The 144,179-nt window shown below is 41.3% G+C and overlaps 1 pseudogene; it reads left to right on the top strand.

Moving 5' to 3' along the window:
- The first annotated feature begins 91,638 nt into the window (after positions 1-91,638).
- On the top strand, positions 91,639-93,050 carry LOC137234907 (GPI mannosyltransferase 3-like; annotated as a pseudogene).
- Positions 93,051-144,179: the final 51,129 nt, after the last annotated feature.

The following is a 144,179-nucleotide window of genomic DNA, read 5'->3' as shown; positions in this document are numbered from 1 at the left end:
ATGAAAATCACCGAGTATCTCTTGGAAGCGGTACATAGACTCTGCATAGAGTTTGAGGCCATTGTCATTCACGTCCAAATAATATAATTATATTTTAGTCGTGCGCGCACAAAACATGAAAATAAATCCCCATATATTCTTTAAATATCAGTGGGTCTGAATAGTAGCCTGGTATACATTCGTCTGGTGTTGTAACCGCTGTATGGATTCTGGACACACGGCGGGCATCCAAATTGGACGCACATGTTGTGTTAACTTCACTTAAAATTTACATACGCTACTTTATTTTTTCACTATCACCGCCACTCAAGTCGATTAGCGAATTACTAGTTGTGGTGGCGCCAGCGGTTGGATCACCTCTAGGTAACAGTGCTATCGTACTCACTGTGCTAACCATACGTGACCCCGCACGCACTGTCGTTATCGGTGCGGTATTATGAGTGTGTTGAGATTGTCCCAAAAATAAAATATTTATTAAAGTCTCAACTCTAAAGGATGTGATATGTGCTGAGCACGAGAATGATGACCATGGCCGTATGTAGGTGAGTGTTGGCCGTGCCCATGATTATGATGTTGTCCATGATGGTGCCATATAAGCCCTAGCTGTGGGAAATGACTTTGGTAATTGATGGTAACGCACATCAGTAGATTTTAAGGTTTTTCAACTGTTTGATACCACTTTCAGTCGTCAATTTTGTTGAGTGTATAGTTTGAACATTGTCTAAATTGTGCGCAATCAGTCAGCCAGTTTCCGTCTACTATTACATCAAACAAATTTGAGTGTTTAACCATTTATTTGAATTTAATAATTGGTACCCACAATCTCACGGTTGCCCTTTTCCTTATACAGTTCCTTTTAATTAGTCATATGCACTTAAATAAAAGGAATCGTATATTTAAATAAAATTGGTGGGAAAAAGCTAGTCAGGTCCTTAATTTTGGTATGCTTTAGCTTTTCCTTCTTCACTCTCTATATATATCCTGTATAATTTTTATTATACAATCATGTCTATTGACCCTATTGGAGTGTAGTGCTTTTATCCATAATCAATGCTTCGTTCGGACTATCCTGTTAAATTTTATTCAACATCTACTACACACATGTAGTATTCTCGTCTTGTGTCTGCTAATTTTCACAATTAAAAGATATATCAGTAGTGCTTTCATAGGGCAGACGACCTTTAAACGAGAGGCTGAAAAAGTCCACCGGTCAAGAAGTATATAGTTATCTGTGGGAAATGTAGGGAATTGATTGTAACGCGCACCATCAGTAGATTCAAGCGTTCATTCAAAGCCTTCACTGCAATTTGTCTGTGTTGCTCAATATCATGTGAATCCGCACCATGCATTCGTCTAGACACTAAAGATAAACTGGAGAGCGATGATGAACGTGGCGGTGCTGGTGTTTCAACCACACTCAGTTTTAAGCAGCCTACCTTAATCGGATTTACCAAAATGCTAATCACTGGTTGCGTAACTGGCAAATGGAAAATTCTCAGAACTATCACCCCTTCCGTTGGGATGCCATTGATCGAAGCGGAAATAAATCTATGCTACAATGAGTCCCGTACCAAACATTGCTGGATAAGCGCCATCCAATAATTTAATTGCCCACACAATAATTGAAGCCACCAGCACGGTCAGGGGCACATTTCTAGTAGTTAATTTTCCTAAACGCACGGCTTGTGTATACGAAAGTACCGGGCTAAACTTTTCCGTAAAGCCGCTTGCCCGAATATTTGTCGTTCTGGTATAGTTCCTAATGGCAACTCAACCACTAGAACTAACCTTTGTACGGTTTGCTTAAAGCCAACGGCTGTGTTTTGTGGCGCCTTTCCTAAAGCTTGCACTAAATGCTTATGAACATCGCTATATTCGAGTTTTGCGGCTTTATGCGTCCCAAATAATATAAACATCTGACCCATTCATTGTTGCTAGCCGAAACTGGAAACACAGATTTCTTAACCAACCCATCAGCTTGACCATAGGAAAAATAGTGCAAGCAGTTACGCAGTAAACAATTAATAAAATCAAAGTTGCTGTACGTAGACGTGCATGAAGAAAGCCTCTTATAGTCTCCAAAGAGTTACTGAGCTCAGTCACGCCAGAGCGATAAAAATATGATTGAGCCCCAACCAAATCCAAAGGACGTCGATTTTGTCCAGCAATTTTGGACATAAGTGTCTCTGAACACACTGATGCACGGTTTAAATCGCCCTCGTCAATTAGTTTGACTAGCAAAAATAAATAGAAGTAGGCATCTACTTCAGCTATTGGTGCCTTGGAAGCTGAATGGCTTCGTGACACATCAGATTCGATAATCCCCTCAGGTGTATTGGGTAGTAAAGTGCGATTTCCCGATATGTGCCGGCTAAATAAATAGATTGTGCCATATTCTTGAAATTAACCCCCCCCCCCTCCCCCCAGAGGTTCTAACATTTTGCCACAACCTGGAAAGAAAAAAAAATTCATTAATACATGCGTCAATGGGCATCGCAAAGGTGTGGCAACTGCCGGCGCGGCCGACGCCGCAGTTGGAGCACCCCCTTTTGCGATGCCGGTACATACAAAACCAAAAAAAAAAAAAACAAAGAAAAACTGGCGCCCTGTCCGATGACCATCACCATCCACCAGAATCACCTGAAAAGATAAAAATTGAAATATCAATAAGTTCTTAACCATATTTTTAATTGAATGTTAAATTTTACTTACCCTTATTCTGCATCCAAAAATCCGCAAACGATTGTACTACGGCCACGCGCCGTAGTAAAAAGAATGAAGGAACGGCAAAAATCTTTCGATTAGTCCCGTTTGTTTCAATTCTGAGGAATTTAAATTCTATACACGGACGTGTATGAATGTGCGCAATTTTTTTTTGTCTTTGCTGCCGGTAAGTATCTACCAGTACGCGGACTTTTTAAGAGGAAAATGTTGGTAGACAAAAAAAAATGAAAATAGTAGTAGTTGGTAGTTTTTTACCAAGAAAACAACAGCTACAGTTCAGATGTGTACAAACAATTAGTAAGGTATTGTAAAACAAATATCGCACATTTTCAAGGAAATGACACCTTTAAAACACGTAAACAAGACAAAATTACATGCACATTTGTATATACCTATGTACATAGCTTATGCCTATACGATACTCACTTTTTTCCTGTATCGTGAGTGTGAAATACTGACAAACATGCACCAAAACGTCTAATCACAACAACAATTTTCCAAGGTACCAAAATTACTGCCGAAAAATAACCAATTTCAGCATGTTATCGTTTACGTAAAACTTCCTATTGTCGTTCAAATTATTCAAAAAAGAAAAAAAAAAAAACTGAGAAAAATAGCGCAGAAAAATAGCGCAGAAAATATTTGCGTACTCAGTCATTATATTTCTCTACTCAAAAATTAATTTCCTGTTTAAGTTCTTTTTTTCAAAATTTACTGATTTGGTCAGTATCGCCTCCTAATGTTAGTTGGGTGGGCTCTGCAATTCAATACTTTAAAATTATCGCAGTATGCGTTTTCAGTGCGAAAATACTGAAATATTGGTAGAATCTAAGTGTTGGTAGCAGAAGTAGTAGAAAATGAAAAATGGGTCAAAAAGGTAGGTCAAACTACCAATGCGGTAAAGTACGTGCACTGACTGCCCATATACTTATACCAACGTATGTACATATATATGCCGAGTTTTAAATGTACATTATATTAGGGATGCATAAAATGACGCAAACGGGTACCGAAGAACCCGTTTCCGAAAAATCGGTACCGGAGCCAAACACCCTTCGGGAACCGTGCCATTTGCTAAAGGCCATCAATTAAACAGGACTAGAAGCGTACTTGGGGAAAGGTTGAATAAACAACTCTCATAAATAACCGAAAGGTAATACAAAAAAAGGAAAATGATACATTCTACAAATGATTCTCCTCATCCAAAACGAACATTTTTTTATTTTTTCTTTACATCGCATACAATTTTGCTGTCCAAACATTTTTTTGTGGCGGGCAGGGAAGTTGTTGGGTTTTAGCACCAACAACACAAATAACAGCGACTCAAAAGAACCAACGCTATACACTTTCTACCCGGTTCGGCACCAGAATGTGTGAACCGAAAATCGTAAATGCTCATTTTCTGCAGCACTAGTGTGCCCGTGGCCAACTAAAACGCTGCCGGGTGACACAAAATAAGGCACTAAAGACCCAGGCACATAACGTGTGGGGAAAGAGGCCATGCACATAATGCACGCCACATATGAATATTTTTTTATGCAGCGACAGATGTTTCCCCTTATGCGCGCGTTAATAAAATTTCCGAAATCCCCAATAATACAACTAGGGACCAGTCGCCCCTGCACTTTGACAATGACCCGACCCATTGAAACCTATTTCACTCCTTTCAGGAAAATGGGTCGTTTTGCCGCTTTAAAACGAAACGCTGCCAAGAACGTCATGCCTTATACGTCGGAATGCCGCGCTTGTTTTAAGCAATATCCCATACGCGTGTGCCCCATCTTTCTGGCCAAAAAACCCGAGGAGCGTCTTTACTTAGCGATCCGCGGGACCTGCTGTGGAAATTGCTTGGCTCTAGACCACCGCTCTAACGCATGCCCAAGCCAAGGCCGATGTAAAAAATGCGGCGAAAAACATCACACGATGCTTCACATCTCCTCGATTGATGAAGAGGAACAGGTACTCCACGAAGCCCGCTCCAAGCCATGTAGTGTACAAGTTGAGGAGGAGCTGGAATCACCCCGTGAGCGGATTGACGACTCCATATCGTTATATGCGTCAGATGCTGGAACGGAGACTGGGCCTCTTCGTCCAGCTCGAATCCACCGAACCGGAGCGGAGACTCGGTCTCTTCGCCCGAACACAACACCAGCAGCCAAATCGTATCGACCGCCTTTGCAGCACGAAAGGAAACGGCTCCAGCACCACCCATCTACAGTCCAGCGCCATGTTCGTGACGGCCGAGCGGAGACTCGGTCTCTTCGCCGGCAAACTAAGGACCCTCAACGAAGACAACCACCGCGCGATCGCAGAGCGGAGACAAGGCCTCTTCGCCTGCAACAACGACATCACACCCATCATCAACCACGAGATCGTAGTCACGGATCCAACTCGCTGCAGCTCACCACCGTGTCCGCCTTCCGGGCAGGGCTCCTAGCCCCGCATTCAGCTGCCACCGCCACCATGATACCGACGGTAGCGATCACCCCCACCGCGGTCGTGAAAATAGAAGCAGGGGGGCGGCTGCACCTCGTCCGCGCCTTAATCGACGGATGCTCCCCCACCACAGTGATTGCGGATGAGCTCGCCCAGGAGCTCCAACTTCCTACCAGCAACATTGGCGGGCAAGCAGGATGTCTGCTGCGTATCCGAGGAAGACACGGACAGAACAGAAGGATTGCGACCCATGCTGCGGTCGTAGCCAATTTTCGGCGCACGACACCCACAACCAGCATCGACAGTGCCATCGCAGCCCCGTACGCACATCTTCGTCTGGCAGATCCGCAGTTCTACTCATCCGCCCCGATCCGCCTCGTCCTAGGCACAGATGTATATGCCGAGATAATACTCCCAGGGATTCTGCCCACCACGTTTGGCCCTTTGTTAGCTCAGAGTACCATCTTCGGTTGGGTACTCTCGGGCACAGCGAAGGCCTAACAGCAAAATGTTCGGTAACGACCGAAATACATGAATTTTTACACTTTTTATCCTTTTTATTTAATTGAATTTCTGTTGTACACAGTCGCAAGCGGTGTGCATTGTGAGTTCGTACAAGTGAAAAATCTTTCTATCCCTCCATTGCCATGCCTACGGGTCAAATCATAGCTGACAGGGAGAACGGCTGTCGCGAAGGGCCAGAGAATGGAAGAAATGTTTCCTTTTCTTGTGCTCGCCGTTACTAAATTGAAGTGCCATGAATTGCACATTTGCTTCAAATCAGCTTTTCTTTTAAATTTGTATACAGAAAATTAGACTACATATTAATACTCATTCCTAAAATCAAGCTTATGGATTAAATTTGCGTAACCAACTACGCAGGCATTTTAAATTATGTAAACAAAGCAATATACCAGTCGTCTACAAGATGTTTGAAACCCGCTGTCAGCTAATGATTTAAGTAATCAACAGCGATTGAACAGGTGATCGAAGCTGTTCACTATTGTGAACGTTCTACCAAAAATTCGCCACTTGTATGGATTCACAATGGAGGTGTGCGTTTAAAATCTTGTATCATTACACAAAGTCATTTTTTATTGAATTTTCTTCATACAAAATTCACAAGCATAGAATTTCCAATGAATTTGTAATAAACGGCAAGAAATATGAACACGTATATCTTCTTACTTATTTTCGCAATCCCTAGCTCTAGGCAAACCTGGCTTAGGCCTTGAATCATAACGGGAAAAGTGCCGAATGACAGAGGCATCAGCAACCAAGCTCACCCATTGCGCAGACCATCTTGCGTGCCGCCAAGCCGGCGGACTGACCGGCGTTTATGTTAAGTTAGATATAATTAGTTATAAGTTTTTTATTTTTTTCTTCTCTTCTTCACGGTCGGTGATCCTTGGCGGACTGTGATGTTGCGCGCCGCAAGGGGGGCGGCATGTTTAGGCCCAAGGCCTAACTTTTACTTGATTGGCGGCGCCCCTCCCTAACGTTTTAATAAGATTTCCAGCCACACACACTCACGCCGAATTTTTGTGCATGCATGCACATGCATGCGTTTCATACGCATGCACGTGTGTGTGCAGGTTGTCAGCACCCATGCACGTATATGTGGGGGCTGTTGTGTGTGTGGCTTTTTTCCCCTCCTTAATACTAGAGGACTTTTTCGCGGCTTAGCGGTTGACCTCAACGGGATAACCGGCCTCTTTTTCGATCAACCGCCAACCAGCACACATCGCCGAGTATCACCGTCATCATTTTTACACTCAAAGGTAATATTGTATCCTTATATATATTTCCCTACACTCTAATTAAACACTATTATAACGAGGAAATCCTCTTTGCGTTTTGTTCTTTTACTTTCTTTCGAGAGCACAATCAACCCGAGATCGACCCGTGTGCGCCTACCCACTGCCGGTTCCAGACGCACTCAGGCCCTTATTTTGTCTCCATAGCTCTCAACTGAGTATCTAATGTTCGGTTACACGCGAACTTAGCTTTCCTTACTTGTTGTATTTGTATTTATTTCAAATCCATTTTGTTACAATTCGTTTACAATGGAAACATTTCCCGTGAAGCTTGGCGCTTATCGGCGGTTATTCAAATAAATCTTAAAATTAATACATTGAGTCTTAAGACTAAATTCACAAATTGTATCGATATGTCTAGACATTAGTCAAAGAAAGAATAGATATGAGGTGGTAGTGCAGGAATTAGGGAAAGATTGGGGAGAAAGATACAAAATTTATGTATGTGATTGGACAATCATTATGTTATGCTCGTAATAAACTTTGCCAAAACTAACTTCCGAACTAAATAACTTATTTAGGAAAATTCGTTGACAATAAGTTCTCTATACTTAAGGCAATTTCTTATATAAACAAAGAGAGAATTATAGTTATAACCTTTAAGGATATTTACCGCCTTCTGGAGATCTAAAACTTTCTCACCAAAACAATTAAACCGTATGTCTTTATATATAGGACAAATCCCAATGAAGTCTTAGGTGTCGTCAGCTACACATAAATCGCACATAGAACAGTTTTTGGAAAAAATATTTTTAAAGCATCGAGCATTAAGATTTAGCAAGCCACCCCTTGCTGGGAAAATCAGACTTATGGCGTACGCAGAATACTCATCGGTAAAATAGGTAGAGTACATAGCAAGTCGGAGTAAAGATCATGTGACGACTGAAAAGAACTAGCGGTATAATCTGCAAACTCTTTTTGAATCAATTTCTCTAGTAAAATTGGTATGCTCATATTAAGCGATGCGGAAAAAAGTCAGACAGAGGCACCATGTCGACAGTTTCATAAACGTTTCTCCACTTTTTGACTCAGTACGATCCTTGTCTCACTATCTCCTCTGCTGCAACTCGGGGCAGTCTATTTGCTGGCACGTTTAAACAGCGCGCAATATAAAGCATGTGAATGGGTAAGGTGTGACTGAATAGCGACGATAAACCTGATTCAAGGTGTAACATATAGTATATACACCAAACTGTTAAAAAATTAACTTTTTTAAAAAGAAGCGAAGAAGTTTCTTTACGCATTCAAACTTATCAACACCCCAGACTTGCGCACCATAAAACATAATGGACCTACATGCTGCCTCGAAAATTTTCATCTTATTTGAGGTAAAAATGCGAGGGTTATTTATGTGTTTGCCCAGGTAGCATTTATCGCTGACTTAACCTCAGATATTTTTTCCTCAGCTGCTTTGTAAAGGATAGTTTGTAATTCAAGAGAACTCAGATACTTGTAGTCATTTATAATTTCAATAAATTCGCTACCATAAGAGCAACGAAAAGAAGGACACCTGCTACATTCCCTGAATACTAATATTTTAGATTTGACCAGGTTAAGTCTCAAACTCCACTGCGCACAATACACGTAAAGATCAATTATCATTTTCTGTAAAACAGTGGTAGAATCTGCTGAAAGAACGATATCGTCGGCGTACATATGTACTTTTACTGTTGTGTCAGCAACCTTTGCACCGCCGGAGAGACTGCCATTTACATCGTTGATGTATAATGAGAACAGAGTTGGACTCAGCAAACAACCTTGCCGTACATCGTGGTTAACAGTAAACGGATCTGAAATCATCCATACCTGACTGGCTGTTTCTTCATAAATGGAGCGCAAAACCTCTATAATGTGCCTGGAGAGGCCGAGCTGGGCTAACTTATAGAAAAACATATTCCGTGGAACGGTGTCAAAAGCACATGAAAAATCAACAAAAAAGGCGAAAGTTTTCTTCTTCGCACCAAAGTTTAACTGAACTATACTAGCTAAATGAAACAAATTGTCCATTGTAGAATAGCCTTTACGGAAACCCGCCTGGAATTCAGAAATTATATTGTTACAATCAAGCCAAGCATTGATGCGGCTCAGAAGCAAACCAGAAATTTTTTATATTGAATCAAGCAGTGATTGCTGCCTGTAATTGGATGGAAGATCGGGATCACCCTTTTTGAAAAGGGCAACTATGATAGAGTTACGAAACGATTGAGGAATTTGCTTCTTTAAAAATATTATGTTGAATAAAGCAAGAAGCTCAGTTAAGAGACACTCTGGTGCGTACTTATAAAACTCATAACAGATACGATCTTGACCGAGAGCCTTGTTGTCTTTTAAACCTTTGAGAACCAGCTGCAGCTCACGGGGCTCAAAAGGAGCATCGAGAAAATGGTCGATCACCGAAATCAGCGCCCAGTGCATGCAAGGAACTTCATTTGTATCCGACAGCACCCCTGGTCAACCTTTATGGCGATATCTTGAAAGGGCATTCACCTATAGTGTTATTTATTTGAAGTATAAAATATTATTTTTGTTTATTTTTGAGTTTAGATATTTTCCAACTAACTAGAATTTTCTTTTTTTGAAGTTATTCAAAATTTTAAGTTAACACGAAATGTAGAGTTATCTACTTTATTTAAATATACTTTATTTTTGTATTTTAGTTTTTGAATTACTTTATTTTTGAATATTATTTCATAAAGAAAATTTTAATGTCACCTTTTTTATAAATTTTCAATGTTAATATCAATATTTTAAAATAAAAATAATTAAAATTTTAAAAAATATATAGTTGTATTATCAACTATATTATGGTTAAATTAAAACTATTTATTTTTAATTTTGAATTTAGAAAATATGAAACTTTATTTTTTTTAAAAGATGTTTTTCTTAAAACTTCCAATATTTTCATTTTGAAATGTTATACAAAATAAAATGATTTAAAAATAATTTATAAAAACAAAGTATATAAAACTAAAGTAGATATATAGTGTTAACTACTTTGTACTCTTTACTTTAATTTTTAAAATAATTTTAATTGAGTTTTCGTGTTAACTTAAAATTTTGAATAACTTCAAAAAAAAGAAAATTCTAATTAGTTGGAAAATATCTAAACTCAAAAATAAACAAAAATAAATTTTTATATTTAAAATCAAAATAAAAGATTCTTTTAAAATATCAATTTGAATGTTGATATATTGGAACTTTTGTTCAAGAAAAATTTTAAATACTTCAAAAGTAATTAGTTAGTTGATTCTAATTTGTCAATAAATATGGATAAAGATTTTCTTAAATTAAATAAAATATAGTCTATTTCACTATATTATTGGAGGGGGAGTATATGTAGGGTTATCTACTTTGTAAAATATACTTTAATTTTGTAAATTATTTTTATGTTATATTACTTTTAATCTTATTTCAAAATGAAAATTTTCTAGTTACGCCATAAATATATAGTGTTAAACTATATATTTAAATAAATTTATTCTATGTATTATTTATTATTTTCACTTTTTACAAATTTTAAAAATATCTAGAAAATTTTCATTTTGAAATAAGATTAAAAGTAATATAACATAAAAATAATTTACAAAATTAAAGTATATTTTACAAAATAGATAACCCTACATATCAATAATATAGTGAAATAGACTATATTTTATTTAATTTAAGAAAATCTTTATCCATATTTATTGACAAATTAGAATCAACTAACTAATTACTTTTGAAGTATTTAAAATTTTTCTTGAACAAAAGTTTATACGATAAAACAAAAAAATATTCAAATTTATAAATATAGTGTTAACTACTTTGTACTCTTTACTTTAATTTTTAAAATAATTTTAATTGAGTTTTCGTGTTAACTTAAAATTTTGAATAACTTCAAAAAAAGAAAATTCTAATTAGTTTGAAAATATCTAAACTCAAAAATAAACAAAAATAAATTTTATATTACAAACAAAAATAAAAGTTTTATCTAAACTATATTGGCCAGCTCGGCCTCTCCAGGCACATTATAGAGGTTTTGCGCTCCATTTATGAAGAAACAGCCAGTCAGGTATGGATGATTTCAGATCCGTTTACTGTTAACCACGATGTACGGCAAGGTTGTTTGCTGAGTCCAACTCTGTTCTCATTACACATCAACGATGTAAATGGCAGTCTCTCCGGCGGTGCAAAGGTTGCTGACACAACAGTGAAAGTACATATGTACGCCGACGATATCGTTCTTTCAGCAGATTCTACCACTGTTTTACAGAAAATGATAATTGATCTTTACGTGTATTGTGCGCAGTGGAGTTTGAGACTTAACCTGGTCAAATCTAAAATATTAGTGTTCAGGGAATGTAGCAGGTGTCCTTCTTTTCGTTGCTCTTATGGTAGCGAATTTATTGAGATTATAAATGACTACAAGTATCTGAGTTCTCTTGAATTACAAACTATCCTTTACAAAGGACCTGAGGAAAAAATATCTGAGGTTAAGTCAGCGATAAATGCTACCTGGGCAAACACATAAATAACCCTCGTATTTTTACCTCAAATAAGATGAAAATTTTCGAGGCAGCATGTAGGTCCATTATGTTTTATGGTGCGCAAGTCTGGGGTGTTGATAAGTTTGAATGCGTAAAGAAACTTCTTCGCTTCTTTTTAAAAAAGTTAATTTTTTAATAGTTTGGTGTATATACTATATGTTACACCTTGAATCAGGTTTATCGTCGCTATTCAGTCACACCTTACCCATTCACATGCTTTATATTGCGCGCTGTTTAAATGTGCCAGCAAATAGACTGCCCCGAGTTGCAGCAGAGGAGATAGTGAGACAAGGATCGTACTGGGTCAAAAAGTGGAGAAACGTTTATGAAACTGTCGACATGGTGCCTCTGTCTGACTTTTTTCCGCATCGCTTAATATGAGCATACCAATTTTACTAGAGAAATTGATTCAAAAAGAGTTTGCAGACTATGCCGCTAGTTCTTTTCAGTCGTCACATGATCTTTACTCCGACTTGCTATGTATTCTACCTATTTTACCGATGAGTATTCTGCGTACGCCATAAGTCTGATTTTGCCAGCAAGGGGTGGCTTGCTAAATCTTAATGCTCGATGCTTTAAAAATATTTTTTCCAAAAACTGTTCTATGTGCGATTTATGTGTAGCTGACGACACCTAAGACTTCATTGGGATTTGTCCTATATATAAAGACATACGGTTTAATTGTTTTGGTGAGAAAGTTTTAGATCTCCAGAAGGCGGTAAATATCCTTAAAGGTTATAACTATAATTCTCTCTTTGTTTATATAAGAAATTGCCTTAAGTATAGAGAACTTATTGTCAACGAATTTTCCTAAATAAGTTATTTAGTTCGGAAGTTAGTTTTGGTAAAGTTTATTACGAGCATAACATAATGATTGTCCAATTACATACATAAATTTTGTATCTTTCTCCCCACTCTTTCCCTTCTTCCTGCACTACCACCTCTTATCTATTCTTTCTTTGACTAATGTCTAGACATATCGATACAATTTGTGAATTTAGTCTTAAGACTCAATGTATTAATTTTAAGATTTATTTGAATAACCGCAGATAAGCGCCAAGCTTCACGGGAAATGTTTCCATTGTAAACGAATTGTAACAAAATGGATTTGAAATAAATACAAATACAACAAGTAAGGAAAGCTAAGTTCGCATGTAACCGAACATTACATACTCAGTTGAGAGCTATGGAGACAAAATAAGGGCCTGAGTGCGTCTGGAACCGGCAGTGGGTAGGCGCACACGGGTCGATCTCGGGTTGATAGTGCTCTCGAAAGAAAGTAAAAGAACAAAACGCAAAGAGGATTTACTCGTTATAATAGTGTTTTAATTAGAGTGTAGGGAAATATATATAAGGATACAATATTACCTTTGAGTGTAAAAATGATGACGGTGATACTCGGCGATGTGTGCTGGTTGGCGGTTGATCGAAAAAGAGGCCGGTTATCCCGTTGAGGTCAACCGCTAAGCCGCGAAAAAGTCCTCTAGTATTAAGGAGGGGAAAAAAGCCACACACACAACAGCCCCACATATACGTGCATGGGTGCTGACAACCTGCACACACACGTGCATGCATATGAAACGCATGCATGTGCATGCATGCACACAAATGCGGCGTGAGTGTGGGTGGCTGGAAATCTTATTAAAACGTTAGGGAGGGGCGCCGCCAATCAAGTAAAAGTTAGGCCTTGGGCCTAAACATGCCGCCCCCCTTGCGGCACGCAACATCACAGTCCGCCAAGGATCACCGACCGTGAAGAAGAGAAGAAAAAAATAAAAAAATTATAACTAATTATATCTCACTTAACATAAACGCCGGTCAGTCCGCCGGCTTGGCGGCACGCAAGATGGTCTGCGCAATGGGTGAGCTTGGTTGCTGATGCCTCTGTCATTCGGCACTTTTCCCGTTATGATTCAAGGCCTAAGCCAGGTTTGCCTAGAGCTAGGGATTGCGAAAATAAGTAAGAAGATATACGTGTTCATATTTCTTGCCGTTTATTACAAATTCATTGGAAATTCTATGCTTGTGAATTTTGTATGAAGAAAATTCAATAAAAAATGACCTTGTGTAATGATACAAGATTTTAAACGCACACCTCCATTGTGAATCCATACAAGTGGCGAATTTTTGGTAGAACGTTCACAATAGTGAACAGCTTCGATCACCTGTTCAATCGCTGTTGATTACTTAAATCATTAGCTGACAGCGGGTTTCAAACATCTTGTAGACGACTGGTATATTGCTTTGTTTACATAATTTAAAATGCCTGCGTAGTTGGTTACGCAAATTTAATCCATAAGCTTGATTTTAGGAATGAGTATTAATATGTAGTCTAATTTTCTGTATACAAATTTAAAAGAAAAGCTGATTTGAAGCAAATGTGCAATTCATGGCACTTCAATTTAGTAACGGCGAGCACAAGAAAAGGAAACCTTTCTTCCATTCTCTGGCCCTTCGCGACAGCCGTTCTCCCTGTCAGCTATGATTTGACACGTAGGCATGGCAATGGAGGGATAGAAAGATTTTTCACTTGTACGAACTCACAATGCACACCGCTTGCGACTGTGTACAACAGAAATTCAATTAAATAAAAAGGATAAAAAGTGTAAAAATTCATGTATTTCGTTCGTTACCGAACATTTTGCTGTTAGGCCTTCGCTGTGCCCGAGAGTACCCAACCGAAGATGGTACTCTGATCTAACAAAGGGCCAAACGTGGTGGGCAGAATCCCTGGTAGTATTATCTGAGTAGAACTGCGGATCTGCCAGACGAAGATGTGCGTACGGGGCTGCGATGGCACTGTCGATGCTGGTTGTGGGTGTCGTGCGCCGAAAATTGGCTACGACCGCAGCATGGGTCGCAATCCTTCTGTTCTGTCCGTGTCTTCCTCGGATACGCAGCAGACATCCTGCTTGCCCGCCAATGTTGCTGGTAGGAAGTTGGAGCTCCTGGGCGAGCTCATCCGCAATCACTGTGGTGGGGGAGCATCCGTCGATTAAGGCGCCTACCACACCGTATGCACTGGGTTCACACCCCGGGCAAAGCAAAATCAAAAATTTTAGAAATAAGGTTTTTCAACTAGAAGAAAATTTTACTAAGCGGGGTCGCCCCTCTGCAGTGTTTGGCATGCGCTCCGGGTCTATTTCTGCCATGAAAAGCTCTCAGTGAAAACTCATCTGCCTTGCAGATGCCGTTCGGAGTCGGCATAAAACATGTAGGTCCCGTCCGGCCAATTTGTAGGGAAAATTAAGAGGAGTACGACGCAAATTGTGCTCCGCCTACCACACCACGGTGGCCGCAGGTTTTAATAAGAATTTTAAAAGGGAGTGGGCCTTAGTTCTATTGTTAAACGCCTTTTCGAGATATCGCCATAAAGGTGGACCAGGGGTGACCCTAGAATTTGTTTGTACGATATGGGTATCAAATTAAAGGTGTTAATGAGTATTTTAAAAGGGTGTGGGTATCAAATGAAAGGTGTTAATGAGTATTTTAAAAGCGGGTGGGCCTTAGTTCTATAGGTGAATGCCCTTTCAAGATATCGCCATAAAGGTTGACCAGGGGTGCTGTCGGATACAAATGAAGTTCCTTGCATGCACTGGGCGCTGCTTTCGGTGATCGACCATTTTCTCGATGCTCCATTGAGCCCCGTGAGCTGCAGCTGGTTCTAAAAGGTTTAAAAGACAACAAGGCTCTCGGTCAAGATCGTATCTGTTATGAGTTTTATAAGTACGCACCAGAGTGTCTCTTAACTGAGCTTCTTGCTTTATTCAACATAATATTTTTAAAGAAGCAAATTCCTCAATCGTTTCGTAACTCTATCATAGTTGCCCTTTTCAAAAAGGGTGATCCCGATCTTCCATCCAATTACAGGCAGCAATCACTGCTTGATTCAATATAAAAAATTTCTGGTTTGCTTCTGAGCCGCATCAATGCTTGGCTTGATTGTAACAATATAATTTCTGAATTCCAGGCGGGTTTCCGTAAAGGCTATTCTACAATGGACAATTTGTTTCATTTAGCTAGTATAGTTCAGTTAAACTTTGGTGCGAAGAAGAAAACTTTCGCCTTTTTTGTTGATTTTTCATGTGCTTTTGACACCGTTCCACGGAATATGTTTTTCTATAAGTTAGCCCAGCTCGGCCTCTCCAGGCACATTATAGAGGTTTTGCGCTCCATTTATGAAGAAACAGCCAGTCAGGTATGGATGATTTCAGATCCGTTTACTGTTAACCACGATGTACGGCAAGGTTGTTTGCTGAGTCCAACTCTGTTCTCATTACACATCAACGATGTAAATGGCAGTCTCTCCGGCGGTGCAAAGGTTGCTGACACAACAGTGAAAGTACATATGTACGCCGACGATATCGTTCTTTCAGCAGATTCTACCACTGTTTTACAGAAAATGATAATTGATCTTTACGTGTATTGTGCGCAGTGGAGTTTGAGACTTAACCTGGTCAAATCTAAAATATTAGTGTTCAGGGAATGTAGCAGGTGTCCTTCTTTTCGTTGCTCTTATGGTAGCGAATTTATTGAGATTATAAATGACTACAAGTATCTGAGTTCTCTTGAATTACAAACTATCCTTTACAAAGCACCTGAGGAAAAAATATCTGAGGTTAAGTCAGCGATAAATGCTACCTGGGCAAACACATAAATAACCCTCGTATTTTTACCTCAAATAAGATGAAAATTTTCGAGGCAGCATGTAGGTCCATTATGTTCTATGGTGCGCAAGTCTGGGGTGTTGATAAGTTTGAATGCGTAAAGAAACTTCTTCGCTTCTTTTTAAAAAAGTTAATTTTTTAACAGTTTGGTGTATATACTATATGTTACACCTTGAATCAGGTTTATCGTCGCTATTCAGTCACACCTTACCCATTCACATGCTTTATATTGCGCGCTGTTTAAATGTGCCAGCAAATAGACTGCCCCGAGTTGCAGCAGAGGAGATAGTGAGACAAGGATCGTACTGGGTCAAAAAGTGGAGAAACGTTTATGAAACTGTCGACATGGTGCCTCTGTCTGACTTTTTTCCGCATCGCTTAATATGAGCATACCAATTTTACTAGAGAAATTGATTCAAAAAGAGTTTGCAGACTATGCCGCTAGTTCTTTTCAGTCGTCACATGATCTTTACTCCGACTTGCTATGTATTCTACCTATTTTACCGATGAGTATTCTGCGTACGCCATAAGTCTGATTTTGCCAGCAAGGGGTGGCTTGCTAAATCTTAATGCTCGATGCTTTAAAAATATTTTTTCCAAAAACTGTTCTATGTGCGATTTATGTGTAGCTGACGACACCTAAGACTTCATTGGGATTTGTCCTATATATAAAGACATACGGTTTAATTGTTTTGGTGAGAAAGTTTTATATCTCCAGAAGGCGGTAAATATCCTTAAAGGTTATAACTATAATTCTCTCTTTGTTTATATAAGAAATTGCCTTAAGTATAGAGAACTTATTGTCAACGAATTTTCCTAAATAAGTTATTTAGTTCGGAAGTTAGTTTTGGTAAAGTTTATTACGAGCATAACATAATGATTGTCCAATCACATACATAAATTTTGTATCTTTCTCCCCACTCTTTCCCTTCTTCCTGCACTACCACCTCTTATCTATTCTTTCTTTGACTAATGTCTAGACATATCGATACAATTTGTGAATTTAGTCTTAAGACTCAATGTATTAATTTTAAGATTTATTTGAATAACCGCAGATAAGCGCCAAGCTTCACGGGAAATGTTTCCATTGTAAACGAATTGTAACAAAATGGATTTGAAATAAATACAAATACAACAAGTAAGGAAAGCTAAGTTCGCATGTAACCGAACATTACACACTCAGTTGAGAGCTATGGAGACAAAATAAGGGCCTGAGTGCGTCTGGAACCGGCAGTGGGTAGGCGCACACGGGTCGATCTCGGGTTGATAGTGCTCTCGAAAGAAAGTAAAAGAACAAAACGCAAAGAGGATTTACTCGTTATAATAGTGTTTTAATTAGAGTGTAGGGAAATATATATAAGGATACAATATTACCTTTGAGTGTAAAAATGATGACGGTGATACTCGGCGATGTGTGCTGGTTGGCGGTCGATCGAAAAAGAGGCCGGTTATCCCGTTGAGGTCAACCGCTAAGCCGCGAAAAAGTCCTCTAGTATTAAGGAGGGGAAAAAAGCCACACACTCAACAGCCCCCACCAATACGTGCATGGGTGCTGACAACCTGCACACACACGTGCATGCATATGAAACGCATGCATGTGCATGCATGCACACAAATGCGGCGTGAGTGTGGGTGGCTGGAAATCTTATTAAAACGTTAGGGAGGGGCGCCGCCAATCAAGTAAAAGTTAGGCCTTGGGCCTAAACATGCCGCCCCCCTTGCGGCACGCAACATCACAGTCCGCCAAGGATCACCGACCGTGAAGAAGAGAAGAAAAAAATAAAAAAATTATAACTAATTATATCTCACTTAACATAAACGCCGGTCAGTCCGCCGGCTTGGCGGCACGCAAGATGGTCTGCGCAATGGGTGAGCTTGGTTGCTGATGCCTCTGTCATTCGGCACTTTTCCCGTTATGATTCAAGGCCTAAGCCAGGTTTGCCTAGAGCTAGGGATTGCGAAAAGAAGTAAGAAGATATACGTGTTCATATTTCTTGCCGTTTATTACAAATTCATTGGAAATTCTATGCTTGTGAATTTTGTATGAAGAAAATTCAATAAAAAATGACTTTGTGTAATGATACAAGATTTTAAACGCACACCTCCATTGTGAATCCATACAAGTGGCGGATTTTTGGTAGAACGTTCACAATAGTGAACAGCTTCGATCACCTGTTCAATCGCTGTTGATTACTTAAATCATTAGCTGACAGTGGGTTTCAAACATCTTGTACACGACTGGTATATTTCTTTGTTTACATAATTTAAAATGCCTGCGTAGTTGGTTACGCAAATTTAATCCATAAGCTTGATTTTTGGAATGAGTATTAATATGTAGTCTAATTTTCTGTATACAAATTTAAAAGAAAAGCTGATTTGAAGCAAATGTGCAATTCATGGCACTTCAATTTAGTAACGGCGAGCACAAGAAAAGGAAACCTTTCTTCCATTCTTTGGCCCTTCGCGACAGCCGTTCTCCCTGTCAGCTATGATTTGACACGTAGGCATGGCAATGGAGGGATAGAAAGATTTTTCACTTGTACGAACTCACAATGCACACCGCTTGCGACTGTGTACAACAGAAATTCAATTAAATAAAAAGGATAAAAAGTGTAAAAATTCATGTATTTCGTTCGTTACCGAACATTTTGCTGTTAGGCCTTCGCTGTGCCCGAGAGTACCCAACCGAAGATGGTACTCTGAGCTAACAAAGGGCCAAACGTGGTGGGCAGAATCCCTGGGAGTATTATCTGAGTAGAACTGCGGATCTGCCAGACGAAGATGTGCGTACGGGGCTGCGATGGCACTGTCGATGCTGGTTGTGGGTGTCGTGCGCCGAAAATTGGCTACGACCGCAGCATGGGTCGCAATCCTTCTGTTCTGTCCGTGTCTTCCTCGGATACGCAGCAGATATCCTGCTTGCCCGCCAATGTTGCTGGTAGGAAGTTGGAGCTCCTGGGCGAGCTCATCCGCAATCACTGTGGTGGGGGAGCATCCGTCGATTAAGGCGCCTACCATACCGTATGCACTGGGTTCACACCCCGGGCAAAGCAAAATCAAAAATTTTAGAAATAAGGTTTTTCAACTAGAAGAAAAGTTTACTAAGCGGGGTCGCCCCTCTGCAGTGTTTGGCATGCGCTCCGGGTCTATTTCTGCCATGAAAAGCTCTCAGTGAAAACTCATCTGCCTTGCAGATGCCGTTCGGAGTCGGCATAAAACATGTAGGTCCCGTCCGGCCAATTTGTAGGGAAAATTAAGAGGAGTACGACGCAAATTGGAAGAGAAGCTCGGCCTTAAATCTCTTCGGAGGTTATCGCGCCTTACATTTATTTATTTTTTTATTAAAACCTTTCATTTGATACCCATATCGTACAAACAAATTCTAGGGTGAACCCTGGTCCACCTTTATGGCGATATCCCTAAATGGCGTTCACCTATAGAAGAATTACCCACTCCCTCTTAAAATACTCTTTAATAGCTTCCATTTGATACACATGTCATACAAACACATTCCAGGGATACCCTAGGTTAATTTTCCTACATGGTGATTTTCCCTTATTTTGTCTCCATAGCTCTCAACAATGTAATGTTCGGTTACACGCGAACTTAGCCTTCCTTACTTGTTGTATTTGTATTTATTTCAAATAAATTTTGTTACAATTCGTTTACAATGGAAACATTTCCCGCGAAGCTTGGCGCTTATCTGCGGTTATTCAGGGTAACTATGATAGAGTTGCGAAAAGATTGAGGAATTTGCTTCTTTAAAAATATTATGTTGAACAAAGCAACAACCTCAGTTAAGAGACACTCTGGTGCGTACTTGTAAAACTCATAACAGATACGATCTTGACTGGCAGCCTTGTTGACTTTTAAACCTTTGAGAACCAGCTGCAGCTCACGGGGCTCAAAAGGAGCATCGAGAAAATGGTTGATCACCGAAAGCAGCGCCCAGTGCATGCAAGGAACTTCATTTGTATCCGACAGCAGAATCTTAAAATAGCTGTAAAAATCGCTCAACGCCAAATTGTCAGTCACACTGAGATGACGGTTTTTTAACGAGTTAGCCACCTTCCACCAGTCTCACGAGTTTCTGACAGTATTTCATAAGTCAATTTCCTTACATTTATATTCTAACTTTTTCTTAGCGCAGAGCTAGAACGTAGTGCAATATATAACCCACGACTCTCTTCAGTACCACTTGACCTAAGTTCATCTAAGTGTTTCAACATCTTTTGCGCGCCTTAAAACATTGGCTTTCAAACCACACCTGCTCCGGAATAAAGTTAGATTTCTTGCAATAATCTGCTGCAGCAGTTTTTATTTTATTTGTCAAAGTATATACCATAACATCAATTTCATCATCTGTACTAGCAAAATCACACATGGGCATTGAGCTGATAAGATTGGGGTACCTTTGCGCATGCATCTGCTTCCACGGTATCTTCGCGGGACATAAGTTTACGGGAGTATTACTTTCCTTCACGGAAACCTCGAAATGAATGCAAAGCGGCATATGATCTGAAAATTCTTTTTTATTCACTGAAAAATATTTAACTGTCGAAAGAAGATCGAAAGAGCATATGGTATAATCTATAACCGAACTACCAACAAAAACCGCAAAATGTAAATTCACCAGTCACATCACCAGCTAGCTTATAACCCCGCCAACATCTTCGACTAAATCCAGAACTCTTTTACCTTTTGCATCAATGACCACGTCTTTTGACTTTCCCTTTCCGAAACCCCAGGCATGCCAGACACTAAGTTTATGTCTATATCTTGCAATTTACCTACACTCGCGTTTAAATCACAAAGAATACAAAACTAAGTCAGATTCTGGCAACTAGTAAATTTTCCAAACGTTTAAAATAATCACACCACTTGTTACAATTCAGGAACTGGGGGATAAACCATGTATTCTCATGGAGATTGACAGAAAGTACAACACAATCAGAGACTCTAAGAAACTGTATTATGTAAAAAGATTCTAAATGACTTTTGTAACCAAATAGACACGCACCACTAGCGCGATCTATCCAATGTAAGACGTATTCCTTAAAAAGGTAAAAAAATCTCGATTTGTCTTCAGAAACTACATGTGTTTCAAACAAAAAGAAAACATCAAAAGAACAAATATATGTAAAAAAGTTATTGAACTCAAGCTTACTGCGTAAATTCGCTGCATTATAACAAATAATTTTGATATAAATTTGGCCAACACTGGACCCTCTACTCATGAGTGCAACAATGCCACTTTCCCCGACTGGTTTTTTGAAACCATCCTCTTCAAAATACCATCGTATGTAATATCTGTATTGCGTAGGTTTTCGCCATAGAAGCTACGAAGCACAACCTCAGCTGGCTGACCATCACAAATTAAAACTTTGTTCGTGCCACCTGGACCTGTATATGCTCCAAGTTTAGCTTATCCCGGCATAAAGCTTGAACCGGCGCCTTAGGGGTGCCTTCGTTTGGCATATTCCTTAGAACCACGTTTTTCATGCTTCTTTCGTTCATCAAGCGACTTTAGTCAGCTCTATCTACTACCCGCTCACGTCTAATCTGCGCCAACTCATCTTTAACTTCGGCATTTTCAGCCTTTAGGTGTTTGAGGCCCTACTGTTTGTTTTAGCTCATCAATGTCTACTTTCGTAGCTAGACCATCCAGTTTTAATTAACATTGCTCTCAATGCCTCTAATTGCAGACATGATGTCATGCAGTAGGATGTCCGGAGAGGTGTCACCCACCATACGCTTTGCAGCTTGGGATGTCGGGGTACGTTGCAATATTCATTGTAGGCGATTGCGAAATTTATTTAATAATTAAATTAATAATATAAAAATCCTCAATTTGAGACTGCGTAATAGTTAAGTGGCAGCACTGTATGCTAAACTGTTGGCAAGTTCTTGATGTCGCTACTCTTAGTTGTCCAGGACACAAACCAAGATCAAATGTTATCTAACAAAAGATGGCGCTGAACACAAGAGCGCAGATGATAGATTCTCGTAGTTGTTGTTGCTATATCGAGACAGCTGGTTTGCCAACACAAGAACAGAAAGCAGGAGCACCTTTAAAAACTTACTTGTTTTTACAAAAATACGTCCGCCGGAACAAATTTTTGATGATGAAAGTTGTTACATGCACTTCAGTTTGTGACATTTAGTATACCGAGCCCTTCATTGAGGTATATTACCGAAACGGGTATATTTTGCTTTCTGCCTAGAATTTTAAGGATCTTGTTCTGACTATCTTGTAAATAGTTTCATATGTGGATTAACCCCACACGGTAATTCCATGTCTCAAGTACGACTCTGACAGTGCCAAATAGGCTTGTTTTAATACATCATACGAGCTGCAAAAACTAAGGTGTTTCAGAAAGTATAATGTCGACCTAGGCTTTTTTTGCAGATGGTTGATATGCGTATTCCATTAAAAGTGGTCGTCCAAATGCACACCCAGCTATTTGTATGTGCTCACTTTTTCAAGAACCTCGGCACAGTTGCACGCTGCGGCGTTATTATGTATGCGATTGAAGCTATGAAACAGGATATTTATCTCTGAGGATGGAATATGCGGAGGTCTCATATGCATAATTTTAGTTTTAGATGCGTTTATTCTCAAACCGTTGTCATGGGACCACTTGGTAGTTTAGGTTAGGTTAATGTTGTTAAGATTTCTCTGCATGATTTTTATTGCTTGGTTAATGTCTATGTGGGGAACTAATACAGTTGTATCATCAAAGACAAACACTTCACAATTCTTCAGCAGTTGAAGCATGCTTTTAGTCAGGGATGCACCTTAACGTTAAGCTAATCGTTTATCAAAAAATGTCCACCGTTTTCGTTGAAATACTTCGAAATATTATCGATAAAGAAGTTATCAAGATAAATTGTATCTCGTTTTTAACCGAAACGAAAAGCTTTCGTTAACGTTAAAAACGTTAACAAAAACGTGATACTTTATGTTTGAATTGTGCTGGCAATGCTATAGCCATGGTGAAGCCGTAAGGTGGTAACAGCGAGCGGACATACACACAAACTCCATGTAATTTGTTTGTGTAATTCGTTGGTGGTAATGTCAAAAATACTCTGAGAAATGTTCGTACTGTCAAAATTCTTGAGAAAAGTTGCAATCAGCTTGGCTAATGCTTTCACCTTTGATGACTCCGCCATCAATCAGCTTTGCCAGCATAGTTTGAAATTAATAATCAACATAAACTATTTGATTTCGTTTTGATATGGCAGAAAACGATACAAAATCATTTTGTTAATTTGACGTTCTTAACGTTAATAAACGGAACGAAATGACTTTTTTTCGTTTATTAACATTAATTATAGTAACGAAATGATATACGTTCGTTGGTTAAGCATGCCTGCTTTTAGGGTATAGAATGTATAAAAGCAGGCATTCAATTGTTAGTCTCTCACTATAAGTGTTATGTATTTTTACTGTGTATTTCCTCATTGAAAGATAATTTTCAAACCAACTAAGGGCTTCCCCTCGTACCTGGAATTATACAATGCATTGAGAAGATTCGAGTGCGATAAGTTGTCAAACGCTTTGCAAAAATCTATAAACAGCGCTAGGCAATGATGGTTTCTACCTAGACTTCCATTCATTCACCTTATTAGAAAAATTTTATAACAGCTGATTAATATTTTTCGCTTTCTGGTATTCATATTGGTTTTCGCTTAATATCTTATAACTTTAAACGAGCAATTCTTGTATATTTGTATGTTTGTGTAGCCGAACGATCTCGGGAACGGCTCAACCGATTTAAATGAAATTTGGCACAGAGATAAAGTATCATCTTTTAAGACTTTCTACCTAGGTTTTGCCACTCAGAATGTTTCACAAGGTTGCCACCTATTCGAAATTAAAAAAAATGCATGAAATATGTCGATATTGGTATCAAACGAAAGGCATTTCACTCCGGATTGCAATAGGGTTATTTTTGAGTAGAGTTGCCATTTAGGGTTGTCACCTATTCGAAATTAGAAAAAAATGCATGAGATATGGGTGGGTATCAAACGACAGGTATTTCAGTCCGCATTACAATAGTTACATTTTTGAGTAGGGTTGCCATTTAGGGTTGCCACCTATTCGAAAAAAATAAAATTGCATGCGATATGCCGATATGGGTATCAAACGAAAGGTATTTCACTCCACATTACAATAGGGACATTTTTGATAGGGTTGCCATTTAGGGTTGCCACATATTCGAATTAAAAAAAAATTGCATGAGATACGCCGATATGGGTATAAAACGAAAGGTATTTCACTCCACATTACAATAGGGACATTTTTGATGGGGTTGCCATTTAAGGTTGCCACCTATTCGAAATAAAAAAAATTGCATGAGATATGCCGATATGGGTATCAAACAAAAGGTATTTCACTATGAATTAAAATAGGGACATTTTTGAGTAGGGTTTCCATTTAGGGTTGCCACCTATTCGAAATTAAAAAAAAATTTTATAAGATATGCCGATATGGGTATCAAACGAAAATTATTTCACTCCGTATTACAATAGGGACATTTTTGAGTAATATTGCCGTTTAGGGTTGGGGTAGTTAGACGAAATAGTACTCTACTTACTCATATTCTATTAAAGCTTTAGAGGAGAACATTTAAGTTAAAAATCTTCGTAAAAAAAGCTTACGTATGATTCGACTTAGTTTTCTTAACTTCACACACGTTACTAAATTGAAATGCAATATCAAGGCACCGTGGAAAATTCTAGCAAAATATATTTAAATGCATATTTTTGGCAAATATGAAATGAATAATTGCAATTTCTCACAGATTGCTTTTAGAAAGATTTCTCACCATGGTAATTTGCTACCGTTGAACACTAGAGGCATATGTTCAATTTTAAAACGACATCTAACCATTTAACTTCTTACCAACAGATGGCGCTTAGGGAAGTAAGTTGACATTTAATTAAGCTAACTGATAGTTGTCATTTGTGAAATTTACAAGTTTTTGGAAGGTAATAAAATTGTGAGACTTTCATAGTGTATAACTAAAAAAATTTTTGTAATTAATAATTCGGCGCATGAAGATACTTGACCTAAACAACTTATTTCTCGATTTCACTAATTGTCATATAAATCCCTTATACTATAGGCTGGAATTACCCATTTCAAATTTTTCATTCCAGTTCATTTTGCGGTTAGTGTTTGATATGATTTTGAAATCTATATTTAAGGAAATCAAATATTGGTAAGTAAAAATATATACAGACCAATTCTAAATATCCTCGCGGAATTTTGTTCTCGCGGATTTTTTATTCTCGCGGAAAAATTCCTCCAATTCTTTTCTCCTAGGGCGAAGAATAATTTGGGAATAGGAATTTCGAATTTTAAAAGTCAGCTGTTTTGTGAATTGAATTTTCGTTGCGCATTTCTTATTTCGTTTAAAAAATTGAAAAGTTTAATTATTGTTGAAAATTTGTTTGAAACTAAGAAATAAAATATAAACAATGCACAGTATTGCATTTCATGTGTTATTCACTGAAATGAGTAATGAATTAGTGCCACAGGAACATCAACAGAGGAGCATAAGAAGAAGAAGACAGCGGAATAACACAAATCCGCTGGAGTTGCCTGCTTTCCTTCAGCAAAGCAATTTTCTGGCGGCCAAGTCGAGTTGAGTTCGCCTTTCGCCATATGCCGAAATCTATTTAAGCCTTCTTAAAAATCCTTGCGCAATTTCTGGACGGCTGCGTCAAATATACCAAGAGCTCTTATGTTGCTTATGATAAACTTTTCTAAAGAATATTATGGGTGTTGTTTTTGTATTAACAGTGAGAATATTGTGGTAGAATGTACATACATATTTTAGCACAAATTTGTACAAATAAGTGTTCTTTCTTAAAAGAACCAATTTCCCTTAACTATTTTGATGCATTCCCTTTAATTTAACAAGTGAAAGAACTCCTATGAAATGGCAAAGAAATCTCCCTCTCCCTCACATTCATAATACCTAATTTTCTCCCATAACCGGTTTCCGCTTTTTCGAACATTGTTCAGAACAGGAGGAAAGGGAGAAGTGAAAAAACTCACAAGGAATTTTTATTTAGAATACGAGGAATGGGAGAAAGGAAAAACTTTCACGGAATTTTTGTTTAGAATTGGGCTGATAATATATGTACACATAAAAAAAGTTGAGTTTGATTAATGATGACATGTAGAAGAAAGTATGTTATGCGGAACACTCGAAGATTGCCGAGCAAAGCTCGTTCGCCCAAGTACTATTATATTTAATTACAAAATTTCTCAATCTTCGTACCAATACTTCCTCCATTATTCTCTTAATGACGGGCAGTACTGATATTGGCCCATAATTTACAGGGTCGGTTTTTATGTATCGGATTAATGACTGAAACTTTTATTGCGTGAGGGATTTCACTTTGACTTAGACTGAGGTTTACAAATTTAGCTAAGATTTGACTCATTAAAATTGCGTTGTTCTTAACGTCCCTTGGTCTTATACCATCTATACCGGATCCTGTTTTCCCATCTAATTTTTGGATGATATCCAGGACTTCCTCCACGCTTACTTCGTCTAAATAAATTGAATTCGATATACCGCATTGTGGTGAAATTAAAGGCCTTATGTCACAATTATGACCTGCTTGTTTAATGCCGTTATCAAAAGTTATCATAAAGGTATCACAGATACTTTTGAAATCCCCACCTATAAAATTCCTAGACAACATTTCGTCAGTACTAATAGGTTTTCTTCCTATTTATTCATTAATCACCTGCCATGTTTTACGGATATTATATCTACAGGCTGCGAATTTTTCTCGATAGTATTCGTTTTCTCTTTTATTAATTGGTTAATTTACGTTATTTCTAAATTTTTATACTCAGTTGAGCAGAGCTCACAGAGTATATTAAGTATGATTGGATAACGGTTGGTTGTACATATATAAAGGAATCGAGATAGATATAGACTTCCATATATCAAAATAATCAGGATCGAAAAAAAATTTGATTGAGCCATGTCCGTCCGTCCGTCCGTCCGTCCGCCCGTTAACACGATAACTTGAGTAAATTTTGAGGTATCTTGATGAAATTTGGTATGTAGGTTCCTGAGCACTCATCTCAAATTGCTATTTAAAATGAACGATATCGGACTATAACCACGCCCACTTTTTCGATATCGAAAATTTCGAAAAACCGAAAAAGTGCGATAATTCATTACAGAAGACAGCTAAAGCGACGAAACTTGGTAGATGAGTTGAACTTATGACGCAGAATAGAAAATTAGTAAAATTTTGGACAATGGGCGTGGCACCGCCCACTTTTAAAAGAAGGTAATTTAAAACTTTTGCAAGCTGTAATTTGGCAGTCGTTGAAGATATCATGATGAAATTTGGCAGGAACGTTACTCCTATTACTATATGTACGCTTAGTAAAAATTAGCAAAATCGGAGAAGGACCACGCCCACTTTTAAAAAAACATTTTTTTTAAAGTAAAATTTTAACAAAAAATTTAATATCTTTACAGTCAACATTCAACTCCAATAATGATATGGTGCAACAAAATACAAAAATAAAAGGAAATTTCAAAATGGGCGTGGCTCCGCCCTTTTTCATTTAATTTGTCTAGGATACTTTTAACGCCATAAGTCGAACAAAAATTAACCAATCCTTTTGAAATTTGGTAGGGGCATAGATTTTATGACGTTAACTGTTTTCTGTGAAAATGGGCGAAATCGGTTGATGCCACGCCCAGTTTTTATACACAGTCGTCCGTCTGTCCTTCCGCATGGCCGTTAACACGATAACTTGAGCAAAAATCGACATATCTTTAATGAACTTAGTTCACGTGCTTACTTGAACTCACTTTATCTTGGTATGAAAAATGAACGAAATCCGACTATGACCACGCCCACTTTTTCGATATCGAAAATTACGAAAAATTAAAAAAATGCCATAATTCTATACCAAATACGAAACAAGGGATGAAACATGGTAAGGTAATTGGATTGTTTTATTGACGCGAATTATAACTTTAGAAAAAACTTTATAAAATAGTTGTGACACCTACCATATTAAGTAGAAGAAAATGAAAAAGTTCTGCAGGGCGAAATAAAAAACCTTTAAAATCTTGACAGGTATTACATATATAAATAAATTAGCGGTATCCAACAGATGATGTTCTGGGTCACCCTGGTCCACATTTTGGTCGATATCTGGAAAACGCCTTCACACCACCCCTTTTAAAACTCTCATTAACACCTTTCATTTGATACCCATATTGTACAAACAAATTCTAGGGTCACCCCTGGTCCACCTTTATGGCGATATCTCGAAAATGCGATCACCTATACAACAACCACCACTCCCTTTTAAAACCCTCATTAATACCTTTAATTTGATACCCATATCGTACAAACACATTCTAGAGTCACCCCTGGTCCACCTATATGGCGATATTTCGAAACGGCATTCACCTATAGAACTAAGGCCCACTCCCTTTTAAAATACTCATTAACACCATTCGTTTGCTGCCCATATTGTACAAACAAATTCTAGGGTCGCCCCGGGTCCACCTTTGTGGCGATATCTCGAAACGGCGTCCACCTATGGAACTAAGGATTACTCCCTTTTAAAATACTCATTAACACCTTTCATTTGATACCCATATCGTACAAACGCATTCTAGAGTCAACCCTGATCCACCTTTATGGCTATATCCCTAAATGGCGTCCACTCCCTCATAAAATACTCTTTAATGCCTTTCATTTGATACACATGTCATACAAACACATTCCAGGGTTTCCCTCGGTTCATTTTCCTACATGGTTATTTTCCCTTATGTTGTCACCATAGCTCTCAACTGAGTATGTAATGTTCGGTTACACCCGAACTTAACCTTCCTTACTTGTTTGTATTGCATTTCTATATTCGTATCTTATGGGTTAGTCTTCCATTTTTAAACGGTTTTATTTAGCCTGACTTGACAGGCTGACTGGCTGGCCGGCACGAATTTTGTAATTGAAATTTAAGTAACTTCCCGATAAGCTACAAGCTTGAAACTTGGAATATAGAAGAAAAAAACCCAATAGGTGGATCGAAATATTTCAAAAAATCGTATTTGTGGTACGATTTGGTTCATATTTGGAACACATAATACATACATGAAAAGAAAGCGACCTATGCAAAAAATCGCTACTAGGTGATGCAAGGATCGAAATATTCAAATAAATCGCATTTGTGGTCCGATATGGCTCATATTTTGAACACATAAAACATATATGAATAGAAAACGGTCTTGTGAAAAACTCGCTGCTAGGTGACGCAAGGATTGAGATATTAAAAAAAATCGTATTTGTGGTCCGATTTGGCTTATATTTGGAACACATAATACATACTGTTACGTGGCTGACTGTTTGGGTGGTGAGGAGCGGCGGCAAGCAGGTATGCTTGCGGGCCCAGGCTAGCTCGTCGTCTTGGGCGGGGCATTTCACCACCGTCCTCACCCGCAACCACATGAACAAAATAGGGGTTCATACCTGCATGATGAGAAAAAGAAGGGAAAGCTGAAAAAGATAGAAACATACGTGAGGGGCACAGTTAAGAGGGGGAAAAGGTGAAGGCCTGTCCTGTCAGGTGGAGTCTACCCTCCCTCTGCAGTGCAACTTGCACTGCACCGTGGGCACTGTGCTGACTCCTGTTTACCTTACAGTGCCCCCAAACCTGACATGAGTCTGTCCCCTGTCACTCAGTCATTTTCCCTAGACACACACCTTCACCTAATCTTTCCGCGCACAAGCGCAGCACCAACACCAAACTTAAAACTTTAGCCCTGCATAATGAATGTATTAAAATTTCATCCAAACATAATTCTTATAATTTATTTAAAAAATTTTTGGTTTACAAATTACCGACTAGCACCCTGCTACCAGTTCAATAATTTCAACAAAACTTTAAACTCAAAGTTTACTACAAAATAATTTTCCAAGGATTTCAAAAGGCTTAACTAGTATCAATTTCTAAAGTTTCTATTTACTCAAAATGCTCAAATATAATGCTGAACTTTATTACTAGCTAAAATTACAAATTCATGGGAATGCCGGAAGAACAAATTCAATGCAATACAAGATACCTATGACTAATAGACAAAGTGTCTGAACTCATATAAAAAAATTTTAACTTTTAGGGCCACCCTAATGCCTTATTATTAATAGGAGCTGATTCTAAATCATAAAATTAAAAATTCAAATAAAATGAAACAAAATAAGAGGGCGAACAAAAAAAATTAAGTACCCTAATCCCTGACCTACCGCAACTGCTCAAGTAAACATAAGATCAAATATGTACAGCGCAAAAGTAGGTCATCCAGGCAAAAGAATTTATATGTTTATGAAAACAAAAGGTGTGTATGTAAGTGCAAATGTACGTTTGTGACATTTTTACTGCATGTACATATGTTCGTTGCAATCTGTTTTTATTTTTTTCTGATTTGCTAACTCCTGTTCTATTTTTGCAAGAGCAGGAATCTGTGCTAACACATGTACATACACTCAAATATGTGTATTAGCAAAAATATTGTGCTCAATTTTCACTCACCCATATACTCGTACTCCAACGGCGCCGGTGCAGTTGAGTGGATGTGCTGAATTCGCTGAAATAGCAAGAGTCAAAAACATACATATGTACCTATGACCACACTCAATCACTCAACCAGATAGCTCGCTTGCAATCTTGGTTATTGAGTATTTTGATAGTAATAACTTTACTGCCATGGTGACAATATGTTAACTAAACGTGTAATAACAAAATTGTAAAAAAAAATTATGAAAACGATGAAAAATAACTTTCAGGTGCTTAAAAGCAAGCTCCTGGGGCAACGGTGTGAAAGGCGGGGGTAAGTTCGCCGGACGCGTTCCGACAACTATGTATGGATGTGCAAACTGTGCAAACCAAATTAATTAAATTAAATCAAAATTCCATAATTTCGATTTAGTAAAAAAAAAACTAAAAACGCATGTGCGACAGTGAAGCTATGGGCAGAGCACACCGATAAAGATCAGCGTACTCAGAACATAGTAACTAACCGAAAAAAGGAAAGTAAAGAATCAAAAAAAAAAATAAATGAATATAAATAAATGTCAGAAGAAAAGGAAAAGTGTGAGTGAAAAACTACTCAACAAAAATTTAAGAAGTAAAGTTAAATTACTTAACAAAAAATTACTTCGAAAAATTTTCAATTTAGAAACCAACAAAAATAAAGCTCGAAGCCCTTCGCTTTCTTCACACCTTTTTCCCACCAAAATCTACATCCAAAAAGGAACATACATATGGATAGATACATACATATATAAAAAGGTATGCGCTAAATACAAAAGTGTCACTTGTTACAACGACAGAAAAGAAATTTTGAAATTAGATTTTGATGATTATTTCTGCTGCTGCCGTGTGTTTTGTTGTGAAATGGTGTTGTTGTTGGCCTCTGGAGGCTGACCGAGCTGATAAGAATTTATTCTGTGGAACTGGCCGGTGGATGTGTGGCTGGTATTTTTGTGGCGATATCTTGCTGATACAATATGTGGCTGTTGTTGGTGTTGCGCCGCCGATGCCAACATAAAACAATGATGTGTGGTGGCTGGTGAAAATTGTAATTGCCAATAGAAAATAAGTGGTCGTGCTTGTAATTGGCGTTGCGCCGCCGATGAAAAAAATATATATGTTGTCTATATTAAAGTGGTGTAATGACTGCTGTTGGCGTTGCGCCGCCAATACCAAAATGATGCTGTATTTTTTTCTTTTGTTGGGCGGGATGTCGCCAATTTCAAAAAGAAGATGTGTTTGTTGTTGGACGTTTTGTCGTCGGCTAAGAAGCCAAAAGGGTATTGTTGTTGTAGTTGTTGTTGTGGTGACAATATATTGCCGATACCCAACGATGATAGCCCGATAATCTTTTTTATTTCCCACATTTTTCAAGTAACTCTATTTTTCACTATTCTTTAATCTTCCCACCTTTCTTCTAGATTTCCTTCCTTTCATTATCCCAAGTTCCATCCAAACCCAATCCCTATTTCCGTCTTTTGACAGGACAGGGACCGTCATGATGGCAACGCCGATTGGGCTCGCCTGGTCGTCAAGTGTCGTCATGACAAAGGTATAGGGAGTGGTTGAGTATTCATGTCAGGGTTCCTTCCTCGTGTTCATGCAACTTGATTAAGTGGTACCAGGTATGACACTCAGCTAGAAGAGGGACGTTAGCAGGAGGTCATGGCGAGCTGTTTAAGCTACCTTACCGGGAGTCCAGCACTGCCGGTAAGTGAGGTTTGCAGTCGTCGCTACGATAGTTAGGAGAGGAGGTGTGGCATCCACTCTTAGGGATAAGCCCATGAGCGTGATGTGCCACGCTTCCACGGGCAGCATGACGGCGGACTTGACACTAGATGTTTAGATACGGACGAACATACTGTCTTCACCGAACCTTCGCCAAGGCAGCACCACACACACCAAGGTAAACTTAAACACACTCAGCTTCAGTAGTAATTTTTTTCTTTAGCAAATTTCAAATTTTATTTTTTTTTTTGAATATTCGCTCTCAGTAACAATTTTTATTGTTGATAATTTAGGATTGTGTCCAAGCTTTTTTTTATTGCGTTTTCAGGTTTTGGGTTTTCTTTCAATTCGCAGGCAACAGGTTCTTAGTTTGTTTCATATTTACTTTTCCTTTTTGTGATTACCATCTTCCTTCGGATAACACTAACACTGCCACAAAACTAGGATTGGCATCTAATTTTCGTTGTGAGCACATGAAACCTGAATTGAAGTTTTGTTTTACACACGCAGATCCACACAAACCATACATTTGAACTTTATTTTAGTTTTAAGTATTTTTAATATTGAATCTTTTTCTTGGTTATATATTGGTGTTTTTATTCTTGTCATGTCTCATTAGTGACTTAAAAAGAAAGAAAAAATACACATACATACGTAAATTGAATTCCTATTCATTCGAATTTTGTATGTTTTATCACATCCTTTAACTTGCGGAATAGCTTTGAATTTTTTTTTTTTTGCAATACTTACTACGCAGTCCTATATCTTCCATTTTATTTTTGATCTTGGGTTTTTGGTAAATTTTAATAATTTTTTTTAGGCAATTATATATATAAAAAAAATCTACAGTGCAGATTCTACATACATAACTTGAATTTTCAACACATAAATATATACGTACACCAACACTTATTAATACTTATTATTTGAATACTTGGATTGTGTTTAGACATATTGCAATAACATTTTGGTTATTGGATCTTGTGTGAATTCATTTTCCCCTAGATTGTCTGATTTCCTTTTTCTTCTGTTAATCCTATCGTCAAAACAAATACCCACTGTTTTAGTGAAATTGTATATTGTTATTGGATTTCATTGGCTTTTTTTACAATTTTATTTTCGTGCTAATTTTTTTGGGTTTGTGCGTTAGTAGGCGTTCGCTTTTTTTTTTAGGGTACCTGTTCACGTTTTTGAATTCCTGCAATTGTTTTCGTTCAGACAGTGAATGTCTGAAACACGGAATTATACCAAAGACAGAGTTACTGGGGGATTAGGGATACTAGATTCCAACCAACGCGTAACTAGGAGCCGTGCGCGAGCCCTAGAAAACCAAATTGCAGGTGCTCTTTTCAACCAAATTGACATGGGTATACCGAGGCCCGTTGACTTTGTCCCTACGGACTACTTTAATAGGTGCGCGTCGCGCATCTTTGGATCGTTTGGCCCTGAGCGTCCGATTAGGTTCTCTTTCGCGAACGGAGTGTCATTTTACGAGACAGGGGACAGTTTGAACTTCTCGCAGAAAATCGATTTGGTGTGCCAAATTTCCGATAGCGAGAACGTGGGTGCACAGGGGGGCGATGTTCCATCGCGAAACGCACCAGCAATGGTTCACGGCGGCCTAAATGCTCCTCGCACCGACGCTAATGAGCATGCAACCAATGTTGAACAGCTGAGCCTCATGATGGCGATGATGGCGCAACAACAAGATTTGGTGGTGCAAATGGCGGGTCAAGTGCGGAGCATCAAGACCAAAGTCGATCATCTTGGTGCTCGCGTGGCAGAGATGGAGGCATCCAGTCACGCGGTGGGACATCGGTCCGCTGTGGCATCCACGCCTGAGCCTCAGAACCGAATGCGGGAAACTGCTACACGCAGCAGTATTCCGAGGTCCGAGGTTCCGAGTGGTATTGGCAGGTCCTGGAGGACCATGCAGATGAGCCCGATTTCGGCTACTTCGAGCTGAAGGCCGAGATGCTAAGCCACTTCAAGTCTGCTGAGTCCGACTATGAAATAATCCGTGAAATAAGATCTACGAATTAACAAAGCCAATGTTAGAGAAGAGTACACTGTTGAAAACGAAAGGCTATACCGCAAAGTAGACAATAAACTTTTGTGGGTTGTGCCAAAATCGTTAAGATATCGAGTGGTTGATAATAATCACAGCAGATCAGGTCATATGGATTTGGAGAAAACATTGCAGCGCATTCAAACAAAGTTCTGGTTTCCAAGAATGCGTTGTTATGTGACGAGCTATTTAAAGTCATGCGTAGAATGTGCATACAATCGAAGACCAGGCGAAAAAATGAGGGTGAGTACCACTATGATGAAATTGATCCTATTCCGTACAAGACCCTTCATATCGACCATTTGGGGCCATTTCCCAAAAGCGCAAAAAGAAATGAACACGTTTTGGTGATAGTGGACGCTTTCACAAAGTTCACAATCCTTCGGGCTGTGAAAGACACCTCAGCCAAGCATGTAATCACAGTTCTAAGCGAAATAAGTAGTTACTTTGGTATTCCGCAAAGAATTGTAAACGATCGTGGGAGTGCTTTCACTTCCAAAGAATTCCATAGGTATTGCAGAGAAAACGACATTAAAAGTATTTTAAATGCGGTACGAACTCCGCGAGCGAATTCACATGCAGAAAGAACAAATCGTACAATATTGTCAATGTTGTTACCAACGACTACAGATGATAAACATTGGGACTATAATCTCCGCAATATACAGTGGTCAATAAATACGATGATAAATAAAACAACGGGTTGTACACTATTCCAATTAGTATATGGGTTTCAACTGCGCGATATTTTAAAGAATCGATTAGCTCAATTATTACACAATGACGAGGTAGTAACGAATGCAGAACTCCCAGAGCTTAGAGTTAACGCAGCGCAACGTATCAACGTCGAACGAGCTAAAGCAAAGATTCGTTATGACTCCAAGCATATCAAACCAACACAGTATAAAGAAGGCTATCTGGTGCTAACTGAAAATGAACCTACGAGCACAGGTACGTCCAGAAAGCTAGAGCCCCGTTACAAAGGTCCTTTCATTGTAACGAAAGCCCTTAGCAACGATAGATACGTCATCGAAGATTTGCTTAAATCACAGCGTACGAAGAGGCATTACTCATCTGTATTTGCTTCAGATAAACTAAAGAGGTGGTGTCAATTTCCACCTGATGATTATGACGAAATCGAATACTTCGACGACCACGAGGATGAACGAGGGCGCCCATCAATGTCAGAATAGCCGACTGTAATACGAATAATTGCAACCGTACCATATTTGCATATTACCGACCAACAGCAGCAACAACCCTAATAGTCTTTCTCTCACGACGAGTTAGTTACCAACAAGAGTCGAAACGATTAACATCATACATTCGTGTGTGACCAAATGAAATATAATCAAATATTCTAACTTTCATTGTAACTTTAATTAAACTCTTAATATTATTGGATTTTTTGCGACCTGTGTTCTTGCAAATATTTGGCGATTCTGCTGGCTCAAGGTCTCTTTAAATAAAACACATAGGTTTTTTCTTTCCGATATATTTCGGTTACACTACGGTAACCGTCCTCAGGGAACTACAAACGTACAAAAAATTTTTTATTAATAAATAAAACCAAAAACTTTACAATAAAATTGATTAAAAATATCACATACATTATTTTACACGTCCTTCCGCCGTGACGTGGAGTTTGGTACTGGTCGTTTGTTTGTTAGCAAATATTTATAGTTGTGAGCGGAATGGTCAATGTAAGTTTTATAGTTCAGTCTAATGTGTTCTGGAGTGTTTACGATATGTAGCATTTCCAATGTAAATCGCTTATTGTAGTGTTGCTCTTGTTGTAAAATGCTCGCGCTCTCGAAGCTCGGTATATGGCCGCTAGCTGCACAGTGAGACATTAGTGCAGTTTTTTGATTATTAGACTATTGGCAATATTTTAAATCTGATTTGTGTTGCGACAATCTGGTTTTTAATTTTGATTTTGTTGTTCCTACGTAAACGCTGTTACATGGTTCGTTGTTTTTGCCGCCGCGTGGGATTTTATATATGACATTACTTTTTTCGGTTTCGGGTATCTTTGCTTTTGTTTTGTTAAAGAAACACCTTAATGTGTTGTTAGGTTTATGTGCAATTTTAACTTTTTCTCCGTCATAGCAATCAGACTTTGCGAGTCGTTCTGATAACCGCGGTATATATGTTAAGGATCTAAAAATGGTAGGTTTTTCTGATTTTTGTATTCCTTTGTTAGATTTTGCATTTTTAATTAATGTTTTAATAATGTTGTTCGGGAAATCATTGCTCTTCAATATATTTTCCGCTTCTCTTATTACCTCGTTGTGGTACGTGTCGTCCGATATACGCAGCATCCGTTGTTTACAGCACATTGCTGTATTCATTATCATTGACTTCGGGTGTTTTGAGTGGAAGTTAATGATTCGTCCTGAAGATATTTGCTTCTTATACCACGATAACTTTAGCTGATTTCCTCTTTTTATCACAATGGAGTCTAGATACGGTAGTTTTCCATCTTCCTCTATTTCTAATGTAAATTTAATGTTTTTATGAAAAGTGTTGAGAGCGTTGAGTGTGTTATGTACTTCTTTTTCGGGGACAATCGCGAACAGATCATCAACGTACTTTGTTAGCAATCTCGGTGGCTGTGCTAGTTTTTTTATTGTGGTGGTTAAAAGTTCTTCCAATATTATGTCCGCAATCACTGGGGACAACGGGGATCCCATAGGCATTCCCTTTAGTTGTGTGTATACCTGGTCGTTGAACTTGAAATAACGGCTCTCTTCAATACAGAATGTTACAATTTCCATAAATGTTTGTTTTGGTATCTTCGTGTAGTTTTTTATCAGCAGCCATTTACTTTGTATTATTTCGAGTGCTAACTGTGTTGGGATACTCGGAAACAGCGAGACCACATCGAAAGAAACCAATTTTTCATCGTCGCATATAAATGTGTTATTAATTCTCTCTTTAAAATCAATTGTATTTTTGATATTAAATGCAGAGTTCGCTGTTATGTTGCTTAAAATGTTGTTGATGAATTTGCATAAACTATATGAAGGTGATCCTACGGCTGAGCATATTGGTCTCAGTGGGGTTCCTTCTTTGTGTATTTTCGGGAGACCATATATCCTTGGAGGCAATGCAGTAGTTGTGGACAGTTTAAATTTTTCTTTCTTTGAAATAATTCCCATTTTAAAAAGTTTTTCCACCAGACTATTTTTCTTGCTTTGAAGTTTCGATATGGGATCTTGTCTTTGAACTCTGTAGGTCGTCAGGTCGCTTAATATATTGGTAATTTTATTTTCATAGTCATCTTTCTCCATTGCTACAGTTTTATTTCCTTTATCAGAAGTTAAAATTTTAATGATTTTATTTTGATTTAAAAATTTCCGCGTTTGCCCCACTGTGTCTATTATTGCAAGATCTACTGCACTTTGGTTGTTTGTTTTTGTGTGCTCTTTTAATAATAGCGCAAACTTGGTACGCGCCTCCTCTTGTTTCTCCTTCTCATTGGGAGTCTGTATTAGATGCTCTCCATCGGCGATGTATTGAAAAAGAGGAAACGTTTGTTTTCCACTGGTATCCCATACTTCGGTCCCTTGTCAACAGCGCTTTAATGTTTTGTGGGAAGTCCACTTTTGTTTTGTTAACAAACCAATCTTCGTGGTTGTTGTTGGTAAGAATATTATTGCGTTCACTTCGAAGTTTCTCATATTTTGATATTTGATTCCCTTTTAATGTTGATGGTACTTTTTTTGTAACATTCTCCTCACTTTCCATAAATGTGTTGAAGTCATCTGGGCTGAGTTGCTTTTTTAATTTTGTTGTTATTTTTTCTAACCGCTGATTTTGTATCTTCAAAAAGTTGTGTTTGTGTTTGATAAATGTATTTAAGATTTTTGTATGGAAGTTGTGTGTATGTTTGTCTAAAATGCTGTTTATGTCGGAGTATTGTATCGGTCAAATACAAATAATTTTTTACACTGAGTAGAGTTTCTTATAAAATTAGGAATAAGCTTAGATTTCCTGCATTGTAGCAAGAATTTTATACTAGACCTGATTTTAACCAATTTTTATACTCAGTTGAGCAGAGCCCACAGAGTATATTAAGTTTGATTGGATAACGGTTGGTTGTACATATATAAAGGAATCGAGATAGATATAGACTTCCATATATCAAAATAATCAGGATCGAAAAAAAAATTGATTGAGCCATGTCCGTCCGTCCGTCCGTCCGTCCGTTAACACGATAACTTGAGTAAATTTTGAGGTATCTTGATGAAATTTGGTGTGTAGGTTCCTGAGCACTCATCTCAGATCGCTATTTAAAATGAACGATATCGGACTATAACCACGCCCACTTTTTCGATATCGAAAATTTCGAAAAACCGAAAAAGTGCGATAATTCATTACAAAAGACAGATAAAGCGACGAAACTTGGTAGATGGGTTGACGTTATGACGCAGAATAGAAAATTAGTAAGATTTTGGACAATGGGCGTGGCACCGCCCACTTTTACAAGAAGGTAATTTAAAAGTTTTGCAAGCTGTAATTTGGCAGTCGTTGAAGATATCATGATGAAATTTGGCAGGAACGTTACTACTATTACTCTATATGTGCTAAATAAAAATTAGCAAAATTGGATGAAGAACACGCCCACTTTTTAAAAAAAAATTTTTTTAAATTCAAATTTTAACAAAAAATTTAATATCTTTACTGTATATAAGTAAATTAAGTCAAAATTCAACTCCATATGATGCAACAAAATACAAAAATAAAAGAAAATTTCAAAATGGGCGTGGCTCCGCCCATTTTCATTTAGTTTGTCTAGAATACTTTTATTGCCATAAGTCGAACAAAAATTTACCAATCCTTCTCAAATTTGGTAGGAGCATAGACTCTATGACGGAAACTGTTCTCTGTGAAAACGGGCGAAATCGGTGGAAGCCACGCCCAGTTTTTATACACAGTCCACCGTCTGTCCTTCCGCTCGGCCGTTAACACAATAACTTGAACAAAATCCGATATATCTTTACTAAACTTAGCCCACGTACTTACCTGAACTCACTTTTTCTTGGTATAAAAAATGGGCGATATCTGACCTTAACCACGCCCACTTTATCGATATCGAAAATTACGAAAAATGAAAAAAATGCCATAATTCTATACCAAATACGAAAAAAGGGATGAAACATGGTAACTGGATTGGTTTATTGACCAAAAATATAACTTTGGAAAAAACTTTGTAAAATGGGTGTGACACCTACCATATTAAGTAGAAGAAAATGAAAAAGTTCTACAAGGCGAAATCAACAGCCCTTGGAATCTTGGCAGGAATACTGTTAGTGGTATTGCATATATAAATAAATTAGCAGTACCCGACAGATGATTTTCTGGATCACCTGGTCCACATTTTGGTCTATATCGCGAGAACGCCTTCACATATACATCTAAGGGCCACTCGCTTTTAAAACCCTCATTAGTACCTTTAATTTGATATCCATATCGTACAAAAACATACCAGAGTCACCCCTGTCCCACCCTAATGGCGATATCTCGAAAAGGCGTCCACCTATAGACCTAATGCCCACTCCTTCTTAAAATGCTCAGTAACAGCTTTCGTTTGATACCCATATCGTACAAACATTCTAGAGTCACCCCTGGCCCACCCTAATGGCGATATCTCAAAAAGGCGTCCACCTATAGACCTAGTGTCCACTCCCTCTTAAAATGCTCAGTAACACCTTTCGTTTGATACCCATATCGTACAAACATTCTAGAGTCACACCTGGCCCACCCTAATGGCGATATTTCGAGAAGGCGTCCACCTATAGGACTAAGGATTACTCCCTTTTAAAATACTCATTACCACCTTTCATTTGATACCCATATCGTACAAACACATTCTAGAGTCACCCTGGCCCACCCTAATGGCGATATCTCGAAAAGGCGTCCACCTATAGACCTAATGTCCACTCCCTCTTAAAATTCTCAGTAACACCTTTCGTTTGATACCCATATCGTACAAACATTCTAGAGTCACCCCTGGCCCACCCTAATGGCGATATCTCGAAAAGGCGTCCACCTATAGACCTAATGTCCACTCCCTCTTAAAATGCTCAGTAACACCTTTCGTTTGATACCCATATCGTACAAACATTCTAGAGTCACCCCTGTCCCACCCTAATGGCGATATCTCGAAAAGGCGTCCAACTATAGACCTAATGCCCACTCCCTCTTAAAATGCTCAGTAACACCTTTCGTTTGATACCCATATCGTACAAACTTTCTAGAGTCACACCTGGCCCACCCTAATGGCGATATCTCGAAAAGGCGTCCACCTATAGAACTAAGGATTACTCCCTTTTAAAATACTCATTACCACCTTTCATTTGATACCCATATCGTACAAACACTTTCTAGAGTCACCCTGGCCCACCCTAATGGCGATATCTCGAAAAGGCGTCCACCTATAGACCTAATGCCCACTCCCTCTTAAAATGCTCAGTAACACCTTTCGTTTGATACCCATACCGTACAAACATTCTAGAGTCACCCTTGGTCCACCTTTATGGCGATATCTCGAAAACGCGTCCACCTATAGAACTAAGGATTACTCCCTTTTAAAATACTCATTACCACCTTTCATTTGATACCCATATCGTACAAACACATTCTAGAGTCAACCTGGCCCACCCTAATGGCGATATCTCGAAAAGGCGTCCACCTATAGACCTAATGCCCACTCCCTCTTAAAATGCTCAGTAACACCTTTCGTTTGTTACCATATCGTACAAACATTCTAGAGTCACCCTTGGTCCACCTTTATGGCGATATCTCGAAAAGGCGTCCACCTATAGAACTAAGGATTACTCCCTTTTAAAATACTCCTTACCACCTTTCATTTGATACCCATATCGTACAAACACATTCTAGAGTCACCCCTGGCCCACCCTAATGGCGATATCTCGAAAAGGCGTCCACCTATAGACCTAATGCCCACTCCCTCTTAAATGCTCAGTAACACCTTTCGTTTGATACCCATATCGTACAAACATTCTAGAGTCACCCCTGGCCCACCCTAATGGCGATATCTCGAAAGGGCGTCCACCTATAGACCTAATGCCCACTCCCTCTTAAAATGCTCAGTAACACCTTTCCTTTGATGCGCATATCGTACAAACACATTCTAGAGTCACCCCTGGCCCACCCTAATGACGATATCTCTAAAAGGCGTCCACCTATAGACCTCATGCCCACTCCCTCTTAGAATGCTCAGTAACAACTTTCGTTTGATACCCATACCGTACAAACATTCTAGAGTCACCCCTGGCCCACCCTAATGGCGATATCTCGAAAAGGCGTCCACCTATAGACCTAATGCCCACTCCCTCTTAAAATGCTCAGTAACACCTTTCATTTGATACCCATATCGTACAAACAAATTCTAGAGTCAGCCCTGGTCCACCTTTATGGCGATATCCCTAAATGGCGTTCATGCATAGAACTATGGCCTACTCTCTCTTAAAATACTCTTTAATACCTTTCATTTGATACACATGTTATACAACCACATTCCAGGGTTACCCCAGATTGATTTTCCTTATTTTGTCTCCATAGCTCTCAACTGAGTATGTTATGTTCGGTTACACCCGAACTTAGCCTTCTTTACTTGTTTTGATATGGATTGGAATTTATTTATTACCGCTTTACAGTTTTTGTAGTTGGCTTTAATTTTCGCATACCCCATTTTTGTTGTTTTATGCTTACGGCGTGCCTTCCGTCTTTGCAATACTATTGGATTTTTTGCGACCTGTGTTCTTGCAAATATTTGGCGATTCTGCTGGCTCAAGGTCTCTTTAAATAAAACACATAGGTTTTTTTCTTTCCGATATATTTCGGTTACACTACGGTAACCGTCCTCAGGGAACTACAAACGTACAAAAATTTTTTTATTAATAGATAAAAACAAAAACTTTACAATAAAATTGATTAAAAATATCACATACATTATTTTACACGTCCTTCCGCCGTGACGTGGAGTTTGGTACCGGTCGTTTGTTTGTTAGTAAATATTTATAGTTGTGAGCGGTGCGGTATTATGAGTGTGTTGAGATTGTCCCAAAAATGAAATATTTGTTAAAGTCTCAACGCTAAAAGATGTGATATGTGCTGAGCACGAGAATGATGACCATGGCCGTATGTAGGTGAGTGTTGGCCGTGCCCATGATTATGCTGCTGTCCATGATGGTGCCATATAAGCCCTAGCTGTGGGAAATGACTTTGGTAATTGATGGTAACGCACATCAGTAGATTTTAAGGTTTTTCAAAACAGTCATACAACTGTTTGATACCACTTTCAGTCGTCAATTTTGTTGAGTGTATAGTGTCTAAGCTTTGGGCAATTGAGGGCGAGCAGTTTAATAAGAGTTATAAATGAGTAATTTTATGTGCTTGTAAGCGTATGAGTCGTGGCACAGTGGCTGACGTACCCGACCAAACGCCCGGGGTTGCGGGTTCAACTCCCACCAAGCATTCCCTTTTTTTTAAATTTATAAATTATTATTATTAATGGACTGTATTGATTTAATGTATTGTTTTTGATTTAATGTATTCCATTTATTGAGTTGGGTAGTTTTAGTGTTATTGGTGTATTTAAGTCATGGGAGGATGCATAGCATCAGTACACCGTTATTTATTTATTTGTGTTTATTTTAAGGGATTCAGTTAATTAAGTTGGGTAGTTTTAGTGTTATTGGTGTGTTTAAGTCATGGGAGGATGCATAGCATAAGTACACCTTTTATTTATTTAATTTGGGGGCGAGCACTGGGGGCTCTGAGGCTTCGCTCTACTGAGCCACCTCATCCTCTATTTGAAGAACCCCTTAAAATGTGATATGAAGGCGAGCACGGGACGGCTCTGAGGTATTGGCACCCCATTTTCTACAAGAAAAACCTCTATTTATTTAATTTGGGGCGAGCGTTGGGCACTCTGAGGTTTCGCTCTAATGAGCCACCTCATCTTCTATCTGAAGAACCCCTTCAAAGTGTGATATGGAGGCGAGCACTGGGCTCTGATGTATTAGCACACCATCCGAAGAACTTCGATTTTAATTAAAAAACTCAAACTATGTCTTTAGAATATTTCACCAACCAGTTGAGAATTACAAGCGCACTCAATGGCTACTGAAACAAACGAACGAAAAATGTTCATAGTTTAAGTCGCTTAAACATATAGTTTGAACATTGGCTAAATTGTGCGCAATCAGTCAGCCAGGTTCCGTCTACTATTGCATCAAACAAATTTGAGTGTTTAACCATTTATTTGAATTTAATAATTGGTACCAACAATCTCACGGTTGCCCTTTTCCTTATACAGTTCCTTTTAATTAGTCATATGCACTTGAATAAAAGGAATCGTATATTTAAATAATATTGGTGGGAAAAAGCTAGTCAGGTCCTTAATTTTGGTATGTTTAGCTTTTCCTTCTTCACTCTCTATATATATCCTGTATAATTTTTATTATACAATCATGTCTATTGACCCTATTGGAGTGTAGTGCCTTTATCCATAATCAATGCTTCGTTCGGACTATCCTGTTAAATTTGATTCAACATCTACTACACACATGTAGTATTCTCGTCTTGTGTCTGCTAATTTTCACAATTAAAAGATATATCAGTAGTGCTTTCATAGGGCAGACGACCTTTAAACGAGAGGCTGAAAAGTCCACCGGTCAAGAAGTATATAGTTATCTGTGGGAAATATAGGGAATTGATTGTAACGCGCACCATCAGTAGATTCAAGCGTTCATTCAAAGCCTTTACTGCAATTTGTCTGTGTTGCTCAATATCATGTGAATCCGCACCATGCATTCGCCTAGACACTAAAGATAAACTGGAGAGCGATGATGAACGTGGCGGTGCTGGTGTTTCAACCACACTTAGTTTTAGGCAGCCTACCTTAATCGGATTTACCAAAATGCTAATCACTGGTTGCGTAACTGGCAAATGGAAAATTCTCAGAACTATCACCCCTTCCGTTGGGATGCCATTGATCGAAGCGCAAATAAATCTATGCTACAATGAGTCCCGTACCAAACATTTCTGGATAAGCGCCATCCAATAATTTAATTGCCCACACAATAATTGAAGCCACCAGCACGGTCAGGGGCACATTTCTAGTAGTTAATTTTCCTAAACGCACGGCTTGTGTACACGAAAGTACCGGGCTAAAGTTTTCCGTAAAGCCGTTTGCCCGAATATTTGTCGTTCTGGTATAGTTCCTAATGGCAACTCAACCACTACAACTAACCTTTGTACGGTTTGCCTAAAGCCAACGGCTGTGTTTTGTGGCGCCTTTCCTAAAGCTTGCACTAAATGCTTATGAACATCGCTATATTCGAGTTTTGAGGCTTTATGCGTCCCAAATAATATAAACATCTGACCCATTCATTGTTGCTAGCCGAAACTGGAAACACAGATTTCTTAACCAACCCATCAGCTTGACCAAGGAAAAATAGTGCAAGCAGTTACGCAGTAAACAATTAATAAAATCAAAGTTGCTGTACGTAGACGTGCATGAAGAAAGTCTCTTATAGTCTTCAAAGAGTTACTGAGCTCAGTCACGCCAGAGTGATAAAAATATGATTGAGCCCCAACCAAATCCAAAGTACGTCGATTTTGTCCATCAATTTTGGACATAAGTGTCTCTGAACACACTGATGCACGGTTTAAATCCCCCTCGTCAATTAGTTTGACTAGCAAAAATAAATAGAAGTAGGCATCTACTTCAGCTATTGGTGCTTTGGAAGCTGAATGGCTTCGTGACACATCAGATTCGATAATCCCCTCAGGTGTATTGGGTAGTAAAGTGCGATTTCCCGATATGTCCCGGCTAAATAAATAGATTGTGCCATATTCTTGAAAGTTACACCCCCAGAGGTTCCAACATTTTGCCACAACCTAGAAAGAAAAAAAAATTCATTAATACATGCGTCAATGGGCATCGCAAAGGTGTGGCAACGCCGCCGCGGCCGACGCCGCAGTTAGAGCACCCCCTTTTGCGATGCCGGTACATACAAAACCAAAAAAAAAAAAAAACAAAGAAAAACCAAGAAAAACTGGCGCCCTGTCCGATGACCATCACCATCCACCAGAATCACCTGAAAAGATAAAAATTGAATTATCAATAAGTTCTTAACCATATTTTTAATTGAATGTTAAATTTTACTTGCCCTTATTCTGCATCCAAAAATCCGCAAACGATTGTACTACGGCCACGCGCCGTAGTAAAAAGAATGTATCAACGGGAAAAATCTTTCCATTAGTCCCGTTTGTTTCAATTCTGAGGAATTTACATTCTATACACGGACGTGTATGAATGTGCGCAATTTTTTTTGTCTTTGCTGCCGGTAAATATCTACCAGTACGCGGACTTTTTAAGAGGAAAATGTTGGTAGACAAAAAAAAAAAAATGAAAATAGTAGTAGTTGGTAGTTTTTTACCAAGAAAACAACAGCTACAGTTCATATTTTGTACCAAACAATTAATATTGTATTGTAAAACAAATAACGCGCATTTCAAGGAAATGACACCTTTAAAACACGTAAACAAGACAAAATTACATGTACCTTTGCATATACCTATGTACATAGCTTATGCCTATACGATACTCACTTTTTCCTATATCGTGAGTGTGAAATACTGACAAACATGCACCAAAACGTCTACCTACCACAACAATTTTCCAAGGTACCAAAATTACTGCCGCAAAATAACCAATTTCAGCATGTTATCGTTTACGTAAAACTTCTTATTGTCGTTCAAATTATTCAAAAAAGAAAAAAAACTGAGAAAAATAGCGCAGAAAATATTCGCGTACTCAGTCATTATATTTCTCTACTCAAAAATTTATTTCCTGTTTAAGTTCTTCACAAATTTTTCAAAATTTACTGATTTGGTCAGTATCGCCTCCTAATGTTAGTTGGGTGGGCTCTGCAATTCAATACTTAAAATTATCGCAGTATGCGTTTTCAGTGCGAAAATACTGAAATATTGGTAGAATCTAAGTGTTGGTAGCAGAAGTAGTAGAAAATGAAAAATGGGTCAAAAAGGTTGGTCAAACTACCAATGCGGTAAAGTACGTGCACTGACTGCCCATATACTTATACCAACGTATGTACATATATATGCCGAGTTTTAAATGTACATTATATTAGGGATGCATAAAATGATGCAAACGGGTACCGAAGAACCCGTTTCCGAAAAATCGGTACCGGAGCCAAACACCCTTCGGGAACCGTGCCATTTGCTAAAGGCCATCAATTAAACAGGACTAGAAGCGTACTTGGGGAAAGGTTGAATAAACAACTCTCATAAATAACCGAAAGGTAATACAAAAAGAGAAAAATGATACATTCTACAAATGATTCTCCTCATCCAAAACGAACATTTTTTTTATTTTTTCTTTACGTCGCATACAATTTTGCTGTCCAAACATTTTTTTTGTGGCGGGCAGGGAAGCTGTTGGGTTTTAGCACCAACAACACAAATAACAGCGACTCAAAAGAACCCACGCTATAAACTTTCTACCCGGTTCGGCACCAGAATGTGTGAACCGAAAACGTAAATGCTCATTTTCTGCAGCACTAGTGTGCCCGTGGCCAACTAAAACGCTGCCGGGTGACACAAAATAAACAAAATAAGGCACTAAAGACCCAGGCACATAACGTGCGGGGAAAGAGGCCATGCACATAATGCACGCCACATATGAATATTTTTTTTATGCAGCGACAGATGTTTCCCCTTATGCGTTATATGCGTCAGATGCTGGAACGGAGACTGGGCCTCTTCGTCCAGCTCGAATCCACCGACCCGGAGCTGAGAATCGGTCTCTTCGCCCGAACACAACACCAGCAGCCAAATCGTTTCGACCACTTTTGCAGCATGAAAGAAAGCGGCTCCAGCACAACACATCGACAGTCCAGCGCCATATTCGTAACGGCCGAGCGCAGACTCGGTCTCTTCGCCGGCAAACCAAGGACCCTCAACGTAGACAGCAACCGCGCGACCGCAGAGCGGAGACAAGGCCTCTTCGCCTGCAACAACGACATCACACCCATCATCAACCACGAGATCGCAGTCACGGATCCAACTCGCTGCAGCTCACCACCGTGTCCGCCTTCCGGGCAGGGCTCCTAGCCCCGCATTCAGCTGCCACCGCCACCATGATACCGACGGTAGCGATCGCCCCCACCGCGGTCGTGAAAATAGAAGCAGGGGGGCGTCTACACCTCATTCGCGCCTTAATCGATGGATGCTCCCCCACCACAGTGATTGCGGATAAGCTCGCCCAGGAGCTCCAACTTCCTACCAGCAGCATTGGCGGGCAAGCAGGATGTCTGCTGCGTATCCGAGGAAGACACGGACAGAACAAAAGGATTGCGACCCATGCTGCGGTCGTATCCAATTTGCGGCACATGACACCCACGACCAGCATCGACAGCGCTATCGCAGCCCCGTACGCCCATCTCCGTCTTGCGGATCCGCAGTTCCATGCATCCGCGCCGATCCGCCTCATCCTAGGAAGATAATACTACCAGGGATTCTGCCCACTACATTTGGCCCTTTGCTGGTTCAGAGTACCATCTTCGGTTGGGTACTCTCGGGCACAACCAAGGCCTAACATGAAAATGTTCGGTAACGACCGAAATACAGGAATTTTTACACTTTTTATCCTTTTTTTTATTTATTTTTTATTGAATTTCTGTTCTACACAGTCGCAAGAGGTGTGCATTGTGACTTCGTACAAGTGAAAAATCGTTCTATCCCTCCATTGCCATACCTACGTGTCAAATCATAGCTGACAGGGAGGACGGCTGTCGCGAAGGGCCAGAGAATGGAAGAAAGGTTTCTTTTTCTTGTGTACGCCGTTATTAAATTGAAGTGCCATGAATTGCGCATTTGTTTCAAATCAGCTTTTCCTTTAAATTTGTATACAGAAAATCAGACTACAGATTAATACTCACTCGCTGTTCACTATTGTGAACGTTTTATCAAAAATTCGCCACTTGTATGAATTCACAAGGGAGGTGTGCGTTTAAAATCCTGTATCATTACAATAAGTTATTTTTTATTGAATTTTCTTCATACAAAATTCTATGCTTGTTCATTTCCAATGAATTTGTAATATACGGCAAGAAATATGAACATATATATCTTTTTACTTTTTTGCAATCCCTAGCTCTAGGCAAATATGGCTCAGCCTTCTAACCATGACGGGAAAGTGGCGAATGACCGAGGCATCCGCAACCAAGCTCGCACACTACGCAACTCATCGTGCGTGCTGCCAAGCCGGCGGACTGGCCGTCGTTAGGTTAAATTAGTTATAAGTTTTTTTATTTTTTTTCCTCTTCTTTACGGTCGGTGATCCTTGGAGAACTGTGAGGTTGCGTAACGCAAGGGGGCGACATGTTTAGGCCCAATGCCTAACTTTCACTTGATTGACGGCGCCCCTCCCTAATGTTTTAATAATATTTCCAGCCACCCACACTCACGCCGAATTTCTGTGCATGCATGCACATGCATGCGTTGCGTACACATGCATGTGTGTGTGCAGGTTGTCAGCACCCATGCAAGTATACGTAAGGGTGGTTGTGTGTGTGGTTTTTCCCCTCCTTAATACCAGAGGACCTTTTCGCGGCTTAGCGGTTGTCATCAACGGCACAACCGGCCTCTTTTTCGATCAACCGTCTACCGATACGCATCGTCCAAGGATCAACGCTGTACTTTGTTACACAGGTAAAATACCCTTGTCATCTTTACATTGTACATTTCCGTTCAATTCATTTAAATACATTACTATAACGAGGAATTCCTCTTGGTGTTTTCTTTCTCGTATTTCTTTCGAGTGCACTAACAACCCGAGATCGACCCGTGTGCGCCTACCAATTGCCGGTTTCAGACGCACCCAGGCCGAACACCGAATTAAATCTCTTTTGCATTTGCTTCATTCTGTCTTCGAGCTATCTTGTGCCAAGATACTTAGTTTTCAATTAACTTGGTGGTTTTACACCACAATAGTCCTGGAATTCCTTGAACTCATTGAGCTGGGTGAGAAAGATTTAAATATCAAAGTGCCAAACGAGAAGTAGTGCATAGCATTTTTTGTATAAGTTTTGAAAGTGCTCGCTATAAGCTATGCTAGGCGAGAAGCAATTTTTATTTTCATATATTTTACATAGTGTTGTATAAGCTATCTAAATATCTAGCCGTTATTAGTATTATTGTAACGAATTTACTGCAAGTCCTCTTATTTGCAACCTTCTGCTAAGTTCGAATCACTAAACTGTTGAATAAATAACTCCAATCTTCAATAATGCAAAAATAGCCTTTATTAAAGTACTTCAAAATAACACTTATACTTCGCTTACTGATAGCTTGCTTAACTCATCTGATTGATAGCTTGAATTAAATTAACTCTCGCGCTTCTACTGTCGCGGCCTTTTATACTTTTCGATTTCTCGTTGCTTACTTCTAGGCTTTTCCATTCCAGAACTTACTAGTTAGTTATCAGCTACAAAATCACCAGCCACAACTAGGTTTATAGCTTCTCATATGCGCGTGAGTAATATTTGCACAAATTATTGCCCTCTCTTGTGAGCACCTCAGATAAGATATATGCATGTGTTTGTGCGTTGCTTCCCCGCTGCGTGTACGTACATATGTGTAGTGTTTAGCATCGGCTTAGGGATGACAGTACCCCTTAGTGTTGCTAATATTCGTAACATTATTATAAAACAAGAGTTTTTTTTGATTAGCTGGTTATTTCATCAACAACTAACGACAATGTGTTTGCCAACACTTTTCTTTTTAATGCCTGGCATAAATTATATCTTAGGTGAAATGTTATTGTTCTGGTACATTTTATTGAATGAGCAATTTTTTATGGTGAGAGTTCCATTGAAGTAAATTCAAAATTATATGGAGGCTAATTTTTGGGCAATATTGGGAATTTTTACTTGAGTGAAAAAGAAAGAAAAGTACCAATCGTGGCTACTGCCTAAAACGAACCAAAATTGAAGAAAAGGGACCAGCGGACCAAATGGGGTTGGAAGGGACCATTTGTGGTCCAAGTGGACCAAAGTGGCAACCGTTAAAGCGAAGAAAACTATCTCTCGAATTTCTCCACAGACACTGGTGAGTTTTTCGGTGATGACAGCGATACCACTTGGCCCAGAATCGCGGATAAAAGAACTGGTAACGATATTGGGTTACATAATGTTCTGGGAACTATTTTACCGGTAACGCTCAGAATCGGGGCGTTAGAATAACTTGAGCGGCCTTGTGACGCTTAACCATTGGCAAAAATTATATTTTTGCCAAGGATTTTTTTTTGTACAATAGGAGATATTAAAAACAAAAAATATATATATATATGTAAAGACGTAAAGAAAAAAAGGAATCTTTTTAAACATTGTTAAAAATTAAAAATTGTATGAGTAAATTGGAATGCCAGCTAAATACTGCGAACACCCCATTGAATGGAGGTGGAATGGAATAAAGGAAAGGTAGACTACGAAAAACAACTGAAATGGTTAAAATCATTTTGGAAGAAAATAGGAATGACTAGGGAACCTACAATAGAAGATGTTAAAAACCCTACAACAAGGGAAGAAAAAACAGCTAGGATGTTACGAATGGTCTTCCCAAACGAAAAATAAATTTTTGAAAATACAAAATTATAAATTTTAGAATTAAAGCGTATTAAGTCATATGATGGTTGATAAATAAATAAATAAATAAAAAAAAAAATTACAAATTTTCGTGAATAATTTTTAAACATTAAATGGTGGATATCCATATTAAATGGTATACTAATAGGTATCGCAGGATACGAAGTTGGTAAAGAAAATAGCGAAAACAACCTTGAAAATACATTGGTCAAGCATGAACCAAAAGCGAGTATAGCAAGTAAAGAAGAAATTTCTGATAAATTGTTAACTATTTTTGTTTGTGTAACTACATTTTTGATTGTCGCAATTGCAATTTTAATAAAAAATTACATAAAAAACAAATTGAGACAATTAAATAATGTACAAAGAGTTTAAAGGAAATTTCAAATAGGGATGAATACATGGCAAGAAATCCATGATAAATGAACAGAAGAAAAATTAAAAGCCGATAAATCATACAAGTGCATAAACAAGAATATTACCATAAAAATAGAAACGATAGCAAAACATTTAAATATAATATTAGAAGCTCTAAATTTTGTAAATGAATTGATCAGTAAAGTAAATCACATAACGATCACCAAAAAGAAGCTCACCAAATTTTTTCAACAGTAAGGGATAAATTAGTATCTTCATTAGCAAGATATAGCATTGAAATTCCCATACCAACTACGATAGAAGAAAATCTCCAAATTGACTTTAACTCCGTTCTAACCGAACCATCAGGAAACCGTACCCCTTCACCTCCTTTGAGTGAAACTTCATCAGGGGAAGAACATAAACCACTGCATACACCACTCATAAAAGTTACAATGGCACAAACAGTAGTAGAATTTATCAAAACTGCCTCATCAGTGCTGCCAGAGTTTGATGGCAAGCCTGACAATTTGCATAGTTTCTTAGATGGCCTTGATATCTTAGACGAAATCAAAGATAATCATGAAGCCTTAGCGATAAGCATGATAAAGACCAAGCTAAAAGGCACCGCAAGAAATTTTATTAGCAACGAGACTACTATTCAACAAATCAAATTAAAATTGAGAACAGCAATAAAAGGCGAATCAGTAGAGGTTTTGACAGCAAAACTACTAAATATCCAACAGCGCAGCAAAACTGCAAACCAGTATACTGCAGAAATAGAAAAGATAACTAGGTCATTGGAAGGAGCTTATATCTCGGACGGCAACGAGATATGCTACACAAGCAGCAGTCAAAGCTATGTGTAAGAACTGTTCAAACGAAAAAGTGAAAATGATTATGCAGGCGGGAACGTTCCAACAATGAACGAAGCAATCGCAAAGTTCACAAACAGCTGCATGGAAATCACAGGCAGCTCGAACACAGTTCTAAATATACGTCAACAAAACCAATACCGAAGTAATTTCCGTGGAGTTTACCAAGTTAACAGCTATGGGTGTTACCGAGGTAGGAGATTTAGACCACAGCCAAGATATAACAATAACTTTAGAGCGAATAATAACATAGCTGTAATCAGCAGGAAAACCAGGAAACTTCACTTCAAAATCAGTATATAGGAAATTATGTGTACTGAATCTAAACTTAAATAGTTATATATCTACAAAAACGTTTTTAAATAACTCAATTTCAAATTTTTTAGTAGACACTGGAGCAGATATCTCCATAATTAAAAAGAATCAAATAACTAATGATGAAAAAAATAAATACAAAACAAATAACAGACTTAAAGGGCATTGGTCATGGTATAACCAATACATTAGGCACAACCAAAGCTGATTTAAAAGGCGATGACCTTCTAATTTATCATAAATTTCACGTCGTAGAAAACGACTTTCCAATACCATGCGATGGAATAATAGGTTTAGATTTTATAAAGAAATATAATTGTATTCTAGATTACGGCAAAACAGAGGATAAACTAATCCTAAGACCATATAGTTTTCCCCAAACCATCACAATGTATCTAACATATTACCTAACTGCTAACACAATTAGATCTAAAGTCATTAGACAGGTAACAGTAAACACTGATAATAAATCCACCTTCATACCCCACCAACAAGTGGCTGAAGGCATTTTTGTAGCAAACACAATCACAAATAACGATCAAACTTTCGTCAGAATTATTAACACCATACATAAAAATACAACTATTCAAAATTACAAAATACATACTGAAAACTTAGATGACTATAATTTAATTAAAACAAAAACACACAATAAACAGAGTAATGACACAGAAGAATTAAAAAGATTAACCAAAAATTTCCCAAAATTTGTCAATTCACAATTAACTTCATTATGCACAGAATTCATAGATATATTTGCAATAGAAACAGAACCAATTTCCACTATGTGACGGACTTTTCCTTGACTTTGCCGGGGTTGATCTCAGTCCGTCCATGGTTCCTGGAAGTAGTAATTCCTAACGGTCCTTCTGAAAGAATAACTCTGTTTTGTTCGATACAAAACGTTATAAAAATTATTTATTTGATAAAATTCTACTTTTCTACTCCTAGGCTGATTTCCTTGCTCTATAAGAGGTGACGGAGGTGATAAAGCCCTCGGCCAACCTCTGCGGTCGAATGGAGTGATAAAGCCTCCAGACGAGTATACTCTAAGTACAAATGAAGTGAAAAAGCCTTCAGGTGTACTCTTGGTCGGTAGTGATAAAGCCTACCGACTCGTATGCCTGTCTCCTAATCTCTGAATTTCAATGCGAACTCGTCGCCATTATATATTAATTTTTGCACGCAGGCAAACGGTTATTTTATAATAACAACTTTGAACTAATGGTATTAACAATATAAAACAACTGTTAATCCGGTAAATATTTCCTTCCCATGAATTTCCATGCACCATAATGCTCCTTATTGAATACAATGCCTTTGTACTTGCTCATACTGTGCTTTCCAGGCTTTGGTTTATATATTGTGTGTTTGTATATTTGCTTGTGGTCACCTGATTCTAATGTTGTGTTTTGCTTTGCCCAATGCTGCTGCCTTCTGTTGTATAGCGTGCGTTGGTGTGTTGTATGCTAGTGCGTAAATATGTATAACGAAATTTCAATTAGTAGCGGCGCTTGTTTTGACGACTTGCTGCTGATCTCCGTTCACTTAAGTTATTATGTATGTTGTATTTGTAACTGGGTACATTGGATTTTGAGTGTGCAAAGGGTTGATCGACCGCTGCATTTTTATGTTTTGTGCGTATCTACTTTCCTTCCAAATATTCAATGCGTGTTAGTGTGATCCTATATTCAAAGTTTATGTTTGCGAAAAATGTAAATATTTGGCTTGCGTGCAAAAGTGCGCAAGTGTAATTTATTCTTCAATTTAATAATTATAAATTCAATGTACAACAGAATATATGTATTTAGGGCATAATTCATAAAGGTATACATATGTATATTTCTGGTGCTTCATGCAAAAAATATATATAAGTGATAAAAATTCAAGTATAAATTCCAAGTTATTTCCAAAGTGATAAAAATTCAAGTATAAATTCCAAGTTATTTCCAAATGTATGTTATTTGCAAAAATATATAGATATGTGTATGTTGTGAGGATACAAAGTCCTCGGCTTTAGGGTCCTCACACTCCCCCCTCACATTCCGCAATGAGACTCACCGTCACCAGGTCGGTGCGCGTGATCCGTACGCGGAAGTGGTGTTTGCCCATGCTGTTCGTCGTCGCTGCAGTCGCTGGCCATCAGGCTCAATATGTCGCTGTTTTTGTCGTTGAAGCTGCCGTTGACCCCGCTGGCCTTACGGCTTAATATTTCGCTGTCGTCGTTGGTTGTTGGCGTTTCGCTGCCCTTCCCGTCGGCGGTATGTGTGATGCCAGTCTATAAAATAAATGAAAAACTGGTGGATTTTCCTTAGGGTGTTCCCGCCATGTATGGTGGATTTTAAAAAAAACGTGGTATATCATGCGCATAGCTAAAGAGTATATTTATGGTATATTTATGTAATTGTGGTTAGAGTTTACCGAGCTTTAAGTGGCTGATTCGACTTCCGGGTAATTCTTGATATGAAATTTCTTCGTGTATAATTTGACACTGTCTAGGTTGGGCGTGTCCGTTACTACCGATTTCATTCGGATTGAAGTAGAATCTTACAAAATAGTCTGTAATTCCGCAGTTGTCTCGGGGTGTGTGTTCGTTTAAGGCCACCATAGCGAACTGCCTTCCCAGGTGTAATCTTGTTCCATGCGCCGGTTCTCTGGCGATCTGTAATTTATTTTCTGGAAATATTCGTACCTGATTCTCCGCAATGTTTTGTACTTGACCGTCTCTGTATGCTATCAGCTGTTGACTTGTACCTTGGTTCTCTCCGTGTTGTCTCTCGGTCTCTTCACTGACTCGTGTGAGCGTACCGCAAATGGCTACCTCGCTGTTATTTTTCTGTTGTTGTACCTCGGGCTTGTTGTTTGCTGTTCGATTGGACGATGTTGACGCGGTTTGATCTTCACTAGCGTCCTTTTTGTATCTCTCTTTATGACTTTGCTTCCTGGATTCGTTGTTGTCGGCGGCGTCGGTTGCGTGGTATGCTTTCAGCTCACTTAGGTGGGCTGTCCTCCTCCTTCCTCTGAAGACTTTGTCTAGCTCTACGATCACTGGTGACACAAAGTTCATTACCCGGTGAGGTCCACTGTACCTTGGCGCTAGTTTGGCTGTAAAGTTATCTACCGCTTTTGATAGCTGATGCTCCTTTACCAGCACTAGGTCGCCTATCGCCGGTCGCCATTGCCTTCTTCTTAAATTGTAATACTTCGCTTGCTCTATAGATGCTCTCTCTTGCTTCCGTCGTACCATCTCGAATATTTCTTTCATCCTCGTTGACTTCTCTCCTGGGTTCGCTAATTTCTCACCTGTACCAAATGTCTGCTCATCGTAAAGGCTGCTGGGGATTCACGGTTCCCTCCCTTGTACTATGTATGCTGGACTGTAACCTGTCGATTCACATACACTTGTATTCAATGCCAGCGTTATCTCTGGTAACAACTCATCCCATGTCTTCTGCTCTTTTGCCGTAAATTGTGCTATCATCCTCTTGATGTTCCTGTTTGCCCTCTCTGTCGGGTTCTCCTGCGGTGTATACGGTGCCGTTAATTGGTGTTTCACGCCAAGTTCCTCTAAAAATCTCTTAAAACGTCTGCTGATAAACTGTGCTCCGTTGTCCGTAATAAATACTTTTGGGACGCCGAACCGTGCCAAAATCCTCTCTCGAAATCATCTTATTAAACATTCTGTCGTTGCCTTTCTGATTGGTATTACTTCTACCCATTTTGAAAATTTGTCTAAGAATACTAGTGCCATTGTGTTGCCATGCTTCGATCGTGGCATTGGACCAACAAAGTCTGCACAGACTGTTGCCCAAGGCTCCTCTGCAATCTTCGTTAGCATCTTACCTGCGGCTGGCTGTTGACTCGGTTTGTAAATTTGACATGTGTGACACTGCTGTACTTACTTTCTTACATCCCTGAACATTCCTGGCCAATAGTAACGCGTTGTTGCTCTTGCTATCGATTTTCGGATGCCCATATGCCCTGCGCTCGGTGTGTCGTGAATCTCCTCTAGCACTCTGCGTCGCTGTGAAGTCGGGACACATAGCTTCCATGGCACTGCATCTTCGCCATCCACCTGACTTCCTATGCGTCTGTACAATTTTCCATCCTCGATAACGTACTCTGGGAATTTCTCCGGCGTCTTTCTTACATATTCCATCTTTGCTTTAAGCCACTTGCACTCGTCTTTTCCGTCATCCATCGTCAACGTACCCAACTGCTCGTCCATCGGTTGCCTTGATAATGCATCTGCCACAACGTTCAACTTTCCTTTTCGATACTGTACGTCAAATGAGTATTGCTGTAGTTCCAGCGTCCATCTCGCAATCCGACCAGTCGGGCTCACTATCGCATTCAACCATTTCAACGCTAGGTGATCTGTTATTACTGTAAACGTGTATCCTTCTACGTATGGCCTCATCTTTCGTATTGCCCAGACTATAGCCAAACACTCCTTTTCTGTCGGTGAGTAGTTCATCTCTGCCTTGTTTAACCTGCGGCTTGCGTATGCTATTACTCGTTCTTCGTCACCTGACCCTTGCGTAAGTACTGCACCAAGACCAAAATCACTTGCATCCGTCTGTAAACTAAACTTCCTTGAGAAATCTGGACAAGCGAGTACCGGTGCCTGCGTCAGTGCTGCCTTAAGTGCTTCGAATGCTGATTGCTGTTCTTCAGACCACCTCCACTTACTACCTTTCTTAAGCATAGATGTTAGCGGGTGTGATACTTGTGAAAAATCCGGCACGAATCTTCTATACCATGACACAACTCCTAGAAAACGTCGTAACTCTCGTATATTCTTCGGTGGTTGCAGTTCTTTGATGGCTGCTATCTTGTCTGGGTCGGTATGGATGCCTTCCTCGCTAACGACATGACCTAGATATTTTAACCTTTTCTTAAAAAACTCACATTTTTCAGGGTTTATGCTCAGGTTCGCTCTATGCAGCCTTCGAAATACTTCTGTTAAATGTGCAATGTGCTCTTCCAATGTTTTGCTTGTAATGATAATATCGTCGAGGTATGCAAACGCGTATGGCTCCAGTTCTGGTCCTATGACACGATCAAGTGCTCTCTGAAAAGTTGCTGGGGCTGAGTGCAAGCCAAAAAGAAAGTGCGAACGTCAAGCTGTGAAGTTGTGTTTTGATTTCTACTGTGCCTTATTTTGTCTTAAATAAATAAATTTGTTTGTTTAAATAATTATTGTGCTAAAAATAAGTGTAAGCACGTTGTGTACTGCATTCGCAATTTAAAGTTCTGCTTTTTTTACTAAAATAAATTGTATCTTAAAAATAATTGATAAAGTGTGTATATCCATACATACATACATATTTGCCGAGTCACTTTGCATATTTGTTGTTGCATTTGATTGGCATTTACATATTTTCAGTTTTCAATTGTTATTTGCTCGTGCACATTTACTTCATTTTATTTTCACTGCCACAGCTGTTTGCATTGTGTGTTGTTAAGCGTCAGTTAATAGCGATCTTAAACTGCACATACAGTGATCTTCAAACTGCTCAAACAGTGATTTTCTTACTGTGATCTCCAAACTATTTTCACTGCCTCCGTCTGTTTAATCAATTTTACTTTAACTTATAATGTCTTGCAATTTTGTTAACTGCCAATTGAAAGGTGATACCGAGCGTTTCGTGTCGTGCTGGCTTTGTGATGAGCTTGCTCATATAAAGTGCGCTAGTTTGACAGCAAGGGTGTGTGATGCGATCAACGATAACAAGGGTGTGCGTTGGTCGTGCTTGAAATGCAGATCCACCGAAGTGGATCTTTTTAAGCTTTTCAAACATACCCGAAACGCATTCTCCGAAATCGGTAAGGAACTTTCTACATTAGGGGATAAATTCAAGTATTATGAAAACTTGTTTAAAACTTTCAAATGTATTACCGATTCAGCTGCTAATGCTAACAGCGACAGTCGTGACAGCAAACGAAAACGAACTGATGTCTCGGCTGGCGTATTGACCCTAGACCCCGTTCAAAACATCCAGAACCCAATCGTTCCTACACCTAGCACGATAGAATTAATAAACTTAGCATCTCCAAGTCCTCTTACAGTAGAGCTTTCAACATCAAAGGCACCTCCAACAAAACTAGCAGCTAGAAAAAATATTGAACCTGCAAACCGTTCTCAGGCGACTGAGCCTGGAACTAGGAAGTTGGTTGTAGTCCCTCCTAAAAAATCGATATTCGTGTCAAGATTCGACAGGGATACTACTGAGGAGGATCTGAAATCGTATATCTTCTCAAAAAGGAAAACCCATGACGTAACAATTCGGAAATTTAATTTTAGTTATGAAAGAAACGTATCTTCCTTTAGATTAGATGTACCTATTGACCATTTTGACACTATCTTGAGTAACGATTTTTGGCCCTCTGGGGCACTTGTGCGGGAATTTGAATATAGGCGGAATAAGAGTGTTCCAAACTTGGCAAAGATCCCTGTTAATAACACTGAGTCAAAAAACTGAACGAAAAATCTGCTTTAGATATACTTTACCAAAATGTTAGAGGCTTAAACACCAAGTTAACAGAACTGTTTTTAAAATCATTTAACTCAAGCTACGATATAATTGCTTTAACCGAAACCTGGCTGAAACCTCATGTTTTTAACTCAGAGATCCTCTGTAATGACTACCAGATATATCGAAATGACCGCCTGAACAGGGTTGGAGGTGGGGTTCTGCTTGCTGTACACTCTTCAATACCATCTGAAGAGATTTGCGTAACCGCCACCGATACAACTGAGTTCTTGTGCATACGCACACAACTAGCAAATATCCACATTTATTTGGCCATCTGTTATATCCCGCCATCTTCTGAACTGTCCGTTTATATGAATCACATTTCCTTGCTAAGAACTGTTAATTCGATGCTAAAGCCTTCCGATTCCATTATTGTCTTGGGTGACTTCAATATGCCACACATATCATGGTGCATCTCTGACTTTAATATCGTACCAGTTTCGTCAAAGTCTTCCAACAATGAATTTCTAGACGGAATGTCTGAGCTGTGCCTTCAACAAATCAACATCCAATCGAATAAATTCGGAAGAGTGTTGGATTTAGCCTTTGTGGATGATGAATCTAAATATTCCATTAGTCGATGCGAACCCATTATTGAACCTGAAGATGCTTACCACCCTTCCCTCAAAATAGTTTACGAAGTTGTAAATTATGCTTGTAACAGCGGAAATAAACGATATGACTCCAGTTATCGCTTCGACTTTGCGAAGGCCAATTTTAAAAAATTAAATCGTGATCTATCTCGAATAGTGTGGCCAACATTTAATGCTGATGTGGAGCAAAGCGTTTCTCACTTTTACAATACCATTTACTGTCTTTTTGAAAAATACGTACCTAAGCGGATTTGTGTACATTCCGATACAAGCCAAGTATGGTTCACTAAAGAGCTGAAAATTTTAAAGAATAAAAAGTCTCGATCTTTCAAGTTGTTCAAAAAGACGGGTTTACATAACCATTACTTACAGTACTCGATTCTACGCTGCAAGTATTTTCAATTGAACAAAAAGTGTTACAAAGCTTATCTTTGTAAAATGAAAAGAAATATAACTTGCAACCCGAAGGCATTTTACGGATTCGTAAACTCTAAACGCAGGGTGAAAGGGTTTCCATCATCCATGAAATTCCAAGATAATATTTCCAGCGATGATCAAGAGATCGCCGACTTCTTTGCGGAATTTTTCAAATCAAATTACTCTATTGAGACCAACGTTCCACCTAATGAATACCCATACCATATTGATTCATGTTATTCAATCAGAGCTCCATTTATATCTTCAGAAGATGTATTATCTTATTTAAAAACTTTAAAAGTATCATATTCATACGGCCCCGACAGGATCCCGACACACTTTCTTAAAAAATGTGCCGCAAACATCTATCAGCCGCTAACAGATTTATTTAATTTATCTTTAATTTATGGCGTTTTCCCAACAATATGGAAGGAATCTTTTCTTATTCCGCTTCATAAAAATGGAAGCAGGTCTTCAATAGAAAACTACCGGGGCATAGCAAAGTTATCCGCTATCCCAAAGTTATTTGAGGCTATTGTTACCCACCACCTAACATTCCCTATTTCCCCCATAATTGCAAGCTCCCAGCATGGGTTCTGTAAGGGCAAATCACCTATCACCAATTTACTAGAATTTACCACCCACGTTTCTAATGGATTTAGAAAAGGCCTTTACACTGATGTAATTTACACCGATTTCAGTAAAGCTTTCGACAAAGTATCACACCCATTACTTATTCATAAGCTCAGTCAACTCGGTTTTCAACCCCGTCTTATATGTTGGATTTCTTCGTATCTTGGTTATCGTACGCAAAAAGTAATCTTTAAAAATACACTTTCTGGGGTCATCAATGTTTCTTCTGGTGTTCCTCAGGACAGCCATCTTGGTCCGATTCTGTTCTTGTTGTTCATAAACGATATATCTGGTACAATTAAATACTCAAAAATCTTGATGTACGCAGACGATGTAAAACTTTTCAAATCATGTGCCTCGGTTGAGGAACATTCCTTGCTTCAAATGGATTTAAATCACTTGGTTACCTTGTGCAATGTAAATTATATGCCGCTCAATCTCAAAAAATGTAAATTCATGTGTTTTTCTCGGAGAGTTTCGCCACCAGCTTCATATACAATTAACAACTATAGTCTAGAAACTGTAAATAATTTTATTGACTTGGGAGTCATGATGGATTCCAAACTTAGTTTCAATCTTCATATTAATGCTACAGTGAATAAAGGCAAAGGTGTTTTTGCATTTGTTAAACGGTGGTCAAAAGAATTTAACGACCCTTACATAACTAAAGCACTTTTTACAACATTAGTTAGGCCAATATTAGAATACAGCTCGATAATTTGGAATCCGCGTTATCAAGTCCATGCAGACAGTCTCGAATCAATACAAAAACAATTTTTACTATTTGCCTTAAGAAATTTCCAATGGGACTCTTTAACTAATCTTCCACCTTATACTAATCGATTAAAGCTTATCAATCTTCCAACTCTTGCTAGTCGAAGGGAAATGCTTGGTGTGATATTTATGACAAAACTTTTAAATGGATCAATTTCGAGCCCATTCCTTCTGAATGAAGTGAACTTTTGCGTTCCCTCTCGGACATCGAGACACTTCAAACCTCTTCTGCTGAAACAATGTAGAACGAATTTCGAACAAAATGAACCTTTTCGGCGTTTATGCCAAGATTATAACTCTCACTCAAACACATTTGATAGCTCGGACTCCCTTTTTTCTATAAAAAAGATTGTTCTCACCTCTCTAAATTAATGTATAATACGTTTGCTTCTGTTCTCTTTAAGTATTACGCTTGGCTGATGAAATTTCTTCTGTAGCTGAGCAGTCTCAGATCGTGACGCTTGACAAACCGCTGCCCATCAAAGACTCGGCAAAAAAAAAAAAAAAAAAAAAAAAAAAAAAAAAGTTATAATATATATATATAAATCGATCGCGTGAACAGGATTAGCCTGGTTTCATTGGGCCACTTGAGGGCAGCGCGCTGCCACAACGTCCATTAAAAAAAAAAAAAAAAAAAAAAAAAAAAAAAAAAAAATGGCATCATTGGTATAGTCCACGCCCAGGTACTGTGAATGCGGTGTATTGCTTGCTGCTTGCTTCCATAGGGATTTGCCAATATCCATTTTTCAAGTCGAGGCTACTAATAAATCTCGCGCTTCTTAATTTGTCCAAGATATGTTGTATACGTGGTAAAGGGTATTCGTCTGGTACTGATCTTGCGTTTAGTTGGCGGTAATCTACGCAGAGTCTCCATTTTCCATTCCTCTTCTTTGCCAAAACTATGGGTGCGCTGTGCGGGCTATTCGATGGTTCGATGCAACCTTTTTCGATCAGCTCGTCGACTTCCTTGTTGATAATTTCTTGCATTTTCGTATTCTTCGGATAGTACCTTTGCTTAATTGGACGGTCGTATCTCATAACTATTTTGTGTGTGGCCACGTCGGATACTCCTGACATGTTTACGAACACCTGTAATTCTTGGCTCAGAAATTTACTCACCGAATCCTCTGTCTTGCTAGTTGCTATCGCCGCCATTGGGTCGTGTTCCCTGAAATCTTCACTATTCGTTTCGACCATAGTTGTACATGTCACTACCTCTTGCTTCCCTTCGTCTACTCTCAACGTTATTTCTTTACCACCACATCTCATCTCCAAGTTTACCTTCACCAGATAGTCCGTGCCAATTACCACCTCGTCGCCCAGTCCCGGTAGGATTAGCATCTCGTTCCTCTGTACTTTACCACCCATTCTTAATTCTGCATCTACCGCTTCTTTGATTATTATTGCTCTGCCATCGCCCATTCTTACTCGCGTCTTTACTTCCTTGAATTTGCCAGTTTTTAATCTTCTCGCCATTGCATCACTTGTAAAGCTCCTCGTCGCTCCCGTGTCAATCGCTGCTACTGCTTCTTCTCCATTCACATACGTTGTTACCGATATGCGGCCCTTTGTGTATTTGAACATGTATAATCTCTCCGAAGATCCCATCCCTCGGTTCCAACGTGGTCTCTGGTGGTTTCCCGGTGGCTTCCTACAACAATCACGAGTGAGCACGCCTATCTTACCACAAATCCAGCAAAATTCTCTTCTTATGCCTCGGCACCCGTATGAGAAGTGACCACCTCTTCCGCATCGTCTGCAGGCCGTTCTTGTATCTACATATTCTTGTTGTGGCTCTGACCTCTGCTGTTGTTGGTTCACTCGCTCTTCCTGTCTTTGTTCTGCCTGGAGACACTGGTACTGACCTTCTTGCCGCCGTGGTATGAATGGCCTTGTGGTTGGTCGCATTGGTTCCCTGTCAGGAATAATATTTTCATAGTCTTGAGCTAAACTTACCAGCTCCTCAAGATTGCTGACCTCGCTTCGCTTTATATATAGTTGGTACTCTCTGCGCGAGTTTCTGTAGATGCGGGTTAATTTCTGCTCCTCGGTGTAGCCCGCGTGACGCATGATTCCTTGTAGTGCCAAGACATAATCTTTAAATAGCTCACATTGTCGTTGTACGCGCATACGAATTTCATCTTCCAATTGCTATAAGTATCGGGAGCTTAGGAAGAACTTCAGGAAGTCCTTCTTGAAGGCGTCCCACTCCTGCCAATGCCGGTTGTTATTCCTGTACCATACCAATGCTTTGTCCTTCAATAACTCCGGCAGCGCTTTTGGAATTGTGTTGCGGTTGATTTCATACCCATCTGCTAGCTCCTCCACTCTTTCGATGAATCCTAGGGGATCTTTGCCTCCGTCGTACTTTAATCCCCACTTCCTTACTCTGTCCATGGTCGTTGCATATGTGCCAGGCTGTTGAATATAATTTGTCGTTGCGTACATACCAGGCTGCTGAATAAAATGTACCGGCGGTTGTCCGACCTCCAATTGATTGGGTGCACCATTTGCCTGTTTATCATTTCTTGGTGAATTTAGTTCGTTGCTTGTCTTTGACGCTTGTGGATTTGTTAGCCGCGCGTGCCGAATCCCCAACTCTGTGAATCGATCCCGTAAATTCTCGTTATCCTTCTCCTCTTGGATGAATGCCGCCAATCGTTTTCTTAGCTCGTCAACCGTTCCGCCATCCTCTAGCCCAAATTCCGTGCTGTAGGCTACCAGATCCTCTCGAGTGAGATAGTATACCCACGATACCTTTACCATTGTTATGCTTTATATCCTCGTCGTATTAACCCAGAAGTGTGTGGATCTTGTTTCCCTCTTCGTTTCTGATGCTCTGAAAGTATATCTTAAAATTTGATTTGTTTAACCTGCTCGGGCGCCAAAATGTGACGGACTTTTCCTTGACTTTGCCGGGGTTGATCTCAGTCCGTCCAGGGTTCCTGGAAGTAGAAATTCCTAACGGTCCTTCTGAAAGAATAACTCTGTTTTGTTCGATACAAAACGTTATAAAAATTATTTATTTGATAAAATTCTTCTTTTCTACTCCTAGGCTGATTTCCTTGCTCTATAAGAGGTGACGGAGGTGATAAAGCCCTCGGCCAACCTCTGCGGTCGAATGGAGTGATAAAGCCTCCAGACGAGTATACTCTAAGTATAAATTAAGTGAAAAAGCCTTCAGGTGTACTCTTGGTCGGTAGTGATAAAGCCTACCGACTCGTATGCCTGTCTCCTAATCTCTGAATTTCAATGCGAACTCGTCGCCATTATATACTAATTTTTGCACGCAGGCAAACGGTTATTTTATAATAACAGCTTTGAACTAATGGTATTAACAATATAAAACAACTGTTAATCCGGTAAATATTTCCTTCCCATGAATTTCCATGCACCATAATGATCCTTATTTAATACAATGCCTTTGTACTTGCTCATACTGTGCTTTCCAGGCTTTGGTTTATATATTGTGTGTTTGTATATTTGCTTGTGGTCACCTGATTCTAATGTTGTGTTTTGCTTTGCCCAATGCTGCTGCCTTCTGTTGTATAGCGTGCGTTGGTGTGTTGTATGCTAGTGCGTAAATATGTATAACGAAATTTCAATTAGTAGCGGCGCTTGTTTTGACGACTTGCTGCTGATCTCCGTTCACTTAAGTTATTATGTATGTTGTCTTTGTAACTGGGTACATTGGATTTTGAGTGTGCAAAGGGTTGATCGACCGCTGCATTTTTATGTTTTGTGCGTATCTACTTTCCTTCCAAATATTCAATGCGTGTTAGTGTGATCCTATATTCAAAGTTTATGTTTGCGAAAAATGTAAATATTTGGCTTGCGTGCAAAAGTGCGCAAGTGTAATTTATTCTTCAATTTAATAATTATAAATTCAATGTACAACAGAATATATGTATTTAGGGCATAATTCATAAAGGTATACATATGCATATTTCTGGTGCTTCATGCAAAAAATATATATAAGTGATAAAAATTCAAGTATAAATTCCAAGTTATTTCCAAAGTGATAAAAATTCAAATATAAATTCCAAGTTATTTCCAAATGTATGTTATTTGCAAAAATATATAGATATGTGTATGTTGTGAGGATACAAAGTCCTCGGCTTTAGGGTCCTCACAACTAATAATTTTTATAAACAAAAACTACACAAGAAAGATTACACACCAGTCTATATAAAAAACTATAGATTACCCGAGACACAAAAAGGAGAAATAAGTAAACAGGTTAATAAATTGATTGAAGATGACATTATAGAACCTTCAATATCAGAGTACAACAGTCCAATTTTACTAGTACCTAAAAAATCGCTACCAGGTAATACAGAAAAGAGATGTAGACTGGTAGTTGACTACAGACAAGTAAACAAAAACTAGCAGCGGACAAATTCCCACTTCCAAAAATCGATGATATTTTAGACCAACTTGGAAGAGCAAAATATTTTTCATGAATTACACCCATACTCTAGAGATATAACCTCATTCACAGCAGAAAATGGTACATATAGATTCAAAAGACAACCCTATGGATTAAAAGTAGCACCAAATTCATTCCAAAGAATGATGACACTAGCATTTGCGGGCCTCAAACCATCCCAAGCATTTCTCTATATGGATGATTTAGTTGTACTAGGGTGTTCAGAAAAACACATGCTGAAAAATTTAAAAGATGTTTTCTCGACTTTTAGGAAATACAATTTAAAATTACATCCAGATAAATGCCTATTTTTCAGTGAAAAATTAACTTGTTTAGGACATAAATGCACAAGCAAGGGAATACTACCTGACCCAAGCCAATTTGAAACAGTTCAAATCTACCCAACACCAAAAACAGCAGATGAAGTTAAAAGGTTCGTAGCGTTCAGCACCTATTACAGAAGATTTGTACCGAATTTCGCAGAGTACTCAAGAAAATTAACTAGGCTTTGCAAAAAGAACGCTTCCTTCGACTTGACAGAAGAATGTAAAAAAGCTTTTGTCTACTTAAAGGAAGCATTAATCAGCCCACAACTTTTGCAATACCCCGACTTCAATAAAGAATTCTACATAACAACAGACACTAGTGGGTATGCTTGCGGAGCAGTCGTCAGCCAAGAACACGATGGCAAACATTTACCAATTGCTTACGCTTCTAGATCATTCACAAAAGGTGAAACAAATAAAGCAACAATAGAAAAAGAATTAGCAGCAATCCATTGGGCCATAACCTTTTTCAGGCCATACGTTTATGGCAGAAAATTCCTAATTAAAACCGACCATTGTCCTTTAACATACCTTTTCTCGATGAAGAGCCCTTCATCTAAGTTAACAAGAGTAAGACTTGAGTTAGAATAATACGATTTCGAAGTGGAGTACATTGCAGGTAAAGAAAATCATGTAGCGGACGCATTGTCTCGCATTAACATTACAATATATGAATACAAGCAACCTAATTGTCGATGATAAATTTGACTTAGGACAATTCTTTATCAGGCTTGAAGAAGAAACCGCCAATTTAGGACTTGAATAGATACAGTTTTCCTTAGGGGACAAATTATTTAAAAGTAATTATACTCGAGTAGGCAAATTTATTGAAACAGGAAATAGAGTTCTCAAAAAACTAACAATTGCACTAACCCCAGAGTTTATATACGTCACTAATCCCGGGAAAATTAAAGAAATTCTGCAGAAATAACATGACGATCCTATTAGTGGTGGCCACCCAGGAATAAATCGCATGATAAAGAAAATCAAACAAAGATATAGCTGAAAAAATGTGCGAGGTGACATTAAGAAAAACGTAAATAACTACATCCACAGCAAGAAAAATAAAATAAATCAGCATATAAAAGAGCCAGTGACAATAACGGAGACACCTCCGAAGGCTTTTCATATAGTAAAAATCGATACGGTCGGACCATTACCGAAATCGGTAAATGGAAACGAATACGCAGTGACCATCATATGCGATATCACCAAATATTTGGTAGCAATTCCAGCTCCGAGTAAACACGCGATAACAGTTGCTAAAGCTGTATTCGAGAACTTCATTCTGATTTATGGTTGCATGAAAACAATCCTAACGGACATGGGAACCGAATACAAAAATTGCTTATTCGAAGAACTATGAAAATTGTTAAAAATTGAGCATAAGACCTCAACACCATACCATCATCAAACTTTGGTCACCGTAGAACGCAGTCATAGAATGTTCAACGAATATGTACGTTCATACGTATCCAGTGACAAAGATGATTCGGATGAATACCTCAAGTATTTCACGTACTGCTATAACACGACCCAATCGACCATACACGGTATTGCCCTTACGAGCTTATATTTGCGTAAAACCCACCGACATACGAATTCCTAGATGAGAATAAAATAAGCCCAGTTTATAATCATGAAGCGTATGATAAGGAAGTTAAATATAGACTTCAAATATGTAGCGGCAGCCTGTGGGTTAATGCGATGGTAAGGACGTTCAAACATTTACGCATGTATCTGTGTGCATATACCAGCATTGCTACGTTTACATGTGTTAGTAACTGGTAGGAAGCAAACACTTGGATAGATGTTCGAACATGTATCTGTTAGTATGCGTGCAGTTAGTTCGTGAAAGTTTATATCTGTCGTTTCGCGCCAAAATAAGATTGTATGTATTGGTGTCTTTCGTTCTTGAGTGAAAGTGGTGAGAAGGGCTTTTGATTTATGGGGTACGACCGCCAAACGATTGCAGAGAATGTTTCAAAAGAAAAGTTGACTTAAGTGAGTGCGGAAGCAAGTTTTAATTGTATATACTTTTTTGCGAAAAAAAAAGTTCGCGATCTTTTTTCATGAAACCGTGCTAACGGGTAATTTAGCGGAATCCCAAGGAGGAACCGGGATTCCATACCCTGCTTGACAACAGCCCCAGGTGAGTCTAGTGAAACCCCTTTCCCCAGTCCAAGGTGCATGTGGACTAATAGTGAAAATAAATTAAAAAAAAAAAATGTTAAAAGTGCAAATTAACTTAAATAAAATTACATACATACAATCAATAAAATTCAGTGAAATAAATGAAATTATATACAAAGATAAAATTAAGTAAAAAAAATAAAATAAAATAATGAAAGTTAAAAATAAAATAAAATTAAAATAAATTAAATAAAATTATAAAATAAAATATAAAACTAATTAAAATAACTAAAATTACATACATAAATAAATAAAGCCATATATTTAATAAAAATCTGTTGGATAAGATCAAATAAAATAATTAAAACCAAATGAAAAAATAAAATGACATAAATAGGTAAAATGAAATAAGTAGATAAAAGTCAATAGATATAATAAGTTCACATGCACCCTAATGTGTCTTTCTCTGCCGCCATGACCCCAGTCAGTTTGCTGTGCAAAATTTAAGCTGTCCACCATCACAAGCCACAAACGCAAAAATAAAGCGGGGTAGTATTTATCATCAAGAAACCTGCCACATCTGCACCACCATCAAGAGTTATAAACGCTCAAAAAAAGAGGGGTAGTATCTAGTATCAAGGAAGGGGAAACATACAGACGGTGCTAGGCTATACGTCAAAGGAGTAGAGGGACATCTTGACGCTCCTGTCCTGGCACCGCGATCATAAATAGGAGCATAGCAACAACTAATTGGAGGATAGCTGCAGACGCAACTAATTGGAGGAGAGAGGCAAAAGGGAGCAGTTATTCGTGAGACGCTGCCGGAATTTATATTTGCCTTTTTATATATATTTCATTTTGATTTTTTTGAGTGATTAGAGATGTTTTTTTTCGATTAGTTAATTTTAATCACTATTTAGTTATATTGAGTTTGTTTAATTTGAATTTTAAATTTGGCTTTGCTGAGGTTAATTTAGCTCAATTCGAGCTCTTATCCGACTTCTTTGGGGAGTTTTTTTGTACTTTTTTATTTATATTTCTTAAATTTTTATAATTTTTAACATTTCTACTCTTACGCTTCGTTTTCTTACCCCTCTTCGTTTATTTTATATCTTTCCAACATTTCCCTTGTCACTTATCTACCTATTATTTCCTTAGCTTCTTTTCTATCTTTGTACATTTATCTTTTCCGTGTGTCCTGCTTCTTTCTATTAAATACCTAATTTTTAAGCTTTCAGCTTCTCCCTGAGTTTGCCACTTTTTCGATTTGTCTTTTTGCATTCAAAGATTGCCATTTTTTGTTTACCTTCCTAACATATTTTTTTTAACTTTTTGGCGTTGTTTGCTTTTTAGCACGTTTTGCTTTTTTTCTTTTCCAATTAGCGCATTTTTCTTTGTTAGTTTTCACTTCAATTGTTGTTTTCCGTTTTTTTTTTGCGCTTTTATTTCTGCTTACGTAAAGCTATTAGAAATTTTGAGTTCACACATAGTTTTTCGGGAAAGATTTTGTACTTCGCAGCAATAATTTTATTAGTTCATTTTAGTTTTTTTATATTATTTTCTTTTCGTCAGGATTATTGCGGAAAAATAGCCAACTTAGTAACGAGCCTTTGATTCGGACCGCGACCACGGATCCGAATAACATTCCATACTAAGTTATTGGCCCTCATACCTCCCATTGTAGGCTGGAACACTTTCCAGCATAGGTTTGTAGGTAGATGTATATGTACGTTCTTTGCAGCCACGCTCTCTCTTCGACGCAGGCGCCTCCGTCGCGGAATTGATCGGTAAGTGCTAGAGTTATAAGTTATTAACTACCTACGTAAATAGTTTAAATACAAACATACGTATATATCAAATTGTAAACAAACCTGCTGGAAGCCAGCAGAGGCTAAGGAGTTATTGTGATACAGTGGCGGTCCGATAACGACAGCATTATTAGCATTTATTAATTTTTAAGTTTAATTTTTGTACACTAAAGTTTCACATTTTTATTCGGTAATTTTCAAGTTAAGTTTTTGGTGCACGGTCCAATTTTCCTTTTTACGTAACATCCTTTTTTATTTTTTTTTTTTATTCAATAGTTTTCAATTTAAAGTTTTTTACTTTTGATTTTCCATCGGTTTTTAATTTTCTGTTTTTCATTCTCAATTCTGCCATTAAACAAACTGATCTTTCTGACTTTCGATGTCTTGATTTTCTTTGAATTACGTAACGTGCTTTTCGCGGCAATTTTACAACCCAGCTTCCACTTCCTTTTCTCTATTATCTTCAATTCAGCAACCTTATCTTCATCATTTATATTTTTTTATTATACATATAATTAGATAAAATTAGTTTCAAACCATTAGCCTTAAGGAAAATTCGATACCAGGAAAGTTTTGAATTGTTTTGAGCATTATTTTAGTATAACTAGCTAATAAAGAGTTATAAAGTTTTACGAAGACATCCATACTATCGTGTTCATTAGTTAGATGGGTTGAGCTTATCTCAGAATGAGCGGCTAAACACTTTAAATTGGTGTGGGTGTTGCACGAGTGCAATATAGGGGACGTGGGTGCGAAGCGACTGTGACAGACTAGACAGGCTAGGGACATGGGACCATAACGTACAGACAAATGTCAGGGTAAGGGGGCGTTACTAAAGTTTCGGAGTCAGTGTAACGGCCAAGACTGCGTCAAGGTTTTACGCAGAAGGGGGGTGGGGGGGGGGGGGGAGGGATGACTCCACCTGACACGGACAGACCTTTTCTTCCAGCTTTCCTTTTCCTTTCATAGATTTCAGGCATGAACCTCTCTCTTGTTTGTATAACTGTAGGTAAGGTGGGTGAGCGAAAACTCACCCCACCCGACGAGCTAGCAGGGGCTTGCCAGCATGCCAAGTGCCACCTCCGCCTTACCCCAACAGTCAGTTATGCAACAAATAGCACAACAAAGAGCTAGAAGGTTAGTGAAAGAAGCTAAAAAAACCAAAAAGTTAATTATGATAAAAGTAGCACCAGTAAAGAAATAAAAATAGGTGATCTAGTATTAATTATAGAAGAAACTAGCCATAAGCTAGACAGTAGATATAAAGGAAGGTATAAGGTAAAGAAAATTGACAAAAATAACAATTTTACTTTAATACCACATAGAGAAGAAACTAGTAATAGGAACAATAAAGATAAGGAATTAATAATTCATATCATTCATTTGAAACACCTTTTGATAATTTAAAGCAAATAATCGTAAAATAAGCATTCCAATTTACTCGCCTATTTAATAAAAACTTCTAGAAACAAGCGGATTTTAGGTGGGTCGACACATTTAAAATCCGGCTGTGTAAAATAAGTAAAATATGTAAAATAATTAAAATATGGAAAATAAGTAAAATAAATAAATTAAATAAAATAAGTAAAATAATCATTAAATTTAAAATTTTGAAAAAAAATTGTTCAAAACATTGTTAGAAAAAAAATAACAAAATGTAAAAATAATAAAAGTATCAAGGTCAGCATATTAGAAACAAAGTACACCAACTCTTTCACTTTAATATCAAGTTACCAAAACATTCAAAACTCAAACAAAGAGTCTTACACAATAGTTCACACACTTATATAAGCCTCTTTTTCTAAGGCGGATGGTGTAGCATTATGCGTCATGCCCACCTATGCAATACATTTGCGCAATTACGCATCATGAACTTCTATGCCAATGCATTTTTGTGAACCGACCACACGCAGTCATAGCATAATCATATTACAATATTATGCGACATAAATTACATTGACCCAACACAGCGGTAAGCCAACATCAATGAAATGCCGAATAGGAAACCCTTGTCAGTTCAAACCTTACCATTTTTGCTCATTCACTCACCCCGGTCAATACACTTGCCGATCGTCAATGTTAGTTTGTCACCAAAATAGTTACACACAACTAATTTACATTGTTTACTTTGTTAATATGAATTACCCAAATATTCACATACAAACATTTTATATGGTTCATACAAATACCAATCTGCTGACTTTGCATACCATTAATACAAATCTACATATATGCATACCATTAATACAAATCTACATATATGCATACCATTAATACAAATCTACATATTTTTAGTTCGTAAGTATCAGAATAATTATGAATATATAGGCTAAGGAATTATGTATAAAAGGGAAAGAATTTCTTTTAATAAGGACAATTACTGTCTGACTCCCAAAGCGAGCAAATATTTTATTTTTGAATATTTAAACCTTTTCAAAAGTACTGACCTGGTCATTACTACACTCTTCCTTACATTACTACACTCTTCCCCTTATCAGGGACGAGTCGATCGGCACGAAAGCCACGCCGAGCTGAACGGGCAGACTATAAATGCAACAGCTGATACTGCCACTAATTCGAGTACGAATTTATGCCCCTCACGCATGCAGTCCACAATTGCTCACTGAGCAATAATCCAACACTGTTCCGAAGCGGAAAAGTGTTTAGCTACACACAAGTTTTCTACTGGGTACTCACTCACAGCCGATAGATGCGCGCACACACAAGTTTACCTTCATGTGCAGACACTCTGAGGTTTGGGCGAAAATTGGTAGCAAACAAAGTCACGCGCACAAAATTAGGGCTCCGTCGGAGATTGACCTTCAACTGACCGCTAAATTGGGGCTCCAAATTTCTAACACTTTACACAGTTTACACAAACAAAGCTTTTTTCCGCTTCTTTGTATATGCTACAATAACTCACTTAAAGCACTCAACGAGATTATTACTACAACTGTCCGCAACTTCAAAGCACAACCGTTCGCAACGAAATCCAAACTCTGAGTGAGTAGATAGGGACAGTTGAAGGTGAATTATAATGCCGATACCTGTCTTTGTAGACCTAACTCTACGGTGTCAAACACGGATCAACTGCATGATCAATGGCCCAAACTATCGGCTCCATGTTGTCTTCTCTCAACACTTCTTAGCCGAATCGTTTGGTACCAATTTGCTTATAATCGTGCTATTCAATTACATGTCCTTACCTTGGTAAAATAGGACTGTATTAAGCTCCAGCCATTTTATGGTTAATGGCATCCGGTTTTTAGGCAAATCCACCCCGGATCATAGTACGTTCTTCTGTGTTCACAAGTAGTTCACCTGCAACATGTTCTGTATGTAAAGATCAGATACATGCTTCAGTCCCACAATTTAAACACAAGTATTAGGGGCATTGTGAGCAACTCTTCCTAAGCACCACGAACTTGGAACACAATTTAGGGATGTGACACAACCTTTTAAAGCCTTATGATCCACAACGCACATTCGCCATGAACTGAATATCGATGTAATCTATTATTGCAAATGTCTTTCTTTATGAATAACTACTTAAATGTTCCATGGAATAACAGCGTGATATAATTCCTTGTGAATAAAACTGTCTGATATTTGGAGTTATCAGACAGTGATGCTCACAAGTACTTACGACACAATCACTCGCAGTATACATCTTCATTAATCATATTACTAAACCACTTGCAAATTAAGATACATCTCATTAGTCATAGGTCCTACGTTCGCTCAGTTATACGCTCGTTCGCCGTGAATGAATACCAGTGTAATATATACATACAAATACACTCAAGACCCATCTCATCATTAACAGGTACTAAACCGCAAACCTGATCATATAGCAGGTCCAACGAAGTTTCCAAAAAATTCAAAAAGAAGCGTGAGAACTACCCACCCTTACAGTTATCCATAATTTTCCGCGACGAGGGACCCTGTTGCCACTGAACTACCAGCTAAACGTTTATCGTTCATTTATTTGCAACCTTAGACTTTACCAACATTATTTGCTACATTTATTCAACTCTAATAAACTCCCCATTGAATATTTCTCTTCCTGTTATGCATCCTTTTGTTAAACAACTTACACAATTTAGGGATGTAACCGACCTTTTATTTGACGTTCCGCAGAAGCGTCTTTGAATTACTTAGTAGATAGGGACAGCGAGTGTAGGTTTATCATGCGTACCTGTCTTTGAAGACCTAACCTCACGTATGCACCAAGTATACGGGTCAAAGCAGGTTTGACCAGCCCCCAAGGCTCGCATACCTTGGTAAAAATCGATAATGTGAATGGACACATCATCACCTTGGTGAGGTTGGAGGCCTATCTAACACATTTTCCATTCTATGGGTCATGGCACCCGGTTGCAATGCAACTCCACATTCGAGTTGGCCAACTCTTACCGCATTCCGATATCAACCACAGCCACCACGATGCTCCAAGGGGGCCTACCTCAATAAACACAAACGGAGCGAGCTCCGCGGACTATCTGTTCCCCGTGGTACCACTATAAATATTGGTATCACTTTCGCAGCCGAATCCAGTTCCTGTTGAGAATCCACCTACTCCGAACGCGCCGCCAAGTGTGAGGTGGGGTTAAAACCTATTTGCCAACGATACACTCTCCACATTATCGTCGGCGGCCCATTCATCCTCCAACAGCGGCAAACTTGCCCTCCTTCTCAGCCTGAAAGAAACAGCAAGCTGTATAACTATAAGGTCGAGAGGGGGTGAACCAAGAAGCACCTGCATCGCGTCCGTGGAAACGGTAAGACACAATGGCAAACACGGGAGAATCATGCACCTCTGTATGCTCAGCACACGTCTCAGAAAATGAGCAGTCATGACCGTTCGGTACCATATGGCGGCACCAAAAGTAGCGCACGCTACGAATAGACCACGATATATTGTACGAACGGCACGGCGACTCAGGCCTTAGTCACTCTCAATGATACGTCGTAACTTCCCGAAACATCCTGCATCTTGTCTCTGACAGCATCCAAGTGTGGTAGAAAGTTCATTAGCTCACACATTGTCAGCCCCAGTTATTTGACTTGAGTCGCATATCTGATGCTGACCCCGCCGATGCGGACAACCGGTGGGCGATTCCGAGACTATCTGCCTTTTAGCATGCATCCAGGCGTCTTCAATGCTGTGTCCTTTCCGGAAACCTAACTGTCTATCCGACTGGTTACCCCCAATTAGCTCCTGAAGCCGCTCAACCATAACCCTCTCCAGCACTTTGCCAAGCACAGAAAGAAGGCTGATACCTCGGTAAGACCGAGGATCATACCTCATTTTGTCAGGCGAATTCAGGAGGATGACAACCCTAGCCGCTTTCCACTCAAGTAGAAAGTAACCCTCCCGTATGCATTTGTCGTAAACGGCTTCCAAGTATTCCGGGATAAACTTCCACAAACACTTGCACATTTCTCCGTTAATCCCATCCAAACCCGGATGGAGGTATGGGTACTTCCTGTGCAAGGAGGGGTACCTGGACCTCCGCCATGGGGAAGAACCCTTCTAAACGCAGCTTGGAATATTCACTCCATGATAGCGTTCTTTCGCCGACACGGAGGGAATTAACTTCTGTCTGGCGACGACCCCTGCAGATCTTATAGACCTGACCCCAGGGGTCGTTCGAATTTTCAAACACGAAGTTGCGCCATTCTTCTTCTTTTGTTTCCACAATCATCCTCTTGTACTCGCGCATTTCCATACCTAGTTCACTCCTGAGCCGGGACACGCCATCGGAATTGATCTGCCGGGCGCGTTGAAAATGACGTCTCAGGCGCCTGACAGATCTCTTCTTCTGGGTTAGCTTATGCGTCCACCACCTGACACGATGAAATCGTTGCCTCTTCCACCTTTCGAAAATGCTATCATTGACCCGCCAGATACAAGCATTTAGGAGGGCAATGTTGTGATCTATTGGGAGCTCTGCAAATATATCGAGGGGTGTAGCAGTCACCTCCTGTTCGACGTATAACCCATACAGAGTACAGTTTGCCCCGGTAGTACGCCACCCCATTACAGAGGGCGTACCAAGCATATCCGGGGTGGTTCGGGGGGCGATCATAATTTGAATCAAATTATGTTCGCTTACCCCTTCAACCCCTCTTACTCTCCATCCGCAACTGAATGCTCCCGCTGCTGGTTCATTCATAAGAGTAACATCAATGTCACTATTACCCATGGGCCCATCGAATGTGTACATGAACGTGAGCAGTGAGTACCCATTCGCCCAATGCTTTTCCCCGTTCATGACTAGCATATCCAGGGGAAGCCCTGGATATTTTGCTATGCCATATAGGGGATACAGCATTGACATCCACACCTATGATAACTGGCGTGCTACTCCCTAGTAGTAGCACAGTATCGAAGCATTGTATATATGGTTCCATGGGTTCACCAAACTTACAATATATGTTTGCAAAAATGGCTCTACCGAAAGAGCTCTCAATGCTCACACATCCTCCCCAATCAGACGCATTCAACAACAAGCATTCATAATTAGGCTCATTCACTACAATTGCGGCATTGCCCCGAAGATCACAAAAGGACCTAAACCCTCCAGGGAGACCTCTCACCACACCGTTGGTGGTGTGGTTCTTGGAGCAGGGCAATAGTGCAACTCTCATCTGCCGTATTCGCCCCCAATTCACACACGACGGTGTACGCTACCTGACAGTTGAGTTGAAGAACTAAACCCATTAATGTCTGGCGAGCGCACGGGCAGCAACAGCAGCATAGTTCGAGTATTCAGCCGATATCATAAGATGTGCGGCGAGTTTGTCCTTAAATGCACAGTTGCGACAGTGCACCCCATTACGGCACTACGCCTCGATGTGCCCCTCCTGCCCTTAACTTGTACGGTCCCTCCAGGGTGACGTTAACCGTTACCCCATCAGCGACCGTCTTCCAGGGTCGACTGATCAACCTAACCTCTGACTTTTGGCACATAGGGTCGTAATTCGTGAGGTTTAAATGGAAAACCTCCTCCATGAACTCGTCAGGGGAGATCTGCGCATAAACACCCCGAAAAACCACCCTGGTTCCATGCTTCCTTTTCTCACACCCTTCCAGGTCCTCCTCAGAAAACTTCTTATTATTGAGGACCTTGTCCCTTTCCTCCTTGGAGGGTATACGAATAACCGTCAGCAGCAGTCTCTGGAACGCCATTGGCTGCTTTACCGTCGATTGAGGAGCCAGCGACAGTAGTCACCACGGACTCAGCAACGAAACCGGTACCCCCCTCCCAACTAAGAAGACATACCCCGGATACCGCAAGACTGGGTAAGTCCACGTCGTCATCGGATTTCGGGAGAATACTCTCCTCATCCTCTGACTACGCGGTCTTACTCAGCCCGCCCTTTCCCTCCTGCTGTACCGTATTCGAGGTGGTCGCCTTCCCCGACGCCACCGGTATCCCCGACTTACCCAGTCTACCCCCTCTTCCACCTCTTACTGCCTTTTTCTTTCCTCCAGATGACACAGCCGTGGCCTTTCCAGTATTCACCTTAAATAATTGCTTCGCCCTCACTCCTTAGTCTTCACCCGAGTTCGACCCGTCAGCAGCGGCCGTCGACGAACGACCTCCGAAGGAAGATGGCTCGGGCGCTTCACTCCGCAGCCCGCCATTCCCGCATAAATATCCGACGTAAGCCGCAAACTCGGTCACATTTATATGACACGGCTGTGGAAGTATACACCAGGAGAAAACCGATGCCCACCGGGCAAATGTAGGCTGCACTAAGTTAGAGGGCTATAACCACTCAAAACAAGTGATCAGCAGCAGCAGTAACCCAACCCGTCAGCTATGGCAAAAGCGCGGTGACGTAGCTCGTACACTGTTTGTCTGCAAAATGCTGAGGTGGTCACTACCACCGCCCCGAAGGACGAAACACTGTTCCCCGCATCGGGGACGAGTCGATCGGCACGAAAACTACTACGAGCTGAACGGGCAGACTATAAACACTACAGCTGATACTGCCACTAGTTCGAGTACGGGTTTATTCCTCCTCACGCAGATAGTCCACAATTGCTCACTAAGAAAGTAGTCCAACACTGTTCTCAAGCGGAACAGTGTGTAGTCACACACAAGCTTTCTACTGGATACTCACTCACAGCCGATAGATGCGCGCACACACAAGCCTTACCTCCACGTGCAGGCACTTTGAGATTAGGACGAAAATTGGTAGCAACCAAAATCACGGGCACAAAATTAGGGCTTCGCCGGAGATTGACCTTCGACTGACCGCTAAATTAGGGCTCCAAATGTCTAACACTTTGCACTATTCACAATAACAAGGGTTTTTTCTACCCCTTTGTGTATGCTACAATAACTCATTTAAAGCACTCAACTAGATTTTTATTACAACTGTCCGCAACTTCAAAGCCCACCGTTCGCAACGAAATCGAAACTCAGAGTGAGTAGATAGGGACAGAAGTACAAGGTTTAACGTATGTACCTGCCATTGTTGGCCTAACCTCACGGTGTATCCATGCGTGGACACATCATCACATTGGTGGAGTTGGAGGCCTATCTAACACCTATTCCAATCTATGGGTCATCGCACCCGGTTGCAATGCAACTCCACATTCAAGCTGTTCAACTCTTACCGCATTTCAAACCACAACCACCACGATGCCCCCAAAGGGGCCTACCGCAATGAACAGAAACGGAGCAAGCTCCGTGGGCTATCTGCTCCCCATGGTACCACTTTAAAGTCTTGGTATGACTTTCGCAGCCGAAGCTACTACCGGTTGAGTATACACCTACTCCGGATGGCGCCAGGAAAAAATAAAAACAACTAAAAGAATAACAAAATGGGGTTGGAGCCCCAATTCACACACACATACACACATCCATTCATACTAACCACCACCATTAGACACCAAAATGCGACGCCGTCGAAAAACTTCAACTGCAAAAGCATTCAACAAACTAACCGACCGATTATTGGATAAAGACCCACTTACATTAAAATCATTACTACAAATTTCAATCCCAAAATTATTCACATCTCTAACGAATGAGTACTCCGGACATTCACACAAAACATGCACCCAACCTTAACTCAAAGCTCGACACACACAACGCTTCGTTTGGCTCAGGCCTCTCTTATGCAAAAATGCATTGAGAGAACCATGACCCATCAGCAGAAAACCCAGACTCAGACTAAATCTGAAATCTGGATTCTCCACCACAAACGAAACGTCCCGGATGTACTCATACGTTACCCTTCCTTTAGAACTACAAGTCCAACGTTCTTGCCACTTAGAATTTAAAACACCATCCAAATGAATTTTGCTCGCCAACATTCCCCTCTCAAAATCACCATCAGTACCCCATTCCTGCAAAGAATTTGGCATACTTAACCGCCTCCTCAGTCTGACTGACACAGTTCTTCCAATAACCTCCAAATCAAGAGGAGGTGCCCCCATCAACACCTGCATAGCACACGCAGATACAGTACGACATACAGGTAAACACGCCGGCAACATATACCGTTGAATACTAAGAACACCCCTGAGACCATGAGTAGTAGAAACCGTTCGATACCATATGGCGGCACCAAAAGTAACGCATGCCACGAATAGACACCGATAAATAGTACGAACGGCAAGACGACTCAAGCCCCAATCGTGTGGTATCACCCGCTGCAACTGCCCACACACACTCAACATTTTATCCTTCATGCGCTCCAAGTGTGGTAAGAAGTTCATTCGCTCCCCCATTGTCAGCCCCAGATATTTGACTTGCGTCACATACCTGATGCTGACCCCGCCTATGCAGACAATCGGTGGGCGATTCCGTGACAATCTGCCCTTGAGCAGCATCGTCACGGTTTTGTCCACCGAAACCTCTACCCCAACGTGGGCGCCCCAGTTAGCCACTATTTGGCATAATGACCCACTGGTGTGCTCAATGCTGGCGCGAGAATCCCCTCCGCATATGCGCAGAATTTGCAAAGATGCTCGAGTTGCATTAAGAGGGGATCCATCATCATGTTCCATATATATGGACTACAGATGAATCCCTGCAGGCAACCTCGAGCTACCTACCTTTCCACACTTTCACTCATACCAACAATAGAAGCACATCCGTCCGACAAATAGCTCTGCCAGTGAGCAATCTCCAGACAGCCGAGCCCCTCTAATCGCTCGATAACCCTGTCCCAGCGCAAAAAGTCAAACGCCCCCTTGAATTAATTAAATATGCCAAAGAGATATTTACTAGAACTTCTCTCTACACAGTCTTGAACATACATCCAGGCGTCTTCAACGCTACGTCCTTTCCGAAACCAAAACTGTCTATCCGATTGATTACCCCCAATTAGTGCCTGAAGCCGCTCAACCATAACCCTCTCCAGCACTTTGCCAAGTACAGGAAGAAGGCTGATACCTCGGTAAGACCGAGGATCAGACCTTATTATGTCGGAGTGGACACATCATCACTTTGGTGGGGTTGGAGGCCTATCTAACACATATACCAATCTATGGGTCATGGCACCCGGTTGCAATGCAACCCCACATTCGAGCTGTCCAACCCTATCCACATTTGGATATCAAACCACAACCACCACAATGCTCCCAAAGGGGCCTACCGCAATGAACAGAAACGGAGCAAGCTCTGTGGGCTCTCTGCTCCCCATGGTATCACTTTAAAGCCTTGGTATGACTTTCGCAGCCGAAGCTACTACCGGTTGAGTATCCACCTACTCCGGATGGCGCCAGGAAAAAATAAAAACAACTAAAAGAATAACAAAATGGGGTTGGAGCCCCAATTCACACACACACACACATCCATTCATACTAACCACCACCATTAGACACCAAAATGTGACGCCGTCGAAAACCTTCAACTCCAAACGCATTCAACAAACTAACCGACCGATTACTTGATAAAGCCCCACTTACATTAAAACCATTACTACAAATTTCAATCCCAAAATTATTCATATCTCTAACGTCTTAGTACTCCGGACATTCACACAAAACATGCACCCAACCTTAACTCAAAGCTCGACACACACAACGCTCCGTTTGGCTCAGGCCTCTCTTATGCAAAAATGCATTGAAAGAACCATGACCCGTCAGCAGAAAACCCAGACGCAGACTAAATCTGAAATCTGGATTCTCCGCCACAAAAGAAACGTCCCGGATGTACTCATACGTTACCCTTCCTTTAAAACTACAAGTCCAACGTTCTTGCCACTTAGAATTTAAAACACCATCCAAATGAATTTTGCTCGCCAACATTCCCCTCTCAAAATCACCATCAGTACACCATTCCTGCAAAGACGATGGCATACTTAACCGCTTCCTCAGTCTGAATGACACAGTTCTCCGAATAACCTCCAAATCAAGAGGAGGTGCCTCCATCACCTGATGCTGACCCCGCCTATGCGGAAAATCGGTGGGCGATTCCGTGACAATCTGCCCTTGAGCAACATCGTCACGGTTTTGTCCACCGAAACCTCTACCCCAACGTGGGCGCCCCAGTTAGCCACTATATGGCATAATAACTCATTGGTGCGCTCAACTCTGGCGCGAGAATCCCCCTCTACTAATAAGAGGTCATTCGCATATGCACAGAATTTGCAAAGATGCTCGAGTTGCCTTAAGAGGGGACCCATCTTAATTTTCCATATATATGGACCACAGATGGATCCCTGCGGGCAACCTCGAGCCACCTCCCTTTCCACACTTTCACTCATACCAACAATAGAAGCACATCTGTCCGAAAAATAGCTCTGCCAGAGAGCAATCTCCGGATAGCCGAGCCCCTCTAACGCACGATAACCCTGTCCCAGCGCAAAAAGTCAAACGCCCCCTTGAATTAAATAAATATGCCAAAGACATATTTACTAGAATTTCTCTCTAAACAGGCTTGAAAATACATCCAGGCGTCTTCAATGCTACGTCCTTTCCGAAACCCAAACTGTCTATCCCATTGATTACCCCCACTTAGCCCCTGAAGCCGCTCAACTATAACCCTCTCCAGCACTTTGCCAAGCATCGGAAGAAGGCTGATACCTCAGTAAGACCGAGGATCAGACCTTATTCTGTCAGACGCCTTCAGGAGAACGACAACCCCAGCTACTTTCCACTCTCGTGGAAAATATCCCTCCCATATGCATTTATCATAAATGGCTTCCAAGTAATCCGGGATAAACTTCCGCAAGCACTTACGCATCTCTCCTTATAACCCATCGACACCCGGACACCGTTTAGAACTAACCAGGCCAAACGTATATTTTAACTCTTCAACTTCTAATGGAGGCATAGGCACTTCCAGTGCAGGAGGTTGTAGTTGACCCTAGCCCTAGGAAAGAACACTTCCAAAATTATCTGCGAACATTCCCTCCAAGTAGAAGCCACCGTTTTACCAACACGAAGGGAATTAGCTTCTGTCTGTGGATGACCTCGGCAGATCCTATAATCCAGACCCCAATGATATTCAGAATTTTGAGACACGAAATTGCGTCATTCTTTTTCTTTAATTTTAACAATTATTCGTTTATATTCATTCATTTCCCTACTTAGGTGACTTCTCAACTGAGACACACCCTCGGGATTAATCCGCCCGGAACGTTGAAACTGACGTCTCAAGCGTCTGACAGATCTCCTTTTTTGAGTTAGATCATGTGTCCACCATCTAGCACGAGAATATCGTTGTTTCTTCACCCTTCGAAACATACTATCATTCACTTTGCACACACACTCACTCAAACGGGCAATCTGCTCATCCACTGGCAACTCTGTAAATACGTTAAGAGGAATTAATGAAAATTCCTGCTCAACGCGTAAACCTTGCAGGTTCCAGTCTGCCCCAATATTGCATCACTTCTTTTCTTCAACGGATGTCAGACACATTAGGAGAAGATCGGGGAGCAATCACAATTTGAATCAAATTATGATCACTTATCCCTTCACCTCCCCTAACACTCCACAAAAACTCAAACTTTCTTGTTGCTGCATCATTTACATAAGTTACATCAATATCTCGCTTACCCATGGGCCCATCGAATGTGTACCACTCGCTTGGTTCATTTAAAATATGAACTTCTACAGTGAGTACCCATTCGCCCAAAGCTTCTCCTCGTGTATGACTCACATAACCAGGCGAACGCCTAGACAACTTACTGTGCCATACAGGAGAAACAGCATTGGATTCCACTCCAATGATGACCGGCGTGCTACTCGCTGGTAATAGCACCGAACCCAAGTAACGGATATAAGGGTCCATGGTACTTACAGTACACGCTCGCAAAAATAGCCCTACCAAAAGGACCCTCAATACTCACGCATACCCCCATTCCGACACTTCAAACAAAAGACATTCTTAATCAGGCTGTTTAACAACAATGGCAGCATTTCCTTTCAGGCCACAAAAGACCCCAAAACCCCCCAGGAATACCCTTAACCACACCATTGATGCAGTAAGATTCCTGAAGTAAGGCAATGCCACACTACTCCCCAGCCATACGCGCCCCCAATTCGCACATCACTGCACACGCACCCTGACAATTTTTTTGGAAAATTAAACCCATTAATGTCTGGCAAGGGCACGGGCAACAACGGGAGCATACATCGGACACACTTCTGATAACATCAAATGTTTCGCATCCTTGCCACTGAATTCAGTTGCGACAACAAACTTCATTTTTACATTAAGCCAACTGATGACCCCTTTTCCGCACTTTCGGCAGACACTCTCCTCATATCGGCACTCACTAATCTGGTGGTCGAAACTCAAACACCTGAAGCCGCCAAAAGTTCGCGTATAAGAACGCACCCAGAATGAGAACCACTTAATGTAACAGCGCTGCGCATTCAAGAGGGAGGACATCAAGTCGTCCGGACCCTCCAAAACCACATTAAATGCAACACCCGGAGTAATCATCCAAGGTTTACTCACTAGACGGACCTCCGAATTTGAGCATCCAGGATTGTTCCTCTCAAGGTTCATCCGGAAAAGATCCTCCATGAACAGGATAACCACAATCCTATTTTCCGGCTTCTTATTCTCAGTCACCTCCAACCCAATCTCGTTAAACTTCCTGTTATTCAAGATAACGTCCCTCTCTCAGAGGGAACCCGAATCACCACTGCACCCGATTTTACCGCCTTAACCTGATGCACTCTCACAACCAAAGTCGTAGCAACCTCTTTTAATACTTTTTCTCGAACCTTTTTAGCAGAAACACCTTTATTTCCGCTTTTAACAAACGCTGCCCATGTTTGGACCGGCTTTTTTACCACAGCTGTGGTCGCCACAGGTACAGACCCACACGAAGGCGGCACCACCAATGGATCAATAGAAACAGATCCACCGACACGTGGAGATCCAACACCAAGCAAGCCATCCCACAACGACATCGCCTCAATACGACCACGACAAATACGATATCGACAATAGCCGTCAACGGGAGGGTCTCATACTCAGAGGACCCTCCATCAGCCCCTTCGCAGAATCAAGACAAACACCGTTAGCACCAAAAACACGCTCATGGAACTTATTGGTAATCTTCTTTAAATCAGTTATCCACTCATGGTCAACTGCTATATTCCCACCAGCAAAATTACCCATTTTGGTAGAACCACCAACACCCTTAACACCAGCAACAAGTTGCCCAGAAACGAGCTGCCCAGATTTACGAGCCTCAGCAACAAGCTGCCCAGAAACAAGTTTCTCGGCAACAAGTTGCCCAGCAACCAGTTGCTCAGACTCATGAGCCCCGGCAACTAGTTGCCCAGCAACATGTTTCCCAGCAACAAGTTTTTCAGCAAAATGTTTTTCAGCAACAGTTGCCCAGCAACATGCTCTTCAGCAACAGGCTTTTCAGCAACAGACCCCCCAGCAACCAGACCCTCAATATTACCATCATCCCCATTACCGACTTGCCGAACAACACCACCATCAGATGGAAAACCTACCACCATATTCCCCAAAACATCCGAGAACATCCTACCACATCCATCGCTACCAACGGATAACGAATTCTCAAACTCATCCTCCGTCTCCGACACCGGAGGAACTACCAACTTCTCCAAATCCTCCTTAACCTGCTGCTTCTTCAAAGCCTCTCTCCTGGCAGCCTTCTGTATCTTCTTGGCCACCTTACTATCCATGACATCACTACGTGATCCAACCTTGCCCTTAAAGAACCTCCGAGGACCAGCATCCTCTCTAGACGTGGAATCGTCCACCGGAGCTAAGAAGTTCATTCGCTCACCCATTGTCGTCCCCAGATAATTGACCTGCGTCACATACCCGATGCTGACCACGCCTATGCGGACAATCGGTGGGCGATTCCGTGACAATATGCCCTTGAGCAGCATCGTCACGGTTTTGTCCACCGAAACATCTACCCCAACGTGGGCGCCCTAACCAGGCCAAACGTATATTTTAACTCTTCAACTTCTAATGGAGGCACGGGAACTTCCAGTGCAGGAAGCTGTACCTGAACCTAGCCCTAGGAAAGAACCCTTCCAAAATTATCTGCGAACATTCCTTCAAGTAGAAGCCAACGTTTCACCAACACGGAAGGAATTTGCTTCTGTCTGTGGACGACCTCGGCAGATCCTATAGACCCGCCCCAATTGTTCGGCCTGAGTGCGTCTGGAGCCGGCAGTGGGTAGGCGCACACGGGTCGATCTCGGGTTGATAGTGCTCTCGAAAGAAAATAAAAGAACAAAACGCAAAGAGGATTTCCTCGTTATAATAGTGTTTTAATTAGAATGTAGGAAACTATATACAAGGATACAATATTACCTTTGAGTGTAAAAATGATGACGGTGATCCTCGGCGATGTGTGCTGGTTGGCGGTCGATCGAAAAAGAGGCCGGTTATCCCGTTGAGGACAACCGCTAAGCCGCGAAAAAGTCCTCTGGTATTAAGGAGGGTAAAAAGCCACACACACAACAACCCCCACACATACGTGCATGGGTGCTGACAACCTGCACACACGTGCATGTGTATGAAACGCATGCATGCACATGCGTGAGTGTGGGTGGCTGGAAATATTATTAAAACGTTAGGGAGGGGCGCCGTCAATCAGGTAAAAGTTAGGCATTTGGCCTAAACATGCCGCCCCCCTTGCGGTAGGCAACATCACAGTCCGCCAAGGATCACCGACCGTGAAGAAGAGAAGAAAAAAAAGTAAAAACTTATAACTAATTATATCTAACTTAACATAAACGCCGGTCAGTCCACCGGCTTGGCGGCACGCAAGATGGTTTGCGCAATGGGTGAGCTTGGTTGCTGATGCCTCTGTCATTCGGCACTTTTCCCGTTATGATTCAAGGCCTAAGCCAGGCTTGCCTAAAGCTAGGGATAGCGAAAACAAGTAAGAAGATATACGTGTTCATATTTCTTGCCGTTTATTACAAATTCATTGGAAATTCTATGCTTGTGAATTTTGTATGAAGAAAATTTAATAAAAAATAACTTATTGTAATGATACAAGATTTTAAACGCACACCTCCATTGTAAATTCATACAAGTGGGGAATTTTTGATAAAACGTTCACAATAGTGAACAGCTTCGATCAACTCTTCAATCGCTGTTCGATTACTTAAATCATTCGCGAACAGCGGTTGTCAAACATTTTGTAAGACCACTGGTATATTGCTTTATTTACATAATTTAAAATGCCTGCACACCTGGTTACTCAAATTTAATCCATAAACTTGATTTTGGAAATGAGTATTAATATGTAGTCTGATTTTCTGTATACAAATTTAAAGAAAAGCTGATTTGAAACAAATGTGCAATTCATGGCACTTCAATTTAATAGCGGCAAACACAAGAAAAAGAAACCTGTCTTCCATTCTCTGGCCCTTCGTGACAGCCGTTCTCCCTGTCAGCTATGATTTGACACGTAGGTATGGCAATGGAGGGATAGAAAGATTTTTCACTTGTACGAATTCACAATGCACACCTCTTGCGACTGTGTACAACAGAAATTCAAAAAATAAAAAAGGATAAAAAGTGTAAAAATTCATGTATTTCGGTCGTTACCGAACATTTTGATGTTAGGCCTTAGTTGTGCCCGAGAGTACCCAACCGAAGATGGTACTCTGAGCTAGCAAAGGGCAACTGTGGTGGGCAGAATCCCTGGTAGCATTATTTCCGCATATACGTCTGTCCCTAGTACGAGGCGGATCGGGGCGGATGAATAAAAGTGTGGATCCGCCAGACGGAGATGTGCATACGCGGATACGATGGCGCTGTCGACGCTGGTCGTGGCGGCCATTCGCCGAAAATTGGACACGACCGCCGCATGGGTTGCAATTCGTTTATTTTGGCCGTGTCTTCCTCTTATGCGTAGTAGGCATCCTGCTTGCCCGCCAATGGTGCTGGTAGGAAGTTGGAGCTCCCGGGCGAGCTCATCTGCGATCACGGTGGTGGGGGAGCATCCGTCAATCAAGGCACGGACGAGGGGTAGCCGCCCCCAGCTTCTATCTTCACGACCGCGGTGGGTGTGATCGCTACCGTTGGTATCACGGTGGCGGTGGCTGCTGAATGCTGGGCTACAATCCCTGGCCGGAAGGCGGACACGGTGGTGAGCTGCAGCGTGTTGCCTCCGTGGCTGCGATCTTGTGGCTGATGTCGTTGGTGCAGACGAAGAGGCCTTGTCTCCGCTCTGCGGTCGCGCGAATGTCGTCTCCGTTGGGGGTTCCTAGTTTGCCGGCGAAGAGACCGGGTCTCCGCTCGGCCGTTATATGTATGGCGCTTTGCTGTCGCTGTCCCTTGTTGGAACCGTTTCCTCTCATGCTGCAGAAGTGGTCGAAATGATTTAGCTGTAAGCGGTATGGTCGGGCGAAGAGACCGCGTCTCCGCTCCGGTTCGGCTGGCATCTCGGTTTCGGGGTGGACGAAGAGGTCCAGTCTCCGTTCTAGCGTCCGAAGCATATAAAGAGATTGAGTCGTCTATCCGCTCTCGGGGTGAATCTAGCTCCTCTTCCACTTGGACGCTCCATGGCTTGGTACGGGCTTCTCGTAATAGCTGCTCCTCTTCGTCGATCGAAGCGATGTGCAGCATCGTGTGGTGCTTCTCGCCGCACCATTTGCATCGCCCTTGGCTTGGGCACGCGTTAGAGCGGTGATCAGGCGCCAGACAAGTTCCGCAGTAGCTTTAGCGAATGGTTACGTAGAGGCGCTCTTCTGGCCTTTTCGCCCGAAAGGTTGGACACAAGCGGATAGGGTGTCGCTCAAGACACACTCGGCATTCCGACGAATAACGCGCTGCGTTCGTGGCAGCATTACGTTTAAAAGCGGCAAAACGACCCATTTTCCTGAAAGAAGTGCAATATGTTTGACTGGGTCGAGTCATTCTCGAAATGCAGGGGCGAGTGGCCCCTAATTGTACTATTGAGATTTGGGAACTTTTATTAGCGCGTGCATAAGGGGAAACATCTGTCGCTGCATAAAAAAAAATATTCATATGTGGCGCGTATTATGTGCATGGCCTCTTTCCCCAAACGTTATGTGCCCACCAACAACTTCGCTGCCCGCCACAAAAAAAAAATGTTTGGACAGCAAATTGTATGCGATGTAAAGAAAAAATAAAAAAATCTTCGTTTTGAACGAAGAGAAAAATTTGTAGAATGAATCATTTTTTTTTTTTTTTTTGCCCTTCGCTTATTTCTTCAACTTTTCCCCAAGTACGCTTATAGTCCTATTTTATTGATGGCCTTGAGCAACCGCCACGGTTCCCGATGGGTATTTGGCTCCGGTACCGATTTTTCCGGAAACGGGTTTTTGGGTACCCGTTTGCATCTTTTTATGCATCCCTAATATAATTTGCATTTAAAACTCGGCATATATGTATACCAATATTATACCAACGTAATAAGTATATGTACAGTCAGTGCACGGACTTTGTCGCATTGGTAGACTTGCCAAACTTTTTGACCCATTTTCCTTTCCTGCTACTCCTACCACCAAACCCAAAAAATCTAACACCATTTCAATATCTTCGCATTAAAACCAAATATTGTAATCATTTGGTATTGAATTGTCGCGCACACCCCAGTAACATTAAGGGGTGATGCTGACCAAACCAATCACATTTTGAAACATTTGTGAACAGACTTCAAAGACAAGAAATAAATTTAGTTATTAAATGCATGTAGTGAATGCGCACGCATATATTGTCCTGCTCAGTTTGTGTGCACAATTCTGAGCGAAAATAAAGTTTAAAGTAAGAGAACATGTCGGTGGTTTTATGGCAGTATTTTTGGCACATTGGAAAAATCTACCACTACCAATATTTTCATTATTTAAAGTCCGCGCCCTGGTATAAGCATACCAGCGGCAAAGGCAAAAACGAAAAAATACTCACGAACATTGATACATACATATGTATATAACGTAATTTCCACAGAATTGAGCAAACGTTAGATTGATTTATTCTTTTCATTTTTGCGCGTGGTTGGACAATGATGGTGATCAATGGCTAAACATGGTAAGTAAATTTTAATATTGATGATTTGATTTATAATTATATTATATTATTATTAATTTTTCTTTTATTTTTCAGGAAATTGTTACTGGAACAAGACTTGTTATGTCTTTGTAAATCCCAACGGAAGGAAAATCGACAATTGTCCCAAATCTAGAACCTGCGTTTAAAACGTTCATTAGTGCCCGCTTATGTAGCGCATCTCGGACATACATTTCGGACTGTGATGAAAACTACAATTATTGGGAGCCACTCCATTATATCTTCAAGGGACATGGCAGGTACATATGCGAATATAGTCCCAAGTATGCGTTGCGCTCCTGCACATATTTGCTAATGCACGGAAGGCTACGGCGCAGCAGCGTACATTGAACAGTCGAGTTGTGTGGGTGGATAACAAATTGCTAAGATGGAGCGGATCGAGCTGAGCACGTATTGAATGCAAGGCCTCCGTACAATTAGCGTACAATTAGCGGCGTAAGAATGATAAAATAAGAAAATACCGTAATATATGTAGGTAAATGTAATAGCAAACCAGGCGACGGATTGGAGACAAGGCCTCTTCAACCGTTCGAATACTGCCCCAGGTGAAGGAATAAAGCACGGATTCGAGACACGGCCTCTTCAACCGTGCGACCAAAAGCAGTCAACATACACGCAACGACAAACCTACGGATTGGAGACAAGGCCTCTCCAACCGTAGAAACAACGAGTATGAGGGTAAACGTCTCACATGTAGTCTCACATGTAATCAGAGTTTATACTCGGATTGGAGAGAAGACCTCTCCAACCGGTGGAAGTACGAGGAAAGCCCCGTTACGTATTGTGGAAAAAAAAACAAAAAAAAAAAAAAAACTAAATGAAAAACGGAAAAACCTATAGAAAAAAAAAATTTCTATTTATACATATATAATTTATTTACACATATATACATATGTAAAAAAACAAAACCCTACAATACAATTAGTCGAACGCACAAGCATGCCACAAGCACTATATGCACAGTGTTTAAGGTAGGCTTTCAAATATTCGTAGAAGTGGTATGCGTCAAGCACATTCAGGTAGTAAGCAGGGCGTGTCAGTCCCAGCGTTAACCATACCGCGGCACTATCTAAGTACAGCAACGTGACCCCGACAGACGTAGAGCTTAGTGCCCAACCTACCTCCCTCCTTGACGGTAGTACCGGGCGGTAAATGGTACTCAGACGGTAGCTTAGTGCGGTTAAAGTCCCACACTGACTATGAGGCTTTCGATGCTTCCTCCTCGTAAAACAAACAAAAAAAACGGAGTACCCGGATGGGTATATCAGAAATTATTTAGTCCAAGCCCGATACGTATATTTTATATGATCCGATGTATTTTATGATTTGGTTGTGCAGTTATGGTACGTTTTATGTATAAATAAATTTGACAGGAATTTGGTATACATATAGGTAGCTTTTGGTATCAAATTCGCTGTGGGGTTTGTATTTATTTTTAGTTGCTTCATGATCAAAGTTTATTAACATGAGCAAAGTGAAGATATTCTTTGGACAAAACTCCGTGTATTAAAGCAACTAAAATTATAAAAAGGAGTCGCAGCGAGTAATCTCTTTCGAGCAATAATCAATTTATATACGTAAATACAGTACTATTCACAGGCAGCAAGTTAGTGCCCAATAAATATCACTGCCTCTTTAAATTGAAATGAATCTGCTATTCGTAGTTTTGTTAATTTTTGCGGTGAGGATTTTATCAGCATTCATTGTACAAACATACTATGTACCCGACTAATACTGGCCGAGTTTGGAAGTTGCACATAAGCTAACGTTTGGCTACGGCTACTTGACATCGGAATGGAGACAAGAAATTCGAAGTTATATCTATCCATTAATTATTGCAGTATTTTATAAAGCACTCGCTTTACTGAATTTGGACAATGTGCAGTTATTGATAATATTACCGCGCATGTTGCAAGCCACATTAACAACATATTCCGATCATAGATTTGTTTGTGTGATCTGGCAAAAGGAAATGGGAACTCTTTCTTATACTTGTACCGTGGTTTTGGTTCTATACAGGCTCGCGTACTTTATCGAACACCCTTGAAACATCTTTGAATACAATTGCCTTGAGTTACTTTCCTTGGGTTCGAGACGGCTCAAATTATTTATGGTTTGCAGCTGTTTGTTGTTTTTTGAGACCAACAGCGGCAGTTATTTGGATACCATTATGTATTTATCATTTACGTAAAAGTCGTTTGCCTGCAAGTGAACTTATTTTTCAAACAGATTTTATTAATTGGATTCCTAGTTGGCGGAATTGGTGTATGTATTGATTCATACTTATATGGTAGATTAATCGTTACACCATACGAGTTCTTCAAGTACAACATTCTACATAATATTGGTAGTTTTTATGGCTCCCATCCATGGCATTGGTACTTCACAGTTGGGCTACCAACCGTTTTAGGAATCAATACGTTACCATTTATTTTCGCTATAATTAACACCGTGGAGAGAGATTCTCCTGTACGCAAACAATTACTGATCGTGATTTTGCTGTCATTAGTCGTACTAAGTACTATAGAGCACAAAGAGTTTCGCTTCGTAACATCGCTGTTACCTTTATGTCTGTACATTACCGCAGATACATTAGCACGTTGGAGTTATAACGCTTCCAAGTCATTGCTTTGATTTACTTTTCTAGTAATATTCTTTGGTAATATAACGCCCGCATGGTATTTAAGTACAGTTCATCAGAGAGGACCACTAGATGTAATGAATCATATACAACAGATTGCCTGAGATTACCGTGATGAAAATGAACATCGCGCTAGTATACATTTTAATGCCTTGCCATTCAACCCGTATTACAGCCACGTTCATGAAAATGTGACAATGCGCTTCCTCACATGCGAGCCTAATTTACAAAACGTACCCGATTATGTTGATGAGGCCGATCAGTTTTATAAGTCGCCAGTACATTGGTAGCGCTCACATATTCCTTCACAGCCACGCTCTGCAATGCCCTCGCATATTGTACTGTTTGAACCTTTGGTTCCAGTAATAAAGGAATATTTTATTTATTATAAAGTTATACAAAAAAATCTTTTCTAACCATTCATATATTTTTTGAACATGGGGTTGGGTTTTAATTCAAAAATTATGAATGACTTCTGCATTTGTATGATGTCATTCCTACTGCCCCTTCCGGAAATAATTTCAAATGAAAATAATCTGTAGATAGAAGACAGTGACCACCCGGCTTACGCCGGTTCGATGGATACTCTGAGTTCAATTTCTCCTCTTCGTATTTCAAGCACCAAATAGGTGTGGAAAGGAGCTTACGTTACTTCCTTTATGATGGGTTTTAGGGAAAAAATATTGTCTCTATTCGTAACATTACCAACATGCTTTTCTGTGAATGTTTTTTGACTAATTTAAAATAAACTTTCTGTGCTAAAACGCAAGCTTTGAGGCAAGTGTTACTGAATAATTTTGTTGTGCAGATAATTTGTGAATATTTACAATCGGGACGAGAAAACTATTGCTCAATATTTTCTCGACTAGGCAAATTTCCAACTATTTCCCGAAACGTTTGTTCACAAGAGAGAATTACTCGTTGATTTAGTTCATTTGTAGCAATCTGGTTCTGCTACTTTGTGAGGCTTATTAGAGCATTATTTATCATAAGGAGTACCATGAATTAATTACTTTTGCAATGATGGAACGGCGAATTCATTTGACACTAAGAAGCCCTTGGAGTGTTTATACCTCTTATACCGCTGCTGTCTTAATTATGTATTCTACCTTGATGATAAACTAACGAGAGTTTCCATTCCTCTTAAAAGTTTTTTTTTTTTTGTTTTTAAAGAATTTTTTTTTCTGATTATTTTGACAAATTCATGTTGGACTCGCGCCTCTGGCCGGGTGCATATGTTCTGTGGCAGATGGAAGATCTGCGTTAGGGTTCGGGTGTCCTCGCTCGGGGTGAGCGAGTGAATTTTGGGTTGATTTTTTTTTTTTTTGAAAAATGTTTAAAATTTGAATGGGCCGAATGCCTTTAGGTTCTGTGGCAGATAGCGGATCTGCGTTGGTTTATTGCTTGGCCTCGTTTCGTTGAACGAGCGCTGGGATTTTGGACATCTCTTTTTCTCGACGGAACTCTTCCGTCTTTCTGTTAGGGCTTCACCCCGTCTCCGTCACCGCGATAGCATAAGTGTAGGGTATTGTGTTTACTCACGTGCCGAGCCCGGGGATTCCGTTGTGCTACATTGTGAATTTTAAAGTTGAAAGTAGAAAGTGTCGAGTGCCTTAGGGGGATTGGAATCTCCAGCGGGAGCCTCACACGGTGAGCCCATATGTAGGAGTATAGATTGTTAGGTGTTCGTTCACGTGATGAGCCCGAGGATTCCGTAGTTTGCTCTGAGTGCCCAGGGTGGTTGGGATCCCCGGGAGCCTCACACGTCGAGGCTGGATTACATAGGTTGATTTGGAAATTGCCCGCTCACGAGGCGAGCCCGCGGATTCTGCTGATGAATACTAAGTGAATAGGGTGGTTTAGAATCCGTAGTGGGAGCCTCCCACGGTGAGTCCCGCCGTAGGAGTAGCGGAGTGGATAGATTATGCTCTTATGGTGACGAGATGAGTTCGGTGGGAATACCCAACCGAAAGTCTGTGAAGAGGGGGGGGGGGGGGAGGGTTGTGGGTTCGCGATAGAAAGTTCGTTTTGGAACGGAGGGCGAGGAACGGTGGGATGGTTACGAGGAGCTCTTGGCCTTCTCGCAATCCATCTCCGCCGTTGGAAGAAGGATAAGTTTGGCCAAAGGTCGTCTGACTTGACCCTTCTCTGTTATGAGGTAGACTACGCGAACTCGGTTATCTTCGCCGGGGTGTACGTTGACGACTCGACCTAACCTCCATTCGTTGGGAGATAAGTTGTCCTCTTTGAGGACAGCGAGGTCTCCCACTTGTTTGTTTTGTTTGGGGTGTTTCCACTTCACACGCTTTTGAAGTTCGGATAAATATTCGGTTTTCCATCGCCGGCAGAAGGATGGAGGGCCCTTGAGCTTCTGTCATCTATTTAGCATGGAGGCAGGGCTTTCGTTCGCATCCGGTTCTGGCGGCGCCAAAAGACGGCTGCCCGTGAGGAAATGCCCTGGGGTTAGTGGCTCTAGGTCCGTTGGGTCATTGGACGCCGGGCTGAGAGGCCGTGAATTTAGACATGCCTCGATCCGGCACAAAAGGGTTTGGAACTCCTCCATGGTATATTTGTGGGAGAAGCGATCTTTTTGAAGTGGTTTTTGAAGCTCTTCACTCCCGCTTCCCACAGGCCGCCCATATGTGGAGCGGCGGCGGGGATAAAATGCCAGTTCAATGCTTGATGGCTATACTTTGAGACTGTTTTATCTCGGATTTCGGCCAGAAAGGCTTTAAATTCGGATCGTAAAGATCTTGATGCTCCGACAAAATTTGTACCATTGTCGGAGTAGATGTTTTTTCGGACATCCTCTTCTCGCGATAAAACGCGATAAAGCTGCGAGAAACATGGGTGCTGAGGTCACTAGTGGCCTCTAAGTGAATGGCCTTAGTGGAGAAACAGACAAAAAGGCATAGGTAGCCTTTTGACAGTCGACATCCTCTACCGCGGTAGCTTTTGATGTCGAAAGGCCCCGCAAAGTCTACCCCGGTATTGGTGAACGCGCGGGTAAAAGTAGTCCGTTCGCAGGGAAGGGTACCCATTAAGTTGGGACTGTGCCTGCTTTCGATGAATAATGCAGGTTTTCCAATTGTGAATGACGGCTCTGATCATGGTCTTGACATTCGGTATCCAGTATTGGGTTCGGATGAGACGGAGCATGAGCTGGTTCTCGCCATGAAGGGAGTCATGATGAGCCATCATAACTGTAAGGCGAGACAGCCTACAATTGTAAGGCAAGTTGATCGGATGACGCTCGTTGTACGACATGTCTTTTGACGCCCCTAGACGCCCCCTGTTCTAATAATATCCACTTTGTCGATATATGGGTTTAGTGACAGTATTTCACTCTTTCGATCGATAGGTTCCCTATTTTTCAATTTTAAATATTGTGTCCCGTAAAATTGTTTCTGCCAGACTCGTATTAATGCTTGAGTCGTTGCCTTGATCTTATCGGCTTAGTTTATACACGACCTTTCGTGTAATATTGCTTTAGTTTTTGGGTGAGTTCGTTTATAAAATCTCCTAACATAGGATAGAACCTTTAAAGCCCTGGGTAAATTTGAAAAACGGTCGAGAATATCTACATGATCTACCCTTGTCGTGGCATATGTTTGTGCCCTCTTCTCCTCAACGGACGTTTTGTGTTCGGTCTCTTGTGCTGGCCAGTGGGAATTGTCTTCTTGCAGCCAAGAAGGTCCCTGCCACCACAACGAATTGTTGATCAACTCTGATGCAAGTAGTCCTCTGCTTCCTAGATCCGCTGGATTAGATTCCGAGTCCACGTGAAGCCAGTCCTTGCTACAGACCATATCGATGATCTTAGTGATTCGGTGTGCAACGAAGGTTGACCAGGAACAGGGCGGCTTTCTTATCCATGCGAGTACGATGGTTGAATCCGTCCAGAGGTGAACTTTTGCTGGTCCCAAATGAATGTTTCGGAATATTGATTCCATGATTTTTGCAAGCAGCACGGCGCTGCAGAGTTCTAAACGTGGTAGCGAGATGGTTTCCACTGGCGCTACTCTGGTTTTTGCTAAAAGTAAGTATATGAAAACCTGATCGTCTCTTTTCACGCGCATGTATATCGCTGCCGCATATGCTTTCTCGGAAGCGTCACAGAAGCCGTGGATTTCTATGTCGTCTTCCGGTGATAAATTTACCCACCGCGGTATCCTAATGTTATATATTTCGCTATAGTGTTGGGTGAAATTTTCCCACCGTTCTAAGGCAGTTGGGGAGACAGGCTCGTCCCACCCGGTGCCCCTTAACCAAATATTCTGCATTAGTATTTTTGCCACTATGACCATTGGTGCAAGCCAGCCTAAAGGATCGAAAAGTTTGGCTATAGCGGATAGGATTGCGCGTTTGGTGGTGTTATCGCCATTCCCTAAAACTCCTGTTGTATAGTAAAACATATCTGAGTGCGCGTTCCATCGTATTCCGATTGCCTTCACCGAGCTAGCCTCTTCAAACGCTAATAAGTCCTCGCTGAGCAAATCCGTTTTGGGGATGTCCTGAAGGATTTCCTCACAATTTGATGTCCACTTGCGCAATGGAAAGCCAGCTGAGTGTAATGCTTCGCGAATCTCGTTTCTTGCTCTGGTGGTTGACGCTATTGTATGTACTCCAGATAAAACGTCGTCGACATACACACTTTCTCGTAATATACCCGATGCTATTGGGTGCGTTGTTGCTACATCATCAGCCAATTATAGAAGTGACCGTATCGCGAGGTAGGGGGCGCAATTTACACCAAATGTGACAGTCTTTAGTTCGTAAAGACCGATGGGTTCGTTGGGGGATGTTCGATGGATAATTCTTTCAAATTTGGCGTGATTATCGGTCACCCAAATTTGCCTATACATCTTTTCTATGTCACTATTAAAGAAAAAGCGGTACAGTCTCCACCGTAGAATTAAAATAGGCAAGTCCGCTTGGAGTACTGGACCTGGGTGGAGTATGTCGTTTAGACTAATGCCATTTGCTGTCGGACTTGACGCGTTGAAGACGACGCGCACTTTGGTAGTGGTACTTTCCGCCTTTACAACGGCGTGGTGGGGCAGGAAATAATTATCCGAATCGTCGGATGGTATATTATTCTTAATTTTTCTCATATGTCCAAGTGTTTCGTATTCTGACAACACCCGAACATACTCTTTTCCTAATTCTGGGTTTTTCAATAATCGCCCCTCATTTCTGAAGAACTGTGAACATGCGCGCTTTAGGGATGGTCCTAATTTAATATTCTCAGGGTAATCCTGCCTGAATGGCAGCGAAACTGTATACCTCCCATTTTCATCACGTTTTGTCGTTTCCTTAAATAATTGTTGAAAATACCTTTCTTCTTCATTAAGCATTTTGTTTTTGGGAACATTTTCTACCTCCCAGAAAGCTTTTAATTGGTTGTCCAACGCAACCTCGTTGTAGAGTGACATGACGCTCTTCGTTGGACTCGGTGCTTCGATGCGACCGGTTAGTATCCAACCGAACACTGTCTCTTGGGCCAAAAGTGTATTTAGTACATTCTTTTTCAGACCGCTCAGTATAATTTGGGGATATATGTCTCCTCCAAGTATGAGGTCTACGTCTTCGTTGATGTAGAACCTTTTGTCTGCCAACACCAAGTTTGGGAATGCCTGCATAGTCATGGCGTTGATATGGCAGGATGGAAGATTCCCAGTGAGTTTGGCTAGGACTAGAACGGGTGTAGTCAGGCTGAATCAGGCATCCACTGGTGAACGTAATTCAATTTTGGATGCCTCTTTCACCTGAGCTGACACCGCATTTGTGATGCCTGAAATTTGGGCATGCATTTTTCTCGCTGGCAAATTGATTCTGCGTTTCAGTCTTTCAGATATAAAGGAACATTCAGACCCTGAATCAAATAATGCCCGCGCGGAGAAGTCGGTACCATTATGGTGAATGTGTACGCTAATAGCACACCTGTGCTGGAATTCGTATGACAGGATGTCACATTTTTGTTCCCGTTTGAACCTGGTTTTTCTGATTCCTGTCTCGCTAATGCCTGTCTAGAAGTAGAGGGCCTATTATCGTAGGAGTTTTGGGGCGGGTTGTAGGTGGTGTTTTTCTGTAGGGTATCCGCATGCAGGAGCGTATGGTGACGAGAGTGGCACGTATTGCAGTTGTAGGAACTGGTGCATCTGGTCACTGTGAGTCCTGGGGATAGACAATTCAGAAAACCACTTGTAGATTTTATGAATTTAATCCTTTCTGGAGGGGTTAACTCGCAAAAGCGTGAACAGTTTCGTAATCTGTGCTCTGCGGACTTGCACATTTTACACATTGCCTTTGACGTCGGTCTGGATACCTTTGTTTGAAAGGCACCAAGTCTTTTCGTAGGGGGTTCTGTTGATTGTCGCGACGTGTTTGGTTTTTGCACTTTCGAAGTGGCATGCCCTGTAAAACCAGACACTGTTTCAAGTGTCTGAAACCGATTAGACAGGAATTTGTCCATATCCTCCCACTTGGGTATGTCCATTTTATGGTCTATACTTTGCTCCCAAAGAGACAGCGTGCTCTGTGGTAACTTGGTTGAACATAGATAGGTCAGGATTGCATCCCAATTGGAAGTGTCAATTTTGTGGCATTCGAGGGACGAAATACAATTATTTATATCATTTTGTAGCTTTTTTATTGAACTACTACACTCACTTTCTACCTTTTTTAAGCTAAATAGAATTTGTAGTTGTGTGTTAACTAAGATACGTTTGTTCTCGTATCTTTCATACAAGTTTTTCCAGGCTATCTCGAAACCTTCATTTGTGAGAGGGCATTTTTTAACGATATCTTTTGCTTCGCCCTGCGTTTTGTTGTTGAGATGAAATAACTTTTCCACCCCATTCAAACTAGAATTGTTTATATATATTGCCGTGAACCGGTCGCGAAAAGTTGGCCAAGACAGATAATCCCCTTTAAAAACTTCCGTATCGCAAGCAGGGAGGCGAATTTTATGCCCATGAGGTTCTTGCTCAGGGTTGACGTTCTTTTCATCCTTCTTGTATTTTTCTGCCTCAGCAGATATGGACGCTGAACATCGCACGTAGATTGCGTATGCTGCCCTTTGCTTCTTTCTGATCGCCATAACGTCATCCGCTGACACCTCATCAGATCCCAATAGCGAACCAAACGCAGACTTTACCTTCTTCCACAAGAGCCGCAAGTCTTTCTGCTGTATTGCAAGGGTGTGTTTGCTATGTTCACTCTCCGGAATAAGGCTGTAATCTTTATCAAACTCTGCGATTGATTCTGCTAAACGGATGTAGGTTTCCATTGTTTTATTTACGTTTATTAACGAGAAATTGCCGATTATAGAAATGGAACGTTTTAGGGTAAAAATACCTGCCCAGCCGTAAATAAACACTATTGAAATAAGTTTATTATTTATTTTGTTTATTGCAGACTTTTTGTCTTGGTAGCGACAACAACAGAGGTTTATTTTTCAAATTTTTGTCACAACAGCGACAACAAAAGGGTTAATTTTTGGACTTTTCGTCACAACAGCGACAACAAAAAGGGTTTAAAATAACCGAAAAAACCGGAAAAAAGTGAAGGAAGAAATAAATGTTTTACAAGAAGTGAGCGCCTGAATTAATTTAATTGGAATAAATGTGTTTGTGATGTGCAAAAAAAACCACAACAACAAACTTATTCGGTATCGTGCGGGAAGTGAGGTTAGGTTAACCTCTTCCTTGTGTTTTGTCTGGAAAACCTTACCACTGGTGGGGGGATACACCAGATAATCACAAGGATCGAAATAAAATTAATAAAAGTGATTTAATTTTTGAAATTGGAAAGAAAAAAATAGTGCTCACTAAATAACTTCACTTTTTCACTTCTTTTTTTATTTTAATTTTTTCGCGCACTACACGGGTCTTTTTTTATTTATTTTGCAAAAAAAAAAAAATAACACTCAAAAAAAAGTGGTAAGAAATATAACACTTACTTCTTATTATTTGTTTTGCTGTGGAACTGGTGGTTCTGCTCAGATGTGCTGTAGCAATCCTTTGACAAAAAATTTGTAGGCAGATGTGCTGTGGCTCTGGTCACTTGTATATAATATAATCCCACTTTTCTCGTTGTTTGGCTGCTGCGGCAAATGCTTTTATAACCTTTGGCAACAATTTTTCTGATGATCAAAATATGCTGTGCAGGTTGATATGTGGACTGTATATATGTAAAAAAAGGTGCTTTTAGTTCCTGGTGAGGAGGACCAATGTTCGGCCTGAGTGCGTCTGGAGCCGGAAGTGGGTAGGCGCACACGGGTCGATCTCGGGTTGATAGTGCTCTCGAAAGAAAATAAAAGAACAAAACGCAAAGAGGATTTCCTCGTTATAATAGTGTTTTAATTAGAATGTAGGAAACTATATACAAGTATACAATATTACCTTTGAGTGTAAAAATGATGACGGTGATCCTCGGCGATGTGTGCTGGTTGGCGGTCGATCGAAAAAGAGGCCGTTTATCCCGTTGAGGACAACCGCTAAGCCGCGAAAAAGTCCTCTGGTATTAAGGAGGGGAAAAAGCCACACACACAACAACCCCACACATACTTGCATGGGTGCTGACAACCTGCACACACACGTGCATGTGTATGAACGCATGTGCATGCATGCACACAAATGCGGCGTGAGTGTGGGTGGCGGGAAATATTATTAAAACGTTAGGGAGGGGCGCCGTCAATCAGGTAAAAGTTAGGCATTTGGCCTAAACACCAATGATCGTCAGAATTTTGAGACACGAAGTTGCGCCATTCTTCTTTAATTTTAACAATAATTCGTTTATATTCATTCATTTCCCTACTTAGTTGACTTTTCAACTGAGACACACCATCGGGATCAATCCACCTGGCACGTTGAAACTGATGTCTCAAGCGTCTGACAGATCTCCTTTTTTGAGTTAGACCATGTGTCCACCATCTAAAACGATGATATCGTTGTTTCTTCACCCTTCGAAACATACCATCATTCACTCTGCACACATACTCACTCAAACGGTGAATCTGCTCATCCACTGGCAACTCTGTAAATACGTTAAGAGGAATTAATGAAAATTCCTGCTCAACGCGTAAGCGTACAGGTTCCAGTCTGCCCCAGCAGTGCATCACTTCTTTTCTACAACGGTTTCAGACACATTAGGAGAAGATCGGGGAGCAATCACAATTTGAATCAAATTATGATCACTTATTCCTTCACCTCCCCTAACACTCCACAAAAACTCAAACTTTCTTGTTGCTGCATCATTTACATAAGTTACATCAATATCACTCTTACCCATGGGCCCATCGAATGTGTACCACTCGCTTGGTTCATTTAAAATATGAACTTCTACAGTGAGTACCCACTCGCCCAAAGCTTCTCCTCGTGTATGACTCACGTAACCAGGCGAACGCCTAGAAAACTTACTGTGCCATACAGGAGAAACAGCATTGGCATCCACTCCAATGATGACCGGCGTGCTACTCGCTGGTAATAGCACCGAACCCAAGTAACGAATATAAGGGTCCATGGTACTTACAGTACACGCTCGCAAAAACAGCCCTACCAAACGAAACCTCAATATTCACGCATACCCCCACGACACGTCAAACAAAAACTTTCATAATCAGGCTGTTTAAAAACAATGGCAGCATTTCCTTTCAGGTCACAAAAGACCCCAAAACCCCCCAGGAATACCCTTAACCACACCATTGATTCAGTAAGATTCCTGAAGTAAGGCAATGCCACACCACTCCTAAACCATACGCGCCCCCAATTCGCACATCACAGCATACGCCCCCTGACAATTTTTTTGGAAAACTAAACCCATTAGTGTCTGGAAAGAGCACGGGCAACAACGGCAGTGTACGTCGGACACACTTCGATAACATCAAATGTTTCACATCCTTGCCACTGAATTTACAGTTGCGACAACAAACTTCATTTTTACATTAAGCCAACTGATGCCCCCCTTCCCCGCACTTTCGGCAGACACTCTCCTCATATTGGCATTCACTAATCTGGTGGTCGAAACTCAAACACCTGAAGCAGCCAAAAGTTCGCGTATAAGAACGCACCCAGAATGAGAGCCACTTAATGTAACAGCGCTGCGCATGCAAGAGGGAGGATATCAAGTCGTCCGGACCCTCCAAAACCATATTAACTGCAACACCCGGAGTAATCGTCCAATGTTTACTCACTAGACGGACCTCCGAATTTGAGCATCCAGGATTGTTCCTCTCAAGGTTCATCCGGAAAAGATCCTCCATGAAATCATCAGGAGAACCACAATCCTAGTTGCCGGCGTCTTATTCTCAGTCACCTCCAACCCAATCTCGTCAAACTTCCTGTTATTCAAGATAACGTCCCTCTCTCAGAGGGAACCCGAATCACCACTGCACCCGATTTTACCGCCTTAACCTGATGCACTCTCACACCCAAAGTCGGAGCAACCTCTTTTAATACTTTTTCTCGAACCTCTTTTAACAATCGCTGCCCATGTTTGGACCGGCTTTTTTACCACAGGTGTGGTCGCCACAGGTACAGGCCCACCCGATGGCGGCACCACCAACGGATCAATAGAAACAGATCCACCGACACGTGGAGATGCAACACCAAGCAAGCCATCCAGCAACCAGTTGCTCAGACTCATGAGTCCCGGCAACTAGTTGCCCAGCAACATGTTTCCCAGCAACATGTTTTTCAGCAAAATGTTTTTCAGCAAAATGTTTTTCAGCAACAGTTACCCAGAAACATGCTCTTCAGAAACATGCTTTTCAGCAACAGACCCCCCCCCCCCCCCCCCCCCCAGCAACCAGACCCTCAATATTGCCATCATCCCCATTACCGACTTCCCGAACAACACCACCATCAGATGGAACACCTACCACCATATTTCCCAAAACATCCTACCACATCCATCGCTACCAAGGGATAACGAATCCTCAAACTCATCCTCCGTCTCGGACACCGGAGGAACTACCAACTTCTACAAATCCTCCTTAACCTGCTGCTTATTCAAAGCCTTCTCCTGGCAGCCTTCTGTATCTTCTTGGTCACCTTACTATCCATGACAGCACTACGTGATCCAATCTTGTCCTTAAAGAACCTCCAAGGACCAGCATCCTCTCCAGACGTGGAATCGTCCACCGGAGCTACATTCCCAACACGAACCAGACCCCGAAAACCCTTCGAAGACCGCACCCTATTTTAACGAGTCAATCAGATTGAGTTTTTTGTTTTTGTCGCAATTTAGGAATGTGACCAACCTATTCTGTCCTGCAGTGTCACAATGATGTATAATATATTGTTGACGACGGAGTTGGTTTTGCTCAGACATTGCTTGAATGCGGCACCTCTCTGCAACGCTATGCACAATCTTGTTATGATCAAAAACGCACGTTCGGTATGAACCAACTACCGATGTAACATATCAGCGCAAGTGTCTTTCCTTAAGGATGAATAGCTACTTAAATGTTCCATAGAGTGAAAGCGTCATAAAATTCCTTGTGAGTAAAACTCTCTGTTGTGGCACAACATACAGTTATGCTTACAAGTACTTACGACACAAACACTCGCAATAAACATCTTCACTAATCATGGTACTAAACCACTTGCGCATCAAGACACATCTCGTTAGTCACAGGTACTTGTGCCCTTAAGATCATGTTGCAACTGAAACCAAGCTAAACGTTCTATTCAGTTTTATTTGCAAATTTTATCTGCATTATTTTCCACTTATACATGCCCACATATTCTTCATTATTTGCTACTGTGGTATACAACTTCTAATAACTGGCTTTGTTGTGTAAATTTCCTCTTTATTCATCAATTACGCTCCGTTTTTCCACAATATAGAGCTGTGGCAAACCTTTCCAACCATAGACCTGTGTTGGGGGCTTTCCCGCCTCAGCAATATCTTTGCAATAGCAGTTTGCCATACTGCAGTGATCTGACAACGTCAAATCTGCCACATTTTTGGATGTGGCCATCTATTCAGCGAACGCCTCATAGTCGCAACGCAGACTAAAGCAGCTTCAAACATCTCAAAAGACGAGATGAGCACCGGTCCACTCGTGCAATTATCGATTGTTTTCGGCTGACGATATACATACGTTTCTCCTTCTCTCAAGAGTTTACACTCCGGTTGCCACAATTATGGGATGTGACCAACACTTTCGTCTGCCCCTCAGGGTCAGCTCTTCAATGAAATTGGGTATACTGTGACAAGCAAGAGACCGAATTCCCTTGGGTTTGCACGCCCCAAGGGAAAACAAGTCTACTCAGAGCGTGTCATAAAGTGAACTCTTATTTGAAACTACAGCCACCGCGATGCTCCCACAAGGGGGCCAACCCAGTACAGGATATGAGACCTGAATACAAGCATCGTACGATGCAGTGCATCAGGTCACAACTGGCTTTTCCTTCCACCGCGGTAGCAGTTTTTATAAGGACCATGCCTAGGGTCCCACAGGGAGATACCAGCGTCCAACCTGCTCCCTTTAGAGTAAAATCACCTTACCGATGGATTGGTTAGCTATGGTATTATGGTCACCTTTTATGACCGGTATACTTACCGTGGGAATATTCTAACCCCTAGTCCACAGGGGATATTTTTTTGGACAGGCGATAAGTGCTTAACGTGGGTACCTATCTTAGAAGACCAACCCCACGGTGTTAAGCACAGTTCAATGTCCGTTGATCTTCGGCCCAACAAGTTGGTACCAATCGGTGAGCTGAGTGTTCAAGTCGACCAGCCTTGGTTTGGCCGGGGAGGACTATCCACCCTCCCCTTCCATTTCGGGGTTATTGCATACGGTTGCACGGTAACTGCACCGTGGTTCCGTGCTTGTCTCAGCGCCCTCTTTCATTGATTTGATATCTCGACATCTGATGAACAAGTTAATCAGATTGAGATATTGTGTTTTGTCGCAATTTAGGAATGTGACCAACCTTTTCTGTACTGCAGTGTTAAAACAATGTACAATACATTGTTGACGACGGAGCTGGTTTTGCTCATACATTGCTTGAAAGCGGCACCTCCCTGCAACGTTATGCACAATATTGTTATGATCAAAAACGCCCGTTCGCTGTGAACTAACTACCGATGTAACCTATCAACGCAAGTGTATTTCCTTAAGCATGAATAGCTACTTAAATGTTCCATAGAGTGAGAGCGTCATATAATTCCTTGTGAATAATACTATATTCTTGGGACAGACAGTGATACTCAAAAGTACTTACGACACAACACTCGCCGGATACATCTTCTTTAAACCAGTTGTGCATCAAGACACATCTCGTTAGTCACAGGAAATTGAGCGTTTAAGATCATGTTGTAACTTAAACCCAGGTAAACGTTCTATTCAGTTTTATTTGCAACTTTGATCTGCATTATTTGCTACTTATACATGCCCACATATTCTTCATTATTTGCTACTGTGGTATAAAACTTCTAATAACTCGCTTTGTTGTATATACTTCCTCTTTTTCATCACTTACGCTCCTTTTTTTCCACAATTTAGAGCTGTGGCCAACCTTTCTAACCACAAACCTGTGTTGGGGGCTTTGCCACCTCAGCAACATCTTCGCATAGCAGTCGGCCACACTGAAGTGATTTGGCAACATCAAGTATGCCACATTTTTTGGATGTGGCCATCCATTCTGCGAACGCCTTCTATTCGCAACGCAGTCTAAAGCAGCTTCAAACATCTCAAAAGACAAGATGAGCACGGGCCCACTCGTACAATTATCGATTGTTTTGGGCTGACGATATGCATACGTTTCACCATCTCTCAACGGTTTACACTCCGGTTGCCACAATTATGGGATGCGACCAACTCTTTCGTCTGCCACTTAGGGTCAGTTTTCAATGAAATTGGGTATACTGTGACAAGCAAGAGACTGAATTCCCATGGGTTGTACGGTGTTTTTACGCCCCAAGGGAAAACAAGTCTATTCAGAGCGTGTCATAATGTGAACTCTTATTTGAAACCAGGACAGGAGATTAAACCTGAATCCAAGCATCGTACGATGCAGTGCATCAGGTCACAACTGTCTTTTCCTGCTCCTGCAGTAGCAGTTTTTATAAAGACCATGCCTAGGGTCCCACATTGTGATACCAGCGTCCACCCTGCTCCCTTTCGAGTAAAATCACCTTACTCGTGGATTGGTTAGCCATGGTTTTATGGTCGCCTTGTACGACCGGTATACCTACCGTGGGCATATTCTAACCCCTAACACACAGGGGGAATATTTTTGGGACAGCGAGTGTAGGTTTATCGTGAGTACCTGTCTTTGAAGACCTAACCTCACGTATGCACCAAGTACACGGGTCAAAGCAGGTTTGACCAGCCCCAAGGTTCGCTTACCTTGGTACCAATCGATAATGTGAGTGGATACATCATCACCTTGGTGGGGTTTGAGGCCTATCTAACACCTCTTCCATTCTAGGAGTCATGGCACCCCGTGGCAATGCAACTCCACATTCGAGCTAACCAAATCTTACCGCATTCGGATATGAACCACAGCCACCACGATGCTCTCAAAGGGGCCTACCGCAATGAATAGAAACGGAGCGAGCTCCGCGGGCTTTCAGTTCCCCGTGGTACCACTTTAAAGTCTTGGTATGACTTTCGCAGCCGAAGCCACTTCCGGTTGAATATCCACCTACACCGGGCCGGCCGCCTAGTGTGAGGTTGGGTTAGAACCCTCCACACATTTCCGGACACACACGCGAATCAACCACAACGATCACTACCACGTCTCCTCCGTCTAAATACCACCAAAGCATACCTATTGAGCAAATCAATAGTCCGACTATAGCGCTCCACTTACATCAACCCTTCCCTCTTCAAAACTAATTCCCCAACTACCCATATCCCTTATGTCCGAGTACTCCCGAAACTCACACAACGCATGCACAAAGTCCTCCCGCAACGCACCACATACACATCCCCCCGTTTCGCTCAAGCTCCTCTTATGCAAGAATGCATTAAGAGGACCATGACCCGTAAGCAGAAAGCCCAGACTCAGATTAAATTTGAAGTCTGGATTTTGCGCCACAAATGAAACGTCCCGGATATACTCGTATGTTAACCTGCCATTGGGACTATTGTCCCAACGCTCCTCCCACTTCCCTCTAACCACCCCTTCTAACCGACGCCTGTTTTCTAACGATCCACTCTCCACATTATCGTCGGCGGCCCATTCATCCTCCAACAGTGGCAAACTTGCCCTCCTTCTCATCGTGAAAGAAACAGCAAGCTGTATTACTATCAGGTCGAAAGGGGGTGAGCCAAGAGGCCGTTTACCCGCGCTTACTTGAATTTCTTCACTTTGAAATTCAGAGCACTAGGCAGAAATCACAACATTGTGCTTTGTAGCAGAAGATTTATAAGAACATCAATCAAAATCTTCTGCTTTATATAAAAAGATGATGAAAATATATAATACAATGATATTTATTATTTTGCTTTATTTCATCTCAATGATGACAAGTTAATTTTTTCGCTTTATCATTTATTTAGCCACTTGAATATCCTTTGCTAAATAAATATTTCTCTTCGATTCATCCATTTGGATTTATTATCAAACGGTTTTATTTAGGTTGAATTGACAGGCCGCATGCACGGCCGTTGTGAACGAATTTTGCAATTGAAATTTAAGTAACTTCCCGATAAGCTACAAGCTTAAAACTTGGAATATAGATCAGAACCCGATGACAATGCAATAATAAGAAAAAAATCGCCGCTAAGTGGCGCAAGGATCGAGATATTCACAAAAACCGTACTTGTGGTCCGATTTGGCTTATATTTGGAACTCATAATACATACATATGGCGGCCACCGTGGTGTGATGGTAGCGTGCTTCGCCTATCACACCGTATGCCCTGGGTTCGCACCCCGGGCAAAGCAACATCAAAATTTTAGAAATAAGGTTTTCCAAGTAGAAGACAATTTTTCTAAGCGGGGTCGCCCCTCGGCAGTGTTTGGCAAGCGCTCCGGGTATATTTCTGCCATATAAAGCTCTCAGTGAAAACTCATCTGCCTTGCAGATGCTGTTCAGAGTCGGCATAAAACATGTAGGTCCCGTCCGGCCAATTTGTAGGGAAAATCAAGAGGAGCACGAAGCAAATTGGAAGAGAAGCTCGGCCTTAGATCTCTTCGGAGGTTATTGCGCCTTACATTTATTTTTTTTTTTTAATACATACAAGAATAGAAAGCGACTTATGAAAAAAAAATCGCCACTATGTGGCGCAAGGATAGAGATATTCACAAAAATCGTATTTGTGGTCCGATTTGGCTCATATTTGTAATACATACAAGAATAGAAAGCAACCTATGGAAAAAATCGCCGATAGGCGGTGCAAGGATAGAGATATTCACAAAAATCGTATTTGTGGTCCGCTTTGGCTCATATTTGGAACACATAAAAAATGGCGGCCACCGTGGTGTGATGGAAGCGTGCTCCGCCTACCACACCGTATGCCCTGGGTTCGCACCCCGGGCAAAGCAACATCAAAATTTTAGAAATAAGGGTTTTCAATTAGAAGAAAATTTTTCTAAGCGGGGTCGCCCTTCGGCAGTGTTTGGCAAGCGCTCCGGGTGTATTTCTGCCATGAAAAGATCTCAGTGAAAACTCGTCTGCCTTGCAGATGCCGTTCGGAGTCGGCATAAAACATGTAGGTCCCGTCCGGCCAATTGTAGAGAAAATCAAGAGGAGCACGACGCAAATTGGAAGAGAAGCCCGGCCTTAGATCTCTTCTGAGGTTATCGCGCCTTACATTTATTTTTATTTAATAAATACGAGAATAGAAAGCGAGCTATGGAAAAAAAGCGCCGCTAGGTGAATCGTATTTGTGGTCCGATTTGGCTCATATTTGGAACACATAATACACACGAGAATAGAAAGCGACCTATGAAAAAAATTACCGCTAGGTGGAGCAAAGATTGAGATATTCAGAAAAGTCGTATTTGTGGTCCGATTTGGCTCATATTTGGAACAAATATTACATACAGTCCGGTAGAAATGACATCAAAATATCTTGGAGTTGGAGGAGGGACAAGCATACGTGGCGCAGAGTCGAGTAAAGTCTTTGGAAGGATTATGTTGTGAGGAATTAGATTGTAACAAATTGTCAGGAAATTCCTTACATTAAAAAGTCACTTAATGACCTAAATAGATTGAGAAATAATAGGCAGTTAAATAAACACTAAAACTTGAAAATAAAATAATTAAAAACAATTGTTTAAGTTAAACGGTTTTATTGAAAAAAATACTTATATGAAGTAATAATAATACGAAAATCTAGAAAATAATTAGGTAGGTCCTAGGTACTAGTCATCACACTCCACATCAATCAATGATCAGACAATTAAATAAAAGTGTTGGACGCGTAGATTTTTATTGATAGTCATATATAAGACCAACTGAACCGTAATCACATTTTTAGAAATTTCACGCGTCCAACGCTTTTATTTAATTGTCTGATAATGCAAATATAATAAAATTATATTTATTATTTTGCTTTATTTCATCTTTTTATTATTCTTTGTTGGAGACATGAGCCCAAATTTAATTGACCTATAAATTGTAGTATACAATGATTTCACAAAATTTATTTGTAACATGAAGTATTGAAATATTAACTATTTTTAAGATACTTACCTTTTGCTAAAAATACTTACCTAATGAAATATTAACTATTTTTAAGATACTTACGTTCGCTAATTACCGTCGATCGATCCGCCACTATTCGCAGAATATTTAGTGCTTGTGAAAGTTCAGTGAAGTAAAAGTTATTAAATCTACACATATTAATAAGTTAAAATCAATCGTGGACATTAAGTTATATATATAATAGTTTCTTTAAATAAAGTTGTATTATATTTGGTGAAGGAAGTGCCGTGGGTTTTTATTTGGAAGGAAGAGTATTGAAATTCCCTACCCATATACACTGAACCTTATCCATGGTCCTTTGACGCCATTGGAACCAGCGACATAAAAAAGTGAAAAAAAAGGATATAAATCCAAAAGTTAAAAACAAAAAATTCTTTACAAAAATACATATTGAAAATAAGTGCAAAACATATATTAAATTAAAAAGTTTAAATACAAATATACATACCCGTGTATTACATACCTACATACGTGCATACTTACCTTATAACCCTAGTCGGTAAAAAGAAAATTTAAAGAAAAAATTTGAAGAAAACAACATAAACGTACAAATTAATAAAGATATAAAATACTTACTTGGTACGCGGCGCGAATATAAAGAAATAAAAGTGCAAAAGCTATAAAAGTGAAAAATAAAAACTAAGTAAAAGTGCTAAGCTTAGAGCTACATACATACAGATACATATAAATAAAAAGTAAACGCTGAAAGTAAGAGTAAGAAAAGCTGTGAAAAAAAGAAAGATAAAAGATTAAGTAAAACGTGCAAAAATATATATACGTGAACCTATATTGAAAAAATAAATAAATTAGAATAAAGAAAAAAAAGGATTGCTTTATGAAATATTTTCCTCGAGAGGAAAAAATAAGTTAAAGTTACCCGTCTAGGGCACGGACACACATAGCGTATAAACACACATACATACAAGAAAAAGCGCTCGAAAAAGGGCACAGAGGCAAATTTGCATAAGGAAGCAGCAGAGTTTATTATAGCCACGAGCAGTATACCTGCACAAGTGGTACGCCAACAACAACAACAACATACGCAGCACAATCAGCGCAGCAAGACAGGTGACAAACAAGAGTACCGAGGATTCCAAAGTAAGTACACCTTTGCACCAAAGTAAAATACGCATAATATACACAAGTACATCAAAATACTCCCCCCGCGATCGGTATATTAAACCGTTCGTTTTATCAAAAAAACCGCATTACCTTGTTATATAAGCAAAAAGGTACAGTCTCACCTTAGTTCCCCCTTGTTCGGGCATATACATATGTGTAAAGCATAAATTAAAAGTCAAGCGGTAAACTTCATCCAGGAAATCCCGTAGCGGTAATCCAAAAAGCTGTAATTGGTACTCACACATAAATACATATACCAAGAATAACCCACATATACATTTATTCTACTTCCGCCTGAATATTACTCTTTCACCAAAGTTAGTTGCTACCAAAACTAATTAACCGTTGCCCGTTGCACTTTTTCCGCAGCGGCGAAACATCCATACTTCTCAAATAGGCACTACTCAACTTTAATATAAACTCCTCCCACTAATTTTGAGAAAAAAAATTACACCCAAAGAATAAAATTCGGCTTGTGTTCGAAAAAAAAAATTTTTTTTTTCGATACCCCCTAATATAAATTTGGCTTACACGGAAACTTGCATTCATTACCCACAAAAACCAATTATATATAACACAATAAAATTCGTAAACCTTTTGCTCCACAAAATCCATACTAAAAATTGCAACACCCTAATCTAATTTTTTGCTTTGCGCAAACAAAAACTTCTACGTCCAAAGTGATCGAAACTCCACCCACTCCTTTTATTATTTCTCTTTGCTGCACATAAATATACATATACGTACATACACTTGTACTTATAAGCGCTAAGCCAAGTATTTTCCAAGAATATTGTCACTCAAACCAATCTTTTGGGTATTCTCATTGCTGCACATATTTACACACACCCACACATACTTGTACTTAGAAGCGATAAGACAAGTAGTTCCCACCCTCATAAGCCAAAGCGCTCATCATCCACTTGCTTAAGCAAATTCCGCTATACAATTTAGTACAGTGGGCCTGAGCTTATAAAAAATCAAATAAATTTACAGTGGGCTAAAACTGGTACAATCTTAAGAATTTTTACACCCAAATTTAAATTTTAAAATGACGGACAAGTAGGAAAAACCCAAAACCCTAGCGCCACCGGCGGGCAATATCCGGTCAAAATCCCAATCCTATGATGAGGAATACAGCAGGATCGAGAAAAAATTCCTCTTCGCAATCAACAAGTTAGAAAAATTCTGCGGAAATTGGTGGGGGATAGCGGAGACGGATCACTCTGAAAGCAGTCTCAAGACGTATTTGGAGGAACTCAACAAACTTGTAGACGCGGTAGAAGCTGCATAAGAAGCGGTAGTCTCGGGTGTAGACGCGCGCTCAGACCGGTGCCCTATTGGTTGTGCCGAGTTCTCCATATCAGCGACGCGGTTGCTGAGGTTTGACCTCGGACGGCCCTCGTTCATATATTGTGCCATCACCTGGTTTTGCTGTGCCATCATCGCCATCGTCTGGCTTAACTGTTCGATGTTGGCGGCTGTGGAACTAGGTCCCCTTCTCCGGAGTTCCGCTGCCCCAGCACCCGCGTTCGCTGGTGGCTCAATCCTCCTAGGGACTGCCCCCCCCCCCCCCAACAGCACCTAGCTCCTCTGTATGCGTCATCTCAAACAGTTGGTCTATTTTCCTGGAAAAACTCGAACTCTGCACCTGTTGAAAAAGTCTGTTGGCAAAAAATTTACGGGATGGTGTACGCCCGTGTCGATCTGCGTAAAGATTGATCCGACCACCTGGTTGTGCAGCGCTCTGCTCACACTCCTTGTGACCCTCTGGTTCTTGTTGAATAACCCCAATCCAACAGCAACTCGTTCCGGTGCGTCTTCCTCCTCCATACACGACAACAATCGCTCAGGAAAGAAAATTTTCTTGACCTACAGGGATGCGGTCGCCAAACAGAACTAAATCTCAAATACAGAGTTGGCAGGCCTAACTATAAAAAGACTCCAACAGTCACCACTAGTGTGCGATTTAAGGTTGGGGAAATAAGGGTGGTTAGCAAAAAAGGAATGTTCTTCCTTGAGAAAAGAAAACTCGAAAGAATTAAGCAAAGAAAGCAAAAAGAAAACGGTTTAGAAACTAAAACTTTACACCAGCACACGGGGGGTTAAAATCAAAGAAAGGATCCTAGATTTAAAATTCAAGCAAAGCTCAAAAAAGGAAATTTCAAAAAAAAAAATGTGTTGCTATGCAGTTAAGGGTTAACAAACTCAAGAGTAAAAAAATGTATCCAAAAAAGGAAGAAAGGGAATAAAGTAAAAAACCAAAAAAATAAAAATAAAAGTTTCTTAATATAAAACAGAAATATTAAGCAAAGAAAATAAGCCCACTGAGGGTTAACCTAAAAATTCAACACCCAAGCTATTTCCAATCTAAGGTAATATATAAAAAATACTACGGAGTATGTAGAGATCGAACTCCGTATTTAGGTAAAAAAATTCAAAAACTCAAAAAGGTATAGCACTCAAAAATACAATAAAATTAAATAATAAAAATTCAATTCCGACTTCAAAACTTCAAAAATAATTCCGAATAAAAAAATAGAAATTCACTAATAAAGTTGCTTAGTAGATAACACCAACGAACAAATAATAATTAAAACCTTTTTAGAATCCTATTTCGAAGTAAGCCAAAGGTGATTTTCTCAATCAGGTAACTTGAGAACTAATCGAAATACTCGCAATCAGATCGATCACGTTGTGATAGACGGACGGCATGTCTCCAGTGTTTTAGATGTGCGCACGATCCGAGGACCAACATCGACTCGGACCATTATCTCGTTGCAGCCAAAATACGCACCCGCCTCGACGCTGCTAAAACCAAGGAACAAAAAACACAAGGAAAGCTAGACGTCGAAAAGCTTCAATCACAACAATGATTTCGCAACTCGACTCTCACACCTGCTCTCTGAGAGCACAACTCATCCTGAAGGAATACAGGAGCAGTGGGAGCATATCTCCAAAGCACTTCGTACTGCCGCCGAGGAAAAAATTGGTTACCGGCGGCCACGAAAAAACAACTGGTACGATGAAGAATGCCGCGTTGCAACCGAAAGAAAAGACGCTGCCTACAGGGCTACGTTAAAAGCGAGCGCGACAAGAGGAGTGTGTGAACGCTATCGTGAGTTGAAAAAGGAAGCAAGACGCCTTTTCAGGAAGAAAAAAGCAGAAGCAGAAAGGCTTGAGTGCGAGGAGCTTGATCTGCTAGCCACCAGGAATAACGCCCGAAAATTCTACCAAAAAATACGGCGACAGACGGAAGGTTTTAAGACCGGGGTAAACTCCTGTAGGAATGAAAACGGCAACCTTGTAAGTGATGTCCAGATAGTGCTTAGATCATGGAGGGAATACTTCTCTGCTCTCCTAAATGGAGCCAGCAATTCACCGCGCAGAGATGAAGAACCCGATCCCGCAATCGATGATGATGGAATATATGTCCCCCCGCCCGATTATGACGAAGTTAGAATAGCAATAACCAGATTGAAAAACAACAAGGCCGTGGGCGCTGATGGATTGCCTGCGGATCTATTCAAGTTCGGCGGCGAGGAGTTGATAAGGCGCATGCAGCAGCTTCTTAGCAACATATGGGCGGACGAAAGCATGCCCGACGGTTGGAATCTAAGTGTTCTTTGCCCAGTCCACAAGAAGGGCGATACTGCAAAATGCACCAACTATCGTGGAATCAGCCTTCTTAATATCGCATATAAGGTCCTTTCAAGTGTATTGTGGGAAAGATTGAAGCCCACCGTGAACCGGCTGATTGGACCTTATCAGTGCGGCTTCAGACCTGGTAAATCTACCATCGACCAGATTTTCACAATGCGCCAAATCTTGGAAAAAACACGTGAAAAGAGAATCGACACACATCACCTCTTCGTCGAATTTAAAGCCGCCTTCGACAGCACGAAAAGGAGCTGCCTATATGCCGCTATGTCTGAATTTGGTTTCCCCGCAAAACTTATACGGCTGTGCAAAATGACGTTGAGCAACACCATCAGCTCAGTCAGAATTGGGAAGGACCTCTCCGAGCCGTTCGAAACTAAACGAGGTTTCAGACAGGGTGACCCCCTATCGTGCGATTTCTTTAATTTGATGCTGGAGAAAATTATACTAGCTGCAGAACTTAACCGCACTGGAACAATATACTATAAAAGGGTGCAATTACTGGCATATGCTGATGACATTGATATCATCGGCCTAAACACCCGCGCTGTTAACTCTGCTTACTCCAAACTGGAAAAAGAAGCGGTAAAGATGGGTTTGATGGTGAATAAGGACAAAACGAAGTACCTGCTGTCATCCAGGAAAGAGTCAGCGTCAGCGCATACGCACCTTGGCAACCACGCTACTGTTGGCAGCCGTAATTTCGAAATAGTAAAAGACTTCGTTTATTTGGGAACCAGCATCAACACTAGCAACAACATCAGCTCTGAAATCCAGCGAAGAATCAATCTTGCCAATAAATGCTACTTTGGACTAGGTAGGCAATTGAAAAGTAAAGTCCTCTCTCGGCGAACCAAAATCATACTCTACAAGTCACTTATCGTACCCGTCCTGCTATCTCGGGCAGAAGCATTAACCATGATAACAGCAGGTGAAGCGGCTTTGGGAGTGTTCGAGAGAAAAGTTCTTCGAAAGATTTATGGACCTCTCCGCGTTGGCGATGAAAAAGATTGAATGATGAGCTGTACGAGCTATATGCAGACATCAACATAGTCCAGCGAATTAAAACGCAGCGGCAGCGTTGGCTAGGCCATGTTATGCGAATGAAAAATGATGCTCCGGCCAAGAAAGTGTTTCTATCGGAACCCGCCTATAGAAGCAGAGGTATAGGGCGGCCCCCACTCCGTTGGAAGGACCAGGTAGAATACGCTTTAAACTCCCTTGGAGTGACGAATTGGTGCCGGTTGGCGGAGCGAAGGAGCGACTGGCGCGCCTTGTTGGACGGCCATAACCGTTTAGACGGTTAAGCGCCAATTAAGTAAGTAAGTAAGTAAGTAACTTAAGAACTAAGTAGAAAGATCCAAAAGAATACAATTCAGAATTTCAAAGTTTGATATTACCGAAATACAAACATATTGATCTTGGAAGTAAATCCGAATTCAAAAATGTGTTAAACAAAAAAATAATAATAAAATGAAATTACAAAAAATAATTACATACGTATATATATGTGTATAAGTAGTAATGTGTTGATATTTTGTGCTTATGTGAAATTCTCCCTATTTTTTTGATGTTGTTGTTGCTATATATATTTTTTCTTTTATGTATCAAAACACTTGGTGTGTGTTGGTGTTGCACCTCAGCTAGGTCGTAATGAATGTGAGCTGTCCGTCTGTAATCTGGCAAAGTGTAGGTCAACTGAATTCTTGTCGTCACTCCGTCCATTCAGCGTGGCACATCAGGCCTCGAAGCCATAGCCTAAAGCTTGGCTGCCACTCTGCCGCATACAGCTTTGGTACAGGCACGTTGTGAACCTCATGTACAAGCAGTGCTGGATTGCTTGCACAGTAGCTTAAACAGCGGCCTGCCCTCGAAGCGTCTCCCTACTATCATACTTGCTTTATCGCAGGATCCCACTTATACAAGCGTTGCAACTTATATAAGGAACTCCTACGGTAGGCTAAGTATCCCCCCTCGTATTTGTTACAGTGGCGCTAATCACACCGAACGCGTCCGAGTAATGTTGCCACTATAACGGTCGCCTGTCCAGTCAAAGAAAAGAAGATTTTTAAAGAAAGTAACAGAGCAATAAAAACAAATTTTTTAAAAATGAATGAAGAAAAAAAAAATAAGGAAACTAAGAAATGGGCTATTGATGTTAAAATTAGTACGTAAAAAAAGTAAGTAAACAAAATTGTAAATAGACAGAAATTTCGGAAAAATAAAAAAAACTGGGCTATTCGTTGGGCGCCATTGTTGTATAACTGACTGTTGGGGTAAGGCGGAGGTGGCATTTGGCATGCTGGCAAGCCCCTGCTAGCTCGTCGGGAGTGGTGAGTTTTTGCTCACTCGCCTTACCTACAGTTATACAAACAAAAAGAGGGGTTTATGCCTTAAATCTACGAAATAAAAGCTGGAAGAAAAGGTCTGTCCGTGTCAGGTGGAGTCATCCCTCCCCTTCTGCGTAAAACATTGACGCAGCCTTGGGCGTTGCACTGACTCCGGAACTTTAGCAACGCCCCTTAGCCTGACATTTGTTTGTACGTTAATGTCCCATGTCCCTAGCCCGTCTAGTCTGTCACAGTCGCCTCACATCCACGTCACCTATATTGCACTAGTGCAACACACACACCAATTGAGTGTCTAAGCCTGACATTTTTAGGGTAAGCTCAACCCATGGACTAATAAATATGATAAGTTTGGATTTCTTTGTAAAACGTTATAAAAACCCTTTATTAAATATATATCCTATAATTAATGATCAAAAAACTTCAAGAAAACTTCAGCTATGGAAAATTTTCCTTACGGTTAATGATTTGAAACTTATTCTAGCTGATTATATGTGTAACTAAAAACAATAACTGATGATAGTAAAAGTGGCTTAATGAAAGGTACTTGGGAAAAAGAAAGTAAGCTGAGTTATAGGATTAGAATGAAAAGCAAGTTAAGGAATTCAAAGAAAAATTTAGGCTCCGACAGTAAAAACGAGGAGTTTAATTGATACCAAAATCCTGAATACAAAAAAATCAACTGAAATCAAAGGCACGGGAACTTTGAATCAAACCCATTGAATAAAGCGAAAGGGGTTTTACAAAGAAAAAGGGAAATTAAAAAAAAAATCATAAAAAAACTAACTTGAAAATTAAACAAAAAAAATTAGCGTAAAAAATTTAAATTGAAAATTGCTAAAAGCCAATAATATCTTCGTTATCGACTCGCCACTGTAGCCCCACAACTCCTTAATCTCTGCTGGTTTCCAGTAGGTTTGTTTTTAAAAATTGTTTCTATCGGAACCCGCCTATGGAAGCAGAGGTAGAGGGCGGCCCCCACTCCGTTGGAAGGACCAGGTGGAAAACGATTTAAACTCCCTTGGTGTGACCAATTGGCGCCGGTTGGCGGAGCGAAGGAGCGACTGGCGCGCCTTGCTGGACGGCCATAACCGTTTAGACGGTTAAGCGCCAATTAAGTAAGTAAGTAAGTTTTTAAAAATTTGATATCTATATACGTATGTTTGTATGTCAACTATGTAGGTAATGTTAATAAATTAAAACTCTAGCACTTACCGATCAGTCCCGCGAAGGAGGCGCCTGCGTCGAAGAGAGAGCGTGGCTGCAAAGAACGTACATATACATATACCTAGAAACCTATAGTGGAAAGTCGATCGGTAGAAGAGGTGATAATGAAAGATAAGAAATTTATTCGGGCATGCGGTTGCAGCCCGGGTCAAAGAATTTATGCGCGTTAGAGTGAAAGATAATAGTTCCAAAGAAATTATAAAATAAGAAATATTAAATGATCAAAATATGAGGTGGGTTTTGTCTAAGGCTGGGGTAACACTCAGTCAATCCAGAGTCGAGTAAAGGTCCCACAAACCCCTACTGAATAAATACACGATATTTATGTGTTACGAACACACGCACACACGGCTGGGGATATTAGGCGGACAGCAGCTTTCCGTGCAAAGATGGAGGCGGTGGCTAATAGGCGTAGTAGTAGCGGAGAGGTCGGTACGGTTGTTTAGCGGCGGTGCAGTAGCGGGCGGGATGGTATGGTTGTCCGGGAGCAGCGGCGGGATCAGCGCGGCGGCCGGACGGCGGACAGTATTAGCGGACGGATTGGTACAGTAGTATGAGCGCAGTGGCTGGACGGCGGACAGTATTAGCGGACGGATGGGTGTAGCGGTATAGACGAAGTGACGGCACCAGCGAACTGGATGGACGGTGATGCAGCGGCTTAACGGCGGTAGGATGGCGAGCGGCCAACGGTCGTTGTAGCAGCGACGTGACGGGTGCAGCGGCTTAACGGCGGTAGGATGGCGTGCGGCCAGCGGTCGTCGTAGCAGCGGCGTGACGGATGCGGCGGCTCAACGGCGGTAGGATGGCGGACGGCCAACGGTCGTCGTAGCAGCGGCGGGACGGATACAGCGGCTCAACGGCGGTAGGATGGCGAACGGCCAACGGTCGTCGTAGCAGCGGCGGGACGGAGACAGCGGCTTAACGGCGGTAGGATGGCGAACGGCCAACGGTCGTCGTAGCAGCGGCGGGAAGGATACAGCGGCTCAACGGCGGTAGGATGGCGAACGGCCAACGGTCGTCGTAGCAGCGGCGGGACGGAGACAGCGGCTTAACGGCGGCAGGATGGCGAACGGCCAACGGTCGTCGTAGCAGCGGTGGCACCAGAGGGGCGACGGCAGCGGCGGTGGGCTACGGAGCGCGTACCAGGGCAGAGAGAGAGAGAGAAAATAGGCCGGCGACGGGGTTTACCTGGACAGCGGCTGCGTGTTCCGGGCGGGGTCGGATAGGCGTACCAACGGGCTGGTATTGGTCGGTCGGCTGCAACGGGATCTCTAGTCGCTCTTCTTCGGCAGCTGTGGTAGTCGCGGGGTCAGTCACCTGCGGAAGAGACTGCGAGGACTCGTTAGTGCTGGTTTCACCGCTGGACACCCCCGCCTCCCTACTTGCACACTAGTAGAAGGTGCGTAAGGGGGGCGGGGTTGTACCAGCCGATACACCGTGGGTCGACCCGTGGGCGGAGGGGAAGTGCACCTTAACGGCACAGCGGTAGCCCCTGTGCGCACGCATCGGCTCACGGCCGAAACCAGTGCTGAGGGGAAGGGGTGGAATGTCATGAAGGCGTCGGGCCGCTCAACACCTAGGAGGGCGCGGGGGGCAAAGTAGCGCAAGGCATCCTCCCCGTCGTCCTTTCCTAAGTGAAGGGTGACCCGCGCCATGACAGCGCCCCCTCCACTCAGCCAGCCTAAGCTAGAACTGAGGGGGAGGGGTTAAATGGCCATGAAGGCGTCGGGCCACTCAACACCTAGGAGGGCGCGGGGGGCAAAGTAGCACAAGGCATCCTCCCCGTCGTCCTTACCTAAGTGAAGGGTGACCCGCGCCATGACGGCGCCCCTTCCACTCAGCTAGCTAGCAGGAGGGAAAAATATGTCTTTAAAAAGACATCCACTCCCGCTGGCTCACCTGCGAGGACTGAATTGCGAAAATGCAAATGCAGTTTTTATATGGGTGGTGACGCAAACTGGTTGAGAATTCAACGCACCATTGTTGTGATTTTCATTGGTTCGCAATTTAGTTGGTTGTTGAATATGCTATAAAAGAAGTGGTTGTTGGCTATGCTATAGCAAAATAAGTACAGGGGGGTTCAGGTTTAGGTGAATAAGGAAATACAGGGGGAGTTACGTTATTGTAACGTTACGTTACAAAAATAAAAAAATACAAAATTCATAACTGCAACAACTAAATATAAATTGGAATCCTAAAAGTTAACTACTATGTAAAAAAATGAAACTGAGGGTAAACTAAAACAATACTTATAGCCTTATAAAAAAAAATAAAAGCGCACAAAAACCTAAGGCAACAAAAAAGTGACAAAGAAGATAGACAAATGCGTTAATGGAGAATAAGAAAGACGCACGAACGTACGAACAGCAGATGAAGCCAAGAATATAAAAAATGTTGCGCAGGTGGAAAAAATTTAACAATGTTTAAATGCAAAGAAAAAAAAATGGCGAAAATGGGAAAGGTAAAAAAACTAAGGAAAGGTCATAAAAAAACAGAAAGCAAAAACTTAAATCTGGATTTGAATTTTAAGCGAACAAGGGAGACTAAAAAAAAGAGTTAAATAGGCCAATGAATGGCAGGTGAAATATTGAAAAGATAGAAAAAAATTAGAAGGGATAAGGAAACGGAACAAAAAGTAGAAATGCTAACAATTTTACAAATTTCAAAATAAAAAGTTAATACGAATACAAAAAAATTCAAAGCGGGAAATCTAATAAGAACTAGAATTAACTTAAATTTAAAAAACATAAAAAAAACTAAAATTAAAAATCAAATTAAACAGATTCAGTGAAGGGAGATGGGAATTAATATTAACAAAAATTCTCTGATAAGTTCAAGAAAAATTCCAAATGAAATAAAAAAAAACAATTATAAACTCCGGCAGCGGCGCATGGACAGTTCTGCCGCTCCCTTTTGCCTCTCTCCGGGCGTTTGCTTCTCTCCTCCAATCGGTTGTTGCTATGCTCCAATTTAATGATTGCGGTGCCCGGACAGGAGCGTCAAGTGTCCCTCTACTCCTTTCACGTATAGCCTGGCACCGTCGGTATGCTTCCCCTTCCTTGATACTAAATACTACCCCTCTTTTTTTGTGAGTTTATATCTCTTGATGATGGTGCATATGTGGCAGGCTTCTTGATGATAAATACTACCCCGCTTTATTTTTGCGTTTTTGGCTTGTGATGGTGGACAGCTTAAATTTTTGCACAGCACTCTAGATGTGTAGAGAGGAAGAATATTAGGGACTTGGGTCATGGCGGCAGAGAAAGACACATTAGGGTGCATGTGAACTTATTATATCTATTGACTTTTATCTACTTATTTCATTTTACCTATTTATGTCATTTTATTTATTCATTTGGTTTTAATTGTTTTAATTGATTTTATGCAATAGATTTTTATTAAATATCTTGCTTTATTTATTTATGTATGTAATTTTAGTTATTTTAATTAGTTTTATATTTTAGTTTATTTTATAATTTTATTTTATTTATTTTAATTTTATTTTATTTTTAACTTTCATTATTATATTTTATTTTTTTTTACTTAATTTTATCTCTGTATATAATTGCATTTATTTCACTAAATTTTATTAATTGTAGGTATGTTATTTTATTTAAATTAATTTTTACATTTAACATTTTTTTTTTGTTTAATTATTACTATTAGTCCACATGCACCATGGACTGGGGAAAGGGGTTTCACTGGACTCACCAGGGGCTGTTGTCAAGCAGAGTATGGGATCCCGGTTCCTCCTTGGGATTCCGCTAAATTACCCGTTAGCACGGTTTTATGAAAAAAATTGCTAACGTTTTTTTTCGCAAAAAAATATATATAATTAAAACTTGCTTCCGCACTCACTTAAGTCAACTTTTCTTTTGAGACATTCTCTGCAATCATTTGGCGGTCGTACCCCATAAATCAAAAGCCTTTCTTTCTCACCACTTTCACTCAAGAACGAAAGACACCAATACATGCAATCCTATTTTGGCGGGAAACGACGGATATAAACTTTCACGAACTAACTTTACGCATACTAACAGATGCATGTTCGAACATCTATCCATGTGTTTGCTTCCTACCATTTACTAACCCATGTAAACGTAGCTATGCTGGTATATGCACCCAGATTCATACGTAAATGTTTGAACATCTTTACCATCGCAGTAACCCAAGACTGCCGCTACAGACGACAGGACGGACAAGGCGACAGCTTTTTCGATTATACCTTGTAAACCTCTTCAAAGCCTTTTCTCCCGGGAGTGGGAGTCGAACCCGCACTCCTACGATAGTTGAAATGGTTAGAAACGCATTCAGCTACGTCATGCCTTAGTTGTTGTAAAGTTTTTTCCAATTGCCTTCTTTTTGCATATTTTAATATTTTTACACATTGCATACCTCGTATGCAATTATGTGTTAAAGCTATGCTTGTTGGTACGGCGGTTTTCAAAGAAACTTTGGTATGTTGCTGTTTTTGTTCTATTTATAGAACAATAACGAATTAACCAATTTTGTCTGTTTGTATGATTTAATCGGGGATTGCCCGTATTGCTTTTTTAAATGTATGAAAACATTTATTTGAAGCAATTTTTAATTTTATAATTTATTTAATTGTGTTATTTGTTACGAGATCAGTAAAATACTGTTATTTAATATAGATTCAAGTGACAGCAATGTCGTATTCATGTACAAAAGTATACTTATTTTATAATGTAAGTAGCTGTAACATATGTATGTGAAGGGGGATGCCATACTTGTACGAATATATAGTATATAACATCTCCCTTCTTAATTCAAATGGTAAATTCGTTACATGAAATTCTTACACCGGAGCATATACATTAACACATATTTAAGTACATACATATGCATGAATGTACATGTGGGTGTACTATGTATACTAAGATTTAAATATATAAAAGTTCAGATGTTCTTATAACTAGAATCGTTTTCGCAACCATCTGGAATTTCGACGGTAAATGGTTTGGTCTTCTAATTTAATCCAGTATGATCCAGGTGAGTCGTGTGTGTCGATGATTTTAGATTTTAACCAGCCTTTTCTATTGTGCTTACACCATATCTTCTCTCCCTTTACGAATGATTGTTTTTGCGAAGCAGATCGATCGTAGTACCTTTTTGATTTATAATTTTTTGCATTTATGTTATTACCTATGTTAGTAGTGATTCTTGGCTGAAATAAAGTCTCTTTCGTTGGTACAAGAGTACGGGTTTTTTACTCATTAAAAGTTCCACTGGCGTAGCATCAACATCTTTAAGCGGCGTATTACGATACTCAAGTAAAGCTAGCCATAACTCTTGATTACTCTCGTGTGATTTCTTTATTTAGTTTTTTGCTATCCCAACAAAGCGCTCAGCAAAACCGTCGCATTGCGAATAGCCAGGGCTTATTGTAGTTAATTTAGCTCCAATTTGGTCACAAAATCGTTTAAATTCATATGAATTGAAAGGCATATTATCTGAAATTATTTCTACAGTCAATCCGTGTACTGCAAAGCAAGTTTTTAATGCATTCATACAATCAGCTGCTGTTTTCATTTTCAATGGAGCAATGTCTAAATATCGCGAATAGTAATCAGCTATTACTAAATAGTTGTTTGATTCATATTCACAAATATCTAAGCCTATCTTATTAAAAGGTAGATTTGGAATGCAATGGGGTATCATGGGTTCCTTAACATTTGATGGCCGACTTCGTTGGCATACGTCGCAATTTGTTATAATTTTTTCAATTGCATCATCAATTCCTGGCCAGTACAGTAATTCGCGAGCGCGCCTTTTCGTTTTCTCAATACCCAAATGAGACAAGTGTAGCTGTGATAAAATGATTTTCCGCAAGTTTGGTGGAACGATAACCCTACTATTCAAGTATAAGATACCATCTTCTAAAAACGGATCGTTACGGTACTTCCAAAACTGTTTTAGAGCGTCACTTAACATATCTTTTTTATGAGGCCGGCCATTTATTAAAACATTCTTCAATTGTGCCAAATGCTCATCTTTATTGATTTCGTTTCGAAAACTGTCTAGGCTTTCGTCGGTGATGTTTAAGGAATGGACTCAAAGTCAGGAGTATTATTGTCATAATCAAAATAGCGAGACAAAAGATCAGCGATATATAAAAACTTTCCTGGAACATGAACTAAGTTTAGGTCGCATTTAATTAAACTTAGTTTGTTGCGTTGAAGTCTAGCGGAAGGAATTTTGCAAAATTCTTTTTTCATTATGGAAACTAGGGGTTTGTGATCCGTCTTAATTGTAACCTTCCGACCATAAATATAACAACCTGAGCGTAGTTAACTTCTGCTTCGGTGAGACTGCGTGAAGCAAATGCAATGGGATTTCCATTTTGCATGAGACAACACCCTATACCAAATTTAGATGCATCTGTCTCGAGCGTTATTTCTTTTTTGTCATCAAATGATTGGAGCGTCGGTGCATTTTCTATCATTGTTTTTATTTGTTCCAAACAGCTTTCATGAGGTGACTGCCACTCTTATACGACGTTGGACTTTAGAAAATCTCGTAACGGTTGGGAGATCTAGACAAATTAGGTATGTATTCGCGGATATAATTTATCATGCCAAGTAATTTTGGCAAGTCTTTCTTAGTATTTGGTTTTCTAATTTTCATTATCGCTTTCACTCTATCAGGATCGCAGCGTATGCCATCTGGTGAAAAAATATTACCCAAATATTTAACTTCTGTTACCTTGTATTGAAATTTGTCAACATTAAATTTAATGTTCAATTTTCTTGCGCGCTCCATAACTAACTTCAGAGTGCGATCATGCTCTTCAACACTTCTAGCCGCAATCAATATATCGTCAATGAAAACTATTACGTTTGGAATATCTTCGAAGTTTCGCTCATTATATTTTTGGAAAACTTCTCGACCTATTTTGATACCATATGGCAAGCGCTTGAAACGATAACACCCAAACGGCAGGGCATTTTTTAAGGATTTTTCACTAGGTGGCCAAAAGAAAAATATCTCCTCGACATGACTGACCATACCGGTCAGCTTTTGAATATTACCATTTTTGGTCAAAAAAAAAAAACATGCTGTGGCAACCGTGGTTGTGACTCACTCATACCAAAACATTTGCAATAAAACAAGTAATCCTAGGAATAGTTATATTTCATATCCAACTTATTACATACTTGGCCAAAAATTTTTTATTATATGCTGACAAAAATCCTCGAGTACGTGCAGAATTTGTAGAATTTATATATGTCACGGAAGTCGTGAGTACCCATGTTCTTTTCCAAATAAATCCTCATTGACAGTGGCAAACGGTGTATTAAAAGCACCGGGCTCACTAGCTTTTTCGCTAAGTCCTATTTGCCAAAACCCCTCTTTCAGATCCAACACAGTGAATATCTTACTATTAGCAATACGTACCGATATAGATTCAAATGATGGAATTGTATGATTTTCCGACAAAATATCTGCATTTAAATCTTGAGGATCAATACACAAGCGAAGTTTGCCTGATTTCTTCTCTACAACTACAAGATTACTGGCTCGTTCAATAGGACCATCCACCTGTCCAATTATCTTATTTTCAACCATTTTCTGTAACTCGGTTTTTACTCTTGCTACTAAGGTGGCGGCCACCGTGGTGTGATGGTAGCGTGCTCCGCCTATCACACAGTATGCCCTGGGTTCAACTCCCGGGCAAAGCAACATCAAAATTTTAGAAATAAGGTTTTTCAATTAGAAGAAAATTTTTCTAAGCGGGGTTGCCCCTCGGCAGTGACTGGCAAGCGCTCCGGGTGTATTTCTGCCATGAAAAGCTCTCAGTGAAAACTCATCTGCCTTGCAGATGCCGTTCGGAGTCGGCAAAAAAGATGTAGGTCCCGTCCGGCCAATGTGTAGGGAAAATCAAGAGGAGCACGACGCAAATTGGAATAGAAGCTCGGCCTTAGATCTCTTCGGAGGTTATCGCGCCTTACATTTATTTATTTTTTTTACTAAAGATTGCGGGATTCTCCTTGCTGGCTTTACCATCGGGGCGGAATTTTTCTTAACCTGAATATCCAAATATGTTACAAAGCATCCCGTACCTTCAAAAACATCACTATATTTTCGTATAAATTCATCCTTTTTTACTTCTCGAATAGCGTTAACGCATTTAATAAGGTTTAAGTGCTCACATGCTGCAAATCTAAAATTTATAAGGCAGTCATTGACTCTAATTTTCTCATACCATCTTTTCCGATCCGCAATTACGTCTTCAATATTGTGAAAAACAATATCATCGCCACTTCCTCTTTTTCATCACTTTCGTTTATTTCGTGAACTCGTGAAATATAACAAGCAACACTAAAATGATTTAAACGACCGCAGTTGTTGCATTTTTTGCCCAATGCTGGGCATTTGCCAAACTCATGAACACCTTTACAAAATTTACAATTAGAGCTGTGTCTTGAATTATCCTTAACTCGTACATTTTCTCTGTTCATACTTTTTGTGTTTTCCATATAAGTGCGTGTACTGCTATTTTGCGAAATTTGTTTGTGTTTGCGTATTGCATTTACTGTTGATAGTTTGATCTGCCGTTGCATTTCGTCTGCATATTTGTCCACAAGCTCAGCAGCACGCGCGATTTCGATGATTTTATGCAAAGTAAAATTGTCTGCTTCCAAAAGCTTTTTCTGCAGCTTTTGCCTATTTGTGCCAATAACAATGTTGTCTCGAATCATTCTATCCGTGTCAGTATATCCACAATTTTTTACCCTTTTACGCAAATCAAGCAAATACGATTCAAATGGCTCCCCTTCTTCCTGTTTTCTGGAATTGAATCTAAAAGCTTCGTATACCTCATTTTTTTTGGGTGTGCAATAATTTTCAACAGCTGCAAAAACTGCGTCATAATTTTTCTTCTGCACCTCAGAGAGTCCAAAAGTGTTAAATATTTCAGTTGCCTCTGGGCCGCAGGCGTTGAGGAATATTCCAACTTTCTGCTGTTCTTTTCTTTCCTCGAAATCAATGGCTATGGCATATATGTCGAAATTTTTCTTGAAAACTCTCCATTGCTCGGAAACATTTCCTTCAAATTTTAGTGGATCAGGACGTCCCAATCTTGCCAATAAATGCTACTTTGGACTAGGTAGGCAATTGAAAAGTAAAGTCCTCTCTCGGCGAACGAAAATCATACTTACAAGTCACTTATCGTACCCGTCATGCTATATGGGGCAGAAGCATGGGAGTGTTCGAGAGAAAAGTTCTTCGAAAGATTTATGGACCTCTACGCGTTGACGATGGCGAGTACCGAAGAGGATTTAATGATGAGCTGTACGAGCTATAAGCAGACATCAACATAGTCCAGCGAATTAAAACGCAGCGGCTACGCTGGCTATGCCATGTTATGCGAATGAAAGATGATGCTCCGGCCAGGAAAGTGTTTCTTTAGGAACCCGCCTATGGAAGCAGAGGTAGAGGGCGGCCCCCACTCCGTTGGAAGTACCAGGTGGAAAACGATTGAAACTCCCTTGGTGTGACCAATTGGCGTCGGTTGGCGGAGCGAAGGAGCGACTGGCGCACCTTGTTGGACGGCCATAACCGTTTAGACGGTTAAGCGCCAATTAAGTGAGTAAGTAAGTAAGGACGTCTCACGTCCAGATTGCTATAAGCGTTGCTATTATTTGCGATTACAAAGTCCTCACTTTCGTTGTCCGTGTTTAGTTCGCTTGCTTCTTGCTTCAATTCAGTCCCACTACGTGTTTTCATTCCTTATTCGGCTGCGCCATGTGTTTTTTGTTACGAGATCAGTAAAAGACTGTTTATCTAATATAGATTCAAGTGACAGCAATGTCGTATTCATGTACATAAGTATACTTATTTTATAATGTAAGTAGCTGTAACATATGTGAAGGGGGATGCCATACTTGAACGAATATATAGTATATAATTTGGGAAAAATTTAAACAACGTGACATCAGGACGTACAGGGCTACATCTGTTTCGATTATACTTTGTAAATCTCTTCAAAGCCTCTTCTCCCGGGAGTGGCAGTCGAACCCGCACTCCTACGATAGTTGAAATGGCTACAAACACATTCAGCTACGTCATTCCTTATGTGTTGCAAAGTTTTTCCCAATTGCCTTCTTTTTGCATATTTTAATCTTTTTACACATTGCATACTTCGTATGCAATTATGTGTTAAAGCTATGCTTGTTGGTACGGCGGTTTTCAAAGAAACTTTGGTATTGTTGCTGTTTTTGTTCTATTTATAGAACTACAACGAATTAACCAATTTCGCGTTTTGTATGATTTAATCTGGGATTGCCCGTATTGCATTTTTAAATGTATGAAAACATTTATTTGAAGCAATTTTTAATTTTATAATTTATTTAATAATTTAGGAAAAATTTAAACAACGTGACATCAGGACGGACAAGGCGACATCTGTTTCGATTATACCTTGTAAATCTCTTCAAAGCCTTTTCTCTCGGGAGTGGGAGTCGAACCCGCACTCCTACGATTGTTGAAATGGTTACAAACGCATTCAGCTACATCATGCCTTAGTTGTTGTAAAGTTTTTCCCAATTACCTTCTTTCGCATATATTATCTTCTACACAACACATAATTCGTATATAATTATGTGTTGAAGTTATGCATGTTTGTAAGGCGGTTTCAGAGAAACTTGGTATTGTTGCTGTTTTTGTTCTGTTTATAGAACTACAACGAATTAACCAAATGTTGTCTATTTGTATGAGTTAAGCGGGGATTGCCCGTATTGCTTGTAATGTATGAAAACATTTATTTGAAGCAATTCGCCTCTATGTGCCCCTCTTCCCCGCACCTCCGACAGACTGGAGTCTTCAACCCACAGTCCCTCACCTTGTGATTGAAACTCAGACATCGGAAGCAGCTGTAGCTTAAGTCCTCTGGCCGAACAGGAAAGGAAAACCACTTGATGTAACAGCGGCCCTCATCCAAGAGGGGGACGTTAACTTGTTCGTTCCCTCCAGGGTGACGTTAACCATTACCCCATCAGCGTCCGTCTTCCAGGGTCGACTGATCAGCCTAAACTCTGACTGTTGGCACTCAGGGTCGAAATTCGTTAGGTTTAAACGGAAAACCTCCTCCATGAACCCGTCAGGGGAGATCTGCCCATAAACGCCCCGAATAACCACCCTGGTTCCATGCTTCCTATTCTCACACACTTCCAGCCCCACCTCTGAAAACTTCTTATTATTAAGGACATTTTCCCTTTCCTCCTTGGAGGTAGACGAATAACGAATACTCGGGCCACCCTTTCCCTCCTGCTCTACCGTTTTTGAAGTGGTCGCCTTCCCCGACGCCACCGGTATCCCCGACTTACCCAGTCTTCCGCCTCTTCCACCTTTTACCGCCTTTTTCTTCCCTCCGGTTGACACAGCCGTAGCCTTCCCAGTATCCACCTTAAGGAATTGCTTCGCGCTCGCTCTTTTTTCTTCACCAGATGTCGACCCGTCAGAAGCGGCCGTCGACAAACGACTTCCGAAGGAAGGTATCCCCGGGCGCTTCACTCCGCGGCCCGCCATTCCTGCAAAAATGTCTGACTTCAGCGGCAAACTTGGTCACACTTATACGACACGGATGTGGAAGTATCCACCAGGAGAAAACCGATGACCACCGGGCAAATGTAGGCCCTCTAAGTTAGGGGATATAACCACTCAGAACAAGCTGTCAGCAGCAGTAGCAGCCCAACCCGTCAGCTAAAGCAAAAACGCTGTGACGTAGCTCGTGCTCTATGCCAAAGACATATTTATTGGAGTTTATCTCAACACAGTCTTGGTCATGCATCCAGGCGTCTTCCGGAAACCAAACTGTCTATCCAACTGGTTATCCCCAACTAGCTCCTGAAGCCGCTCGACCATAACCCTCTCCAGCACTGGGAAAAACCCTTCTAAAAGCAACTCGGAACATTCCCTCCATGTTGATAGCGTTCTTTCGCCGACACGGAGGGAATTAGCTTCTTGATGGCGGCGACCCCTACAGATCTTATAGACCTGACCCAAGGGGTAGTTCGCATTTTCAGACACGAAGTTGCGCCATTCTTCTTCTTTTGTTTCCACAATAATTCTCGCGCATTTCCATACTTAGTTGACTCTTGGGCCGGGACACGACATCGGAATCAATCTGCCGGGCGCGTTGAAACTGACGTCTCAGACGCCTGACAGATCTCTTCTTCTGAGCTAGCTCATGCGTCCACCACCTGACACGATGAAATCGTTGCCTCTTCCACATTTCGAACATGCTATCATTGACCCGCCAGATACAGGCATTTGGGAGGGGAATCTGCTCATCTACTGGGAGCTCTGCAAATACGTCGAGCGGTGTAACGGTCACCTCCTCTTCGACGTATAAATGATGGTATTAAATTATGGTCGCTTATCTCCTCAACCCCCTTACTCTCCATCCGCAACTGATTGCTCTCGCTGCTGACTCATTCATAAGAGTAACATCAATGCCACTCTTACCCATGGGCCCATCGAATGTGTACCACTCTCTCGGGTCGTTCACAACATGAACGCGAGTAGTGAGTACCCATTCGCCCAATGCCTCTTCCCGTCCATGACTAGCATATGCAGGGGTAGCCCTGGATATTTTGCTATGCAATATAGGGGATACAGCATTGGCACACATACCCTTGATAACTGGCGTGCTACTCCCCAGTAGTAGCAAGGAATCGAGGTATTGGATATATATTTCCATGGGTTCACCAAAGTTACAATATATGCTTGCAAAACTGGCTCTACCAAAACAGCCCTCAATGCTTACACATACTTCCCACTCAGACGAATTCAACAACACGCATTCATAATTAGGCTCACTCACCACAATTGCAGCATTGCCCCGAAGATCGCAAAAGGATCTAAACCCTCCAGGTAGACCTCTCACCACACCGTTGGTGGCTTAGGGTTCCTGGAGTAGGGCAATACTGCAACGCTCCTTGAAAATTGAGTTGAAGAACTAAACCCATTAATGTCTGGCGAGCGCACGGGCAACAACAGCGGCATAGGTCGGGCATTCAGCCGACATCATAAAATGTGCGGCTGGTCTGCCCTTAAATGCACAAGGCGACAGTGCACCCCATTAAGGCACTTCGCCTCTATGTGCCCCTCTTGCCCGCACCTCCGCCAGACTGGAGTCTTTAACTCATAGTCCCTCAACTTGTGATCGAAACTCAGACAACGGAATCAGCTGTAGGTTAAGTCCTCTGCCCGAACAAGGAAGGAAAACCACTTGATGTAACAGCGGCCCGCATCCAAGAGGGGGACGTTAACTTGTTCGTTCCCTCCAGGGTGACGTTAACCGTTACCCCATTAGCGTCTGTATTCCAGGGTCGACTGACCAGCCTAACCTCTGACCAGGGTCGAACTTCGTGAGGTTTAAACGGAAAACCTCCTCCATGAACTCGTCAAGGGAGATTTGCGCATAAACCCCCGAATGACGACCCTGATTTCATGCTTCCTTTTCTCAAACACTTCTAGCCCCACTTCTGAGACTTCTTGTTATTAAGGACTTTGTCCCTTTCCTCCTTGGAGAGTAGACGAATAACTACCTCCCCCTCTAATGTCTTGCCCGCCTCGTTTGCATCCTTGCCCGCAGATATATTACCGTCAATTGCATCCTCACCATCAGCGGCAGTCTCGGGCACGCCATCGGCTGCTTTACCGTCGGTTTAGGAGCCAGCGAGAGTAGTCACCACGGGCTCAGCAGCGGAACCGGCACCCCTCGCAACATCAGTTTTGTTCCAACTGAGGAGGCATGCCTCGGTTGCAGGCAGACTGGGTAAATCCACGTCATCATCGTATTTCGGGAGAATCCTCTCCTCATCCTCCCCATTTCGCGGACTTACAAGGCCCGCCCTTTCCCTCCTGCTCTACCGTTTTCGAGATGGTCGCCATCCCCGACGCCACCGGTATCTCCGTCTTACCCAGTCTTCCGCTTCTTCCACCTCTATACAAGTGAAAAATCGACGCCGAGCGGGCAAATGCAGACTGCTCTATGTCAGAGGGCTATAACTACTCAGAAAAAGTGGTCAGCAGCATTACCAGCCTAGCCCGTCAGCTGTAGCAAAAGCGCGGTGACGTAGCTCGTACGCTGTTTTTCAATAAAATACTGACGTGGTCACTACCAACGCCCCGACGGACGGAACACGGTTCACCTTAACGGGGAAGAGTCAACTGGCACGAAAACTACGCCGAGACGAACGGGCAGAATATAAACGCCATAGCTGATACTGCCACTAATTCGAGTACGGGCTTATGCCCCTCACTCAGGCAGTCCACAATTGCTTACTGAGCAAGTAGACCAACACTGTTCCCAAACGGAACAGTGTGTAGTCACACACAAGTTTTCTACTGGGTACTCACTCACAGCCGATAGATGCGCGCATACACAATTTTACCTCCACGTGCAGGCACTTTGAGATTAGGACAAAAATTGGTAGCAACCAAAATCACGCGCAAAAAATTAGGGCTTCGCCGGAGATTGACCTTCGACTGACCGCTAAATTAGGGCTCCAAATGTCTAATCACTTTACACTGTCTACACCAACAAAGATTTCTTCCGCCCCTTTGCATATGCTACAAAAGCTCACTTAAAGCACTCAAGGAAATTATTACAACCACTGTCCGCAACTTAAAAGCACGTCCGTTCGCAACGATATCCACAATCAGAGTGAGCAGATAGGGACATTCGATGAGTGTTTTAACGTGGAAACCTGTTTTCGAAAACCCAACTCCACGGTGTCAAAACAAGTTTCAATGTCCGTTGACCTTCGGCCCAACAATTTGGTAGCAATCAGTGGGCTGAGCGGCGGCTAACGGTCGTTGGGGCAGAGGAGGTTAGGTAGGACGGTTGAACGGTCTGGTAACGGACGGATTGGTACAGTGGTACGGAAGCAGCGGCTTAACGGCGGTAGGATGGCAGGCGGCCAACGGTCGTCGTAGCAGGCGCAGGACGGATGCAGCAGCTTAACGGCGGTAGGATGGCAGACGGCCAACAGTCGTCATAGCAGCGGCGCGGCGGATGCAACGGCTTAACGGCGGTAGGATGGCAGACGGCCAACGGTCGTCGTAGCAGCGGCGGGGCGGATATAGCAGATTAACGGCGGTAGGATGGCAGACGGCCAACTGTCGTCGTAGCAGCGGCGTGACGGATACACCGGATTAACGGCGGTAGGATTGCAGACGGCTAACGGTCGTCGTAGCAGCGGCGTGACGGATGCAGAGGCTTAACGGCGGTAGGATGGCAGACGGCCAATGGTCGGCGTAGCACCGACGGGATAGAAGCAGCGACGGCACCAGAGGGGCGACGATGCGAAGGCAGCGGCGGTTCGCAACGGCGCGCATACCAGGGCCGTGGTGAGAGGGGAATTAAGCTGGCGATTGTGTTTACTTGGACAGCGGCGGCTTGTTCTGGGCGGAGTCGGTTGAAGGTATCGCCCCTTCCACTCAGCATGCTAGCAGGAGGGAAAAGTATGTCTTTAAAAAGACATCCACTCCCACAGGCTCACCTGCGAGGACTGAATTGCAAAAATGCAAATTCGCTGTTTATATGGGTGGTGCCACAAACTGGCTGAGAAACCAATACACCATTATTGTGATTTTCTTTTGATTTTCTTGTGTTGACGGAACACACCATTGGTTGGCTATCAGTCGTTGGTAGCGTGTGGTTATTTACCCTAGTGGTTGTTTGCTATACTATAGAGAAAAAAGTACAGGGGGGTTCAGGTTTAAGTGAATAAAGAAATACAGGGGGTGATGTTATTGTAACGGTACGTTACAATACAGAACAGACAGTGATACTCAGAAGTACTTACGACACAAACACTCGCAAGATACATCTACTAAACATGGCACTAAACGACTTGCGCATCAAGAAACATTTCGTTAGTCAAAGGTACTTGTGCGTTTAAGATCATGTTGCAACTGAACCAAACTAAACGTTCTATTCAGTTTTATTTGCAACTTTGATCTGCGTTATTTGCTACTTATACGGGCCCACATATTCATCATTATTTCCTACTGAGGTATACAACTCCAATAAACTCGCTTGTTGTACAACTTCCTCTATATTCATCAAAATTACGCTCCGTTTATCCACAATTTAGGTATGTGACCAACCTGTGGCCAACGACAACGTCAAATTTGCCACATTTTTTGTATGTGGCCATCCATTCTGCGAACGCCTCTTATTCGCAACGCAGTCTAAAGCAAATTCAAACATCTCAAAAGACAAGAAGAGCACCGGCCCACTCGTACAATTTTCGATTGTTTTCGGCTTACTATAGACATATGTTTCACCATCTCTCAACGGTTTACACTCCGGTTGCCACAAATATGGGCTGTAACTAACTCTTTCGTCTGCCCGCCCCTCAGGATCAGTTTTTCAATGAAATTGGGTATACTGTGACAAGCAAGAGACCGAATTCCCTTGGGTTTGCACGCCCCAAGGGAAAACAAGTCTACTCAGATCGTGTCATAAAGTGAACTCTTATTTGAAACCACAGCCACCGCGATGCTCCCACTAGGGGACTATCCCAAGACAGGAGATGAGACCTGAATACAAGCATTATACGATGCAGTACATCAGGTCACAACTGGCTTTTCCTGTTCCCGCGGAGCCAGTTTTTACAAAAACAATGCTTAGGGCCCCACAGGGTGATACCAGGGTCGACCTGCTTCCTTTGAGTAAAAATCACCTTACTAATGGTTTGGTTATCCATGGAATTATGGCGGTCTTTTACGACCGGTATACCTACCATGGGCATATCCTAACCCCTAACCCACAGCGGGAAGTAGATAGGGACAGGCGATAAGTGCTTAACGTGGGTACCTATCTAGGAAGATCTACCCCACGGTGTTAAACACAGATTAATGTCCGTTGATCGTCAGCACAAAAAGTTGGTACCAATCGGTGAGCTGGGTGTTCAAGTGGACCAGCCTTAGTTTGGCCGGGGAGGACTATCCATCCTCCCCTTCCATTTCGGGTTAATTTCACCCGGTTGCAAGGTAACTCCACCGCGAGTTCCGTGCTTTCCTCAGTATCCCTCTTTCATTGTGTTTATATCTCGACATCTGATTAAAATTTAATCAGATTGAGATATTGTGTTTTGTCGCAATTTAGGAATGTCACAAACCTTTTCTGTCCTGCAGTGTTACAACAATGTACAATACATTGTTGATGACGGAGCTGCTTAGATATTTCTTAAAGGCCGCACTATGATGACTAGCAGTATGAGCCATATTGCGTTTTATTTTCGCTTCCATTTTAGCTACCACTATCTTCACTTCAATTTCCGCTCCAATTACTACAATAATTATGCTCCATTTTACACTCTATCACAATTAAAATGAAGGGCTGTGCCCAACCTTTTCCGCAGACAGACCTGTAAGTACCGAGTGCCTGCCTAAGCAATGTCTTTCGACATCGCTTAAGGCCGCACTGCGTTGACGAACATTGTGCGCCATATTGTGCTTCATTTTTGGCTTCCATTTGAGCTACCATTTTCTTCACTCCAATTTTCACTCAATTAAGCCACAGTAATGCTCCATTTTATACTCCAATTACACTCCTACCACAATTAAAGGGATGTGTCCAACCTTTTCCAATCACAGACCTGTAAATACCGAGTACCTGCCCCAGCAATATCTTCGCACAGCAATCGGCCACACTGCAGTGATCTGACAACGTCAAATCTGCCAAATTGTTTGGATGTGGAAATCCATTCTGCGAACGCCTCCTATTCGCAACACAATCTAAAGCAGCTTCAAACATCTCTAAAGGCAAGATGAGCTCCGGCACACTTGTACGATTATCGATTGTTTTCGGCTGACGATAGACATACGTTTCACCATCTCTCAATGATTTACACTCCGGCTGCCACAATTATGGGATGTCTGCCCCTCAGGGTCAGTTTTTCAATGAAATTGGGTATACTCTGACAACCAAGAGACCGAATCCCATTGGGTTTGCATGCCCCAAGGGAAAACAAGTCTACTCAGAGCGTGTCATAAAGTGAACTCTTATTTGAAACCACAGCCACCGCGATGCTCCCACAAGGGGGCCATCCCAAGACAGGAAATTAGACCTGAATACAAGCATCATACGATGCAGTACATCAGGTCACAACTGGCTTTTCTTGCTCTCGCGGTGGCAGTTTATATAAAGACCGTAATTCCTTGTTATCTGAGGGAAATCATAGATTTTGTTAGCAAGGACCGACCTTCGGGAGAAGATTTCTTTTACCACTAAAAGGGAAGATCCAAGGCAATTCAAAGCAGTCTCAGTGACGCTATACAGACGCAAGGATATCCGGAATTTTAATCAACTCGAGGAAGCGCTGAACGCAACGTCATCGAAAGAGCCATCGAACAACGAAGCCACCATCAGCAGTCCAAGCAGTCATCAGCCCTAACTCTAAATCGGTGAGTACCATCTCCTCACTTATCTAATGGTCCTTCGTCGCCATTGACGGAACCAGCGTTTTTCAATAATATAAAAAACACGTACATACATTACGTATATCCCCCGACTAAAATTTGGTGGCTCCCGCCAAATCCAAATTTCTCCCGCCAGAATTATAATTTCCCGCCAAAAATACATCTATATATATATATATATATACAGTATCACCCCATATACACCTGTACGTAAAAGCGGTGCATTAAAAAATTTCGAAGCAAATCCCACACACACTTGCACAAAGTTAGCTCATTGCCCTGTAATACTTGAGTCCCTTGCGGTATAAATTAAATACATATCTCCACATTTACATTGTTGACGATACCCAGCAAAAAATTCGGCCACTTTCACATAGTCTGAAATACCCAGCAGCAAATTCTGCAGGTCATCCCAACTGGTCTCAGACTACTCCCAATTAATCTAACTGGTCCTAACCTACCCACTCTTGACCGATAGGAAAGCTTCTGCCTTTGGTATTCCCTCATAAATAAACACCAGGCAGTCCCAAAAAATTCCCAAAATAGCTAAAGTAAAACTAAGCAAGTCCTTTTTTAGAATGGCTACCGTGGTCGAAAATAAATTTATATCCGAAACGGATCTCTTTTCGGATTACTGCGCTCGGTTCGGCACAACCGAGATCCAAGATAACACCGAAGCATCCCTAAAAATAAAAGATAAAAATATAGATGTGTTCTGGGAAAGGGTACAGAGCGCATATGACGCCGTCGTAGAGTCAGATGACAACGACCTTCCCGAAAACTTTAAGGCCTCAGCCTTCAATAAATACCGCGCCTGTCTTATAGCATATGAAGACACAAAGGCAAGAATAGGCGATCAGCTCCATCTAAGGGTACTAAGCAATACCGTCCCCACTACAACTACCACTCCCCAAGAAAGTTCCGGGATGCACCTCAAGGTACCCGCCTGTGACACCGAAGTATTTTACGGGAGTTATGATCAATGGCCGTCCTTCCGTGACATGTTCACGGCGGTCTATATCAACCACCCCAAACTCTCGAGCGCCCAAAAACTGTACCACCTCAGGTACAAAACCCAAGGTAAAGCCGGCCAGATAGTAAAACAATTTCCACTGAGTGATGACAACTTTGCTCTGGCTTGGGAAGCTCTTAAATCCCGTTATGAAAATAAAAGAGTCCTGGTCGACAACCAAATCAAAGCCCTCATGACCCTCAAGCCCATTCCGACTGAAAACAGCGAAGACATCCAGCGATTGCAATCCTCCGTTAATAACTGTCTCCAGATATTAGCAACCCAACAAGTCTCGACAGACAGTTGGGACCCCATATTAATATATCTGGTAACCTCAAAACTGCCGGAAAATACAGTTGCGCTTTGGGAGCAATCTTTAAGCTCCAGAAGAGACCTACCGAACTGGTCCCAAATGGATCAGTTTTTGACTACTCGCTACGAGATAGTGGAAAGGGTGGATCAATGGCGACCAGCCAAAACCCGATATAACCCACCCTCCACTAATTTCTCAAAGCCTCCCACAAGTCAAAACAATCCCCAGTTCAGGCAGGCTCAAACCCCTAACCAAAGCCGCAACCCCCCGCAGAACAACAACTACTCTCAAACTCGCACAAATGCTCATGTGGCCGAGCATCAAAAAGTATACGCCTGCAGAAAGTGCAAGCAGAACTCCCACAAGCTACAAAGCTGCTTGCATTATAAAAAGCTGGCAATCCCCGAACGGAAAAAATTCGTGAGAGAAAGCAATCTCTGCGAAAACTGCCTGTCACAGACCCACCTCGTAAAAGATTGCACAAGCACAGGAACGTGTCTATACTGCCAAGGTCGCCACAACTCCACCCTCCACGATACCGGAATATCACACCAAACCAATGGCCCTCGAAGAACGGCAGCCCAAGTAGCAACTACTCAGGACCTTACCAACCAAGATCCCAACGAGGAACTTCCCACCACCTCAAACGCTGCCCGCATTCAATCTTTGTATGCGGAAAATGATAGCAAGATCATTCTCCCAACAGCGATAGTGTCCATAGAACACCGAGGGGACTGCTTCAGGCTCAGAGCCTTAGTGGATCAAGGGTCAGAGCGTAGCTTCATCTCGTCGAAAGCTCAAATCAAGCTAGGCCTCCCATATACCCACTCCCTATTTGAAATATCGGGAATGGGAGGCGGAGTAGTACAAACCTCCAACAAGCTATGCTCACTGACCCTAGTCTCAAATGACCACAAGGTAAAAATAAAGGCCCAGGCAATAGTGCTACCTCGGCTCACTAGGCAACTCCCAACACTCACGCTAAATAACGACCAAATGCGTAAATGGTCCCATCTCAAGCTAGCAGACCAGAACACTCATAACCCCTCTCAAATTGATCTGGTATTAGGCAGTGATCTTATCCCTCAAATCATGCTAAATGGCATAGAAAAGATCTCGCCCACACTGCTAGCATAAAACACGATATTTGGCTGGATAATAAGTGGCCAAACCCCCGAAAAGGTCGGATCACACTCCTCTCAAGCGTGGGAAGTGACGAATGTCCAGCTGAATGAACAGCTAAGGCAATTCTGGGAAATCGAAGAAATACCCAGAGTGCGAGTGGAAACCCCAGAAGATAAAATGTGCGAAGACTTTTATCAAAGCACAACCACTCGCATGGATGACGGTCGATATATGGTTCGGCTCCCCTTTAAACCAACATTTCCGAACGATATCGACCTAGGTCAGTCCCGTACTGCAGCCCTACGACAGTTCCACGGCATGGAACGTTCCCTCTCAAAAAAGGGCGATCTCAAGCAGCAGTACGACCAGGTACTCGAAGAATATCTGTCCCTAGGCCACATGGAAGAATGCAGTCCCAACGAAATAGAATCCCTGGGTAAATACTGCTCATTTTATCTCCCTCACCATGCAGTCGTAAGGCCAGACAAAAAGACAACAAAAGTCAGAGTTGTGTTCAACGCCTCCAAAAAGTCGGGTTCCGGTCACTCCCTCAACGATGTTTTATGTACCGGACCAACCCTCCAACCCGATCTCCGACTTATGTTGCTGAAATGGCGAACATATAAATATGTGTTTAATGGCGACGTCGAGAAAATGTACCGCCAAATTCTCTTGCACCCCGAGGACCGAGACTATCAACGGATAATATTCCGAACCCCCGAACATAGTCCAATAAAGGACTACAAGTTAAAAACGGTCACCTTCGGGGTTAACTGCGCGCCCTTCCTGGCTATTCGCACTCTACACGAGCTGGCGAAAGACATAGCCGATTCCCATCCACGCGCAGCCCCAATACTAAAATCCGAGACGTATGTTGACGATATTTTATCTGGCAGTCATGATCTTCAATCAGCCGAGCAATCCCTAACAGAGACTATAGATGCTCTCAATTCAGCCGGCTTTCCCCTAAAAAAGATCACGGCAAACCATCCCAACATCCTCCAAAAAATATCGAAAACTGATCTGCTTGAAACAAACTTTCTCGAGTTCGAAAAGACTAGCACAGCCAAGACCCTGGGCATCCAGTGGAACGCCCTAACGGATACATTCTCGTATACCGTCGACTCAAATCCGGCATCCACGGCAGCCACGAAGCGGCAAATCCTCTCCTCCATTGCGAAACTTTTCGATCCCGCAGGGTGGCTAACGCCAATTATGATCCAAGCAAAAGTCTTGATGCAAGAGCTATGGCTAGACGGGACTGACTGGGATGAGCCTGTGAAACCCCTCCGTCTCATCAAGTGGGCGCAGTTCGCCGACAATCTCCCAACGATCTCGGATATTCAAATACCACGCTGGATAAATTACCACCCCGATAAACCAGTTGAGCTCCATGGCTTCTGCGACGCTTCGGAAAAGGCTTATTGCGCGACACTTTACGTAAGAACCACCGTAGGAACTCCAGTATTCTCTCACCTTTTAGTCTCTAAAGGGAAAGTGGCCCCCCTAAAAACCGTAAGTTTGCCACGACTAGAGTTATGCGGCGCGGTCTTACTAGCCAAGTTAGTCGCAGTTGTCCAATCCCATCTCGGTCTCAATCAGCGAAAGTTAACCCTGTGGTCTGACTCCGAAATCGTTTTAGCCTGGCTTGAGAAACCACCTCATTCCTGGAAAACCTATGTCTCCAATCGAACTGCGCAGATCATCGACCTCATCGGCAATGCCACTTGGCGACATGTACGCAGCAAGGATAATCCCGCAGATATGGGCACCAGAGGATGCACCCCCCTCGAGCTAGCTAGCTCATCGCTATGGTGGAATGGCCCAGAGTGGCTTTCCCGACCCCCCGAGGACTGGCCAACACCAACGGCCAGGAATATTGTACCCCCCCAACTTCGCCGAGTCGAATCACTGCATGCAGCGGAAGAGTCGGAAGACTTCTTGGAACGGTTCTCCTCCTATCCCCGCGCCCTACGCGTAACAGCGTACATGCTGAAGTTTGTAATCCGGCTGAGAAATGCTGTAGGAGGCAATCGTACCCCTAACGATCCCGCCCTCTCTTACGCCGACGTCATGCGCGCGAAAAACCGTCTGCTAAGCTTGACTCAGTCGAGATTCTTCGCTTCCGAAAGAGCCTCCCTCGAAAATTCAAAACCAATCGGAAAGCGAAGTCCCCTACTGGCACTTGACCCCTTCCTGGATACAAACGGGATTCTCCGTGCCAACGGCAGATTAGTAAACGCCGACATGACCTACAATGAGTGTCATCCTATCATTCTCCCCGAAAAGGCGAGATTTACTTCCCTCTATATAAGTTTTCTACACGAGAGCTTCCTCCATGCGGACCTCCGCCTCCTGCAACAAGCTATGAGGCAGGAATTCTATACCCCCCGACTCAAACCTCAGCTAAAAAAATGTATATTCCAATGTAAAGTCTGCACCATTCATAAGCGACAAACGCAATCCCAAATAATGGCAGCTTTACCCCCCCAACGATGCACTTTCGCGCCCCCCTTCACTACTACTGGCGTAGACTTCGCCGGCCCATTTCACATCAAAGCTTCGATGCTCCGATCTCCAACCCTCGTAAAAGGTTATGTGGCCGTTTTCGTTTGCTTCACTACCAAGGCGATCCACCTGGAATTGTGTTCGGATCTCACTAGCAAGGCTTTTCTCGCTGCCTTCGCCCGGTTTGTAGGGCGTCGAGGTTACCCGAAGCAAATGATGAGCGACAACGGCACAACATTCATTGGTGCTAAGCGAGCTACCGAAGTAGAGTTCGTCACCTTCCTCAACGAAGTCTCGACAGATATTGTCCAAAAGTATGCGCCACAAGGCATCGATTGGAAATTTATACCCCCCGGCGCACCCCACATGGGCGGATTATGGGAATCCGCCGTCAAAAGCTTTAAAACCCATTTAAAAAAGGTTGCCGGAACACACAGCTTCACCTTTGAAGAATTCTCGACTCTATTAATTCGTGTCGAGGCCGTTCTCAATTCTCGCCCTATCTCCCCGCTTTCCCAGGACCCAGCGGATCTCACCGCCCTCACACCTGGCCACTTTCTCCGAGGCGCACCCCTCCTGGCCATCCCCGAGCCGAACTATGAGCACCTCTCTATGATCAACCGTTGGGACCGGTTGAAAGTTTTACATCACCAATTCAGCAAGCGCTGGAAGAATGACTATCTCATGGAGTTACATAAGCGTTATCGATGGCAAACCGCTCAACCTCCCCCTAAAATCGGCGATCTAGTCGTCATTAAGGAAGACAACCTACCCCCTACCGAATGGCGCCTAGGATGCGTGGAAGACACCCATATAGGAAGAGACGGCCATATCCGAGTAGTCGACGTACGCACGCAAAATGGTGTGCTCACCAGGCCTATCACAAAATTGTGTTTCCTGCCACCAGCGGAATTCGACTCAGAACCCCACGGTTCTTTACCATCTCCCTAACCAACTACAGTCCACTAAGCTCAACTATCGATACCATCTCAGAACAAACTGAATCATACCGCAACTCTCACAGGCAGTCCCTACCTTGATGTTCTCCTCAATATACAACACACATTCACATACTCCTTTTTTCAACAGATGAATCGTCAACGTGCCCCGGTTCCTACACCGCGTCGCTCCTTGGCGTCCCAAGTGACAGTGCCAACGATCTCACCACGAAATGCCGATGCCGTCGCCGACTATCGACGATGCCGTTTGTGTATGCGGCACCACGCGCTCTCGACTTGCCCACTGTTTACGGCCATGGAACCCCAACAACGCGCCATGATTGCCAGGGCGCACAAATACTGCACCAACTGCCTGGCATTGTCCCATCACACGAGCGTGTGTACGTCCCGCGAGCGCTGTCACTTATGTGGGCTCCATCACCACACACTAATCCACCGCGAAACAGGGAGCCGCCAACCCCCGCAGCCGGGGCGCCATCATCGTCAGTCAGGCCGCCAAGCACCCACCGAAGAGGAGTCTCATCAACAATCACGCCGCCGCGTCGCTACACATCACCGTCGTCGTCGTCAACAGCAGCCTGCGAGGTCGCCTCAGCGCGCGCCTACCGCGCATCCAACCCCGCGACGCAGCATCGAAGAGCGTACCATCCGGTGCACCGCGACCGGCTTGCGCACCGCCACATACAAAACGAAGGTGGGAAAAATCCTGATCCAGGAAGCAGTACGCGCCTTGCAGGAACTGAAGCACACATTAGGCGCTTAGTGCGCCTAGGCGGCCCAGGATGTTTGCGCGGTGTAGGCTGTCACCCGTCCCATCCCCCTCCTTTTCTATATGTATATCTATGAATTTATATACATCCCATATCTTGTACTGTATTTTATTATGGAATTGTATTATAGTGAATTACCCGCATAATCCATGAATTGTATTTACCCTTTAAATTCCCTATTGGGAACACTAATGGACGTGTGGCAGCCTCCACCGCGAAAATCCACCAAATTTAATTCGCCGCATATGCAGGATGGCGATATGGCATGATCGCCGACCTGTCAAAAAACCACCACCTTTTATGTATATGTAAAATTTTTATTATTGTCAATTCTGCCAGCTTCTTTTGATCGAATTTTTGCTCC

Source organism: Eurosta solidaginis, chromosome X (genome assembly GCF_040869045.1).
Source record: "Eurosta solidaginis isolate ZX-2024a chromosome X, ASM4086904v1, whole genome shotgun sequence".
In the NCBI taxonomy this organism is placed as follows: domain Eukaryota; kingdom Metazoa; phylum Arthropoda; class Insecta; order Diptera; family Tephritidae; genus Eurosta; species Eurosta solidaginis.
The sequence above is the reverse complement of the archived record's forward strand: the minus strand, read 5'-3'. Positions and strand labels throughout refer to the sequence as shown.